The sequence below is a fragment of the Primulina eburnea genome, chromosome 10 (genome assembly GCF_022965805.1).
Source record: "Primulina eburnea isolate SZY01 chromosome 10, ASM2296580v1, whole genome shotgun sequence".
Lineage (NCBI taxonomy): Eukaryota > Viridiplantae > Streptophyta > Magnoliopsida > Lamiales > Gesneriaceae > Primulina > Primulina eburnea.
The window spans coordinates 36,023,025-36,167,203 of record NC_133110.1 but is presented as its reverse complement, the minus strand read 5'-3'; the positions used below and the strand labels follow the sequence as shown (position 1 = coordinate 36,167,203).

Sequence of the window (144,179 nt, the reverse complement as noted above, 5' to 3'; positions counted from 1 at the left end):
TTTTCGATTTAAAAGCTTACTGTGATGCCGACTTTGGAGGATATAAGGTGGATAGAAAGAGCACTAGTGGAACTTGTTTCTTTTTGGGAAATTGCTTGGTGTCATGGTTTTCTAAAAAGCAAAACTGTGTTGCACTTTCAACGACCGAGGCCGAGTATATGGCTGCCGGTAGTTGTTGTGCACAAATTCTTTGGATGAAGTATCAATTACTCGACTATGGTGTTACTTTTTCAAAAATTCCAATCTTTTGTGATAATACAAGCACCATATGTCTAACAAAGAATCCAGTTCAACATTCTCGTACAAAACATATTGACATTCGACATCATTTTATTCGTGATCACATTGAGCAAAATGATGTTGAACTTCACTATGTTGACACCAAGAATCAAATTGCTGATATTTTTACAAAACCACTAGATGAATCTACTTTTACTCGTTTGCGTGGTGAACTTGGCATGATTGAGTTGTAAACACTAGTCGAATACTCTCGTACATATTTGTTAAATTGAGGGGGAGTATTATTAATGTGAGCATTATAATGTCGGATAATACAAATTAATTGTATTTATCCATAATTATGGCTCAACATTCATTTATGTGCTAAATATTTTAAATTTTAGGTGTTCCTCATCTTGGCTACTTCGGAATCACCGCTCCTATTCGGATGCTCCGTTTCACCTCGGATCCACCGAACGTGTTCGGATCGTCCGAACCTGACCATAGGTTCCAGAACCTCCGATTCACTCTTCGGACCATCCGAACACACATCGGAGCGTCCGAACCTCCTTCCGATGTCATTAAATGTTCGCGCCTTCCCATGCCTGATTGTCAGACTTCGGACCCTCCGTTACGCTTCGTAGCCTCCGTTCTAGGATCGGATCGTCCGAGTATTAATCGGATCGTCCGAACCTCCTGCCAGCTAACCGTTCCGTTCACATTCCGGACCTTCCGAACGCATGTTCGGATCGTCCGAACATGGCCTATAAATAGGCGTTCGGATCCTCTGATTTATTTGCCAATTCACATCTTCTTTCTTTCCCCACACAAAACACTCACTACTCACTATGCCTCCGCGCCGTAACGTAGTTGGCCGAAATGTTCGCCCTCGTCACGGTGCCTTTCACCATGATCTTACCCAACCACCCAACCCTCGTCCTACCCCACCTGAATTCGAAACCCGTAACATTCTGCCTGGTCGTACCCTTCACACCGATTACCTTCGTGCAAATTTCTTTACGTTGATTACTCTTATTGAGTCTCAACGTTGGGGAAACTTTTTCCTACCTTCCGTACCCGATCTTATCTACCCTTCTCTCATGCATCAGTTCTATGCGAACTTTTCCCTAGTTCTTGGTGGTGATGACACTCGTGTTGTTACCATTGTTCAGGGTCGGTTCATTTCTTTTTCTACCGCCGACCTCTCCACTTGGTTCGATCTTCCTCGAGACGGACCGAGTGAGTTCTTTTCTCAGTCTTGGACTGAGAATGACCCTACTTTTGATCGAGTCACTGCCTTGACCACCATCTTCGGTCGTCCGCCTACTCCTGCCGATGACCGTCCTCATGCGAAGGACCTTTCTCCTCAGCTTCAGCTTGTTCTGAAGCTCATCACTTCTTCTATTGTTCCTCGCAGTGGAGACCTCTCCACTTGCAAATATCTCGATCTGTACATTCTCTATTATTTAGTCTCCCAGCGTCCTTTTAACCTTCCCCGTTTTCTTATGTATGCCATGGAGTACGCGGCTTCTTCTACTCGCGTCTCTTTTCCATTTGGCCGGTTCATTAACCGGATTCTAGCCCATCTGGGCATTGACTTTACAGATGAAGAATCCTTATCTATTTCTCCTCGCGAGACTATCGACCATGATACTGTTGTTAAGATGGGACTCTCTTGGAATCCCGTCTTATCCTCTTGGGTCATCGACAAGGATCGCATCTTTGCGTCCTATCGTCCGACCGAACACTTTCATGTTCCCTTCGGTCTCCTTCCTCCTCACGTTCAGACGAGAGGATTTCCCGCTGGTCCCCCTACTACGGGTACCACTCCTACCCCTTCGTTTGATATTCCCTCTACATCCCATCAGCGTGTTCCCGACCCTATTAGCACTCCTTTGATGACCATGGATGACCTTCCTCATGGCTTCACTCCGCCTGCTCCCTCTGGACCCTACGATCGGATTTTCGAGTATCTCGAGCGATTGGAGACTCGTTTTGACACTCGTTTTTCTCTTTTAGAGTCTACCTTAGAGCGCCATCATACCGAGACTTCTTCGCGTCTGGATTCCATCGAGGCTGAGATGAGGAGACATAGAGAGTCGCGGGATGCGGATTCTTAGCTTATGTTTTTGTTATTTTTTTATTTTATCTTTATGCATCATTGTATAAAAGGATTGCATTTATTAGTGGATATTTTACCTGTTTATTTGTCTCTCTTTATGCTTATGTCTTTTTGCTTATCACAAAAAGGGGGAGAATTTATTTGGTTAAAATTGCTGTTAATTGGTTATTAAATAAATTCGCCTTAATTCAACCTCTTAGACTTGTTATTTGATTAAGGGGGAGTTATTTAATAATAATTTAGATTATGTTGATTATTGTTATCTCAATTTTTAACCAAGTTTTGTGATCATCAAAAAGGGGGAGATTGTTACGCCTTAAACGCATACAAATCTCGAGGATGAGATTAATGTTTTTAATGCTGTAACATATCCCAAAGTTTTTGTTTTGATGATACCAAAACTTGGATTAAAAATGTACTAATGTTTTATATTGAGGCATGCAGGAAATTAAGAACAAAGTTAAGTTCGGAAGATCCGAAATGTGGTTCGGACGTTCCGAATTTGTGCAAATCAGAAGCAAAGTAGAAGCTGTTCGGAAGCTGCGAGGAGCCAGTTCGGACGTTCCGAAGACGTGATCGGACGTTCCGAACTCAAGCAATCAAATCACTTCAATGCGGAGACAAATTGATCTGACTGTTGATTGAGTTAGATTTCGGACGCTACGAAGTACATGATCGGACGCTACGAAGTGTTGAAGATTTCAAATCTCCGGAAACGCGGGAAAGTTCGGACGGTACGAACTTGAGTTCGGACCTTCCGAAGTTGTTCATCACTGTCTGAAAGAACTGTTCGGAAGCAACGAAGTATGATCGGTCCCTCCGAAGCATATGTTCGGACCCTACGAAGTCAAGAACGGACGATCCGAAGTCATCCCAAAATTACGCAAATTGATTTCAATCAGATCGGACGTTCCGAAGCATAAACAGAAGATCCGAACCTTGGCGTCCAAGTCTAGTATAAATAGGCCTTTGAGGATGCATTTTCAATCATTCGAATCCCACTCCACTCTCTTGTCTCTTACAAAGCTTTCTACTATCTCTTGTGTGCGTTGATTAAAAGAGTTGTAATATCAAAAGAGTTGTAGAAAAAGAGTGAAAGTAATACTCTCGAGTGGGTTGTAAAGTTCGTGGCTATCCTTGGAGCCCTCAAGGCCAAGTAGACGCATCGAGGCGTGGTTGTAAAAGCTAGCTTGGAGCTCCTAAAGCCAAGTCCATATAGTGATACCTCGATCCTCATCGAGAAGGGGAGACGTAGACGATTCTTCGTCGAACTTCCATAAACATCTCTATCCCTCTTTACTTTACGCATTTACTTTACTACGCATTTATTTTACGCACTTACTTTACGCATTCATTTTATTTGTGATTGTCCCTCAAGTCTTCCGCTTGCAATTTTTGCAAACTCGTTTTAAAAACGCTAAAGGGCCTAAAAGAACCTATTCACCCCCCCTTTAGGTTCTTCATTATGATATCCCACACTTTCTCTTAATGGTTCATGAGAAGATGACTAGTTTATTGAGGATGATTCACCCACAGTTGTTTTCATCTTCAGATACACGACTCTGAAATTTGCAAAAAAAATATGCAATATCTTGGAAAATCAAGGATATTTTCGATCTTAAATGGAAAGTAGAATTGAAGATTTTTTTCTCTAATTTACCCTATTTTTATTATATTAATTTTTTCATTAACTTTTCCTATACTTAATCAAGTTGACATTTACCTACTCTTTTGTATTATAATTTTTGCATTTGAAAATAAAAATAATTATCAAATGTAATAAATATTAGGGATATGAATGCGAAAATTCCTATTTTTTTTTTGAGTGGATGTGAAATAGAAACTATATATTTGATGTTCATGAATTTTTATTTCTTGCTTTTTTTTCTTTTGGAAAAAAGATGTTTTTGATTATATGATTGGATAAGACATAATTAACTTGTAAATTAAGACATAATTAACTTGTAAATATAGTTAATGTGTTGTTTACAACTAATTCCACGTCTGAGTTTATATTTTTCAAATCATATTATATAATAATAAATACCACTTTACAAATAGAATCCCCTATTCCCAGCCTGGATCTCTCTTTCTCTCACACACAGTACAGACGAATATATTCACACAGTATGGCAAATTCATTAATGGCGTTCATCCCTCCCAACTGAAACTCTCACTCACTTTCTCCTTACCCACATACTTCATAATGGAGCACCCAACCAATTGATTCGCCGCCCTTTTTTCCTCCTACCGGCAATAATTCTGTAGATTTCACCCAAGCACAATGCGTCTGCTGGGTTCACGGAACTTGCCCGGAATGTTGCTTCTCCTTTTCTTGTTCTTCTTCACTGTTTCCTCAGATTTGTCGGGCGATAGGGCGGCCCTCTTGGCCTTCCGCTCCGCCGTCGGGGGGCGAACACTGCTCTGGAACACCACCCTCACCACCCCATGCAGCTGGCCGGGAGTTCTGTGTGAGAACAACCGCGTCACGGCCCTGCGCCTCCCGGGCTCGTCTCTAGTTGGTGCTATTCCTGCAAATACTTTGTCCGGGTTAACGGGTCTTCGTACTCTCAGCCTTCGGCTCAACCATCTCTCCGGCCCACTTCCTTCTGACCTCTCCCAACTTTCTCAGCTTCGTAATCTTTATCTTCAGGGGAACCAGTTTTCCGGCCCTGTACCCGATTTTCTTTTTTCACTTCACGCCCTTGTGCGGTTGAATCTGGCTTCGAACAATTTTTCGGGTCAAATTCCATCTGGATTTAACAATTTGACTCGTCTGCGTACGCTTTACCTGGAGAATAACCAGTTTAGTGGCGTTTTACCCGACATTGATATTCCCGATCTTCCGCAGTTTAATGTTTCTTTTAACAATTTAAATGGGTCGGTGCCGAAAGGGCTTGAGGGGAAGCCCAAAGAGGCGTTTTTGGGAACTTTGCTTTGTGGGAAGCCTCTTGATAATGCATGTGCTGAAGTAGGTGGGGCACCTCCGGCTTCTGCTCCTGTAGAGAATGGAAATGGGATTCTAAACTCGGGAAAAGGTGGGAAAAAGAAGTTGCCTGGTGGTGCAATTGCTGGAATCGTGATAGGATCTGTTGTTGGCTTCATTTTGCTGCTATTTGTTGTTTTGTTTTTGTGTATGAAGAGGAGCGGAAAGAAGGCTAGGTCTGTAGATTTAGCGGCGATCAAGAGCCAAGAAAATGACTTGGGCAGAAAACCTGTGGAGTCTGAAAATGGCGGAATGGGCAATGGATTTCCAGTGGCCTCCGCAGCCGCTGCTGCAGTGAGTGCTAATGGGAATGTGAAGGCAGAAAATGGAGCTGAGATGGCAGTTGCCAAGAAGTTAGTATTCTTCGGTAACGGGTCGAGGGTGTTCGATTTGGAAGATTTGCTGAGGGCCTCGGCCGAGGTTTTGGGAAAGGGGACGTTCGGCACATCATACAAGGCAGTTTTGGAAGTGGGGACTGTGGTGGCTGTGAAGAGGTTGAAAGATGTTGCCATTTCGGAAAGAGAATTCAAGGAGAAAATGGAGGGGGTTGGAGCCATGGAGAATGAGAATTTGGTGCCTCTCAGGGCTTACTACTACAGTAGAGAGGAGAAGCTTCTTGTATATGACTACATGCAAATGGGAAGCCTTTCTGCACTTCTTCATGGTGAGTCAGATTTTTAGAGTTCTGTGTTTCAATTTTGTTTATGATATGTTTATGTTGATCTTGGCTCAAATCATACAACGGGAATTGTCAAGGCTACAAAATCTCATTAATTTTCGCTGGACATATCCATTGTGGCTTTTCTATTTGGTTGCAACTTACAAAGATAGAATCTTTTAGAGTGATACTATATAGGATATGGATTTTTGCTTGTAATAATCATACATAATACATAGATAGATCGACGATTCGGCTCTTTGGCATGTATATTGTTGGTAAGAATAAATTGTTTATAGATTGTCGGTGATGTGTAGTTGCGGTTAGGACTCCATCAATTATCTAAATCTGCTGCTATGAAATCAGGAGCTCATTTTGACCACTTTAGCTTAAGTTGGTGAGAATTTCATGTTGTTGTAAATATTATATTAAAGTTTTTATTTTAGACGGAGGCTATTTTACACTAAAAGAAATCATATCAAGTCATATTAAATGAGAGTTTTGGTAGAGATTAGGTATGAAACTATCGGTTTTACCATTCATACATGATACAACTTCATCCATGCTGGCTGAGTGTCATATGCAATGCTCTCTCATTTAAGTTGACTTTATTCGTTTTCTTGTTGCGTTTAATTAATTGTTTGTTCTCTTGAAGTCTAATCTTAGTTAAAGATGTTAACTTTCTTGTTGGATGTTAACTTTTTTCTTGGTTATATTGGTAAGAGTTGGCAGTTTGGTGTGTTCCACGTAAAAGCATAAGCTTTAACCTCTAATTTTCAAGTAATTGCTTTATTTGGTGATAATTTATCTGTGCTAATGGGCTTTCTTACCATTTTAACCTTTACCCTGCTCAGGAAATAAAGGGGCTGGTCGAACACCATTAAATTGGGAAACGAGATCAAGCATTGCCCTTGGAGCTGCTCGTGGAATCGAATACATTCATTTTCAAGGTCCCAATGTGGCCCATGGAAACATTAAATCATCAAATATACTTCTTACCAAGTCGTGTGAACCTAGAGTCTCTGATTATGGACTGAACCATCTAGTTGGTCCTTCATCCTCTCCAACCCGTGTCACCGGCTATCGTGCGCCCGAAGTGACCGATCCTCGCAAAGTCTCCCAAAAAGCTGATGTTTATGGATTTGGTGTGTTGCTTTTGGAGCTTCTTACTGGCAAAGCGCCAACACACGCCCTCTTAAACGACGAAGGAGTCGACCTGCCTAGATGGGTTCAGTCTGTAGTTCGAGAAGAGTGGACTTCCGAAGTTTTTGATCTCGAACTTCTCCGATACCAGAACGTAGAGGAAGAACTAGTGCAACTCTTGCAACTCGGTATCGACTGCACGGCTCAGCACCCGGATAACCGTCCCTCCATTTCTGAAGTTGCAAGACGGATCGAAGATCTACGACTATCAAGCTCACGAGACTCTCAAGGTCAGATCGATCATGTAACCGAAGCTGATTAAAAAGTTCTATCTAGACATTTCCAACCAAGAAATTAAATCCTTTTGAGCTTAGTTGTATTTGTTTGTTGATTTGGGCTTGGTTCTTAGTTGTCAAGAATTAACAGCTCATCTACTCCCCCCTCTCCCTACATTATCATGAGTTCCATTTGTTCTTGTTGGGTGGAATATGGTTGCTGTAATTATTACCTGTACCTTTACCCTTTTTCTTTTGCTTTTTGAACATTGTTATATCCTTTTGTGTTGTATTGATTGAGAGCCAACAGTTGCTTATTGTGACTCAATTTGCTGCATACAATTGAACTCAGCCATATCCAAAACTTGACTCAATCAAACCACTGGTCAATCGATTTCGACTCGAATCTGCGGATCAAATTATGTGAGGAGTTGGGAACAAATTCTCCTTAAATACCAATAAATTCAGTGTTTGAAAATTTCAACTTTAGTGAAGGTGACAAATACCTGCAATCCCTCACAGGTAAAGAGTGGTGGTGAGGGTCACAAAGTATGACATTATGTCATTAAAAGTACTGCATGCAAAAGCAAATTAATGGTCCTTCCACTATTGATGTTTTTGATGGTCCAACTTTAATACAGACCAAAACCTCTGTATTTTTTTTGTAAGTATCCATTCGAAATTTTGAGAAAGAAACAACATTTTAGCAATATGGGTGCTATTTTTTGTCCCTTTGTTTCCTAATCTTGAAAGCCATTTAATATCTGATACAGAGATTTTTTGAAGTGTATATTTGGTCATTTGAAGAAAGCCCACCAAAAATCTAGATTTAAGAATTTTAAGTATTTCATCTTGTTTTCTTTTTAAATTGAAGAGACTTAAGAGTATTTAAAACTCTTTTGAGTAGGTATTGTAGTGACCCGTTCCAGAATCACCTACTAATCAAGAACTAAGCATGCAACTAACTTAATAACAATAATCAGAGATAACAGCGGAAAAAGTCAACAAAATAATGGTTATACAACCCAATCGAAGCCTAGAATAACTCAAAATAGAATATCCAATACAACCATATCGAATCAAAACAATACCGATAAACTAAACCAACCAGCTACTCAACGTCCTCCTCCTGCTCCTCCTGAGCTGTCCAACCTGAGGCCTGCCCCGTGGGAATGGGGTGTCCAAGATAAACAAAACCGAGGACGTGAGCGATAAGAACGCCCAGTACAAAAGTATGAGTATACAGACCTATATGAAATGCACATGCTATGATCATGATACCGGGGTAGTCAAGAAACAGGAGTCACAAAAGGATCTCAACAATGCTCAGTCTAGAGGCGCCAAGTGGATAGTGCCGCGCGGTACACCTCTGGGTCACTGCATCCACTACAAGACAGACGTGGACCTAAAATGTCCCGGACCACCGAAGCCCTCCCGACCCGTCGGCCACTGTGTACTCTCGGTGTCCATGCGTCCACAAGACAGGGCTGAGCGGCCCCAAGATATAGCTTATCTCGAAAGAGATACAGCTCAACAGCAAAGGCTATCTCAAAGGAGAATACGGCTCAACGTGAAATGCAACGTGCAGTAATAAACGTGACATAATAGCATGCATCAAATGACATATATCAATGCACCACATAATCATGCAACACATATATGAATGTATACTCAACCAGGATATCTCGGATAGTACTTTCGTACCTCTATCACAGCAATCCTAAACCACTGGAACCACCAGACAACAGGTCTAATCCAAGCCTATTCATCAAGTGAAAACCATCACTAAACTTATCTACCAGACTTAACTAGATCATCCTGAGATAAATACTGATAAAATTCCAAACCTTCGTCCGTCGCTAGCCCGCTGATGCCGCTAGCTCCCAACTAGAGCACAGCTCTGCTACAAGACCAGCAGCTCCCCGCTAGTGCCCAAATCTCGGAACAAGACTAGAACCTGTCAGAAACGACTGAAATGCTATGGAACTCTCTGAATTGGCGAGTCAAAATGAGGAAATCCGACCACTATTTATAGGCCATGTTCGGATCCTCCGAACACCACTTCGGAACGTCCGAACGCTACGTGTCCATCGGCTCTTGACAGCTCATGATCGGATCCTCCGATCATACACTTCGGACCGTCCGAACTTGCACGTGTCCAGCTGCTCTTGACACCTCATGTTCGGATCCACCGAACCCACTTCGGACCTTCCGAACTCTTCGGTGCTTCCGAACCATCTTCGGTCCGTCCGATCATGACCACGGTCAAAATTACACATTAAACCTTCTTAATCACCATTAATCCGTTAATTACCCAATTTGGGATTCGGGCTACTACATTCTCCCCCCCTTAAAAAGATTTCGTCCTCGAAATCAGGCTTAGAGAATGAACAAAATGAAATAACAACATCATTGTAATACCCTGCAATTATTCTTCATTACAACTGTATAACAATTACATCCCAGGCTGATCTTGGTTCAGCGCAAAAACCTGACCTTGGGCACGAGGTCGAAGATTCGAACTACCCACTGCCTGACCTTGCCTCCTCTGCTGAACAGTCGTCTGGGATCCAGAACCAGATCCTGCTCCACCTCGCAACTGAGGACAATTCTTCTTGAGATGACCCATCTCTCCGCACTGAAAACAAGCTCCCGCTGCTAATCGGCATTGCTCCGATGGATGGTTCTTCCCACAATGCACACAAGCATCCTTCTTCTCACCAAAGCGAACAACACCGCTAGATCGAGATCCAGATCCAGAAGAAGAAGAACCGGACTTCTTGAAAGACTGAGGTCGAGGGCTCAAAGTATGCGAAGGTCTAGAAGAAAAAATAGCCCTACCACGCTGGAGACTGATCTCTGCCTGGCGACACCGGTTCACCAACCCATCGTACGAAGTAGGATTATCACAGACGGTGACTCGATCAAAGATCTCCTGGTTAAGGCCCTGAAGGAAATGATCGTACTTGGCTTCAGAACTGCCACTGATATGAGGCGCAAAGGGTAACAACTCGAAGAATTTCTGCTGATACTCATCAACAGACATACTACCCTGCTTAAGGTTCAGGAGCTCAATCGTCTTGGCCTGGCGAAGGGCTGGAGGAAAGTACAGCTGCATGAAAGCCGCACGGAAATCGGCCCAAGTCACCCTACCCTGGGACTGGACTATCGGCGCAGAAGTCGATCGCCACCACTTGCGAGCACGGCCCTCGAGAAGAAAACTAAGGGTCTCCACCTTCTGCTCATCGGTGCACTGGAATGCACGAAAACAACTCTCCATGCGCTCTATCCAATCCTCCGCATCATCGGGAGTCTCACCGCCAACTAAAGGCTTAGGCCCCATCTGCATGAAACGATGCATATCGAAACGCCTAGGACCATCCCGACGATGACGATGCTCACGATTACGATGACGCCTACTACCGTCCTGATCGCCCCAACGACCTACACTCCCCTGACTACTCTCGTCATCAAAATGGTCAGCCATCGCTACAAGATAGAATAGGGAAAAATAGTAAAATGGTCAACGGAAATCCCAAAACAGAATTCTATATCCCAAAATCGCATGCATGCTCTGATACCATAAATGTAGTGACCCGTTCCAGAATCACCTACTAATCAAGAACTAAGCATGCAACTAACTTAATAACAATAATCAGAGATAACAGCGGAAAAAGTCAACAAAATAATGGTTATACAACCCAATCGAAGCCTAGAATAACTCAAAATAGAATATCCAATACAACCATATCGAATCAAAACAATACCGATAAACTAAACCAACCAGCTACTCAACGTCCTCCTCCTGCTCCTCCTGAGCTGTCCAACCTGAGGCCTGCCCCGTGGGAATGGGGTGTCCAAGATAAACAAAACCGAGGACGTGAGCGATAAGAACGCCCAGTACAAAAGTATGAGTATACAGACCTATATGAAATGCACATGCTATGATCATGATACCGGGGTAGTCAAGAAACAGGAGTCACAAAAGGATCTCAACAATGCTCAGTCTAGAGGCGCCAAGTGGATAGTGCCGCGCGGTACACCTCTGGGTCACTGCATCCACTACAAGACAGACGTGGACCTAAAATGTCCCGGACCACCGAAGCCCTCCCGACCCGTCGGCCACTGTGTACTCTCGGTGTCCATGCGTCCACAAGACAGGGCTGAGCGGCCCCAAGATATAGCTTATCTCGAAAGAGATACAGCTCAACAGCAAAGGCTATCTCAAAGGAGAATACGGCTCAACGTGAAATGCAACGTGCAGTAATAAACGTGACATAATAGCATGCATCAAATGACATATATCAATGCACCACATAATCATGCAACACATATATGAATGTATACTCAACCAGGATATCTCGGATAGTACTTTCGTACCTCTATCACAGCAATCCTAAACCACTGGAACCACCAGACAACAGGTCTAATCCAAGCCTATTCATCAAGTGAAAACCATCACTAAACTTATCTACCAGACTTAACTAGATCATCCTGAGATAAATACTGATAAAATTCCAAACCTTCGTCCGTCGCTAGCCCGCTGATGCCGCTAGCTCCCAACTAGAGCACAGCTCTGCTACAAGACCAGCAGCTCCCCGCTAGTGCCCAAATCTCGGAACAAGACTAGAACCTGTCAGAAACGACTGAAATGCTATGGAACTCTCTGAATTGGCGAGTCAAAATGAGGAAATCCGACCACTATTTATAGGCCATGTTCGGATCCTCCGAACACCACTTCGGAACGTCCGAACGCTACGTGTCCATCGGCTCTTGACAGCTCATGATCGGATCCTCCGATCATACACTTCGGACCGTCCGAACTTGCACGTGTCCAGCTGCTCTTGACACCTCATGTTCGGATCCACCGAACCCACTTCGGACCTTCCGAACTCTTCGGTGCTTCCGAACCATCTTCGGTCCGTCCGATCATGACCACGGTCAAAATTACACATTAAACCTTCTTAATCACCATTAATCCGTTAATTACCCAATTTGGGATTCGGGCTACTACAGGTATCTTGTGAGACGGTCTCACGAATCTTTATCTGTGAGACGGGTCAACTCTACCGATATTCACAATAAAAAGTAATAGTCTTAACATAAAAAATAATAATTTTTCATAGATGACCCAAATAAGAGATCAATCTCACAAAATACGACACCTTCTAACACAAGTTTTTGCCAAGCTTTTTAGGTTGATGAATTTAATTAATTTGGAAAATGATTTGAGAAATGTTCGGTGTGTTTCAAAGAATTTAAAATCTGCCAATCTAAAGACAACCTAAATAGTAAATATATCTCAGAATTTAGAAACATAGGAAACTTTAGCATTGTATTCTATTTGGTGTGTTCAAAGGTTTTCATATGACAGCAAAATGGAAACTAATTTGTCATGGGGCCGATCCATCGTGTGCATGTGTTCCTTTTTCACGAAGGTAATTTAAAATTTACAAAATAATTACTTAAAAAATGGAAATCTCAGTGAAAAAAAAAATCTCAATAATTTTCATTCTTTTTTCGAAGTGCCATGAAGTTGATAATTAATGCTAATCTTGTAATAACATCCAACATACAGCAATACATTTGCCCACAGAACCAAGTCAAATGGAATAATTGTCAATAACTCAAGGGTTCAACCCCCACAGACCACCAATCGGCAGCTAAAGCCCGATGGACCTTCATATTATAAATACTATTGCTACCGACAATGGATATTGATAATCAAAGCATACTATTTGAAGGAAATTTTTTATCCGGGGTATGTGTATTTAGCCGTTTGTAATTTTATGTGTCATGATCTGACGTCGAATTGGTGTGACACTAACATGATGTTAGACTTGTCGTTTGTCCTTTTATCAAAAACCATAGCCAGTGATAACGATCCAACTCAAATCTTTTAAACTTTAATGCATTACAAGTGTTAAGATTGGAACTTGGACCTAACTCAACCCCAAAAGCTAGCTCTAGGGGGGAGGATTGTCCAAGCCAATATATACAACTCCCAAGTTATCTATCCAACCGATGTGGGACAATTAACAACAAGTATGTTGATGCAGCGTTGACATGATGTAGGACCGAGCGCTTGAAGATTTACCAAAAAGTTATAGCTGATAGTAACAGTACAACTCAAATCTATTAAATTGTAAAATAGCAAAAGCGCGCTGACATAGCTTTGATATGACGTAGGACTGAAAGTTTGACGCTTACAAAAAAATATAGCTGATGATAGTAGTATGACTCAAATATTTTAAACTATTTAGCAACGTAAGCACCGAGTTTCGATTTCTCTACTCAATAGAGGCATCTATTGCCCCCAAAAAATCTTCTTCTCAATAATTGCGCTAATTGAAATCAATAAGAATCGAACATGTAGTCTTGACTCCAATGCTAATTGTAAGACCTAACGATTGCCGCTTTACCAAAAAGGTACAACTTGTAGTAGCAGTACAACTTAAATATTTTAAATCATACAGCAACACAAATTCTATCAACAAGAACAATTATTGCACTCCAATACATGACGTCGACATGACATTAAAAAATACACGGTTCGCTTATGTCACACTCATGTGAAAAGAATTTAAATTGTCAAAAATAAAAAAACATACAAGATCAAAACTTAAATTAAACAGCCTAAACAAATCCATATATTGTTTCCTTTTCTAAGTTACAAGCGAAGGTGGTGATGGAGTTACAGCTTTGTTTTAAATCACACCAACTTGGCAGTCTCCCAACAGGCTTAACAAATATCTTTTGTAGTCAAATAAAAATTGGCATGTCCCTTTTCATTATTAATCATTTCTGTCAATTTTGACTGTTTTTGGAACGAATTATATTTGATTATTTTTTTCGTATTGGTCGAATAATCATTTTTTTAAATAGAGAAAATAACAAATATTAGAAAATGATTGAGTTTTTATTTTCAACTATTTGTGCTAATAAAAAAGATAATAAATGTACATGAGATCAACCTAATAACTTTTAAATCTTCAAGTAATTCTTGTTTTACCAAAAGTTATAGTTAGTAATAACATTACAATTCCAATATTTTTAAAATATATTGCAGCTAAAGCGTTGAGTATCGACCGCTCTATCTGCATGGAAAATTATCACGTCCCAACATACTCAGTATTCATTAAAACAAAATATACTACTGTGAAAAATGTCCGAAGATTTTTTCAGAAATAAAAATAATAATAAAATCAGTTCAATTTAGATGTCCTCGGAAAATAACTGACGTCATATCGATTAAGGATGATAATGAGGCGGGGTGGGGGCGGGTTTGCCATCATCATCCCCATCCCCGAATTCCATCCTCACCCTTATACCCGTCCCGATCTCCTATTTTTTCAACTTCTCATCCCATCCCCATCTCCATTTCAAAAATATTAATATGACAAGACGATGACGGATTCGGAGATTTTCTCAAACTATAACTTATTATTATCTATTATTATTAGTGATAATAACAATAATATTATTCATATTAAAAAATAATATTATTCTTATATTATTGATAATAATACTATTATTTTAGGCAAAAACTTTTGTGAGACGGTCTCACGGGTCGTATTTGTGAGACGGGTCTCTTATTTGGGTAATCCATGAAAAAGTATTACTTTTTATGCTAAGATTGTTACTTTTTATTGTGAATATCCATAGGGTTGACCCGTCTCACAAATTAAGATTCGTGAGACGGTCTCACATAAGACACACTCACTATTTTATTATTGATATTATTTTCTTGACGAGTTCGGGGACGTGGATAGTAATACATATCCGTCTCGAACTACATTGGAGATTTAAAAAATCCCCGAACTCAAACCCGAAAAAATCGGAAATCTCTATCTTCGTTTCGGTTTTTTTCTGTGGGACCCAAACACGTGGGAAAGTTTCCATCCCTAATATCGATGAACCTACATTATTGAAATTTTACAAATTAAAAAGATGAAATCTTGCTAACCAAATCGGATCCGGTCCAGCCCCGTTTTTAACCGGGCTAGTTTAATATTGATCTACCTATTCTACCCTCAGATAATAACAGTCTCAATTTGTAGAAGCCCGTTCTCTTTAGATGGGCTCTTTTGGGCCTTTAAAGTCTTGTTACCAAAATGGGCCTTAAATGTGGGCCATCATGTGTGTACCATATTAACCCTGACCCACGAATATGGTCCATCATGGATAATAAATGGGCTTCTAATTGTGTTTTAATTCAATTAGTTGGGCTCATGTTAAGAATTTTAAGTTAACTGGGTAAATTTTATAGGCCATGTACTTCACTTTTCAATTGAGTCGTCATGTTCGATTTTGGCTCGAATTCGAATATTTCGGCTTAAACTCAGATAAACAAATTAGTGTCAACCCATTTTCGAGAATTGTTGCCCTAAGATGGTACAAGTCGTTATCTAGTAGGAAATTCTTGCATTATACATTAGAAACAACCATATTTGGCTCATTAATTGCTTAGACTCATTACTCCAATGTATGTCTTAAAAGTTCAGTTTCAATTAAACCCACCATCCAAATAATCTGAATTCTATGCTCCACAAACAAATTCCATCAAGAAAATCATGAATATCTAATTTTTTTTTTTGATCGGAAAATAAACGGAGGCTCGAAGCATATACCGTCTCTGTTAGCGTCTTGGCGTGCTTGTTAATATCGCCATCGATTCAAGTTGACACATATTTGTAAAAAAATTATCCATGTTTCATGTTGTATATGTGTACCTAATTGATAGTGTAGTTTGCAAGTGTTAGTCCACTAAAATAAAAATAGAGGGCAACAAGAAGAGGTGCATGTAAAGCATTTGGGGCAAATTTCACGACTAACAATAGTGTGGTCTACGTTAAACTTTGTCATTTTTTCAATAAGAACCTTATTTATTTAATATTATTTTGAATATAATTTATGCGGGATTATCGATTATTATTTTCGCGATTTCTTGGTGTAACATCAAAACTTTTGATCCTTTTGTAAGTTATATAGATTAAACAATAGGGTTGAAACTTGAAAGTACATTTCACCCATGAAGAGATGGAGCATGGTTTGTTCCCCTTTTTATCTCTTTATTATTATTTTTTTGCCATCCCTTTTTCTCTTTTTCTTTTTTGGTTGCAAAGTGGTGAACTTTTTTGAGAATGAGACCTTTTTAGTCTCCATGTGCTCCCATCAACTTCATCTCCAATAGTGGGTTCATTTCATATGAAAGACAAAACACATTCATAAAAGAAAAAGATGAAAATTCCCACAAACAAAAGCAATCTCAAAGTTTCTTGGATTATTAATCTTCATAAATTGAATGGGGCAAAGATATAAATTGATATGGTGTATGTATCTCAATACATATATATATAGATATATGTATGTATTTATATGTGAGATGAATAACAAACAAAAAGTAAGAGAAGAAGGGGTGTTGGGAGTGGTAACATGTCACACAAACACACACTAGGAAAAAGGAATAAAGTTAGCAAAGGTCCTATTTACAACCAAAAAGCTTATTTGAAATGACATCTTCTTTGCTAGGAAGGATCTAAAGAGAAGAGGAGTCAGTCTTTTTTATCTTATACATATAACCTATAGATAGAGATGTAAATCATCACCCAACCAACACTAATCATCAATCTATGAACAACATGGGGTCCAATTTTATTATTATTCAAAAAAAAAAATGGAATCTTTTAATTTCATTGTTTAATTTTTACATAAAGATTTTCTAACTCAGAAATAAAATAATGTGTCGCGTTTTGCTAGTTTACCTGGGGAGTGAGTATGCTCGGAAGGAATTCGAGTTCATTAAGTTTTCAAAGTTTTCGGAGATATAGTTTTTGGGTATGATTGGCCTAATTTCTAGAGGGTGCCTTTTTGCCAGCTTAAATGATGTTACAGACAAATTGTTAAGGGTTAGGTAATCTTGCTATTACATGATGTTAGTTTCGATTTATTTTAGTAAAGATGAACGAACTGTCCTGTTGATTCCAAATGAAAAACAATTACTTTTTACAAAGCATATATGCTCCTCTTTTGTATACTACAAGCACTCAATGGTTAATCTAGCTTCACAAGCCCCATCTCACAATTTTAATGGAGATCAAATAGTCTCGTGATTCTTTACATTTCATTATCATAAGACACCGTAAACTTAGATACTGAAATTTAATAACATAGAATAACAAAATCGCTGGAGATGTTTTTTATTTGCATTCACGTCTTTTGAAAATAGCAGCTAAATCAAGTTCTAGTTTAGGTAAAAGAAGTATGACCGCCTTACCAATAGTTGAAACTCAATCATGGGATGTTTCAGCTTATATTCCTACAAACAGTAATTTCCATTACCGATGGGAAAATATTCTTATCCGGATATCTATTCAATAATTGACTAAGACCTGCTATTAATGTCAGTATCTCTACATTTCCAAGATAGAGTCTGCAGCTCAAATTAAAGCAACAAAAACAAATAGTTGGTAAATTAAAATTGGAACTCTACAAGTTGTACAACTAGAAATCTTTGCATGATTTGTTTCATAAGGAAGATGTTCATGGCCAAGAGGAAAGATGCATGAGGAACAAGACAAACATATAAAACTTAAAATGCAATTTTCTTGATAATTAATGTTTTCATGTTAGTGAAGTAGAGATTAGTGATGTGAAACAACAAAGTAAACCCAATATTTTAAATAATAATTGAGCTATCCAAGAATGATAGAATTGCATTAAGTACAAGAGAAAACAGAGCATGTGGGTGGGGTAGCCTCACACCTTTAAATCCAAAAAGAGAAGTTTCCCTGAGAGAGTCCAAAAGTCAAAGCATCAAATCTAAAAGATTAAAAAGCGCCTTTCCAAAAGAATCAAAGCGCACAATTATACGTTTTTAGGCTTCATTTTCCGTAGCAAATCAACTGTAGAGTACATACATATACATACATATATATATATATATATATATGTATGTATCTGTCTGTGTATATGTTGTTGTCATTATTACTTCTGGATCTCTACCTATAGCCCAGCAAATCTTTATAAATTTTTTATTATAAAAAATATTTATTTTATTTTATTTGTGAGCAGTAGAGAGAGTGTTAACTAATTAAAAAGGTGGCACAGCTGTGCAGTTTGTATTTAAACCAGAGGTATCTGGCAGACAGTGGGCAATTTATTTAACATACTAGAAATTTATATGATTACACCAACTTGATATTTATGTGATTAGACTTATTTATGAGATGATAATGATAATGACTCATTTTATTTCAGAATTGATACATATTCATTCTATGCTCCTTGTGATGTTAAAATTCTCAAAACATGTTCTTGCAAAAAATTTATTTCAAAAAAACAAGGAGAAGACTTGAGCGCTGAGGAGTCTTCTGGCCGCACTGAGTCGCATGCACTTCTAATTTTTAGGGGTTGAGGAACCTGGGGCTCAAATTTTTGGTTCTAATGCTCTTTCTCGATACTAAAATAAACGGTAAGGCGCCAAATTTCTCCCAACCGGATTATGAACCTGACAGCTCTGATGCCACTTAAATATTACGTTGTGAGACCGAGGCATATCGACACCGACGTTGTTTAACAATCACACAATCGACAATAAGCATCAGAAGTACAAAATTTTCAAATCAGTCTATTTATTTCATAAAACGAAATATTATCTTTAGAACTCCAAAATAACCTAATGTTCTATAGCAATGGAATGTAAAGCATAATCTAGCGAAAACGAAAATGAACAACTATAGCGGTCTTATTTTTCTTCACCGTTCACAATACTGGATTTGTTCTTCATCCCCAACCTTTCTTCATTTTTATCTGAGAGGGGTTTAGAGTGGGTGATTGAGTGAATGCTATGATCGCCACTTAATAAATAAGGACGAGAATCATCCCTGTTTTCATATATATATATATATATATATATATATATATATATATATATATATATATATATCAAGCAGAAAAATTTTCGGAATGTTGGAATATAATGAACTTGAAATGATAAACCACCTAGACAAATTTTGTATAAAAAGAGAAAATTTATAGAATTTTGGTGTGGATTTTGTCTAGTATCGAGTCACTATTTATAGGCTCTACGGATAGAAGTTGAATGACTGCCATTATGTCTCTCTTTTATGGCAATAATTCCAACTTAATGCCTGTTATAACTGCATGAAAATTTAGTATTTTTTAGACCCTTCATATTTTCGAATTTTTGGGGCATTTTGTGTTGAAAATAAGGACAATATATTAACGTTATGACTTCTTTTATTTCAGAATTGAATATATATATATATATATATATTCTTTGCTCCCTGTGCTATTAAAATTCCCAAAAAATGTTCCTACATAAATTTTCCTTCCACGCGTTGATGAAAATTTTCGGGTTTTCATATACATGCAACGATCACATATTCCTACTTCATAAAAAATTCTTTATTTAAATGAAAATATTTGAATATATTTATTCAAGAAATGTATTATTTCGAAATCGAATCTTTTTTTTTTCTATTTTATATTACATTTTCCGTTTTTACCGTTGGTATTATGTTGTGAAGGGATGTGACATTGTAAAATGAAACTTAGAGAAAAAATAGTATTTTCTAAGGTAATATAATTTATCAGCGACAATCTTCAACACTACAAAGGCTTTAAATGGCTTCTTCTTCTTATTTTATTTTCTTTGTAGGGATATAGTCTCATTTTGAGTTATGGTATTATGTATCATTTTTCCGGTTCGGAACATAGAAAGTTCAGAAATTTTCGAGCGAGATCATAAGTTCAAGTCTTATAAACGAATAATTAGGTGTGTTGTCTGAGCTTATATCTATAATTATAAATATTACAGAGAACGATACAGATAATATTGTAGAAACCTGACCAAATATTGCACAAAGGAACCATAACGTTGTTGCAATGGATTCAAAAGAGGGAGTGCTCCAATTTTTTTTTCCAACCACAAAGTGATGATTTCTTTGAAAAGTACGTACATGAGACATATAGTCAAACCATCATACAACATTTGTCCTTTTAAGTTAAAGGAAAAAATATATATACTGGAAAATATGTCATTATTACCGTGGAAGAAAGCATATATTTGTTGTAATAATAATAAAAAAATTTATACAGTTTTGATAATTAAGAATCTCGAAATATCAGTTTCAAACAACATATGAAAAATTAGTCACATTATTGTGGTAAATAAATATATAAAAAAAAACATACATTAAATATATACTGACTTTGAGAGGGACAGTAAGGCTTTGAGAGGGACAGTAAGGGATTCGTTCTTCCTTATAATCTAAATAATATAAAAAAAATTCAAAACTCAATAGCTAAAAAATTATATTTAAATTTTGTTTTGTTTTATGTTTCCAGACCAAACCAGTGTATTTTTCATTGCCAATTGTTTGTGAAAAATTAAACAAGTCGAATCTTTATAAGATAAAGTTAATGGCCAAGAAAACGAATTTTGATATTTTTAAAATAAATGTATAACAAATCCATGTAAAACATATAATATACATGACAAATCTGTATTGTGGGTTCTATTTGTTTGCGATTTTGATCATCTATAGTATCAAATTTCAGTTTTAACTATGCTAATTTTGTGTTTTTTTTCAAGACAATTTTAGTCATTTTTTCGACTTTGCACTGATGTGACATCAAAATTATGATAATGTACAGTAATACATCAACACTTCAAATAAAAAAATGATTAAAATTATCAAAAAATTAAATATACATGACCGAAATCGAAATTCGATAACAGTGATGATCAAATTGGTTAAAGACAAACAATCAAGACGCATAAGATTAAATATACATAACCGAAATCGAAATTCGATAACAGAGATGATCAAGACACATGAGTAACACGCTATTTACTAGCGTGTATGCATATATATATATATATATATATATATATATATATATATATATATATATATATATACATATGTTTGTACGTATGGGGGTATGGTGTCTGCTAAAATGGAAAGATGCCTGCGTGAATCGGCCACTGAAATTGATGGTATTAATTGAAATGAATGGGAGTTTGTAAGTGAAAGAGACGAGTCCATCCCAACTGTGGCACTGAAAAACATGTTTTCTTACATTAACATTTATATGCTCTCAGAACTCTTCCCCTAAAGGACTCTTACTACCTCACCCTTTTCTAAACATATTATATATATATACATAGATAATACATACAGCCCAACCACACACCCCCCCCCCCCCCCCCCCCCCCCAACACCCCACCACACCATGTATTGTCTGTATATATAATTCTCACTTGACAATGGCTGATGAATTTTGAATCATATGTACATTTTGGTTGTAAGAATCTGGCAGAAGGGGGTGTTATCAGAAAGATGAAATATTTAAGAAATAATTAATTTTGAGAAAAATTATAAAGAGTAGATCTTTGTGAGACGGTCTCACGAATATTTATCTGTAAGACGGGTCAATCCTACCGATTTTCACAATAAAAAGTAATAATCTTAGCATTAAAATAATACTTTTTCATGGATGAATCAAATAAGAGATCTTTATCACAAAATACAACTCGTGAGACCATCTCACATACATTTTTACGAATTATAAAATAACAATAATAATGAATTATAGATCATAATCATCAAATGCAACAACAGTTATGGGAATGCCTGGGTCGGGACAGGGGTTTGTCACCTTCACATTTTTCTGACCACCTCAGCCAACAAAGATCTTCTAATAGTCCAAATACAAAATCTATCACAACCAAAAAGTCCAGAGAGACCATATAATGTATTCAAACCTTATTCTCCATTATTACATATATTTCTATCTGACAAAATTTCATTTTTTTCCTATATTTTTTAAACTTTTTTTTTTAAAGTCAGAGTGTTGATATGATATTACATGCGTCAACACCATACGTCAGTACCGTGCTAGTGTTTCATAGAAGAAAAGATTAAACATCCAAAAAATAAAACTGAAATTTGATAAAACGAAAAACCAAAATCGCAAATACCAAAATTACAGATGTTCATAAATATATAATATTACTGATAAATAAATAGTAATGATCTTGTTTTGTAGTCTCCTTTTTAAAATATTGATCTTGATTTACTGTTTCTTGAAACCAAACAAGAACATGGAAAAACAGTTCCAATCCAAAAAGTAAATATTGTAGATTAAATAGCAATGAATGCGAATCTATGTGGACACATATACTGTGAGATTGGAAGCTTTTATCCTTATAAATTGACAACTAAGAGAAAAGGTAAGAGCCCCTTAATTCACATTATTGTTCCTGAAAAAAGCTTTCTCTGCAAAAAAATTAAAGCACACATTTTGGTAGATACACATCACTAGCATAATGCTAATGTAGGGCAAATTGAAACACTTTTTTTTTTTGTTTTGTGAGAAAAAATTGGAAGACAGTCTATGTAATGTATGAAAATAGATTAGGACTTGTACCTAAACTCCGGCAGACAGATAACATATAAAACAGTTTTTTTTTTTTTTTTCAATCCATGGGAATTTAAAGATGTTTATCATTTTAAGAGAACTTAAACCATGTGATTCCCATATAACCATATCATGGATAGATGATTCACTTAAGGGAAAATCGAAATTTTAGTTATGTAAGTTGATCTGTATAGGATTTTAGTTATATAATTGTCAAAGTTTGGTTTCATTCGGTAATTTTGGTTTTTTTTTTTTTGTTTTGATAATTTATTTGTGAAGCCTTTTGATCAACTGAAATAATAACTCAAGTCTCAACTCGCTGGATTTAGTGGTTTCGGATGGAAAAAAGATTAAAAAAAATCCAAGTTACCAATTTAAAATAAACTTTGACAAATTACAAGAATAAAATCCAAAATAAGTCAACTTACAAAATTAAAATTACAATTTACTCTCCGTCTAAAGTCTTTTTAGAGCAACTGCCAATATTAAGTTTAACACAAAAGCATGGTTTTTGCGACTTAACCACTGAAATTAGAGAGGAAAATAAGCACTTTAGTTTTTTATTTTATTAAAATTTATCTTTTCGTCCTCTAATTTGTCGAAATTGAGTCTTAGTCATGTAACTTATTTTTTTGTTAGTTTTAGTCAGACTTCACCGGGAGTTTTGAAGTAGGGTCAAACATATCAACAATTTCCCGTTACAACTTTAACATTTTTCAGTACAATGTTAGCATGTACTACGAATAAATATAACTAAAAATTAATTTTTAAAAAAAGGTAAGTAACCTTGGTGAAAATTAAAAAACATGACAGCTGACAAATTTGGCAAATTTTTCCCCGAAATTTGAGTGTGCCCTTGGGATGGCCCTAGAATCTCCAAATCATTAGACATTAAAAAGCTAACAAACCCTTCCAATGTTCAAATTCTAATATTTTAGCCTCTAAGAGGTCAAAAATAGATATTTATCCTATTATATATTGGTCACTTCATATCTAGAGTGAGTATTCGATTAATTCGGTAAAAAACCGAACGAATGGACCAAAATCGATTTAATCGCATTTTTTGGAGGTTAACTGAACCAATGCGATTTCTCACTAAAACCGAATAACCTGGCCAAATTAAAATCGGTTTTTTAAGTCAATAACGAAATTAACCGATTTTTAAAAAAAATTAAAATAACAAATTATATGTGTAATTCATAATTGAAATATGCTATTTTAATCATAATAAAACATATTATTAATAAAAAATTTAAAAATAATTATTTACAATATTAAATATAAAAACATTAAACGAATATAATAAATGATATATAAAGCTTAGTAAAAATTAAAAATTAATTATTTAATAATTCGGTTAACCAAATATTTTTTCATATAAATCGAAACCGAACCTATTTAATCGAATTAACTATATTTGAACAAAATTTGATTTGAATATCGAAACCGAACATATTTGATTTAACCATACCTCATAATTATTAACTAACTGATGATGCTGTGTAATTTGAAAAAGAAATATATTTGGTCGCGCTCGAATGAAAGAATTTGATTTGGATAGAATTTGAAGAATGTATTTGAAAAAGAGCAATTCTCTTATGAGACGGTCTCACAAATCTTTATATGTGAGATGGATCAACTCTACCGATATTCACAATAAAAAATAATGCTCTTAAAAGAGACCCAAATAAGATATATGTCTCACAGAATATGACCCGTGAGACCATCTAATACAAGTTTTTGCTTTTTAAAAAACACTAATTTTGATTGTATTTCAAATTCATCATAATTATCATTATATTTACGTAAAATAACAAATTAAAAGATTTGAAATCCAGGACATCAAATCCATAAATCCGAGCGCACTCGCGGTAACAACCTTATATTTTTAAGGCAAAAACTTGTGTGAGACAGTCTCACGGGTCATATTTGTGAGACGGATCTTTTATTTGGGTCATCCATGAAAAATTATTACTTTTTATGCTAAGAGTATTACTTTTTATTGTGAATATGGGTAGGGTTGACCCGTCTCACGGATTAAGATCCGTGAGACGGTCTCACATGAGACCTACTCTATTTTTAATGAGGAAAAAAAAATTAATGGATCACTCAATATCTTATTTTTTAAGGGGAAAAATACTTAAAAAGCACTAAAAACACATCTTTGACATCATCACAAAACTTCTATACTTAAATTTCTTCTGCTCACATGTCTACCGCAACGTGGAGAGAAGATACACAAAAGATTTACCGTAAAATTAACACTAAATAACACGAAACAGACAATGTTAATATATTTTGCATGATAATCCACAAAATTCATATCAATTTTGGTCGCTTTTGTTGATTTCCCACTCTCGAAGAGCAGCTGAAATGTAACTCAGCCCCAGCAAATTCTCTCGAGAAGAAGAAGCTTCTGCAAGCGGCAATGGCGTCGCCGAAGTACTTTGTTTGAATTTAAGCTTGCAAGAACTGCAAGTTATTTGCAGCACAATTGAGTTCATCTGCTTGATCGCGTGTTCCTTCAGCGCTTGCGCCTTTTCCAACTCCCCTAAGGCTTGTTGCCGGATCCTTCTCGCGTTGCCGAATTGCTGCTCCGCCACCTCAATCTGTCTCTTCGCCTGTCGCCTCGCCTCTTCTGCGTAAGCCTTCTCTGCCACGGCTACTCTGAGCTGCTCCTGCGCTAGGTCCTTCAGCCTCGCCGCTGAAGTGGGTTTTTCACTTGTACTGCTGCTCCCCCTCGGCGAGCATCGGTTGCTGGCGTTTCTACGGTCATCGGCCTCATTTTTTTCTATGTTCTCGGTCGACCCGATAGACAGCTGCAGCTGTGTAGAGTGATCCTCGTCGAGTTTCATCGAGTAATCGGGAATGCTGATTGCGGTACTTGTGTTGCGTTCAGTGAGGAGCTGGAGTTCAAGATTCGGTAATTGGCGAGTGCAATTATTAATGTTGGTGGCGCCGCCGTTGGACGGGCTGGGGCTCGACGCTGTTCGAGACAAGCAAACAGGCGGCGGGTGTAGAGAGTGGCAATCCGAGCGGAGCCGCCCCATGCTACAAGCATCCTGATGCTCGATGAAGCTCTCCACTCTACAAAAATCAAGTACCGACTATAATGAATACATACATACATTTATTTATTTATATAACATTTCAAAAGAAAAAAAATTCAAATGAAAAAATACAAATTCCGAGGATACGATTGATATTGAAGATCGATACTCACAGAAGAAAATATGTTAAAATTACTCACTAAAAGCCAATCTTCATTAATTATCGATTCTGTCTAAAAAATAATGAATTTAAAGGTAAACCAAACTCGTGTGGATGTAATAATTAATTAGCAGGTCCGGAAGAGGGGTTTGAATTTTTTTAGTATTTTGTCAGAGAGATGAAATCATACAAATTAAATTAAACAATTAATTAGAGGATCAAACATCATCTTACTAATCTCATCATCATTTCTATAAATCACACTTAATCTGCCTCGGATGCTCAAAGAATATTATAAAATCATGACATATTCCATGCAATTATACACACATAAATGTTTGTAAACTTGGCTTTAATCATCCATGTTCCAAAATAATATTAATTTGTTGATCGAGAAAATCTTCCAAGAACATGAATCACACACGCACGCATACACTTGAATGAATAAATAAGAGGCGTGAAATAAATTTAATTAAACTCTAAGGAATTGTACCAAAAACATTCTGCACTGAATACAAGGTAAAATCTTTTGAAAAGACACAGTACTCCGAGATTTCATTCTGCCACATAATCTTTACCAACAAGCAAAGATAGAGTAGTAATTATATATATATATATATATATATATATATATATATATATATATATATATATAGGTTCGAACCTGGAGAATACGCGACCACAGTCGCAAGAATGCCCCCGAGTCCCGCAGGTTTTGAGATGCGCCTTGTAATCGGACTGCACGGCGTAGCCTTTTGAGCATTTCTCGCAGACCCATTGCTTGTGATTGCTGTGTTTCCGCCGGAAGTGTTTCTTGATCCCCACAAGATCGCCGAGGGCGTGGCAGGGGTCGTGGTGCAGGCAGCTGGGCTCGGGGCAGACGAAGACACGCTTCCGAGCTATCGGGGTCTCGCGCTTCAGCAATTTCCACGGAACCTTGTGCCGCCTCCTGTGCATCTGCAGATTCTGGTCACGTTGGAAACCCTGGTTGCAGATCTCGCACACGTATCGATCGGATTCAAGAAGGGTTTTTGGAGATAGTGACACCACTTCTGCATCTGGATCTATTAAAATAATAGAAATTCGACACCAAGAAACTATTAATTAAATATTATAAAATAACGAAAACCCTCGATTTCTTGAACTCACACACACACACATAAATACATAGACACACACATAAATAGTATATATTAATTACCTGGTGTTCCTGCGGGTCTTCGTTTTCTTTTACTGATGCTTCCATCTTCTGGGGATGGGAACGGCTCAGAAGAAAGAGAAGGGTCATTAATGTCGCCTAACATTAATCAAACTCCGCGAAAATGATTTACAGTGCGGATTTCGAAGGGGATTATATGCCTAAAAATGCAACTAAAACGGGGATTTCTGTTTTCTTGATTAAAGAAATCAAAGATTGGATATATGAAGATGGGGCTACTGAATATACAACTACAACCATGGGAGAAAAGAAAAATAAAGAAAAGGCTCTTTCTTTCGGTAACATATCAGCTTTAAGCTTTCAACCCCAGCTTTTTATAATATGAATATGTATGTATGTATGTGTGTCTATATATATATATATATATAATATCCTACGCAATATTTAGATATAATATAGGTTAAGATTTTACTTTTATCTTTGGTTTTATCTCCCCTCTTTAGTTTTCAGCTTCTTCATCAGGTATAGTTGTGGAGTGAGAGTCACCCTTAATAAAAAGAAACAATGAGAGAGAGACAAGATCGAATGGGGGGGGGGGGGGGGGGGGTGGGGGGGGGTTTGGGGTTGTAGGGGAAGGAGTAGGAGGGACCCCCCCAATAAAAATATATGGTTCCAAAGTTGAAGAAGTGATTAGAGTGAAGAAAAAACATAATTCTCACAAAGGAACAAAAACACATTGATTATGCGTATGATTATGATTTTAGAACAGTGTAAAATTTCTGCATGCATATATCTATATGTGTGTATATGTTATGATATATAGTGGAAAGAGGTCAAATTTATATATATGTACAGGTTGGTGTGGGGGGGTGGGGAGGGGGCTAATTTTTGTCATTTTCAGAAATACTGCAGAGTCTTATATACAGTATCTGATGTACGTACACGCCTAGCCTCACGTGAGATGACGGATTTACCCCTATGGTCATATTAATGTTTCATCTCCAAAAAAATATTTTAATTCGAGACACTTTTAAGTAGTTATTATGAGTAACAGTTTCAAGGATTTATGTCTCCACACCATTTATATTTGAGTAGGTATTTTGTGAGATGGTTCCACGAGTCTTTATCTGTGAGACAAGTCAATCTTACCGATATTCACAATAAAAAGTAATACTCTTAGTATAAAGATTAATATTTTTTCATGGATGATCCAAATAAGAGATCTGTCTCACAAAATACGACTCGTGAAATCATCTCACACAATTTTTTGTCATTATATAAGTTTGGTAATAAATAAGTAATTTTTTATTTAAATTAACAATATATATACTTTTAACATAAAAATAACGATTTCATCTATATTAACATATATTACACCACATTTTTTCATAACATAATCAAAAAAATAATAATATTTAATATTTTAGACTTAAAAAGTATCGCTTTTCATGAATCGTGTCAGTCAGAGATCTGTCTCACAAAGTTGCGCAATGAAATAGTTTCATAATAGTTTTTGTACCACCCAAAAAAAATTCATAAAAATGCTTTAAGAATGAGGGGTAATAAAAATACCTTTTAAGCTAAATACTTTGGCATGTTTTTGCCTTTACAAGAATGATAAATGTGACTTAATAATGCTTTGCTTTTACTTTTTAAGGTTCACATGCCTACAAGAATTTTCCAAGTTTTAAAAAAACTGCAATATTTTGTCGCTATTCTTATTGAAAAAAGAGTTCAACATTATTAACATATTCCCTTTTAATAATATCAACAAGATACACAAAATATTTTGTATTAATTTGATTCTGCTTGAAAAGTACACTTTAACACAAAAAACAATATATTACAAATACCTTCGCGACCATCAGCTTATTTGAATTTTAATATCCATAAATATATCGTTTTGCTCGTGAGATTATATGCTAAAAGATGTATAATATAAAAACGATAAATTCATATATAAATATATTTTTGGCAAAAACTTGTGTGAGACGGTCTCACGGGTCGTATTTGTGAGACGAATCTTTTATTTGGGTCACCCCTACAAAAGTATTACTTTTTATGCTAAGAGTATTACTTGTTATTGTGAATATGGGTAAGGTTGACCCGTCTCACGGATTAAGATCCGTGAGACGGTCTCACATAAACACACTCTATATTTTTAATCATTTATAAAAATTGAATCAAACGTATGAACTATTTGAAAACAGTGAAATGAATTTTAGAAGAGTTATTTATATTAATTGAAAATGGACATATTGAAAACAATTTCAAACTCTGTAATTTTCACCAAAATTATTTTCATATTTGTAAAAGAATAGTCTAAAATCGAAACCAAGCATTATATTTGTCGCTATCGTGGCACAAACGTTGCGTGTGTAAGCTATTATATGTTGTGTATGTATTTCAAATAATGGTTTATTCATATATTTTATTTTATAATATGAATATTTTCACATATTTGATTTAGTTATAATTTTATACATTCATAACTACGGATAAATAAATAAAAAAGTATTATAACATAGCATAAAAGTATATAAAAAAATTCAAAATATTTTTTTATAACATAATAAAAATATTTGTGACGCATAGAATTTCGATAATTAAAAAAATAAGTGTGTGGATAAAATCGAATTAAAAAAATAATATTTGAATGTGGACAATTGCATCAATATAAGAGCAGGAAACAAAAGCATTATCTCATGCAAATGACCTGTGGTGATGGAGGGGTGGGGGTGGGGTGGGGTGGGTTTATGGGTGGGTCCCTGTTGCCAATTTCAATTTTATCCCACTATATGCATTATTATTAGGGCCAGTGGAATATTATATGTTTGTTTTTATATATATATTCATAAATATGACAAATATGAATTCAATAATTACACAGAATTCACAATTATTTTTTTCATTTTTTAAGAATATGTGGCATTTTTTTATTTTAAAAATTCGAAAATTTTGAACAGAGACATGGAACTTAATTTCTTGAATAAATGTAAATTAGAAATCGTACAAACAGCAATCATGATACGCGTCCAATGATGATATGTCGGATTTATTAGTTTTTTTTTAAAAAAATATAGAGCTTAATTCATTTTAAATTAATTAAAAATATGTAAAAAGGTATGTTTTATCAAATTATTTTAAATATTATCTGCATAATTAAATTATAATAAATATTGTTTACTCTATATTGATTATATATCATCGTGATTGATTAGAAGGAGGTTGAATAAACAATCATATAAATTTGTTCGAAAATCGGTTGGGTTAACAACTTTGAATTTTGTAATTCTCCCAAAATCAATATCAGTTGGCTAATTAGGTCAGTTGGTTAATTAGATAAGTTCCGCAGAAGAAACTAGAGTGACATATTGAACACTAAAAATGGTTAAGTAAGAAAAAATAGTTGGATTATTACTAATATGCTGACTGAAATGTAAATAACATAAATATTTTTTTGGATGTTCAGAGATCTGAATAACTCATAAGTCACACATTCTTCCTCGTAGGAAGGATGTTCACTGGAAGATTTTGTAAATTACAACTTTAATAAAAACTCGATTAAGTAAGGTTTTATCTCTGTCTAACTGAAACCACTAGTTTATCTTATTTATTTCGAAAACACTGAACAATACACTGACTATCAGTTTACAAATATTTTTCAATGAAAAATATTAATCACAAATTGATCATTAATTATCTGATATAATATTTCAGTTTTGTAAATATGAATAGTCCAACTGATTCTTTAGAAAATGTTTTTTTTTTCAATTTAGCTCAAATATCTTTTAGCTTAGTTGGTCGTATCAGTTCGATAGACTTAGATAACTTTTAAGTGTCAAACCAATATAAAGACAGTTAGGATAAAATCAATATAAATTTTAGACTATGTTACAGTCGCATCAAATTAAAAGTGAGGCAATATATATATAAAGCCAGTTAAGATAAAACCAATATAAAATTTAGAGTATGGTACAGTCGCATCAAATTAAAAGTGTGTGCCTCAAAGCTTCTCCTAATTAATATATTTAATTAGAGAACCCTTTCTTTTGGGATTGATATATTATTTTTTAGAGTCATGTAAGGAGCCCACCTCCTTGATAAAATAAAGATAATTGTTATACATATGTATTCACAATTTTAAAGTAATGACAAAAACTCGTGTGAGACGATCTCACGTGTCATATTTTGTGAGACATATCTATTATTTGGTTCATCAATGAAAAAATATTATTTATTATGTTAAGATTACTATTTTTTATTGTGAATATCGGTAGGATTGATTCGTCTCACAGATAAAGATTAATGAGACCGTCTCACAAGAAACCTACTCTAAAGTAATTGTATTACATAATAAATTTTCATTAATAAAATTAGTCGGCTGGTCTAATTTATTTATTTTTTTTAAATAAAATCAGATGAAATCAATTTTTAATAATTAGGTCATGTTGGGAGTAGGATCGACTAATTGAATACCCCAAACCATTTGTAGCAAATTATAAAGAATTAGGCAAATTGCTTTCTGCGTGCATGAACATTAACGTGCGACAACAATCATTGTACACGACATAAATAAAAAATTAAATTAATAAAATCCAGACTCATGTATCTTTCATGAAACCTATCTATTAATATATTTAGAGTATTCGACTTGGTATATTTAATTGATAATTCGAGTTTCGAAAAAAATTTATACAAAAACCTGATCTAATCAGGTCGTTTTACGCATAAATTTGATAATCCGATTATCTCACTTGACTCAAAAATATAGATTTAGCATAGATATATGTGTGTGTTATAATATATGACAAAAACTTGTGTGAGACGGTTTCGCGTGTCATATTTTGTGAGACATATCTCTTATTTAGATCATCCATTAAAAAAATATTACTTTTTAGCTAAAAGTTTTACTTTTTATTGTGAATATCGATAAGACTGACCCGTCTCATAGATAAAGATTCGTAAGACCATCTCACAATAAACTTACTCATAGTGTAAAAAAGTATAAAAGAAGAATCTAAAGAAAAGGATACTCAATTCCGACACCAAAAATGTGGCCTCCTGTTTGGTGGCTGCCGGAATATAAAAGGAGTGGACCCTTGAGTACAATTCCTACATCAATACCATCATATGACACATACCATTCCCAATTCTTATCCTTATTTAATTATTATTATTATTATCGCACACACATATTTTTGTTTTTTTTAAAGATACTTTTGGAATTTAATAAAATTTTGTAATTAGTTGGATTTATATTATAAATAAGATAATTTTATAATTATCAATATTTATAAAGGTAAATTTAGGAAAATAACAAAATGCACAAGGATAAATATGGTATCGAATATAAAGACGTATGATCACACCATTTTTCTTTTATCTCTATTATGCTCAAGATTAATTCAAAAAATTTATGGGAGATTGTCTCTAGGTCAAAATGGATATCTGAGATGACTTATTAGAAATATTATTTTTTTTATGTCAAAAATATTATTTTTCATTACAAGAATATAATTTTTGTTAGATATGTTATGAAGAAATATTATGTTATATATACTGATTTGAATAAAAGTATTACTTTTATATCATAAATAGGGAAAAATACATATTTTCACACAGAAATATTTTTTGCCCTTAACATTTCAACACAATAATTTTAGTTCTTAAACTTTTAAAAAAACGCAACACAATTGGTATTCACCATTAATTTTATGGTTAAATATAATTGTAGGGACTAATTTATGATTTTTTTAAATCCGAGAACAAAAGATGAATATAAAATTTAGCAACCTAAAATATTATGGAAGGATAATTTATTAAGATCTCCATATACTATTATAATATATAGATAAAAAAGTATTTTAATTTTATAAATACTTCTATATTTTAGGATTTTTGCATGGAAAATACTTGATATATTTTCAAGATCAAGATAATATAGAAAATTTTTAATATGAAAATTTCTTAACGAGTTATCTAATAATTTCTAAAAAAAATAAAAAAATAAACTATGTATTCGATATCTTTCATACTAACGGTCGAACAATCAATCTAAATATTTTATTTTGATTAAAAGTAATATATTAAATTTGATACAATTCTTTTTGTGTTAAATATCAGATACAAACATGTCATATATGTAATTATATGTGTAAATAAAAAATAGAGATAATAAAATTTAAAAAATAATGCCTATGGTAAAAATTTAATCCTAAAAATTTAAATTTTAATAAAAAAATCATAAAACATAAAAATTAAATAATAATTTAATTCAAAAATAAGCTTAACTACATGATTTAAAAACAATAATATTCTAACATTGATCATTTCTTAATTTTAATAAGTTTTGAAAATTTTAAAACTCTTATATTAATATTTAACAAAAATTAAATTAATATTTATGAAAAAAATATAAAATTTAGTATTTGCTAATAAAATTTATATTATGATTTTTTTTATAAAATATAATACATTATTTATAATTTCTATATTTCAAAATTATTAGGTATATATTAGGTATATAAATTTCTAACTACACATTTTAATCAATTTTGATCTTTTTATTTTATTTTTTAAATTATATATTTAAAAAATATTATAATTTTTTGCTTATATATAATAATATATATAAGTGATTGTTTGTGCTCTTTATCTCTAATCATAATTTAGTTTCTATTTTTTTTTTCATTTTTGTCCTTAAATTTTAATAAATATCAGTTATATTTAACCATAAAACTAATGGTGAGGACAACTGTAATATTTTTAAAAATTTGAAGACTGAAAGTGTTGAGTTGAAATGTTATGGACTAAGGCATAGTTTGGTACACATGATATGATAAACATGTGATATATAATATAAGGATAAGTTAAGGATAAATAACATGTAGGTATTATATTTAACGTTTGGTATGATTTTAATAAGAGTGATTAAATTTATATATTAGATTGTAATGACAAAATTAACCTTATCATAATAAATTTTATAATTTCAAAGTTGTTGCTTGAGTTCATATTTTTTATTTGTTCACGTGCCGATAGTACTTGCATGATTTATTTATTTTTACCTAATTTTATATATTATATAATATGATAATTGAGCTCTTGATTTTTTGATTCAAGTCAAATATCAATTTTTAAGGTTAATCGAGTGATACTAATAATTTTATTGAGATTTATAAAAATTATTTATATAATTATCTCGAATTCATTTATATAATTATCATATTATATAATATATAAAAATAAATAAAATATTTAGTTGATTTTAATTTCTACTTACTAGCATAAATTTATAAAAAAATCATTTATAAATTGAGGGTAATTAAGTCATTTGTAATGTATTTTATCATTAAATTAAAATTATCACACCTTCTATCACGGATATTTTATCCTTTTAAAAAATTATTTATCAAGGGCTCATGATATTATCATGAGCTTTTTAAAAAGATACCAAACATGAGATAAAGGAGGATTATTTATCAATCTCTCTTTATCCCATGTACCAAACTATGCCTAAAAGTATTTTAGTAAGAATGTATGAGGATTAAAACTGTGATTTTCCCGTCAGATGTATATTATATAATATATTCTGGTTTGAGTGAAAAATATTATTTTTATACCAAATGCACACGTCTGGTTGGTTCCATGCGCGACAATTTGAGATAATAAATATAAAAATAAATAATAATTTGGACACTGAGATTTATGTGGAAAACCCCTAAAAATTATCATGGTAAAAACAATGGTAAGATGAAAAGAATTTTCACTATATATTTTATGATATAAAACGACTCACTTATATTTCCAAAGAGAACACATACTCTCTTAATACAGGATAACAAAAGATCTCACAAATATTATAGAACTAAGCACTCAAATAAGAATGTATCGAGTTGAGATCTCACCAATTAACTGCTAACCCCCATCGATATCAATTAATTGTCCACATTTCTCCCACTTGGAGATTTGATTGAGAATCAAACATATCTCCACACATCCTTTCAACCTTTCCATTCTTTGTTGCTTACGTTTCCGCTAGATCACTTGAGGATCTATATGTGAGAACTTGAAATTTCAGCAGTAGCAGCAGCTGGCCAATTTCAGCAGAAGCTAACAATTCCAGCAGCAACTCATATTTCAGAAGATGGTATTTTCCAGCAGACAAAATCCAGCAGACCCGAATCCAGCAGCAGAAGAACGATATTCCAGCAGACAGTTACTGATTCAGCTTAGACTTGTAACTGAAGCATTTATCACGGAATAAAGGTTGTTAATGGCAGATTATGGCCATTAAATGAGAAGCTAACAGTAAGAATATTTGCCTATAAATAGCACCATCAACCTCTGAATTGGTGTTACACAAATCTTGAATTATCATTTGAAATATTTGAGATAAGAGAGTGCTTATTTTCGGGCAGTAGAAAGCAGTAGCGAGAGCAAGCCTATTTCCAGAATTCAACCGAAACTCTCCAGCAAATTACGGTAAGTGGGCTTATGTATAAATATCTTGAAACTCGTTTGATGATTTCTGATTTAAAGCAAAGTACTCTTGAGTTCTGATAGCTGATTTTGAAGCACTGAAACTTAGTGAACTAATGGTAGGAATATATACTCTGAACATTACTGATTACTGATTACTGGCCTCACCCCTTAGAGGAGAGAACATATAGGGGACTGATATCAGTTTAGCCATGAAATTCACGAATGTGCTCAGTGCTTATTTGATAAACTTCTGATTTCCGACTACTGAATACCGATTACTGATTTCTGAACACTGAACACTGATTTCTGTTATGAAAATAAGAATTTCCGTATATTTTTGTATTATTGTTCTGTATGAAAAAGATTTCGAAAACTGGGAGTTATTCCCGCCCCCGCTTACTGAGTGACAACCATATCACTCACCCACCAAAACATCTCAGATAAGAACGATGAAGAAAGGCTAGAAGAAGAGGAGCAGATCCAGTTCTGGGGCTGGTGAAGAAGATTGTTAATTCTCAGTTTTATTTATGTTGTTTTCCGCTGCGTCTGTAAGACATTGTGATGTCTGGTTTGTTTTACATTTCCGCTGTAAAACATTAATTATTCGAGTTTGTATCAGGCATTGAAATATTCAGTATTTATGAATAAAAGACCGGTTTCTGAATTTCGTACTTCCGAGGCTTGTTGTTTTCTAATGTAAGTTTGAGAGCAACGCCGGTGTCAACCAACCCCCGTCCCGGGGCGTGACACTACATCAATCAAATTTTTCAATGTTCACTGGCTTGGTCAAAAAATCAGCTATGTTATCTTTTGTATGGATCTTCTGCATGTCCACGCTTCTTTCTTTTACTATTTCTCGCACAAAGTGAAATTGGACTCCAATGTGTTTCATACTTGAACGAAAGGCTGGATTCTTTGCGATGTGCAAGGTACTTTGACTATCATAAAACAAAGAGACATTCCCTTGTTTTTGCCCAATCTCCTCCAATAATATTTTAATCCATATTATCTCCTTGCAAGATTGAGTAGCTGCCATGTATTCTACCTCTGTTGTAGATAATGCCACAACTGTTTGCAGTTTTGAAACCGGCTTACTGCTCCGTTACAAGTGTAAAAACATAACCAGTAGTAGATTTTCTCTTATCAGGATCACCTGCATAATCTGAATAACTATAGCCCCTGAGTGTAAAATTTGATCCTCCGTAACATAATGCAGCATTTGAGGTACCCTTAATGTATCTAAGGATCTTCTTAACAATATTCCAATGCTCTCGTCCAGGATTCGCCATATACCGACTAACTGCTCCCACTGCTTGAGCAATGTCCGGTCTTGTACAGATCATGGCGAATATCAAACTTCCCACTCCTGATGCATATGGTACTCGAGACATCTCCATCCTCTCTGCTTCACTGTAGGACACATCTCCGATGATAACTTGAAGTCAACAAGAAGAGAGGTAAAAATTGGCTTACTTACTGTCTTGCATGTTGAATGGTTGGAAGATTTTCTTCAAATTGTTTTCTGGGAAAGACAAATCTTTCTGTTACTTCTGTCTTGGTGCACTTGCATCCTTAGAATCTTGTTTGCTGGTCCCAAGTCATTCATATCAAATTCCCTAGCCAATTGTGACTTCAATCCTTGGACCTGATCTTTGTTGGGGCCTGTTACCAACATGTCGTCCACATATAACAGCAAAATGATATAATCATCACCAGACCTCTTGAAATACGTACAAAAGTCTGTATTCACTCTGTTGAAACCAAGACTCATGAAATAGGAATCAAATCTCTTGTACCAAAATTTCGGCACCTGTTTGATACCATACAGAGATTTGTTTAACCTACAAACCAAGTTCTCTTTGCCTTTTTTCGGAAAACCTTCTGGCTGAAGCATATAGATTTCTTCTTCAAGTTCTTCATGAAGAAACGCCGTTTTCACATCTAATTGTTCTAGATGTAGGTAAAACACCACACACAATGTCAACACTACTCTAACTGTTGTGAGCCGAATCACAGGAGAAATATCTCATTGAAGTTAATTAATGCCTTCTTTTTTAGCATACCCTTTTACCACAAATCTAGCATGATACCGCTCCACTTGGTTATTGTCATCATGCTTGATCTTATAGACCCATCTTTTTCCAATGGCTTTTTCCTCTTATGGTAGTGTAACAAGATCCCAAGTGTTATTCTTGTCTAATGCCTCCAACTCTTCTTATATTGCTATCATCCACAAAGATACATCCGAGCTTTGAGTAGCCTCGTGGAAACTCGATGGCTCACCATCCTCTGATAATAGACAATATGCAATATTGATTTCAGTGACATAACCTGAAAGCTAACCTGGTGGTCTTCTGTCTCTAGTTGACTGCCTCACATTGGAAACCTCAGGCTCAACATGTTTTTGTTCTTTGTATTCTGGTATTGCTTCATATTCGTCCGTCTTATTTTTCACATGAAACATAGTAGTTTCTGAATTCAGTGTGCTTTTGTCTCCCTTTACTTTTTCTTTCTCAAAGATAACATGTCTGCTGATGACAAGCTTGTGGACAGTAGGATCCTACAAACGAAACTCCTTTACTCCATCAGCATAACCCAAGAAGATACATTTTCTTGGGTTACAAAGCAATTCTTTTTTTAAAAAAAACTGCTTATATATTTATTTTCCACATCATAAAATTGTTTCAATTGAACTTTTTTATCTCGTACCTGCTTGTCATTATATCTACAACAATTTAGTAGTCTGAACATAATAATCATGTCTTAATAAAAATCTCAAAAAAAAATTTTCTAATGTGGAAGATCAGTCTAGGCTGCAACCACATAGTATACTCAGATTTTAAAGAAATTTAAATCAAGGCTCTGATACCACTTGTTGGTCCCATGCGTGACAATTTGAGATAATAAATATGAAAATAAAGAATAAATTGGACACCGAGATTTACGTAGAAAACTTTTAAAAAGTATTATGGTAAAAAATACGAGCAAGATGAAAATAATTTTCACTATAATATTTTATGGTGTTCAACTACTCACTATGTTTTCAAAGAGAACACACACTCTCTTAATACAAGAGAACAAAATACCTCACAAATATTATAGAACTAAGCACTCAAATAAAATTTTATTAAGTTGAGAGAAGAACTTGAAAATGTGATGATTGGAATGAGGGGGAGATAAGCTCTATGTATAGAGCTACCTCCCTACGTGTATTGCCAGCCACCAATCACCAATCAACTGCTAACCCCCATCAATATCAATTAATTATCGACATGTCTCACAAATATAAATGTGTGAGACCGTTACACAGAAGATCTAATCCATATCGTATAAGATATATATTTGTTTGTGCGGAAGGAGGTAGTGTTGCTTAGTTACCCTATTTAGTTATTAAATATGTAATATTTTCATATAAAACTTTGTATCATTAGAAAGATAATTAATTCAAAACGTCAACTCGCTATGGCCCTGATTTAATAATCATATATTCGATTTAGTGATGTATTATCTTTACAAGTGTATTTCAAGAACAATTTTGATTTACTAAAAAAAAACTAAGTTTATATTGTTTTTTTTTTCCAATAGATAAATATTTATTTAAGTAAATTGTAGAAATTTTATGGTCCAAGTAATAAAATAGACATGAAAGAATGAAGAATTGGGGAGGATGATTGCTAAAGACATTCCATTCTCATCAGCTAGTGCATGTGTGAGAGAATCCAACTCCCATCATGTCCCCATTCTTTCAACACAATGAACAAATATTTGGTTACCTTTTATTTTTGCCCCTTAAATTAATTTTATTTATTTGTCATTATTATAAATTATATATATAATGTATGTATATATTATTACATTATAAGACGAACATACACATACTTCCTCACACTTGCTGACACACAAACACACACATTCACAAGCATACACGCACAGGATGTTACACAATGCCTACCATTTTTCAATCATGTAACACAATAATAATAATATATATCGACATAAAATCGAAAAGTATAAGAATAAATTAAAGGTGGAAGTTTATCATCTTTGAGTTATTGGGACCCTTCTTAAGCCAAATCTTTTGTTTGCATCGTCTCGTCTAGAAATACGAGGAGCAGTCGATCTAAGTCGAACTTAAAAAATTAATAAATTTCTGATACCTCAGGGATGGGCCTAGCCCAGATGGAAGACATAGATGAGCTCACTACACTTGGCCCATCTCTAGCCCAAATGGAAGACAAGCCTATCAAGGGCACAAGTATCCTCCTATAAATATCATGTTTGAGTGTTCAGTTAATTCATTCACTATATTGTTTTCAGCAGCACCCTTAGCTGCTCCCCCATATATCCTCAGTCACTGACTTGAGCGTCGGAGGGGCTACGCCAAGACACCTTCCTGACCCCCTCTTAACGGTCTTTTTCGTGATTTCAGGCTCGGGACAATTTCAAAACCCGCGTCTGTACTAGTGACACTTGCTGGGAGCGGACCCTAAATTTCCCGTGAGTATCAATTTCGTTGAAATTTATTATTGAGTTTAACTATTCTTCCGAAAGTTGCTTTGTTCATTGAGCTGGGCTTCGGCCCAATTTCGAAACCTTCACGCCAGATGAATTGGGGAGATATATAAAAAATTTATAAATAAATGTTGGAATATATGTTATTTTTAATGTAAACTTCAGGACGGTTGAACCGGATCAATAAAATTAATATTTTATTTATTTTATATAATAAATAAAATAGTAAAATATTGATTATTTATGTTTTTATAGTTTTTACTTAATTTTTAAGATGAAAATTACAACAAATATCCAAATAAACATCACTTTTCAAATTCAAAAATCCAAATTACACCTAACATGTAACCAAATAGTGATTACCAAGTTTAAGTGCCCAAGAAAACATCAAGTTTAATTATACAAAAAAGTAGCAAACATCAAGACCGGCCGATTTCCGGTTCCTAAAGACCGGCCGGTTTCCGGTTTTTCCGGTTTAACCGGGTTTTAACAGGTTTTTTCCGGTTAAACCTGTTTTCCGGATTTTTACTTATCTCCGGACCGGTCTGGAGGCCGGTTCGCGGTTAAACCGGTCCGACCGGCCGGTCCGGTCCGGTTTGGAGAACATTGCTTCAAATAACTCGACCTTCCAATGAATTGGCATTTGTATTGAGGTATTTTGAAATATTAAAATTAAAATAGTATGTATTGGATTAAGCATGATATTATAATAGGATTTTAATTTTTAGGTGATGAATTAAAATTTGAATTCAAGGTATATACTAATTTGGGAAAATTGTATTTTCGATTGTATATGTTTGTCACATTACAATTTTGGTCATTTTTATTATTAAATTTCAATTTTAGTCATGTATTTTTTAATTTTTGATATTTTCAGTTATTTTTTTTTTTATCGAAAATGCTGATGTAAAACTACACAAAAATGTCGTATATAAAACAAAGAGTAAAATTGTAAAAAACAAAAACAAAAACAACAAACTAATACTGAAATTTGATGGCAAAAATTTGTGTGAGACGGTCTCACGGGTCGTATTTTGTGAGACAGATCTCTTATTTGGGTCATCCATGAAAAAAAATACTTTTATGCTAAGAGTATACTTTTTATTTTGAATATCGATAGTGTTGACCCGTCTCACAGATAAAGATTTGTGAGATCGTCTCACACAATCGATTTGGGACATGAAAAGTTACTAGAGATTTTTTCGATAGACAGATAAGAGTGACTAGAGAATTGTAAGGGAAAAAAATACATGAGGGAAAAAAAACAATTTACCAATTTAATTTTGTTGGGAAATGTGAAATTTTAGAGAACGAGAACAAAAACGAGATGAGAGAGAATTGATTTTATTTTAGGAATCGAGAGAACGATTTCGTTAATGAAATAAATAATTTCGATTTTTTATTTTAAACATTTCAGAAAATTCATATCAATTTATATAGCATAGGTGCCAAGAAATTGAAACTCAAAACCAATCCATCAATTTTCATCATTCTCGTGCAAAAACCAACACAAAAACAAAACTTAAAGAAACAAGAAAAATCATTCCAAGAACACATGATTCTTCAACCAGAATAAAAGCAAACGATCAGGTAATCTCAACTCGCCCACACACACCATTCCTGATCACACAAAAAAACCGAGACAAGAGCCGAAAAACCGGTGAACACATAGCTTGCAATGGGATCATAACACGGATCTGCAAACACGAGCAGAACTCCCCATAACTTGTTTTCAACCTCTCCCCGAGCGTCGAGACCCAGTCTTGATCCCTGTTAACGAGTATGGTGGCCGATTGAACGTAGGCAGAGGCCGCATGCTTCACAAGCTCGTTTCGAATAGAGATATTGGAGTAACTAAATGAGTGTCGTCCCCATTCATTACTACCCGTTGCATGCTGTGGAGATGTGCTCAAGATTATGTCTTTCAAGCTAGTGTATCTTGGAAGATCTTGTTCCGAATCGCTACGACTGATTGTCGAGTCAAATCTTCGTTTGAAAGAAGGAGAGATCTTTAGTTTCAAAAGCTCTTCCTCCATTAGGAGTGGTGGAGGTTTTGAATCATCGATATTTGGTTGCCATTTGAAAGGTTATTGGAGTTTGAATGTAGGTTAATTATATTCTTGAAATGCCCACAAATTTCGTGATGCTAAAATTGATGAAATTTGGTAAAACCTATTAAGTTCATGTTGAATAAGGGCCAAGTTTTTAGCAAAGTGTATGGGGATTTTTTTATTTATACATATATTATTGTGACAAGTGGCTTTTACAAATTCCAATGTGAAGCATAAGAAACGAACGAGGAATTATAAAAAGGACGTGACCCTTGGCTATCCAAAGATCTAGGATGTTGAACCGGACAATCTTCGAATTCTTAACATATTGTTTCTTCCTTATAGCAAATTAATCTTTACTTCGATACGTTATTGTGGAGATTATCTTGTTTGTTTATATCAAATAATGTACCCAAAAAAAATGAATTGGCACCTTTTTTAAAATTAGTGGAGATAGATTTGTTAGAACTGATTTTCAAACTTGAGATCTCGTCTCAGATTTAAAATCTTAGTGTTGGATAAGGTACAAATCATCGGCCACCAATTTTAAATAAGATTAGAACTTGACAATTTAAATTATTTGGATACTTTCAAAGAATAAAGTTCATGTCAAAAGCTCAAAGTAATGAGGTAGGAGTCAAAAATGAACTTGGCACAATAAGATGTAGCCCTCAAGTGTTCAAGAGATTGGAGATTTAGTTTCAAAAAAGTCAATGGAAGAACCTAACTAGACCTAGGATCGATGTTCTCATGGTCGGAAAATAGTTATATTAGGCGTTGATGCACACGCAACGCAGATGCATAGAACACTTGTTTTCTCTCTATATATATATGCCAAATATATTTCTTTTTCATTTTAATTTTTTTGATTAAATTCAGCTTCAAAAACTCAAAATAAGTCGCAACTTTGTTTTACTTATCGGAATGAAGATGAGATGAGATGAAAATAAACCAAGCTGCCCTTTTTAGCTGGCGACCAAATATGAATTCTACCCCGGTTTAATGTCAACAAGTAGACTTTGCACTTGTGCTTGTATGTATTCTATTATTGTCTACTAAAAGGAGACGGTAAATATGTGATGAACAACAAGGCTAGCCACACCTATAAATCTCAAAGATTCAAACTCTTACTCACGAAACTCAAAACCTCTTTCTTTATTATCATTCAACTTCAAAATTTTCTGTATTAAATTTCAAAAGCCTAAGTTTCGGCCTCATTTCAGAATCCTACATGCACCGCATGCGTGTGCAACAACTCATGGCGAACAATCATCAGAACGAACTGGTTTGATGGTATCGCATTTATGCACTAACTTTAGCTAACAACAAATGCAAAAAGAATATTCATAGAAACAAAGTACAAGGCATTTTTCAACTAAATGTATAACCACACGAATCCATTAGTGCAGCAGACACCCATAACTGAAAAAACTAAATGCCGGATGAAAAAACTAAATCCCGGATGAAGTTCATTTTCAACTCTCGTATATCCCAAACACCACCTACCAAAGACTAAATGCTTGCTCCTTTTTCCATACGGAGAAGAAGTCGTCTTTCCCGAAAGGAGAAAAGAAAGAAAATCACGATGTTATGTGATAGTTAGAAATTAGAATATCACAAATTTCACTCCAAGATCCATTCATCAGCCCCAATTCCATCTCAGCCCCTCTCCCTAATTTTCGGGCTTGCACAAAATTATATTTCCTCAATTAAATATCGAGCATCGCTTCAAACCCTTCTAAATGAAGACAACATTAGCCAAAACATTCCCCTCCTGAAGCCTAAAGGAACTCCATAACCTCTCTAACTATTTGGTTCCAGAATAGTAAACGAATATTTCCTGTAATTTAAAAGGCCAACAGCATTTAGAAATATTTAGATTCAATAGCCAATATATTGATATAACCATCATTAGTCATGTATTCATTAAATTCTGAATCTAGTACTGTGAATCTAGTAATTGACTCATGATCATTAAAAACTAATCATTATATTTCTATTGCAGGAAAGAAAATCAAGAATCGATGCATAAATATTATATTAAAATAAAAAGCAGCCAAACTGCATTAAAATAATTCTTAAGTAGCCATCCTCATCCCCATCTAAGACAAAGTTAATGTTCCTTGAACTACAAAATGTCAACAGCTAAAGAACAACTAGTTGAAGGTGCTCCAAAAGGCAAAATTTTTTTATGAAAAGGTAACTCACTTCTGGAAATTTATCAATTAGAAACTAGCTGAGGAGCCTCTGTTTTGGCCATGCCATCTGTTATCTACAATAGGAAAAGAGATTGTATTCATTTAGGAGCCCTCAGCCACTTCACTTCATCTACAAAAATTTATCGAATTGTGACGAACTTATTTGTACCATGCCTAGCCCAGTAATTCCTCAAATCAATTGGGTCCGAAAAATCATAACCTTCTAATGCAAGTTTCTCTAAAACCTTCTTAAAAGCTCCAATACTCATCTTCCGTCCTGCTATCCTGGCACCCCGTCTCTTTGTGCTCATAGGCAGAGGATACATTGACAAGGCTCATAGTACAACATGCGGATTGCCACCCGCCAGAACCCCACCTGTAACACTGCTGTGCGTTCCCGGTGCATGAGCAAATCGGTATAGGGATATCCGAGATATCCATGTTGATTCCATTGATCACAACCTCAGCACGTTTCTTGGGAGCCCTCACACGATGGACCACTGGGGCAGACTCATCTTTTGGGACCCTAGGAGCTCTGATCCTCGGTTTCTTTTCTTTTGGTGGAGATTTTGGGGATCTTTCACCTCCCCTTTTCTTAACAGTGTCAAACCCAATACCAACACCAATACCATTATCCATTTCCTCGCAAGCCTCTTCCATCCGAGGTATCACATTTTCATTTTTTGATATATGCATTTGCTGAGGCAGTTGAATAACATGAGTCATTGCCAAAGATGACTCAGGTGAAACCCCATAACTTGGTTGATAACAGCCATTGTGATGATTTCCTGGTAAAAGATTAAGATACTTGTCCCTATTTTGGTTCATCCAATAGTCCATCGGAATGTATGTCTCAGGAACCCCACCAACTCGATGGTGATGGAAAGGCCCACCATTGGTGGAAGGCATGACCGAAAATTGTAAGGGATTGTAGTGATTATCATGAACACCACCACCGTAAATGGGCTTTTCAACCACAGAAGACATTAGCTGAAGACCCAGATGGCTCTTAAGCGAATTAGCCTGCTGCTCGATAAACCCCCAATTCCTCAAATTTGTCTGTCCATTTCCATCCATCTAATGCCAAAAAAAAAAAAATTCCTAATTTCAGTACAACAACCGCATGTTCATCACAGCTGGCCATAATTTTATTACCATCTACAGCTCCGCAACTATTACATTGCATCATATAATTCTGTTCATAATTCAAGCTTTCCACATCCTATTAAAACCCCAACAACGAAACACGCACATAACCATAAAAACACCACAATGCATACAAAATGGAACCCGGAAAACCCATGTAAAAACACAAACAATAAAACCAGAACGATGGAAAAAAAACGCAAAGGGTTTCGCGATTCAATGTCAGATCTCTGTAAAGCGATGAATTAAATCATGAAAAACGAATTATTTTACTGCACATGCGCATCGAAGACTGTAAATAAGACAGTAGATTGAGCGAACTTACTGAGAAAATGAAGGGTCGGTCGTCTTGTTAGGGTTTATTCCAGATTGGAAGCCGTTTCCTTGAAACGTGAGGAAGAAACTGCGCACATAAATAGAACCAAATGTCATGCACGACAAGTACACATGCCGCTCTATTGCGAGAAGCCATGATCAAGGTTTGTACCTTGATGTACAAGGATTTGCATATGTGTATATATATTTTTTTGAACAAGATTTTCATATTTCTATTATAGAAAAAAGTATCACTTCAATAATATCAAACGTTTGTCATATTTTCTGCAAATGAGTTGGTTATATAACTTATTAAAATGGGGATGTAACGTGTTATTTTTGGACAATAACATTGATATCAAAGGTGTTAAAACTCGTTTGGTGTTAGTCGTACGTCAGATCGGTGTTTAGACTGTGCCTAACGCTTAAACCGCCTAGTCTAGACATCGTTACACAGATTCCACAGTACCAACTTAATACGATTAAATTTGGTGTGCTAGGATTAGTCAACAAATCATTTTTTTTATTGGACTTTGGTTAATGAGTTATAAAAAAATAATTTTTCGGGTGCTTAGTTCGTCTAGACTGACCGACTAGTACTTTTTCGATATGTTCGGCTGACACTTGGTGTTTAGGTGGCGTTTAGGTCGAATTTTAAAACACTAATTGGTATAAAAATAAATATTATTTGTAACAATAGATCATCTTTTCTTTCAATAGGAAATACTTAAACTAGGAGAATATGAACATATCTCCATTATACATGATACATAAATGGGATAAATGGATTAACCCGAATTTTCTTACTAAGTTAATTTAATTTGATGAAAAGGATGAATATTATCCGAAGGAACAACCTAGGCTTAATCAAGATTTTAAAATCCGAAAAAAAATAATTTCTTTTATGGGCTTAATACAGGAAAACATTATGTATTAAATTTATATCTTTTTTAAAACTCTCTCGGGCAAATGCCCATTTTAACAATTTTTTTCTTATTGTATAGATTTATTGATTTTAGTATAATATCATATCCAAACAGCACGAATGATTAAAAATTCCAATTTTCAAAGACTTCGGAAGCAAGGGGCCATGCAATCTCCTTTTCGCACCTCTGCCTCTCAAGTCTCACCTTTCCCCCTTCCCTTGTAAAAAGAACCCAAGAATAATTGAGAATGGAGTTAACGATTCTGTGACAGAAGAAGGTCATTTGTACTGAGAAAATGCAAGTTTTGGCTTTTCTTCAGACGCCCCAAGTGATAGTTTCTATTATGATTTGATTGGTTCACTGCCCTTCTCTGTTTTGGTGCCCACGAGGATCTTTACGCAATGTAAGTTCTTTAGTGCTTTACGATCTCGAGTGTTGAGAATTCAAGTTCTTTTTTTTTTTTTGGGTCAAATGGGAGTGGAATTATGATAAAAGATTGAAACTTTATGGCTCCCAGAGGTTTTTGCATTCTTGTGAATTTGTACTCGGGGTATCAATCTGCGTTCTAATAGCAACGATGTATCTGCTTCTGTGTGAGTTGTAAAGTGTACTTTGTATTTTGTATCATAGAGTTTAATCTGCAGCTGTTTTGTGTTTTTATGTTGTGGGTGGAGTTTTCTTGTCATTTAACTCTTTTCACATCCGAGAGTTGCTTAAAGAATCAAAATTGCCGTCCATGTGTTTGAATCATATGCTGGGATGGCTGCCAAATATGTCTCGGAACAAGTTAAATTCATTCTGTTCCGCATTGCAAATTTCACCCAATGAATACCTGTTTTTTCACCAAAATTGTTTTTATATTGTTGTTCATGCTTCTGTTATTAACTATGCTTTGAAGCAACGGTAATGACAACTTATGCAGTTCAATATCGGGAGGTTCTGGAGTCAGTTTACAAAGGCAGATCAATCAGAACACATTCATTAAACGTTGGAACGGGAACTGGTGGCTAGGAAGAGAGACATGAGAATGACAAACACAATCTCCCTGTTGACAGACAACATATTGGTTCTTCATCTAAATTGTATGTTCTCTTCAAAAATTTTTGTTTGAAAATATTTGCAGTCTTTATTTATAGTTTGAGCAAGCATTTAAAGATTGAATTGAGTGTACGACCATGAGAACATGACATGGAAGCCTTATAAACACTTGAACAAAGCATTTCATTTTCATGATCTCTTTAAAGAAGTATTCCACCCTTAGGCCACATTTTTCTCCAAAAAAGGTGTGCGCAGTCTAATTTTTGCTACCTTTCCAATCAATGAGTGTGCTAGTCCATTTTGTATCATTCTCATAACATCATCTAGCTTGTTAAATCTTGAGGCGCATTCACAATAAATAAATTGTTATGCTTGCTCCAATGACCAACAACAAACCAATGACCATACAAACCGCATTGAAAGCACAATGGCATTACTATTTGATCCTTTACCCTGAATCGAATATTATTTTTATGTAATGGTTTCAAAGAATAGAGTTCAATTTCCTAAAATGAAAATATTTTTCAAACACGTCCTTCAAGGTCATTCATGTGGCACACACTAACTTGCAACCATCAAGTACAAATATAGAGATATCCGAAAATCTATGTTTTCATCAAGTGCTTAAAACCCTATACAATTAAAAAATGACACTATCCAGATGGCATGATTTTAGCGCTTCATTGTTCAGGTTGATGGAGAAGTGGGAGTTATCTCAATGGAGTTAGAAACAGATACCCAGTTGTTCCGTTTCCCTCTGTTTCTTGTAATTTTTGTGTTCACACGTGTAGAATATAAACTCGTATTATCTTTTTTTAATGGTTTTTGAGTATAAAATTATGGAATCTACCACCTTCCACAAGTTTGAGCTTTTGGGACTACGGGTTCAGCATAGAGCAAACAGGTCATAGGTTCAAAAATCTTGTAGTGTAATGTTTGATTAAGTTGGTTTTGGGTGTGCTTGTTGCTTAATGACCGCCATTCGCACATGAATTCCTTTGATACTACATTCCGGGCACATATTTTCAATCTTCAACTTGTACATACGATGGCATGTTAGAGAATAAAATTGTTGAGTGTACAGCCTTCTACGAGCTTGAACTTTTGAGACAAACGGCGTCAACAACTAGGACCAATGAAAAAAGAGTACCAGGCATTGGCAAGAACCCAACATGAAAACGTTGAATCAAAGTCCTTCAGCTAGATTTATGAGAAACGTGGGAAATATAAAGTTTAATAGTGTTGATTTACATTTTCTTATATTAGTCATTATGTTCATGTACATCTTATTACTTGTAGATGTTGTGTTACTGACGGCGAACAGACCAATTAGATATTTTTTCTGTCCTGACCAGCATATATTTTTATGAATGACAGAGACACCTCACCATCAATTTCCTTTGCCATTGTCCATAGTGTTGGATCTTAGTTTTCTACACGCGCAAACGCAGCGGAAGTTTTAAAATTTTTATTTATTTTGACAATCAAAATATGTTTGGACGCTCGTCTGATTTTAATAAAACATTCATAGGGAGTTTAAAAGTTATACCTTTGGTGATTAAATCACTGGACACCAACTGATCCGGTATAACAGATCTAGCTCTTGATGAATCCCAACGAACTTTCTTCAATGAACTCCTTTCTTTCCTTCTAATTAGGTCCACGACTAGATCGTTTGTTCCTCTTCCATATTGCACTAGAAAATTTGGAAGAAGTTTCTACGTAGAGATGAAATGCGATGAAGAAATCGACTCAACATAATAAGTCGAATTTTCTTATTTTTGAGAAGAGAAATTTCGAGAGAGTTTTTCAAAATTGGGAGAGCCGAAAGCTTCTTGTTGTTTTTGTGTTCAGAAAATTTCGGATGCCCCTTACGAGAGATAAGGATCAAATCCTTATATTATTTTCTAATACTATATTAACTTAATTAATTACTTAATTAAGTTAATTAATGATTCAAAAATTGTATCCCAATCCTTGGAGAATCTGGATGCATATGTTATGGAGGCTAGGTTTTTAGGTCTCCCATTTTATAAAACATCTATGGCCTAATTACCATAATAAAATAATTGGACCTATTTAATTAACATTAATGGGTTTGGTTAATTTATTGGACTAGTCCAACTAGTTTAATTAATTAATCAAAGTCCATTAAACTTTAATTATTTAGTATGTTGGACTTGTACTCCTACAAACCCATTTGAACATACTTCCCACCAATTTTAATTTAATATTTAATAAACTCAACTTTTGAGTTTAATAAATTAAATTCATTATAAATTCAACATTTGAATTCATTATATAAATTGTAAATTCAACCCCTTGAATTTTATCACCTCCAAAATTTAATATTTAATAACTCAACTTTTGAATTTAATAAATTAAATCCTCAAATTTTAGAAATTCAACTCCTTGAATTTATTCTCTCCAAATTTCATAAATTCAACTTCTTGAATTTACTATCTCATAAATTCAACTCCTTGAATTTATTTTCTCAAAATTTAATTATCATAAATTCAACTCCTTGAATTTACTATATCATAATATAAATTCAACTCCTTGAATTTATTCTCTCAACGGGAACAAACAATCCAGTGCTTGTGTGACCCTCAATGGTTCAGGGATACAGCTAGCCGTGGGTTCACAACTCTTTGTGATTTAGGACATAATCCTTTATTCGGGCTTACCCTAGTTAGCCCCATTCTTTTCATCAACACCTTGATCAAGAATGTCAGAACTCATTTCTGATTGCACCCATCGGATCATGGTAAGAGCGTCTAGTAGCATCGCCCCATGATCCCCTAGGTATCACTGATAGTGCCTGCAAGAACCAGTCGATTATGATTAACGTACAGTACGGTCCCTTCATCTCATATATCCCGATCGAATCTGCAACCATTGGTTCATCGAGGGTTGCATATTAATTCGATAACTATGTGATAACTATAATAGTGGCATCGCGTGTACTATTTGGAGAACTCCTTCTCCAACGTACATCTCGTACTCTGGCCAGAGATTCCATGCACTATTATTTCATTAGATCACATAGGATATCCACACCCGTAGGTGAGCGGTGAATCCCCGACTACAATGCACTGGCTCCTATATGTGTCGCAACTGTGCCCAACCTCGCCACTTGATGACTCTCCTGGAGCCGGTAAACGAGTCAAAGCACAGCCCTAGCATATAGAGCCTCAGTGTTGTCCCGGGTCATAAGGACCAATGGTGTACAATCATAACCACAGACTTATCCTCTCGATGAATGATAACCACTTGGAATGTCCGAGGGAGGGTTGTTCGGTATAATCATCATATGACTACCCATATGCATGTTTGGACATCTCTATGCCCTTACCAAGAAACGCAGTTACACAACATCACAGATGCTAGTCTCGAGCTCAAGCGGCCTTTATCCCTGTTTAGGCGGCTGAATCGACTAGGAACGAATTTAGAATATGCAGTGTTTACAAATGAGTTTCAACATCGAATTACGATTCATTTGTATTAAAGCATAAACAAGGACTTTATCTATGCTGATTGCATGGGTATACAGATAAAGTATAACAAGACCATAAAAAGTTAAATTATATTAAAATAAAGATTGTTTATTTCACTTGAGTCAATAAATTCCCTAGCCAACCGTTGGCTTGCAGGGCATCTACTCTAACACATAGCTCTTGTTCTGTGTGCATGCGCTTTAGTATATTCACTGATTGCCTTTACAGAAGGACCTTCATCACTCTTAACGGCACTTGCAAAGTCAGGCTTCACCGCTGCATTCTATTTGATATTTGTTTCTGAGATTGCTGACAAGGTAATATATTGCAGAAAGATGAAATATGCATATGCACGTCGTCTTCCAGTTTTAAATACATTCATTTTCTGATAAGGCACTTTGCACCGTAGAGGGATGTAAAGTATAGTTCTCAAAGACTTTTATGTAGCCAAACCTTTTATATTTATATTTTTCACTGTAAATAGTTGTATGCCTTTCTAACTCTTTTAGATGGACTATGGTGTTTTGTTTCTGAATTAGGTAGTTGTTTCATTTGACATAGTTAAAGTCAAAGTTTAAGCTTAAGCTTTCTGTACATAGAAGTATTCTTGTAAAATACCCTTGATCCGTTGTCCCGTTATTAACTGCAATTCCTTTTTGATTACTTGTTCGAGATGGCCGATCTAGCACAATTTAGATTTGGCTTAAATTTATTTTAATGTAACAGACTTTCTTCATTGCTGCTTTGTTGGCCATGCAACATGAACAGATTATGGTATGATTCTCTCTCTCTCTCTCTCTCTCTCTCTCTCTCACTCTCACTCACTATCTCTCTCTCACTCAAAGCATGAACATGCTACGTACGAGAATTGCTTTTCAGGCATTTGAATGCTGGTGATTTTTAAATAAAATAACTTAATGCATTTAAATGAAATAAAATTTCAGGAAGTCGGCCAAAAATAGATAAATAAGATATCAAGAGTAATTTTTGTACGTATGATTAAAAAATTGAGAAAAGCTGTACCAAGAGACCAAAGTTTGACCTCTAAGCCCATCTTCCTTGGTATAATGTTTATCAAAATCTGTTTGCAAACTGTCTTTGCTTTGCATTTAATAAAGCTCGGCTTCACATCGTGCTGTTATGGCTATCAATCTTTTCTGGTAGAAGTAATTCAGAATTGACTTAAATATTGCATGGATGGATATAAAAGCTTTTCTTAACTTGACCAAAGTAATTTATTTTTGGTCAAGGGCAACAATCACCTCTATAGTTCTAGGTGGCTGCCTATATGACATATTAATCAAAATGAAGTGTTCAAGTTGATATATGATTAAAAGATTTGAATTGCACTGTTAGCATTAGTTATAGCTTTTGGATCGGTTGCATATGCTTGATCCTACACTCTTCCTGATTAATTTTTCAAAACCAGCCCCATTGCAACAGCCAATGGAGTTTGATTTAAGGTGGTAAATTCATTTTAGTAGGTTTTGTTTCACATTGGTTACCGGGGAATGTTTGGACCTTTATATGAGCAGTTGCGAACTTGTCAACCAATTTAAGTCATCCATTCCTCAAATCAATCAAGAATGGACCATTCTTGGAGTTGGTGATTGCTTATTAAATCACAACTTAAATTTTGTCAAAAATAGGTCTAAAACTAGAGCAACGGAAAGTATAATGTTGATTGAGGAAAAGTAAAGTCTCATAGTGGTTTTAACAACATACAGGTTTTTGGGATTAATGGGCGCACTGATCATTAAGACGACAGTGTCCATCGTGATCGGTCTGCTATTTCAGTCAGTTCCTGCTCAATTTCGAACAACCAGTAGAATTCATTTACTATAGGTCTTTGTGTCTTATGTTGAAATATGTTCTTGACAATTTTTTCCATCTAATTTCGTTATGTATTATTCTACAGCATTGCCAATCGGAGAGTATGCAGCAATAACTCTGTTGCTCTTCTTTTGTCTTCAATCAATTAGAGAGGCGTGGAAGCTTCCACCAACAGTGGCTAAAACTGATCATAGAGGCGTCCAGAAATCTAAAGAACCTGCTGAAGAGGTCGTATTTTTGTTGCAACTTGTCACAGATATGTAATTCTTTTGTTCTTGGAATCTTTATGGTTTCTTTATTTTAACTCTTCATTTCTCGTTCCTTCTGCAGATGTCGGTGAAGCTTTCTCCAATCGAAGTTTTGGGCGAGTCATTCAGTCTTGTATTTTTTGCTGTAAGCGTTTTCTGAAATTTTATGCATCTTTCATGCTCAATATAATGGATTATGTAACTTTCATGAATTTGACTCTCCATTAGCCATTTCAGCGCGAGGGGTGCAAATCAGTGCATCTCATTTAAAGAAGAACATTGTATTTTCGCTTTCTGTTATTGATTTTAGGAATGGGGAGACCGTTCAATGCTTGCCACAATGGCTCTTGGTGCAGCACCGGTAATATTTTCTCAAATATTTTTGTAGAAACGCCAGCGTTTTTTCAAAAACTTGAGCAACTAAATTTTTTTCTTGATTGGATCCATGCTAAAGTCTCCACTGGGAGTGGCAAGTGTAGCCATTTCAGGCCATCTGCTAGCAACATTTATCTCAGTACTAGGAGGGTCATTTCTCTCACGCTACATATCCGAAAAACTGGTAAAACGAATTGATTATGTCCTGTCCAAGAAGGTTTTATAGTTGATGTTTGTGTTTGTCTTATTTTTACTGCTGTTTTCAAATCAGTCTGGATACATTTGCGGAGCTTTGTTTTTGGTGTTCACTGTCCCCACGTTTTTCGGAGTATTTTAACCTGAGTGTTAGAAATATCCATCGGCACCAACCAAAGCCAAACCAGGAACTTACCCGAGCAAATATAGCACGAGTACTTCCAAATACTTTGTCACGGTCAAATCCTTCATTACTTGCATTAGATTTGGAGCTGTTTTTTTCGTCTTTGTACTGTGTAGCCGTCTTGATCACGGGTAGGGGTTCGAATATCGAAAGTCTTAGCGTGAGCAGGAACATGTGTTAAAACTCCACGTGTGAAAATGTAAAAACTATTTCATGTTCCTGAAGTTGCAAGTGTGTACAAGTGGTGGCATGCATGATCCAAGAATTGGTATTGAGGTGGTAATATTCGTATTTTACCCAATGTAAAAACTCTTCATGTTCGTGAAATTGTAAATGTTTCTATCTGGTGACATCTATGTTTTTCCATATTCGTGTAAGATCCGAGAATCGGTTATTGATATGATCATATTAGTATTTTTACACGTAAAATCGGAATGTAAAAACTATTTTATATTCGCGAAGTTGTAAATATGTCTAATTTATGGCAGACATGTTTTTTATATTCGTGTAAGATTCAGGACACGGATATTGAGATGGCGAATTTCGTATTTTTACGCAAAAAATCTTCAAAATTTTCACTCTTATAAAACATATTTTGTTGGATACAAAACCTTTCATTGTCTATAGGCCATAATAAGTGTCCAAGTTAATGATACCAATAATTGGTACAAAACAAACGTCAATTGCGGCTGAGGTATCTTGTCAAGTGGCCTCTAGCGTGGCAAGGAAGGTCATTTCACTTTAGAATATCATTTTTATTTATTTAGATATTTTATATCATTTTAATTTCACCAAATCATAATATTGATTTGTGGCATAAGACATCAAGAATTACTTCACACACACATACATTGATATGAATCTGGTTATGCATAACGTGTTAAATCTTGGGAGGAGATCCAGACAGCTGCGTTGTCAAGATCATATAAGCAAGATTCGAAATTTCAAAGAATTCAGCATGCATAGTAATGAAGTTGGAAGACATTTCTATGTTATTCAAGTGCTAAATTATGAAGATGATGTCAAATCAAAACACAAGAGCTCCACGCTTGCGCGTTACAACTTCGCGCTCGAGCGCGTGCTTGGTGCCCGAGTGGTAAAATGTTGTGCATGAGAGCCACAGTCACTGTCCAGACGGTGAATTCCAGAACACTCGGCACTCGGACGGTCCAGAACACTTCGCGCTCGAGCGGTAGCATCTCTCGCCCGAGCGCACGCACCTGCGGAAAAGTGTCTTATTTCCTAGTTTAAAGTCCTAGTTAATTAGGTAACTAGATATTTTATATCTTTTTGATTCGTAAAGTAATATTTACACGAAATTTGATGATTGTAAACAACTTTTAGAATGAACATTTAGTATTAATATAATTGATTGAGTTTTTCTCTCAATTTCAAAGCTTGACATTGTATACAATTTTGTTTGTTGCTCAAATCAAACTTATCAAAGTTTAATACTTTGTAGCATTTGTCGAATGTTCTTCACTCGAGTTATCAAAGATGAATTCTTTGAAGGTTCGTTTGAGATCGATTGTTATTTTCGTTTATATTTGTTGCTAAGTTCTTCGTAATTCGTAATTTAGAGGTGAATATCACAAAAATTACTTGTTTCAAAAAGATCGGTACAACACGACGTTCTTTGTTTCATCGAATCGAGAGCGTGGCTTCGTTTTCGAGTGCGTTTGCTTTTCGTAATTAAAGAATCACATCATATATACTCACATAAAAAAATTGAGGTACGAGCAATTGATTTATATCTAATAATATCGTGTGAAAATGATCAATCGACGTAAGATAATACTATTATATATTGTATCATAATATATATTTCATAGGATCAGACACACGATAGTGTGTTTTTTTTCGAGATCTATAATAGGCACTTGGTGGTATACATGAAAATACAACTCAAATGGTTTGCAACCATAGAACATCTAAAACGTCATGTTTTAATTGATCATCAAATAGGGATAATCATTGCTAAATAAAATGACGGAAATTAGTCTTTTGCTTTGATCCGCCCCGGCCTCTTGCATTGCCTTAATTGATCTCATTCTACAAAATTTGCAAGTTACAACTTTGGGGAAGACCCTACACACTAGATTCTACAAAACAAAGCCTTTCAATTGTATGTGGTCATTGAATTATAATGGCTACACAATAGGAGACAATGGAATACGCCCTTAACAATATAGAGACATCATGGCGTGACTTTGGCAAAAACTTGTGTGAGACGGTCTTACGGGTCGTATTTGTGAGACGGATCTCTTATTTGGGTCACCCATGAAAAAGTATTACTTTTTATGCTAAGAGTATTACTTTTTATTGTGAATATGGGTAGGGTTGACCCGTCTCACATATTATGATCCGTGAGACGGTCTCACATGAGACTCACTCCGTGACCTTTACTTTTTCCCTTTTATTTTTTCCTATCTTATTATCTTATCTTTATCATATTTACTTATTTATTTACGACAAAAACTTGTGTGAGACGATCTCACGGGTCGTATTTTGTGAGACGGATCTCTTATTTAAGTCATACATGAAAAAATATTATTTTTTATGCTAAATGATATCATTTTTTATTGTGAATAGCGATAGGATTGACCCGTCTCACAGATAAAGATTCATGAGACCGTCTCACAATAGACTTACTCTTTACTTATTAATTTATTTTTTATTTTAGTTATTAATTAATAAATATAGACACACTAAAATATTTTATCTATGCACCCAACGTGCATTACCATGGAATTCAAATCCACTTTCATATGATTCGATGAATTTTAAAAATGTTTGTAATAATATATATTCCATACCGAGACCACGAGCCAAACAAGCAAATACTTCGTCAAAATTATTTAATATAAATATTTTTTACATATATATATTTTTATAATTATGTTTTAAATATATTAATTCGTTCTTCATCTTTTAAAATTAAAATGTGAGTGGCTCTGGTTATGTGGATATGATATAACTAATATTTGATTAAAAATATGAGTTAATTATGTGGTTTACAATCAATATATGACAAAAATTTGTGTGAGACGGTCTCACAGATCGTATTTTGTGAGACAAATATCTTATTTTGGTCATCTATGAAAAAATATTACTTTTTATGCTAAGAATATTACTTTTTATTATGAATATTGATAGAATTAACCTGTCACACAAATAAAGATTCGTGAGACCGTCTCATAAAAACTTACTATTAATAACAATATATGAACGAGGACAAGCTGACTCTCTCCAATCTACTTGGTGCTTAGTCTTTTAATAATAATAAATAATGTTCGTGGAACCATTATGATCATAACTGTACTACTTGCTATAATTTATAAACTGACGTGAAGCTCAAATTTCAGATCAAAATATATAGTTTTTAATCTTTTATTTTAAAATGAAAAAAAAATGAAAATTTGGTCTTGCATATTTGTATCGTTATAATTTTAATCATTTTTCATCGAAAATTTTGATGTGATATTATATACGTCAGTTTAATATCAGCTTGATGTCGGAAAAAAACAAAATTTTTTTAAGAAAAAAATAACTGAATAAAACTAAAATTTAACAATATATAAGATCAAAATATAATTTTCTATTTTAAAATTAAATTTCCACTTAAAAAATGATATAAACTACATTGATTTAGGAGTATGTTTCTTGTGAGACGGTCTCACGATTTTTTATCTGTGAAACGGGTCAACTCTACCGATATTCACAATAAAAAGTAATACTTTTAGCATAAATACTTTTTCATGGATGCCTCAAATAAATCTGTCTCACAAAATACGACCGTAAGACCGATTCATACAAATTTTTATCTTGATACATTTTTTTTCCGACCAGTTAAATCCCAGATTTCCACCTTTTTGGTGTGTTTTTTTAAAGAATTTTACTTAGTTTTATGATTGCTTCCATTTTTGATTGTGGTGAAGTTGATAGATAAATATTAAGATATGATGGGATTGTGTCTAATATAATAATAATAATAATAATAATAATAATAATAATAATAATAATAATGACACTAGGGACATGTGTACGTGTCCATATAGATCCATAAAAGGAAAGGATAATATTAAATATTAATTAGTAGTAACTATTTTTAACATAATTTATATGTATTATTCTATATTATATCTTATTTTATTTTTTTATCGAATTTTTTTCCTCTCATATGATACGATCAAATTATAGTTCTCGGATCTTCAACATATTATGTAAATTTCCATTAAAATATGCAATTTGGCTCGTGAAATATGACAATGAAAAATGTGATGATTAATTGAAAGAGAAGGATATCATAACCATTTTTAAACTCCAATTATTATTGTAACACTTGAATAAAATGGAAAATTGTACTAAAAATTTGGATCTCATCGTTCACATCAAACAACTTTATATATTTTACCAATCGATTTTTAACATTCAAATTATAGCCCCTCAATGAAATCACCAAGTAAACAATACATTTATTTTATTTATATTTTAATTTCAATTTCTTTAGATAAATAAATAAATTATTCATGTAAGAAAATATGAAAAGATTTGGTGCAAAATTTTTAAACTTATCAAAAAAAAATTCTAAAAAAGAAAAGCAGTGGCTATAATAAAGCCACATAGACTATATACTCACAAATATAACATAATACATAAAATAAAATAAAAAAAAAAACACAATGGGATATTGATTGTGAAAAGTCGTGTTTCTTATAATTAGAAAATTACAAAATCTTGCTGTCCATTATCGATTTGTCGTCGCATACCACAATAAATCCATTTTTATTGAGATATATAAAAATAATAAATCCCACTCCTATATAATAAATAATTACTTTATTACCCAAAAAAAATCTCCAACTCCGACAAAACATCACAGAAAGAATTGAGTTGGAAACTAAGAAATATTTAAGCGACAGATCGACACATACATATATTTTTATTTTCACGGCTAAACCGTTTGGTTCGTGATATGATAAATTATATATATATATAAATATAAAATAATATATTAGAAAATTACTCTAATTTATGGTAAGTCTTGAATCAGATATCATATAAAAAAATCACGATGATCAACTAATATTTCATCGTTCGTTTCGAACATTAATCCCATGTCCAAACCTAGTATGTACTCTTTCAATTCCATACATAGAAGGCTATGTTTTGTTTCCACGAGTAACATGGTTTTTATGGTACAACCAGAATTTCCACAAAAAAAGATGCGAATAAAGGTAAAAAATGTAAAAAGAGTTAGGTCAACAGGAACAGTAGAATTCATTGCAACCACGTTTATCTTCAAATTATATACCCAACAAACACCATTGTTATATACACCATCTCCATCTCCATCTCAACTGTGAGACTAGAGAAAGAAAACACCGTTTCTCTTTCTTTGTGTGTGTGAGAGGAGAGGGATCAGGGATACATACATATATATATATATATATATATATATATATATATATATATATATATACATGGAGGGAGGAGACAACAGCAGTGGCAATGAAGTATACAGAGAATGCCAAAGAAACCATGCAGCCAGCCTGGGTAGCTACGCGACGGACGGATGCGGGGAGTTCACGCCGGACTACACCACCCCGGGAGGTCTACTCAGCTGCGCTGCATGCGGCTGCCACCGTAGCTTCCACCGAAAAGTCACCTACAGCACAACCCACCGCAGCCAGGTGGTGGGGGAGATCATAGACTACAGCGGCGGCGGGAGGTCGGACAGACAAATGGCGGCCGCCATCCCGTACTCCCCGGAGTCCTCGATCAACAAGAAGAGGTTCCGGACCAAGTTCTCGGAGGAGCAAAAGGAGAAAATGCTGGGCTTCGCGGAGAATCTGGGGTGGAAGCTGCAGAGGAAAGATCAAGAAGAGGATGAAATCGAGAGGTTCTGTAGAGGGATAGGGATCAGCAGGAAAGTGTTCAAGGTTTGGATGCACAATCACAAGAACTCGTCCTCTCATTCAGCTGGAAACTGCATCTTCTCTTACAGATGAACAATAGATTTTTAGAAAAGTGTTGGGATATAATTTTTTCTTTTATTTTCTTGCCATGTTTGTATATTAATTTTATATCATGATTCCTGACAATGTTAGTAATAATTAGGGGTGTTTAAATTTCGGATAAAATTGAAAAAATAGAAAATTCAAAACGAAAACCGGATGAATTATTTGAATAATATTTAGTTGATTGTTGTTTATGTAATTTATTTAGACTTTATACTTAAATATTTTACTAAGAAATCATGTAAAAAAATAACATATTAATTTTACAATATATTTATCTTATTAATTTAAATAATTGTATCAAAACCGAAATAACCGAACCATTTTTGTAAAATCGAAAACCGAAATAAAAAATCGAAAATCGAAACGAATCGACCGATGAACACCTCTAAGTAGTAATCAGTATGGGTTTTAATTAGGGAGTTATTATTGTGTGAATTTATTTATTAGAATGGACTCGGACATTTGATACGACGTTGGTTTTTATACTACTCATCCAAAATGTATTATTTTTGACAAGAAATTTGCGGTCGATGCACATTGAATAAATCTTTGAATTTAATTTATATAGTCAAATTCTGTGCAACGACCTCAACGAAAATGTTGCTATGATTACCCAGAATGCTATTTAGTTCTTTAATCATGCGTGTGATATTTTCACTCTAATGTATATTAGTCAAATTCTGTGCAACAACTTCGACGAAAATGTTGCTAAGAGTACCCAGAATACTATTTAGTTCTTCAATCAGGCGTGTGATATTTTTTTCAGAGTAAATCAATTTTAGTTATGCAATCATATATGTGATTATGTTTTATCGAATATTTTAATTAGAAATTTGATTCACTGCCAATTAACCTAAATTAGGATATAAAATAGTAGTATAGGATTTAACTTTAATGACTGCATACATAGACAACCATGCATGAACCCCATAATTTGGGGATTAAAATAACATTTTTCTCATTATTTATTTTAATATAATACTTGTGATAAGTTTAGCCATGTAGCCATGCTGGTAGATAACGAAGCTCGACGTGACTAAAAAAAGTAAGTTTGCAACAATAAAAAAACAACACGTCGTAAACAAGTGGGTAAGTTACAGTGTAAGGCTTAGTTTTATTAATTTTGTTTTTTGTATTTTTTTTTATGTAATCCTATGAACTCGACACGACGACGACCATCCGAATTGAAAATAAAATCAGCCCCTCACTTCAAAATTCAAAAAACAATACAGAGTGGTATTCATAGGCACTTAAAAGTAAACAGAAGAATGTTTTCAAAGGAACAGATATTGAGGTTGATATGTCCTTAACAATCTAGGCTAAATTCATAGCTCAAGTCCAGAAGAGCATAAACGATAATGCCGTATAAGACAGATAGTAGGCAGATAGATGGTAGTACCCAATTAACCAATGCTTTCAACTCCAGATTCCATATAATCTCGAAAAATCACTTGGCAAGCATCATTCTAACAAACTCCTCGTAATTTACTTGGCCATCACCATCCACGTCAGCTTCTCGCATCATCTCATCGACTTCCTCGTCTGTCAACTTCTCCCAAGGTTTGTCATAACATGACGAAGCTGCGAGATTGGTATGATACAGTAGGTGTATGTTGAAAGATAACGATAAAAGAATCAAGAGACAAAAGCTTTGTTTGATGGGTAAAGTTGAACACGAGCTGAAACTGAGAGGGTGGATTAAAGGATAGAAATACCTCAGCAGCAGAAATGAAGCCGTTTTGATCTTTATCAAATACCTTGAAAGCTTCTTTAAGTTCCTCCTCTGAGTCGGTATCCTTCACAAAAAAAGAAGATGTTTAGTTTCCTCAGGATGTTTATTTCGTACTTCATCACATTTTGAATCTGCTACCCAATCTCAATTATTTAGAATCATTGAGTTTCTCACTTCCCCAAAACCATATTCTATTACACCTTTTTATAGGAAGTGGACAACACAGAATTTATCAAAGGCACTAATGTATACATTTCTCTCCATGACGCTAATATCTCAAAGTAAACACTCGATGATGTGCATTCACCACTATCAAATATTCACCCCAGCTAACTACGAATTCAATGTTAGAGCGTCTTAAGTATGAAGTCACTTTATTCAGTAAATAAAATATATTTTACCGGCATGGCATGAGCACAAACATACAATCGATACAATATCCCATACGCAGCAATAAAATATCTAGAGTGGTCTTGGTGGTTAAATCCTAAAACTATTTGACTATCACTACGAGCACAGAAAGAAACATGAAAGTTTGGAGATGGAAAGAGCTATAACAATCATAAATGGCAGTAAAACCAGTAACTCCCCACATATAAATATGAAAGAACTTAAAATGTAACAGCTATCCAAATGAATGATAATCCATGTTAGATAATCATATACACTAGTGACTATGCACACGCATCGCACACGCGATGCGTGTGTATAATTTTTTTTATTATTATCAATGGACTAAAGTGTAATTTGATAATTTATGGGGTGACTAAATTGATATTTAAATTGTTGAAATAAAAAAAATAAATAAAACCGTGTGTTGAAATTTGAAAAAAAAAATAACAAAAAACAAAAGTGTAATATTAATATCATGTAAGGGTAAAATTGGAAAAAAACTTGGTGTCCTCCTAGGTAGTTACTATCATGTGCTCATCCTTAATATAATAGTATAGATAAACCTCATTTTTAATCAGCTTACAGCATATTAATATACCCGAACAAAATCAACCTCGATCAAAAGTAAGTTAAGCAGACAGGAAAGAAAAATCACCTTCATCTTTCGAGCCATCAAATTCAAGAATTCGGGGAAGTCAATGGTACCATTTTGATCAGCATCAACTTCATTGATCATATCTTGAAGTTCAGCCTCGGTGGGATTCTGTCCAAGTGACCTCATCACTGTTCCCAACTCCTTAGTCGTGATACAACCTTCAAAAAGATTTAAGTTTATATGAAACTACACGTTTTCAATAATAATAGAGTTGAAATGCATATAAGGTCCATAAAATACCATTTCCCAATCGAATATATAATACCAGAGATGGGTACGAGTACATAAGATCTTCAAAAAATTACAAACCAAGAACATTATGTGTCTTTTGCATTCATTATCACATGAATATATTAAATAACATGCAATTGAAACTACCAATTCTCTTGAGTCTTGAACGAAGAGAATGTATAGTTGCTAGCATCCACGACTAAATACAAGAATCAAGATCCAATTCCACCCAGACCAAACTAAGCAAATTCTAACGACAGTTAACAAAGATAAAACAATAATTCTGTGAATACTAACACTTCCTACATCATAAACCTGCCAACAGGATAAGAGACCAGACTAAGAACCGGACGAATAACAGAATGTAAATTCGAAAACCTTGATCCATCTATCAATCAACTCAATCGATGAATATAGTTAACCCATAAATCACTTGCCACAACTATTCAAACCTTGAAATCTTTCTGTTCCGGGGTTTTTTTCCAGCACCAAACATATGAACCAAAAGAAGCCTAAAGCTACAGTTACATCCATATTTCATAGCCTAACATGCGTAGGAAAAGTAGAAAAAACAGATAATAAACTCACATTTCTCATTCAATCTCTCAACTTTAAACACTCATTTCACCAATATAACGTATAAAATAACAGAAACGAAGCTGTAGAAGCATTCAACTCATGAATTCTCACTCACCGATCAGACGCAAAGATCTGAAAAACAAGAGAACCAATCTATAGCAAAAAATTAGCGAACAGAACTACAGAGAATAGATCGATCGAGAAGAAAAAAAATCAGTATACCATCGCCATCCTTATCGAAAAGGCTGAATGCTTCCTTGAACTCGGCGATCTGCTCCTCCGTCAACTGCTCGGCCATTCGCTCCCTTGCTAATTTTCTACTTCCCGAAACACAATTGGGGAGAAAATTACACTACCGAAGGTTTTCTGGAAATGGTTTTTACGTAGAGCAAAGTGCAAGTAGCGACTTTCGAGGTGAAATTCTCTTGACAATGCGATCTTAGTAAGATTTGCCTCTTTGAAAAGGAAATGAAATTTTAGGAAAGGCTATTGCTCTGGTGTAATATTGCGTGTTTTAATAGTATTTTATTTTCTAAATATATTTTATATTTCATCTATTTTTTAAAAATAGTTTGATTCATATTAATATAAAATAAGATCATAAATCATAATTATGAAAATGGATCAGAAATATGATTTAAAAAATTTTAAACACAAAAATTCTTATTTGACGAAAAGTCAATTTTATGAGATGAAACTCATATTCAATCCGATTCAAAAAAAATATTATTTTTATGTCAAAAATTATTACTTTTAACTTCAAATATAAATCAGGTCCACTAGTCTCACTGATATAAATTCATAAAATCGTCTCTAAAAATACTTATAACTTAGTGAAAGATAGAAGTTATGTGGGGTTATCATAATTCTTTTTATTTTTCTTTTATAGAGAGACATCTAATTCCGCGTTGTAAAAAATCAAGACTCGTTTTTGTTAGGTATGACAATAGATTGGGTTTGAGTGTGATTTCATATCTTCCATCTTCATCTTCATTTATTACATCTTCATCTTCATGGGTATTTAATTTCATCCACATCCTTATACCCATCAGATAATTGAATATTTATATACTACTCAAGTATCATATTACCACTTATAATTGTATTTCTGGTATTTGAATTATATCAAATAAGCTATGAATATTTGGTAGATAACAATAACGAATAAAAATTTAATATAAAAATTAACTAATTAAACATTATAAAAAAAATAACAAAATATTATAAATAATTTATCATAACATCGTTATTTTACATAATAGCATCAACCCTATATAACAATTTTTTCATATATTATTCAACAAAAACATATTAGAATTAACATCAAAACCGAAAAATCATATATATATATATATATATATTAGGGTCGGGTATAAGTAAGATTTTTTAAGTAATAGAAACAAAAATAGTTGTTATGACATCAAAAATTTTGAAGTCAAGAGTACATAGTGGATGGTATTACAATTTTTGTACGACGATAAATGATACTGCTATCTCGGCTTTATGCAGTAACAGCATAAGCGGAAAGCTCGTAGTTAGAACAAGCAAAAGTATGCTCATCACAATTTCCTCCTCGAGAACAAAAACGAGACGGAAGGACGTAACGCTGGAAACCTAAAAATTTGCACTCACGATGCATGGTACTTATCCTTGACAGCCAGGCTGCTGCTCGATACCAAGAAGCTGCAGCCATCGCCCCTGGATCGGGAACTGATGCAAGAATATCTGCCGAGACATATGATGAACGACCCACCTGAAACAAATCACAAGTTGATTACTACAACTTTCGTTAGAAAAAACATTTGTGCTTATTCTGATCCACCAATTCATGCCCGCGTTTTTTCAAAATGAAAGATGGTTGAAGATTGCTGTCTTCTTTTCCTATATTTAGCACCCAAGCTTTTTGTATCTAGTAAATGCTATGTTAATGGCGTTTGAAAATGAAAATATCTTCCACCAATATTTTTACTTTGAAGCCATCAAATATTGCGTCTAAAATGGTTTCTCCTTCAATGTCATCATGGCATCGAATGATATTAAAAGAACATGTGAAGAATCAAGAACGTCACCTGTGCTTGCATGCTTTTTGTTGACTCAGCACCTGCAACTGCTGCTTCAGCTGAGACAACAAAGGCATCGACGGGATCTTCCCCAGCAGTCAATTTCTGTTCATGAAGCTTACAGTATTAATTAAATATCAGTTTTAAAAAGGGCTCGCCTAAAATCTGTCGGCTCAAACCTCCTTAAGTACGGAGGATGCCGGAATAAGAGCATCCAATAGCGTGCGGTAGCCAGCACTGGCACCTCCATATTTACTGACAGCAGCAATAGCAGCTTCAAGAGCATTAACCCCTAAATCACGAGTTATGGTTAATGATAGAGCAAGATACACCAACTCACGAGTAAAAGCCTGACTAAATTCCAAATCATCTTACAATTTAGTGGTGTAATGACTGGATTACAATCCGCTTTCAACTGAGCATATGCCGCCTTAAAGAATATGTCATATCTGTTTTTGAGACAGAAGAATTGTTTTAACTTTTAACTAGAAGTTCTCAGCAAAAATCAATAAATAAGTTGCACAAAGAGCTTAGGTTAGAGAATGAGAGTGTTATACAGGATGCCACTAGTTCCTCCCATGACTTTTCTAATAGAAGATCCAGTTTCTTTGATTGTCTCTGCAGGATCGTTCAGTGGATAACTGGAACAGTTAAGTTACATAAGCAATGGAAGAACATGATTGGATTTAAGGGCAGCAAGATCATATTTAATAAATTAGCCACATTCTTCAACCAAATTTAGAAGTGTGCACTCTATGTTAATAAATAATAACTGAATAAAGGAAAAACATTTTGCTTCAAGTTACAGACCGCGCGCATAACCACCAAAGGTAATACAAGATATAAAGATTATCAATTATATAACAAAAACGCAATCAATGAATAGCATTATTCGACACCAATCGCATTTCAACATCTGCCACTAGAGGACCATTTGGAAGAAAAAGAATAAAGCGAAACAAAAACTAGAGAACATTTCGGAGGCAAAAACTACATATCAAATATGTCACTGAGGCACCATTCAAATGAAAGCCAAGTAGAAAACATTCAGGAGTGTCAAAAGTTCAAGAGGGTTAAGATACTTTCGCTTCTGGAATACAATTTCAAAGAACAATTTTGTAGACCAAAAACAAAGAGAGGTCATATTCTACAGTACCAATATGTTTTCACAGTTGCCGCCTATTACACTTTTTTTAAAAAAAAAAAACTTCCTATTATGCTTTCCTTTATCATTTTTTTACATGAAACAATTTTCCCCTTACATGTGATCCAACATTTCCCATCACATGTTATACCAATAACCAACTCTCTTTGATGTATAAGCATGTATTCCCAACAGGTCCATGCCATGATTTCTTTTATTTTTCCATATCCACACATGAGATGTGGTTTGTACCTTGATCATGTTATGAAAAGGCATCATAATAAAACTCCATATTCGTAATCATTAAACCTTATAAAGAAGAATCAATTATGAAAAAAATCCAATGGCCAAGAATACAATAGCAACAGAATGTTATGTTTATAATCACACTCACTGCTCGTATAAGCAAGAAAGGTAAATGATCGTATAAGCAAGAAAGGTAAATGAGCAAGTGGAAACTCACTATTTTTTCATGTCTTCAAGAATGGCTGATGCACCTCTAAACATCTAATACATCTCAAGAAATCAGACTAAAGTACAAACTAAAACCATGGTCTAAAAAAATATAAGGGAAATATTTTTCCTGCACTTACAGTTGATCCACAGTCACCATCACCAACTTTGCTGTCCCATTCATTTAAGCTGTCTCTGAGATTGATAACTGCGGTAGCTGCTGCTTCGATAACCATTTCAAGAATATAACCCTGAGGACTTAGCTGTTCGGGACGACTCGATGACTGAGAAAAAAGTGAAAGCAATGAGAATCAATGAAGATAATTCCCCAAAGACCATGTTGTTTTGCAAGACTGAACAGCACAAAATAAGACAATTTGGGGGGGGGGGGGGGGGGGGGGGGGGAGGGGGGGGAAAATAGACTTCAGGGACCACAAATAGCCCCAAAATGACTTAGATAAGACCAATATGGTCGATAAATCCAGGAAGGGATACTGCATTGGTTGCAGGCAATATCTCAAGAACAGTTCAATCATTCTCAACACTGTATTTATCGACAGACACAGCATTGTATTTATCAATAGAAGCACATTAGATTCACATACCTCATCATTCTTTGTTGAACGAGATTGAGGAAGAGGAACGGGAATTTTAACGGGTGGGCGGCCTACAAGAGAGATCGAACTACATAAGAAATATAGTAACTTTGCCAAAGAAGGGAAATGCAGACATATTGACAATCAACAATATTGTCCAGCAGCAGTAAAAATCTAGAACGGAAAATCCACAATGCAACAATATGGTACTAACCATCAGCACCAACAGGCCAATTTGGGGCCTTCGTTGGGGCATCCAATCGATTCAAAATCTTTTGGCCTGCTTTCATCACTGTGATTGAAAATCCTGCCAAAGAACAAAATAAGAAGTGAACTTTTTTCATAACAGTAAACTTTGGCGAGCACATACATACCTGCCATATCCAAAGAGGTCATAAAAGACCCAGTATAGACCCTATCAACTGCCAATCCATGTTCCAGCTGCAACACGGGAACAGCTTTTCCAGCTGCGATCATAAGTTCCATCAGAGGAGTGGCTCCTAACCTGCAATCCAGAGAAATGAAAAACGAAAAATCAAAAACATAAAAATGAAAGAAAACGGGCATTCATTGGAAGATGAATGCATGGAAAATTAAGCAGAGACCTTAACATAAGACACATATTTTCAGAATGAAAACAAAGATGCTCGTAAATCACATAGAGAAATAAGTCACATAGAAGTACAGACTTACCCATTAACCATGAGAACAACTCTACTGCCCCGTGTAATAGGAACATAGTTTGTTTCCTGTCAATATATCAAAATAATCACACCCAAAGTAAAACAAAGTTATTCATGAAATCAGTTAAAGTGCATAATGTGTGTGCGCGCGCGTGTAACAATCTTAATCCTAATCCCCACTCGATAAGAGGAAAAAGGAAAATTGTGACTTTGTTAAAGCCACCCAACTGAAATGTATATATTTTGTCTTCCATGAATTTCCATAAACTATGCGGCATGTGCATGTGATCGCTGATAATTAAAAAATTGTTTTCCATATTTACTCTACATGATAACCCCCTCATGTTGTCCAGCACTAAGTGCTCAATGTGGTAGATGGATACTAGTTGATTTGTCATATGAATTGATTTCAATGTTGTACAAAAAATAACAACATACGGTTGACAATATCTGCTTCAGGACATGAGAGACCATAATGTCTACAGGTTGGAGGTCAGCCACAGCAGCCCCTGGCTCCCCATGCTGAAAGAAATGTACAGAATAAGTAACATCAATTTCCAGTGATATGCAGCAATGCTTATTTGTAAGGAGTTTCTTTTAAGTAAAAATGTTCAATAGGTGTTCAATTTGACAAATAAAATAAACATATGTGGAGTCATACTAAGACGCACATGCTATACGATGCAGAAGCACATGTTATACGATGCATGACCTTTTAAATTCAAACACCAGCAATAAAAAAATTGCATAACAATTTTTAATAATTCAACAAACAACTTGGCATAATTGAATTATCGAATTGAATACACTGATAAGTTAAAAATAATAAAGGCTTTCCACCTCAAGTAACATACATTATTAGTCATAATCAAAGTAATCCCTTACAATTCCAAGACCAAGCTCCATTTTTCCAGGCCCTAAACGATCTGGTGTGACTTGACCTGGCAGCGTGCAAACCGACAATGCAACACCCATTGTGCCAACCATTTCTGATGCCTGTTTAGCTTCAGCAGCAACTTCGGTTAAAGAGAGACCAGCTGCTGCTGCTGCCCCAGCAACCTGTAATTTGCAATAAGATTTACAAACAATGGAGTTGCATGCAAAATAATAATTGGTTTCATTCGGTAAGAACAAACTCGGTCATCTTCAACAAGGTTGTGGTTGAAAAAAAATAGCGAAAAAAGTACTTTAAACATTTTCACGGAAATAACAACATAAGAACAAGAGATGGAATAGAGTTTCCCATATCAAATACTAGTATACTTGCAAAATGTTTTTATTCTCACATGTGTTGATTCAATTAAGAGATTCTAAAATTTATGTCCGATTTTCTCAAATACTGAATGATTTTCCATTTAATTAGCATCCACAAATTTAAATAATTCAAAGGACTTGTTCACTCTTGAACAGAAAAAGAAAAGAAAAAAATCTCTTAACTATTAGTACAGTAAATGGAAAATAGTGACTAAAGCAACATCGGAGGTAACATTCAATGAATTATTTTAACCTTTTCACCATTGCTAGATAGACAATTCATAAGTCGATACAATAAACTAAAGAAAAATTTATGTTTTAATATAGAGATAAGTACTCAGCAGTGATAGGAAAGAGAAAAAGGGCATTTTGTTCCAATAAAGGTCAACCTTATCTATGAAACTTGGAGAGATGTGGCTCATAATGACAGGAACAAAGATAGGGCATTTTTGTTTCATTAATGCCAACTTTATCTATGAAACTTGAGGAGGACGTGGCTCAAACACAATTAAGAGGAAAAAGAAGAAATTTGCAATCACCCGATATGCATGGCCAGTATACACGTGCTTGACGTCAATGGTAAGAACATTAGACGACGAAAAAGGGTGAAACAAAGAAAACGAATGAAGTGTTATACAGATAACACAACTGAATTTCACCCCCACATCAACAGTGGCAAAATAGACAAGAAATGTGGAGGTAAGCAAACGCTATTACACGTTAGGAAAGATAGCATAGGCAGGATAAAGGTAGGGGAGTGGATCAACCTTATGAACAAAAATAGTGCCGGCTAACCCTCTTCGCCCAGCTATGCCTCTTGGAGGTGGTAGAGCACAGTCATCACCAACAATAACCATCTGCGAACACAAATTTGAGCATGTTTCTTAATCAGATATATAAAATACTAAATCCCAATGTTTAGAATGAATGGTCATTAGGAGTAAGTTCACATAAACACATACCTCCACTGCATAACCTTCCGATTTAGCTTGCTCAGCGGCCAAACCAAAATTTAAACGGTCGCCCGTGTAATTCTGTAATGGGACAGTAAGTTATATGCACTCCTTAAAAAACTTAGTAAACAATGGGATACTGTGCAATAGATCATTTGTATTTCTTGAGGAAGTAAGCATACAAAAATCTTGGAGAAATTTCCATGTAAATGCAATTATATATTCATATGAAAAAATGGAAAGATATCAAAGTTGAGGCATCCAAATGGAACAGAGAAGTGTTTGGAGATGTGGGCGTCAGGCTTAAGGAGTTGACCAGTAAGATTAATCAGTTGGGAGAGATAGAGGCTGGTGGTGTTTGGTCGGAAACGCTAAACGAGGAAAGAAGGGAAGCAAGGTGCCAGTTGGAAAATGTGTCATTTAGAAGATTCTAAATAGAAAGTCAAAAAGCTAAAGTCAAATGGCTCAAGGAAGGGGACCATAACTCTAAATTCTTCCATTCGTTATTCAACAATAGAAGGAACATAGCATTGATAGAGAAAGTGGAGTGGGAAGATAGGTCTGTGATTACTGAGGAGAGACAGATTGAAGAAAAAATTAGTAACTTCTGCAGGAATTTGTATAGGAAATCGGACGCGGGGGGGGGGGGGGAGTTTTGATGGGGTAGGGGGGTCTTAATGTTTGGAATGGAGTCCTTCAGGGAGAATTAATGCGGAGGAGTTGGAGACACCATTCGTGGAGTAAGAGATTAAAAATGCGGTGTTTGATAGCGATGGTTCTAAAGCTCCAGGGCCTGACGATTTCACATTGGCTTTCTTTCAAAATAATTGGGATACAGTCAAAGCGGATTTAATGAAGGTGTTTGTTGAATTTTTTGAAGATGGTATATGTTAATGAAATAACAAACGAAACCTACATTTGCCTCATTCCAAAGAAAATGAAGCGAGTAAGATCAATGACTTCAGACCAATTAGTTTGATAACGAACTTGTACAAGATATTGACTAAGGTTTTGACAAGTAGATTGAAGAAAGTCATGAGTGACACAATTGCGGAGAACCATTGTGCTTTTATTAAAGGAAGACAGATTCTCGACTGTTGCCTTATCGCGAATGAGATTGTGGAAGAATATCGACGTAAGAAAAAGGAAGGCTGGGTGCTTAAAGTTGATTTAGAAAAAGCGTACGATAACGTCGATTGGAGATTTCTAGACTTTGTGTTACGAAAGAAAGGATTCGATGATAGATTGAGGTGGTGGATTAGAGGGTGAGTTTCTAATTTTTCTTTTTCAATCTTTATTAATGGAAGGATGTGTGGAAAATTCAGAGGGGAGAGAGGATTAAGACAAGGAGACCCATTATCCATGTTCCTTTTTAACCTCGTCGTCGATGGTTTGGGGCGGTGGATGGTAGACAAGGCCAGGGAAGTGAATGAAGTAAGAGGGCTCGAAGTAGGGAAAGAAAAAATTGAAATTTTGCATATTCGATTTGCGGATGATACCATGTTCTTCGCAAACTCACAGAGGCATGTGTTGGCAATAGTGGAAATACTCAAATTGTTCGGTACCAATTCGGGTTGAAAATTAATCTGGAAAAAAGTGTTGTGTTGAGATTGAATTTTTCGGAAGAGGTGGTCGATTATCTGGCAAAAAGAATTGGGTGCAAGAAAGAAAAGTGGCCGATTAAGTATCTTGGGGGTACCCTTGGGAGGTAATCCAACAAATTTGGACTTTTGGGAACCTGTGATATCTAAATGTCCAAAAAATTAGCGAGTTGAAAAAAGTCGTTCATCTCAATGAGGGGTCGACTCACGACTGACCTTGATAAAGGCCGTGTTAAGCGCGATGCCATCTTACTTCATGTCTCTCTTTAAAGTGCCAATTGGGTGGCAAAAAGAATGGAAATGTTGATGAAGAACTTTCTGTGGACGGAGCAGATGGGGAGAAACAGTGTCATGTTGTCGGGTGGGAGCAAGTGTGTAACCGAAGGACAGAGGAGGACTGGGATTGGGGAATATATGCTTGAGGAATAAGGCTCTTCTTGGAAAATGGTGGTGGAGATATTCAGTGGAAAAGGGGGCGTTGTGGAAAAAAGTAGTTAAGAGCATTTATGGTCTTCAAGACAATGGGTGGGACATGGGGTTGGCGGGGATTCGACATTCAGAAGCCCTTGGAAATTTATCTCTCGTTCTTACTTGGCTTTTCATCAATTGATTAGGACGGTGCTCAAACAAGGTAATATCATTCGTTTTTGAGAGGATGTTTGGGAGGGGGCGTCGTTAAAAGATCGATTTCCATCTTTGTTTCAGATATTCACTTTAACCAACAAACCTATCCGTAATTTCATAGATGTTGTCGATAACAGAGTCAATTCTTCAGTTTTATGGGATGTGAGGTTTAGAAAAGATTTTAATGAGGTTTAGGTAGGTGAGTTCACTACTCTTTGAGAGGTATTAGAGACAGTCAAGTTGGAGTTGGGTATCGAGGATTTTAGAGTTTGGTTGGGGGATCCCTCCGGGTTGTTTTCTGTTCGATCTTTTTTGCAATTTTTTTTCCCGATCTCAAATTTCCCTTTATTCTCCTATTTTCAAAATATTTGAAAAGTACCCGTCCCGCAAAAGGTTCAAGTTTTCTCGTGTATCGTGGCTATGGGGAAACTGCTCACATGTGACTCAGTGCAAAGAAGGTGGCCGGCCTGCGTTCTATGCCTGCAATGGCGTTGTTTATGCCGAAAGCAAGAGAAGAATCAGGATCATCTATTGGTGCACTGCTATTTCTCGAGTGGCATTTGGATGAAAGTCTTAAAACAGTTGGGTTTTCAATGGACATTCTCCAAGAAGGCACGAGACCTATTTATTATGGAGTCAGGGTGTCTCATAGCGAAAAGATTCTCGAGTTTTTGGTATATGATAACTCATTGCATATTTTGGTCGATATAGTTGGAAAGAAATAACAGAATATCCGAAGATGTGTCGGAGTCCGTGGACGAAGTTTGGGAGAAAATAAAATTCAGAGTCGTAATTGGACGACTAAGTTGCCAGAGTATAAACATTTATGTATCTTAGACATAGTTAAGGATTAGAAATTTGCATGGTCATGATGATAGTGTGATAGTGCCATAACAAGTTCTCTTGTAACGCTTCTTGCGAATTAGTCACCCGCGTCTATTGTAAAGCATTCTACTATTATAATAAAGTTTAGTTTTCTATCCCAAAAAAAAAAAAAAAACAAAGCTCGATCACGATAAAAAAAAATTGTACAAGTAGAAAAAAGATAGAGCAAAGTATCCAAAAGTTAACAAGTGAGATACCTTGACAATCAAAAGGCATCCCATAGAACCACTCACAGCTCGAATTCCCTGGCGTGAAAAATGTAGCGTGTTAATCTAAAAACTATCACAAAAAGAAAATAACTGAAATTTATAAAACTTCTTTTTCATTTTATAAATAATTAGAACTCTGTCATACTGCAAGAATGGAGTCAACAGGAGGAGACGCGAAAACATCCCCACAGATTGCTGCTGTCAGCATCCCTTCTCCAACAAATCCAGCATGAGCAGGCTCATGACCACTTCCACCTCCTGTGCCAAGAATTTAGTAATTTTCATCTGGTTCATACAACTAGAAAGATAATAATTCAAACCCATGCGTTAAGATGTTAGCAGACGTGTCAACGATAGAAAAACAAAACAATGTTCCAATGAAGCTGTAAAAATTTCCCAGCAGGGAAAAACCTTACCAGAAAATTTCCCCTACAGTGAAACACTTGTTATTATTTGGTAAAAGCGCCTGACAAAGCATAAACTCAAGTTTTGCATCCATACTATCCTTTTAAAAAACTAACCCAATTCAGGCGTGACAAGAGTTTAGAATGGACAATAACTCGTTTTCCTGATATCTTTATGGTGGCAGCACCAAATATAATAAAAACAAAATAGTTAATTAGATCTTACCTGATATGACGGCAACTTTGTCGTATGTAGCAGCAGAAATATCCGCACGTAAAACAACTTTTACCTATATTTGCCACGCACATGAGTCATGCTATTAGATAAAGCTGAAAGCATGTAAGACAACAATTCAAGCTGACTATTGCCAAAATAGAATAGAAATTACTTTAGGAAACCCGTCCAAATACTGTAACCTTGGATAAGTTTCCACCAGACCTTCAATGAACTCCGTCACCACATCTGCAAACCAAGGAACATGAATCACATTTCCAAATCCTATACTCATTCCTACATCCATTGACACGTTTCTAAAAGTGTAGTAGGACGTGCATTTTATTATTTCATCACCATCCATAGAGTAGGAAGGGATTAAAAGAGTACCACAAACTAAATACTAACAAACATGATAATCCATTACCGCCGTAATCATCTCATGCAAAAACACCGGACGGCTCTAAAAACAGCTGTTGTACCCCAAGTATCAGAAGTAGTACGCCCAGTGTTAAATACGAGATAAAACCAGCAGAACAAAATACCCACGAATCAAATGAAAAGTCACAGAGAACGAAAAACAAAATCGAGAGATCAACAAAACATAATCCACAAATTCTCGTCCCCGGCATAAACCAAAGTCAAAGTCAATAATCCTTCATTCGAACGTACACACGCTCAATCCGTCCACAGAGACGAATTCATCAAAGAAACAATAAACAAAAATCGAACGACGAATCAACAAAACGCAAATGCAGGAATACACAACGGAGGAAACGCAAACCGCGTGAAATTTTCGTTACCGTTCGGGTCATTGATGAGTTTTTTGCTCCGGAAATCCATTGCTGATCGCGAACGAAATCGAGACGATCAAAATCTCTCAATGCTTCATCAGAAAAAAAACCCCCCCTCGGAGGAGAGAATTGAGGGCTTGGAATTTTGGGAGAGTGGGCTCTAAAGAAAAGAAGTCACACGGGTGTTGAATAGCAGTTGATTTATTGAGTTTCCTTGTCCGAAAACAACAAAACGTTAGTTGAGTTTCAATTTTCCTTCTCGTGTTTCTCGCGTATGTCCGTTCATGGTCTTAATAAAAAAATATCGACCATATATTTAAGCAAAAATTTGTGTTAGACGGTCTCACGAGTCGTATTTGTGATACAGATTTTTTATTTGGGTTAATAATGAAAAAGTATAACTTTTTATGCTAAGAGTATTACTTTTTATTGTGAATATTGGTAGTATTGACCGTCTCACAGATTAAGATCTGTGAAACGATCTCACATGAAACCCACTCATATATTTATTTTTTCACAAATTTGGTGGCGATATTATAATTTTTGACAAGTTTACTCGTTTTTCGTCAAAATCATTAATATGAAATTGCACACATTGTCATGTCAGAGTCACATTAGTGTTGCACATATGTCACGTCAGTGTCTTATAAATAATGACTAAAATTGTAAAAAATACCAAAAATCGAAGACCAAAATTAAATTTATCCATATATGAAACCGAAATTGCCGAGTGAGGTGACTAATATTGCGATTTTTATTTCATATATATGTAATAACATCTTACGTTATTGTCAAAAAAACAAAATCCCTTCGATTTTCAACAATTAAACACATTTTGAAAACGATATTTCTCACAGTGTCGACATCCACACATCATATGTTGTAATTTGCGGTATAGTGGGAAATTGGGATTGTGCTTTAAGCCTAATGGTTGATTATTTATTACGCAATAAATTTTTACATAGACTTGTGTTGACATGAGTGTGATGTCATTAATTTAGTTAATTTAATATCCATAAATGTAATTCATTATTTGATATTGCAGAATTTCCAAATTTTACACTAACAAGTTCTGCTTAAACGTGCTTAAACTTAAAGCTTGACAAAAATGTCATACTTCGAAGAAAAGCGAAAAAAAAATAGTTAAACGGTAGTTTGAACGAATTAAGCGTAATTAAGACTTTTAATTAAGTGTGTTTAAACACAGTTAATCTCATCTATTTATTTTTAGTTTTTTTTTTTATTTTGAATGTATGTCTTTTTATTTTAAAATAATAAATTGAGTTTATAATTTAGATGTTTATTTTTAAATTTTAATTATAATTAAGTATATGATAATGATTTGACAAATATTTATCATTTTTTTAATGTGGTCTAGATGCAAAAACAAATAAAGATTGTAATTTTGAGAATTTTTATGCTTGTATAAATATGAGAATTAATGCATCAGACTTAAACTTATCATATTTATGTATCATTTTATATATTTATTGATTTGAGATAATTACAATTATATTACAGATAAAAAAAGGTTTTTTCACGCTTAAGTCTGTGCTAATCTCGTTTAAACTTGAAAAGCTTAAAACTCGACATCCGCGTTTCGGGGCACTTCAAGCTCTTTAGAACCTTGGATTTTACCGCGAATTGTGGTATTGTAAAAATAATAGTGGAAATTGGCTACTGAAAAGTTAATCATCATGTGTGGAGGTTTAAATTTTTTTTATAAGTTTTATTTTTATATTAAAGTTTTGGCGTGGGATAATAAACAAATAAATACTTTTTTACTTAAAAAAACTGAAGTTTAAATATGCGTATTAGATTGAAATAATTTGTAGATGATCGGAGAAAGAAGTGGATAATTATGCATGATTCGTGAGATAAATGGATAAATTTATTTAGAATGAGAGAAATTCCATGGAAGAAACTAGCATTGGGCAAAACGGACTAGTTAGGCGGATCGACTGCAACTTACCATTGTCCTCGTGAGTAGGGGCGGAGCTAGAATTTTGATTCAGTGTAGGCTATGATATGCTATAAGTAATAAAACAAAAAAAATCTTTTAATCATAAAACATCACAAATAACTACCTTACAATTGTTCTTTTCGAGTCTTCATATTTTGAAACCTTTGTACAATAGATTCATTATCAACGGTGAGAAATATATCTTTCTCTACATAGACAATGAGACTATCATCATCACTCATTCGATTGCGCAAACTGTCTTTCACAATTCTCATGGCAGAAAACACCCTCTCTACTGTCGCCGTTGCCACCGGTAGAATTAATGCCAATGTCAAAAGCTTATAAACCAATGGGTACACCATATTTTTCTTTGACATAACTAACTTCTCTGAAAGATCACCAAGTCCTTTCAATCCTTAAAATGCTTTGTTAGAACGCATATCACATATATAAGTTTCAAGTTGATCATCAAGTGTGAGGAGATCAAATCTTGAAAAATCTTGTGGCTAAAATTCAGCTAGTTGCATCAATTTTTTCTTGTTAAAAGCATAAAACAAGTTTTCTGGACACAAACAAGCTACACAAAGGAGTAACTTTGTACCTGCCTCTGAGAAACGATCATTTAACTCTTGAAGTTGCATGTCGATAACACCATAGAATAAATCCACACGATAATGATGCAAATTTGTCACTTCTGGTGGATTACGATGGGGACGACCACGTGGTGCCCAACGTGTGAACATATCATCCATTTTGAGAACATCAATGTAATGTTGCTCACAAAACCGGTGAACCTTTTCTAAAAATGAATCCCAACCATCATCTCTCATTTTTTGGAGTCGGTGTTTGCATATTTGTACCAAATCCATTGCATTCACAATATCCTGATCTTTTTTTTGCAATGCTGTCGACAATTCACTCGAAATTCCTAAGACATGTTTCATCAAGTGTAGATTGAATGCAAAATCAAATAAAAGTACTGACTCCAATAAATTATATGCTTCAGTTTTTTGATCAGGAGAACTGGAATCATCTTCTGAAATTATTTCAAGCACATCAACGACAGCAGAGAACATGGAAATCAAGCTTATCAAAGAATTGTAATGTGACCCCCAACGTGTATCCCCAGCACGTTGAAGGTAGTTTCTTGATTAAGTCCCCGGCCACTTGAAATCTCACCCCTCTCCAATGCCTCGACAATAAAATCTGAATGTTTCTCTCGAAGAAGATCAAAACGTTTGCAAGATGCTCCAACAACATTTAACACATCACCAACAACATGAAAGAAATTAGAAATCGGAAGATTTTTCTTGGCCACAGCTATAAGAGCTAGTTGAAGCTGATGGGAAAAACAATGTATGTAAAATGCACATGGGTTCTCCTTTAAAATGAGTGCTTTTAAACCATTAAATTTACCCTGCATATTACTTGCTCCATCAAAACCTTGTCCTCTCAACTTAGACATGCTCAAATTATATCTAGAAAACATCTTATCAATAGCAGCTTTAAGTGAGAGTGATGTAGTACTGGTAACATGTTCAATCCCGATAAAGCGTTCATTTACATGTCCACTACTATCCACATAACGGATAACAACTGACATTTGCTCTTTTGTTGAAACATCACGAGATTCAGCAACTAAAATAGAGAACAATGAATCACCAACATCTCTGATAATAACATTAATCGTTTCAGTGGCACAAGCACTCACTATGTCCTTCTGAATATCAGGTGATGTCAACTTGCAATTTTTAGGAGCATTTTTCAATATCACATCATTAATCTCTTTATTATGAGCACCTAAAAATTCTAATTGGATAAGAAAGTTACCTGGATTAAGAGAACTTTCAGTTTCATCGTGACCTCGAAATGAATGTCCTTGTCGCAAATACAATCAATTGAAGCATTGAGACGGATACGATAATCATTCCGCATTTGCTTTGACTGTTTGTGCAAAACTGATTGAATGTGCTCATCTTGATTCATCAAAGTTTCACAATTCATTCGAGCTTTATAATGTTCGCTGTCATGCTGGCCAACATGAATATTTAACCTAACTTTACACTTCCAATTTGTGAATCCTTCATTAACAAAAGCCTCCCCTCCCGCTTGTTTTCCCTTAGCTCGGCATCTTTTTCTACACTATACTCCAACCAATCACCAAATTCATTAAACCATGAAGGATTGAACCGTCTACATTGGCTTACTCCAAATTTTCTTTTTGGAAATTCATAGCCTGAAGGTTGACATGGACCTTTTTGCAAATATGCCCTTCGAACTTGATCTCTAATATTAACATTATATTCACAAATTGGAGTCCTAAGTCCGGGATCTGCCGGTAGTTGTGAGAAATCAAATTCTTCAACCCTAACATCTCCAATGCTTTGTACTTCTGGTTCTGGATCTTTTCTTTTAAAAAATCTATGCATTGTAAATATTGATTTCCTGATAAAATAAAAAAAATGTTTACACAGCTTTATATATTTACACAGCTTTTCCACAGAATAAATGTTTACACAGCTTTTCCACATAATAAAATTTGTGCATTAGTTTTGTTATTTGGAAATTGTCAAATTGGGTTGGACTTTGCCTTCAACTATAAAAAAGGCCAACACTAGATTCTCCCAAAATTAAATGTATATGTGAAATCCTAATTTATATCACCACAAAACAATAATCATGTAAGAAAATCAATCTGTCGATAAACAAACAATGATATTCTAAAAAAACACTTACCGAAACTCACAGATCTGCGTCGATTAGAACGTTACTCGGAAATTTAAAATCGGGTCTAGTAAAATCACACGACAAATGCAAAAACAGAGATGGGGTTTGCCGTTTGTTGTTTGCCACTTTGGAGATGGGAGAACCAAGAATGAGAGCCTGGCCACATTTGATTCAATAATCGTGATAATTGATGGGTAACGAGCCTGGCCACATTTGATTCAGCAAGTTCTTTTTAGAGGGCTTTTAAAAAAATGGCCCACTTATATTTATAAATACTATTAATTTTTTGGCCCACATTATAAATACTAGTAAATTTTTTTGGCACAGTGTGGGCAGCAGCCCACACTGGGCCTTAATAAGCTTCGCCCCTGCTCGTGAGGATATCATGTGTGCTTGAACGAAACAGTGCTTTATGTTGGTCTAAAGGTATCATTCCAGATTTTTTTCATTTCGATAGTGTCATATGCTCCACAAAATAAACGAGCATAAATATTTGGAAACACAGTCGAGTAGGTTAATCTATGTTACACCGAGAGTTGAAGATAGGGCATTTCTTCACAGTCAAACAACCAATCCGAAAAAGAAGCAGCTCCTCTCGCAAAATTTGTCACTAACCTACAAAGGTTTGTCACAGCCCATCGTTCCTTTGCATATGTGCAATCAATAAACACATGCCAGCTGTTTTCAAAACTTGACTCACTGATAACACAACAAAAAGGTACTCGTCATGTCTGTATTGAAGTTTTAATCGATAAGGTAGGAAGTCACGCACCGGTCGCCGCAAAAATGATCGAATATTCGGAGGCGCTGAGATTTTCCATAGACTTGACCACTCTTCTTCTTTGGATATTTTTGTATGAGTGGGTCTCATGTGAGACCGTCTCACGGATCATAATCTGTGAGACGGGTAAATCCTACACATATTCACAATAAAAAATAATACTCTTAGCATAAAATGTAATACTTTTTCATGGATGACCCAAATAATATATCCGTCTCACAAATACGACCCGTGAGACCGTCTCACACAAGTTTTTGCCTTTTTGTATATGTGTGATTTTAGAGTAGGTGACCATCGAATCAACTTGTGATCTGGCTTTGTTGACTTTTACTTAAAAACAATCTATATTTTAATAATATTTTATTGTTTTATCAAATTGTGACATTTAATTTATCTATATATTCCTGCAAACTATATAGATAAAGTCTTTGAATATATAATAGAGACCATGAGGTCTGCCTCCTTGTAAAATAAGATCATGAAACTCAATAGAAAGTGTATCGTTTGCAGTCGAACCAACCACCTAAAATAAAGATAAAAGGTCGCTTGAGCTTGAAACTATCAATTGTGATGTAAACGATATGTTTAATTGGCATTAACATGAAGATGTCCATTTGTACAGATAGATGATCATTTGATGATGCGTTGCATAACCCGCTCTCGGACTGTCCAAGTGATTATCACTTATCGAGTGGAATAGTCCACACTTATGGTGGTACAACATTAGTTATTTGACTCAGGACAACGTAGAGGCTCTACAGACTAGCATGTACTTTGATATGTTTACCTACTCCATTGAGGGGGTCATCAGGTGATGAGGTTGGATGTAGTTTCAAAATACGTAGGATCCAATGAATTGTAGTTGGGGATTTGGCGTTTGCCTACGGGTGAATATATCTTATATAATTTGATGAGTTAATAGTGTAAGGAATATCTGGCCAGAGTAAAAATGTACATTTTGGAAAAGTGTTTCCTCAGTTGCACATATCAGATCACTGTTATTACTCAAATATATATCTTATCGTTATCGAATTAATTTATAACTCTCGATATATCAATTGTTACAGATTCGATCGGGATATATGAGTAGAAGAAACCATATTGTACGCTAATCGTAACTTAAAGTTCTTGCAGAAACTATCAGTAATACTTAGAAGATCATGAAGCGATGCTACTAGACTCTCTTAATATGATTCGATGGGTGCAATCAGACTTGAGTTCTGACATTCTTCATCAATGAGTTGATAAAAAGAATGTGATTATTTAGGGTAAGCCCGAATAAGAATAAATGTTATTCTGAATTACATAAAATCGTGAACCCGTGGATAGCTATATCCATAAACTATTGAGGGTCACACAAGTATCAGATTATGTTTCCGTTGAGATAGTCAAGTTCAAGGAGTTGAATTGATGATTGTAGTTCGATAGATATCAAACATATTGCTTATACAGAAGTTTATAAGTTAATATCATATGATGGAAGATGTAGAAGTTAGCTTAACAACTAATTAAGTAAGGAGAGTGGATCTGTCTATTTTAGTGAAGGAGTTCACAAAATCTATGCCTCCACGCGAAATGCTTGGTTGACAGCGGATATATAATTTGAGGCTTCAACAGATAAAGTTGCCCATCGAATATCAAGGTTGAGGGCTTTCACAAATTTCTCTGTCTTTCTTACCTCATCTCCTAGGTAATGAGGAGCATAATGAAGCAAACAGTGGAATTTCGCTTCGTATTGTCCCACGGTTAAAGAACCTTAAACTTGTTCCATGAATTTGCATTCTCGCATGTTAAGTATTAATTGGGTGACGTATTTGGCCTCAAAATCCCGCAAAAAAATTGTGGCACCCCAAACTTCGCCACGTAATCATGCAACATGTGACGTCATATCCATAAAATTTTTCTTTTCGACGACGTAATAATATAATGCATATACGACAAAATAGTGCAATCACCACACTATCTACGTCAGTGTAACAGAAACAGTATAATAAATGCACACATACAACTCAAATAAGACAATAAGCTATACTGTCTCTATCTACTATCAACTACAGGACTGTTTGACTAGACACACCTAGTCCTTCACCACTATCCTGTCTCACGCATAGTCATGTAACCTGCCCAACAGAAACAGCCCTCAAAGGTGAGCATATACAACAATCATCGTCGTAATACATAACAGTTATATTACAACATAAAATATAACTGAAATCATAATAGAAATACCCCCTTTGCCGTTTCTGGACAATCAGCCAACAACAATCTCAACATCACAATGCAACAACATCGACGATACGTCGCACCCCAACACCGGCGACAGCAATATCGTCGAACGAACAACAACATCGACGATACGTCGCACCCCAACACCGGCGACAGCAATATCGTCGAACGAATAACATCAACGATACGTCGCACCCCAACTCCGGCAACAACAATATCGTTGAACGAACAACATCAACGTGACAACATCAACGAGACGTCTCCCAACAACGATAGTCAACAATATCAACAATAATAAACAACAACAAATATAATATCAAATCACCCAATTCCGGTGATTCATCATCGTTCAACGCAATAGTATTCATCAATACTAAACAATAACAACATATGCTCGTACGTCAACACGTACCTGATAATCAAGTATATATAAAATCTGGCTATTTTTTTGATTCCGAGGCTTGTGATGTATCTAAATAATTCCACGAAAATATCAGATCATTGTCACCGTATCAACACAATAATAACAGCCTCAACATATAATATCAAATAGCCCAACAACAATTAATTCAACAAAATATAAAACTCGATTATAAATTCGTATTGTTCAACAATTTAATATTCTGGTGTATTTGATTCACAATACTACCATCAAATACACCCTAATTAATTAACTTCAAATAATAGGCTATTTTACAACATCCGTCAAATTACGAAAATTTTATATCAACGTGTAGCCTATACTTCGTAGACTCCGAATATATAATCAGAATTAATAACAACTGACAAACAACTCTCCAATGTCAACTCAACGATTAAAATCCCTAATTATAATAAATTAGGAATAATTCAAAACAATAACACAATAATCTTCTCTACTTCGTCAAAATCATACACTACTCAACAATCTTCAATTTCAGTATGATTTAACAATTTATCAGATTTAATCCAGAAATCGACGAATTTCAAACATCACCAAAACTATAAAATTTATACCTCAAATCGAAGACCTCGTGTCAACGATTCCAAAACTGAAGTCGGTTCGTCGATTGGATAAACCGAAAATCAAAATGATATTTTCTCTCTTAAATCCCAATCCCTCTATTACAATGTTATGCCGAAAATGAAGGAAACTCACGTGAAGAGTTTCAAATTTATCGTCTTAATTAATTAATTTTTTTATTACTTTTTTTTAAATATTATATTATATTATATTAATAAAATAATAAAATAAAATATAATAAATAATATTTAACATTTTAACACTGGTATATCTCTTTGGACCAGTCAAATGACCAAATTTCCCAAAACTCAAAACATGAAACTTCTATATCTTTGAGTTTTCTACGTTATATCCAAATTTCAAATCATTTGGACTTCATAGGACCAAGATATGTCATATTTCATTCTTTAAAATCATTAATTATTTAGTAATCTCACATTACTAAATCAACAACTTGTGATATTTACTTCAGGCATTACAAAAATAGTCTGTATTTTGGGAGTGTTGATTTTCTTCCACCGATGATCCACGACTTTCCACCAATGATATGTTGCTATCTCGAACTAATACACTACAAAGTTCACTTTATGTTCCTTAGAATAGTTAAGAACTGAAAAAATCCTTTCAATTTTGATTAGCTATTCTTCAGCTTGTTGTGCATAAGGGGTGTCGTATAACTTGGGTGGGTTGAAAATAAATAATTTTCAAGAACTCGATCATATGTTTCTTAAAATCTCTGAAACCTTCGATTATTTCATCAAAGTTTCTTGCTAGTGATTGTCGACAGAGTTGCATGAACTACCGAAATATGTCAAACATACTTCTTGGATTTTGCTCTTATCGTGAAATACAATGTTCCTTTCTTTGGTTTCCGATTGCTTGGGAGCGACGATATTCATCATGTTGACAGGGTTAGCTCATCTTGCAGTTGAGGATAATTCATCTTGATTCCTAGCTCCTGAACTATTTCTCGACGATGTCATCTTAGAAAATGGAAATTCAAGTCATTTTTCTTTTAAAACAAAATTTTCTAAGAGATATAAATCAATATCAATTTAGAAGGAATTTTGTAGAATACTATCAAAACTCGTTAATCATGTTGTCCTCAGTTTTTGGGTCAAACTAAGGATAACATTTTATCTTACTTTTTACTCATTATACGGAAAGTTTGATATAACAATATACACTAAAGACTTTTACTATAAGTCATTGTCATAAAAATCTCAAAATAAAAAATCTTATGGATTTGATTATATTACTCACGTGGGCCTACGAATTATAACATTATCATAATCTTATATTTATAGTAGCGGAAGCGTGTACAATCCTTTAATTTACTAACATAGCAAATTACAAATTCAAAAGAATATTCACGGTCTTGCTAAGCAAAAAATTACATTCTCAATTTCAATCTGATTGGAGTCCTGTATCTGGAATTTACAATAAATAGAAAGAATAGAGAGATTATATCTTTGAGGTCTTAACGAGAGAAGAAATTTGGGTTTATATATTTATACAAAGTCAAACGAAATTTATTAATGCAATAATTCAATAGATATGACATTTATCAGTAGCAACATATCATTATGAAAATATCTTATCAAGTGAAATGCAGTGACTCTCCAAGAATCTGAACTGAATAGCGTTAGCTAAAGATGCGGCTTCCACCAAAATTCGATGTGCCACTTTTCTCCAAATACTCAAGTAGAATTAGTATAATCGATCATTTATGAGCCAAGTTGAACTCACGTTTTCGGACCGAAGTCGCGTTGCTTAGATGAACAATCTACCCTATTTTAAATTGTTTTTCATTGGACTCATATTTCCATGACGAAACCATTTTGCCCAATGGACTAAAAATTTGGTATTTAGACCATTGTACATGCTTAATTCATTCAGTCATTCAATCATTGATAGCTGATCGTTAACAGGTCAAGAACCAATAAATCCATATATTCAAATATGTAGTACAATATGACCAATAATTTGAGACATGCACAATATGATGCAATATGTAAATAAATAAGTATTTTATGAACTTTACTGTAAATTCCAGGCCAAATGCCAAACTCTTTTATTGAAGAAATCGGTAGGAAAAACTTAGCTCGATAACTTACTATTTCGCGTGGTTGATGAGCTTAAGCCATGGTAATTTATTATAAATATTACCCAAGTAACTTTAGATTGGATGTGATAATGAGTAGATGCTGGAATATTTGAAATGCATTCTTGTACAAACTTGTATTTGTTAGTTTTGGTTAAATTCATTAATTAATATTAAAATAAAGAAATGTTTTACAATTACGAAACCTCACCAGATGACCAAAATTATGTCAGAAATGGATCGGAAAATTTAAAATTTGGCATCTGGCTGACGCTTGTACTTCATGTGTCGATGTGGCGACGCCCGTGGTTGCTCCGTCGATCACATGTGACTAAATTTTTACGGTCTGATATAATTTTGGACGATTTACAACTTTTATGCTTTACACTTTGTCAAATTTGAAACATATCAAAACATATTTGGAAAAAAAATATAATAGTTGATATGCTTGTTTCGGACTATAAAAAACAATACCTTCTTTGAATGTCGGAATGATCAACTGACACATTTGTGAACTAAGAAATATTTTGAACAACTTTTATTTTAAAACCGAAGGAAAATTCGTTAAAAAGGAGTAAATCGATCTTGAAGTGGTTACCCGAGACTAAATTTTTTGGAAAATTTCCAAAAATATTCTTCACGAATTCGAAATTTCTAGAATGATTGTAATCATGATCATGTTACGCCTCTAGGACACAATGATTTTTGGCTAAAAAAAGGGTGTTTGTGTTAATATTTGGGGATTTTTGGACAATATTTGATATTTTTTTTTGAATTTTCTTCTATTTTTACTATTTTTTACTACATATTTTTTTTTTCAAAATTACCTCTGAAGTTACGAATTTCAGAGGATTTTTTTTATAAAATGCAAGAGGTTTTTTATAGAGCTTTTTAAATAAATATTACAAATTTTAAAATTTTTTTAAAAAATATTACATATTTAAAAATTTTGTAAAAATGTAATAAAGTGGGGTTCCCACTTTATGAATGAATCATAACTTCTTTTTGCATTCTCGAGGAGGTGGGCTTTGAAACCCCAACCCTTTCTTATTTTTCTTTGTTTATCTTTTTTTTATTACTGTCGTCAGGGCCGTGCTTCTTCAGAGTCATGAGAGTCGGATGACTCAGGCCCAATTTGTTTTGGGGCCCAAAAATTTTAAAAAAAAATTATTATATATACTGTTTTTTTTTTAATTTATAAATATTAAAATATAAAGAATAATAAAATATCAAATAAAATATTGTAAAATTGCTTATCCCCAAACTCGGCGAGAAAGACAAGAAACAACGGCCAAAGTGATATCTATCCTTCGTCTTCTCCATCTTCGACTCCAGCATCAGTTGCTCACCCTTGTAAGTGTATTAATGTTATGTACAGTAATAATTTGTATTATAATGCTTTTTCCCCCTATTCTTACTACTTGAATAATTTGATTTCTATTGATATATTTGATTTAGTCTTGTTGTTTTATGATGTAAATGAAATTTCTTTACAAGTTGAGTTTTCTTTCGAATGATTTTTGGGTTTTGTTTGACGCGTGTAGACGATAGCCTTGCATCCAAAATTTACCATGATTTCTTGAGGTAAAAAGCCAATCTTAATTTGTGTCTTAAAGGAGGGGCGAGAATGGGAGCGAAGAAATTCAGAAATGTAGAAAACTACACAAGTTCTCTGACTAAAATAACGAGAATATCGTGCACTCTAAATTTCAATAAATAAGTATTTACTGCATTCTTGACTTGAAAGAATTTATTGTGGTGTTGTGGGAGTTTTAATGGTTTCCCCCTTCAAAAGTTGGGAAATTTGTCATATAACAATTTTTTATATATATAATGTCTCATAGAGTAGAGTGATTTGGAAAGCTTTTTTTAACTTTTCTACGTGAACTTAGATTTTTATAAATCATAACAAATCAAATTTTAGAAATGCCCTTTCACTTGAAATCTCTCTAATAATTAGTTATACTTCATAAATACACTCTTTACTTTATGATAACACCTTTTACTATTTTTATGGAAGAAATTTAATATCTTATAAACTGTTACATTTTCAACTCTTCAGATTGAAACATCATATTTTGTTTGGACGATGCTAACCTGCAGGCCAATCACCAAAGAACTTTGCTAATCTAGTTTGTAGGTGATTGTGCTGGATACATGTGTAAAAACATTGTTAGGATTCAGATGTCTCTTTTTAAAAGTTAGACTCAGGCCCAAATATTGTTAGGATCGGCCTTGACTGTCGTGTACTTCTTCAATCAATAATAGAACACAATTAATAATAGAACACGATATGCATTGTTTTGCCATTCCTTCTTCTTCATTTTTAGGTAACCATTTTTTTTCTGTATTTCTTTGCTTCATTCTCTGCTTCCTTCTCTTTTTTTTTTTCTTCTTTCAAGATATTGTTTTCTTTATCAAAATTAATTTGTTGTCTCATATATGACATTATATTTATGATGATCTAACACGAAGTTTGATTTTTATTTAAATTTTTTTATTTTGCAGGTATTGAAAAATCAGTAGCTTGGAGTTCTTCATCTATCATAAAGTCAGTGATTTTTACTAAATTACAATTTTCAATATTATTAATTAAATTTACAACTGTTATATTTTGTGTTATATATTTCATTCATATTTTTTACTTCATATAATTTAAGATGATAATGTTTTTAAAGAAGTGACAAATTTTAATGTTAAAACGGATACGGATGGCTTTATATTCTTATCGTGAAGAGTTATATCAGTCGTAATTTTAATATAATTATTAAGAGGAAAAATGAGTGTTTTGAAAAAATAAATAATTTCTATTGTTTTATCAAATCAAAAGTTAATTGTTGAGTATTATGTAATTTAGAGAAATTAGGACATTAAATATAATTTAGATACAATCCGAGAATTTTTAAAAACTTTTTAAAACCTCCACTTTTAAATAGAATGAAAATTTTGATCAAATGAAAAATAATTTTGTGATGTTAATTAAATTTTAGGGATAAAAAAATGTTAAAAAATATTATAAACTAAAAAATGTTGTAGCAAGTTTGAACTGATATGAGATTATAATATAAATTTGTTTCTTTTCTTATTTTTTTATCAGTATATAATTATTCTACTTATTTTTAAAATAAAACAAAACAAATTTTTATTAGTTTTCTGGACTCAAAAAAATATTGTAATTTTAAAAATGTAATTTTGATTTTGTATTTTTATTTCTAATTAATAACAAATTATTTTTGTTTTGTCTTACAAGATGGGGGCATATATCAAACCGATCGACCCTAGTGTCCTTCATTTGCAGGAGACTCATATCTCAAGAACAATATCAAAGGATAATATCGATACCAATTTAGAAGTCAGACGATCGGATAACCGAATTTCGAAATTTTATAGTTTTGGATTAATTCATAATCGTGTTTTGACCTTTTTGAATGAGATGGGATTATATGGTATTCTCCGATGTGGTTTTCGACCTATTGACAATCATCTTATTACAGCTTTAGTCGAGAGGTGGAGACGTGAGACTCATACATTCCACTTGCGTGTTGGTGAGGCCACTGTCACACTCCAAGATGTTGAAATAATATGGGGTTTGAATATTAAGGGTCAACCTGTAACGAGAACCGACATGAGTCGCACAGCTGAAGAATGGCAACAAAAATGTGTCGAGTTATAAGGTTTCGCATCCACTGCATCTTTAGTGAGTGGAGGACGCTTGTCGATGGCTGTTCTAGACGCACATTGTAGAGAAAACCATATCGACAACGACAGTTCAGACTTGGAGGTGGTGCAATACACTCGATATATAGCCTTGATGGTAATTGAAGGATGAATGTTTCCTTACTCCCGTAGTGGTGGTGTGAGTCTTATGTATTTACAGCTACTTCAAAATATTCCTCGGGTGAGTAGGTATAGTTGGGGAAGCGCTGTATTATCTTTCCTTTATCGAGTGTTATGCAAATCATCAATTATAGGGAGGAAAATAATATGCGGGCCTTTGTTGATATTACATGTAGCTTTATTATTTTGTCTACAATAATGTACAATTTTTTTTAACTAAAAATATAATTTTGTTAATGATGATATTTTGTATAATGCAGGTTTGGGCTTGGAGCAGGATGACATCTCTTAGTCCTGATGTACATGGTTATTTTCATATTGTTCCTGCGCCCCCTGATGTAAATGATAACAATTACGATACAATTCTTCCAATCGCTCCTTATGGCGCAAGGTAAACTTTTACAAATCAATTTAACATTTGAGTTATGAAAATATTTAAAATTAATTGTATTTGTTTATTTAGGTGGGCTCGTCATTTCAGTCATACTCATACATCTACCCACTCAGTACGGATTAAACGCGAGATACTTGATCTTATAGAGGATGGTCAGGTGTCTGAAAATCAATATTCATCCATATTATTACTGACAAAAATATAACACTCATATTGATTTTTTTATTTTTCTTTATTAATTTCAGTTTAATTGGACTGTTGATGATTTCGAAGCACTTGATGTGCAAGCATTCATTAAAGGACATCAAGGGGAAATATGGCGATGTGTATGTCCTCTCATTTGTTTTGATATTGTAGAAATGTATCGTCCAAATCGGGTGTTGCGTCAATTTGGAATGCGACAACGAGTTCCCGAACCTGCAACTGATGGGGATGATCTACACAATCTATCCCGAACAGGACACCGTAATTTTGATTGGAAAGAATTTCATAAATTGAGATTTGGAAAAATAAGGAAAAACATATCGCAGAGGATATGCTCGTCTCTGGACATATGATGGTGGACTATCAATATAAGAAATGGTACAACAACATCACTATACGGTTCATTTCTCCGAACAGCGAAAGAGTTGGTTACTCCGGTGGACAAGCATGTTTCAGAGCCATTGTGGTTAGTGTTGATGAAAATTTAGCCATGTAAACTAATTTTCTTTATTTGCTAGCGTTTTCTAAATTGATTTGATTTGTGTTACACAGGACGTCCTGCAACCACACTCATAAATCGATTTGGAGAGCTTAACGTGCATGAACAATCAAGGGAGGCACTTGAAGAAGCCATTCAAGATGATTGGAGAATTGGACGACATCTTCGTGATGCACTGAATAGGGTATCTAATGAAGAAGAAGTGCAACATGATATACCACGTAGAAACTCGCAAGGAATGTAGCCGTCGAGGACGACGTGAATCGGGTTCTAGTAGCTCATCTGATTCACATCAACATCGTACACCACATGGATTTGACATCCCTGGCACATCACATGGTCACTACATGCATGGGCCGTCACGTGTTCATGAAATGTCTGGACCGTTACATCAACCATCAGCAGTGTATAATGTTGACTATCGACCATTGATGCAATATGGTTTTCACACTCCAGATGTTGCTAGTAGTGTATCTCTCACTGAGCTTCTAAATTCTGACCATCGACAGTTTGATAATGAAGTACGTTCATTTTATCACGAAATGCGTCCGAACTATTTGAGTTCACCGATTCCTTTCCATGGATTTTCCACCACTTCATCTGGTTTTGCTCCAGACAATTTAAACAGAGATCGTAATACAGAGACAGATCGTAATACAGAGATGGAAACAGAACATTTTAACTTGCGAAGAAGTGTACGAGTGCGTATACCACGCGGTTGCGGCACTGGCCATTTCTATTACTACTAGTATTAATATATCATCTATGCATGTTGATTTCATATTCTCGTCAATTGTAGTTTGTTATTTTGTTTTCGCACCTTTATTTTGGATTGTTATAATATTTGTGTTTGAAGGATTTTTTAAGCAACTATTTCTATTTTTTATTGTTTTGCAATGTATTATTATTTTAAATGTATTATTGAACATGGAAACAAACTTCTATGTTTGAAAATAATATGATATATAATGGCATTTGTGTAATATATATTATACAATTACAATTCATATATTTGAAAATATTGTTAAAAAACACTATAAAAAAATTTATTTACAAAATGTTGATTTATATGTAATTAACCAAGTTGAAAATTTAATGTATTTTCTAATACAGATTTAATTTTACATAAATCATATAACGCGGTATAAATTTATTGACAAAATAAATAACAAAGACCAAAGCAAATAATCAAATATCAATTACAACCAAGACAACAACTACAATTATTTAAAGACTGTCGATATTACACACTTAATACACAATCACACTTAACTTGCAACACAGCTCTTAATATTATTATGATAAATCACACATGAAACTCCATGATTATGACGTGCCACCACATGCATAGGTTTTGTCTCTCTCTTGTTGTTGGTCGATCCATCTCATTATGCAACCTTGATGTTCTATGTCTACTAGCTCTTCGTTTTTCACGTCGACCTTGATTATGGTTTAATTCAAATTCTACGTCATCCCAATATGCTTCATCTGGTATTGGGATAAATCTTCCTTCATATGTTTTAACATATTGGTGCATATTAAACCACGGCTGCATTAATTCCATCGGGTCCAATCCGTACCATTTTGCTGTACATACGGCATGAGAGCAAGGTATTCCAAAAATTGTCCATTTCCCGCACGAGCAATCACGATTACTCAAGTTCACAACTTGTACATGTCCATTGTGTCAGTGTTACTACGGATGCAGATTTGTCACTGATTTCGTATTTGCTAACACTGTGATTGCTTGATTTGATTGACCATTGCTCGTATTTGTGGAATGCAAAATCAGGCCACGGTTGGTTGTTTGCCACCATACATGCAATTCTTTCTTTACGGTCAAAGAAATATTTTACACAACGTCCAATTGTTAACTGCACAATTGCTGAAATAGGAAGACGTCTTGCACCCTTCAACACACCATTCAAACCCTCGACATATTTGTCGTCATCACACCACAACGCCACCCACCATCATGGGTCATCGTCCACTTCTCACGTGAAATCCCAGACAAGTATTGATAAGCATCTGGGTTATGGTTTTTAATTGCATCCATTGTGGCATCAAACTTACGTATCTGATGTTGAGTTCCCGCTCGCCAACACAAATCTTTCAAATGAACATTCTTAAACTGATTGTTGAAATTTGAGCACACATGTCTCAAACAAAAATGGTGTACACCACGAGGCGGTTTGAAAGCTGGTATATCATCCACAGCGCTTACGATATCCCAATGCCTATCAGAAATAACACATATACCTCTAGCCCCACGAATGACATGTTTGCTTACATTATCAAGGAACCATTTCCATGAGTCGTATGTCTCTTCATCAACAATCGCAAAAGCCAATGGCAACACCTGATTGTTTGCATCCAATCCAACTGCTATCAACATTTTGTGCTTGTACTTGGTATATAAATGGGTTCCATTGATGCTAATAACCCTACGACAATGTTCAAACCCATCTATGCACTGTCGGAATGCCCAAAACACATAGTTCAAAATCTTCATTGTTGGGTTATATGTATCAATATGGTTCCACTCAACAATAGAGCCTGGATTGTGCTTCGCGAGGGCGCCCATATTTCTCGGTAGTCGTCGAACAGAAGTTTCCCATGTTCCATAAACATTCTCAACAGCTCGCCTCAAGCTATGCCATGTCTTGTGATACGAAATATTGTATCCAAATTTGTCCTTAATTAGTTGCATTACATATTAGATTTCTTATGAGGGGTCACAACGAACGATACCCACAAGAGTATTTGCCACCATGTTCATGTCCATATTATGATGGTCAATGCCAACATGACTAGAGATACATGTGTGTGACCCACCATACTTAGTGATTTTCCAATAGCCCGATTTCACCTTGAGTGATGCTCGAAGACCCCATTGACATTGCATAGTTGAAGACTTATTTTTGCAGCAAACTTTCCAAAACGTTGGCGAGCTTTGGACAACACGGTACTCTCGTCTTGCAACCCTAACAGAGTAGTCTTTAACACTTGCAATATGTTCTTTTTTGTCCTTAAATACCATGTTAATGCACAACTCGCCTCTTTCAGGGTTGTAATAGGTGGTGCGACTTGCATATGGGAGATCTGGAGAATCTGGAATTTATTCATCATACACTTGGCTGAAAATTGGTGGATCTTCATAGGTTATCGGCCTATCCGTGTGAATATTGGCAAGCACCGTACCTTGCCTCCATGCTTGAGATGATGTACCCTCATTTGGAACTCGTTGGTTATTGACATCATGTTCACATGTATTATTGTCATCATATTCATCACCATTACCATCTTCAGAATCGTTGGAAGGTGAATCTTCATCACTATCCTCATCATGGTAACTATCCATAAAGAAATCACACCTCGTTTGTTCGTCATATGGTGTATATGCACTAGACTCCCATCTATGCCCATCATCTGGCCATGGAATGGTTGGTTCAACTACATGACTATTCACATATCGATCCCAATTATTTGGTTGTTCATCTTCACCCCTAACAACATTTGAAGTTCCTCCTCCATCATCAAAACACATTGTACTCAATCCTTGCGTAATACATGGGATTTAGTCTTCTAGATTATTGGAACAAACATTATTTGGTATTGGCTCAGACTCAATATACAAATGTAAACACTGTAGATCAATCTGAGATGTCATAAAATGTAAATTATCGTCATCTTCAAGACAAAGTTGAAACTGTATTCTTTGCGTCATCTCCATTAGATATATTTAGTAGAAACCTTCAGCTTGAATTCTTTGCTATTAATATTTACAATCTCCTCATCAATCAGAATAAGTTATGGAACGTGGTACCGTCATCATCTTAACAGCAGGCTTGCTGTATTCCACAGTTCCTTGTTGTACAACTACGTAACCATTGACATACAATGCCACTGATATAGTGTCCATTTTCACATTCTCTGTGTTACGAGAATATAATTAATCACAACACAACATTATGTCATAATTACCAAACAAAATAACTCAAATTACAGTTTAAATTCGAATTCAAATTGATCTTTTTTGTTTTTGATAAATAAAATTATTTTTTGTATTATTGAATCAATTTACAACTAATTGTTATAATTATTAAAATGAAAAATATATTATAATATAATACATGTTTGGTTAAAGTATAATATAATTTTAAGGTTTATATAAAAATAATTAATTTAGAAATCATATTTTTATACGATAATTATTTTAAGATTACAACAGCTACAATTCTTCACGATATGAATATAAAGGCATATGTATCCGTTTTAACATTAAAATTTGTCACCTCTTCAAAAACATTATCATCTTAAATTGTATGAAATACAAAATATGAATGATATAACACGAAACATAACAATGGTAAATTTAATTAATAATATTGAAAGTTGTAATTTAATAAAAATCATTTACTTTAAGATAGATGAGTAACTCCAAATTATTGATTTTTCAATATCTGCAAAAAAAAAAAATTTGAAATAAAAATCAAAACTTCTTGTTAGATCATCATAAATATAATATCACATACGACACAACAAATTAGTTTTGAGAAGGAAAACAATAGCTTGAAAGAAGAAGAAAAAAAGAGAAGGAAGCAAAGAAATGCAGAATAAAAAATTGTTGCCTGAAAATGGAGGAGAAATGGTGAAACAATGCAGTGTTTCTTAGATAATATTGCAACAACTGATTCACACATGTTCTACTATTGATTTCATGGAATAATTCCACGACAATAGTCAAAAAATATACAGTGTAGCAGACAAAAAAAATAAAAAAGAAAGTGGGGTTTCAAAACCCACCTCCTCGAGAAAAAAGAAATCAGAATTTCTGCAGAAAGTGGGGTTTGAAACCACACTTTATTATATTTTTGCAAAATTTTTAAATATGTTATATTTGTTTAAAAAAATTTAAAATTTGTAATATTTATTTAAAAAGTCAGTTTTTTATGGGTAAACTTTCAATAACTCTCCACATCTCTTCTCAACTTTATCTTTACTCCATATCCCTTCAATTCTTTGTTTTAACTCCTCAATATTTTAAAATTTCCAATCATGCCCTTATCTTTTTATTTTAGTAATTGATTTTTCTTTTTAAATGAATGCCCATCATGCTTCCGTAAAATAAATTAAATCTTATACCTTTTTGACCGGAGTGTCACCGGGTTTTATCCACCGTATTTTAAGAACTGATCCTCACAGTCCAATCACACGATCGCAACTGATGGTTACCGACGCAGATTCCTTCAGCAGCACTTGGCACAACTCTAATTCGTTTCCTACCTTAGAGTGTACAGTAAAAGATAAAATTTTGAAAATAATACATGAGAGGGGCTAAGAGCAAAGATCTCTTTATTCAGACACAAAACATTTATTAATACATAGTAACCTCCTGTAGAGGAGGAGAAACTTGTTTAGCTACTAATAGTAGCTGAACTCACTACACACATATACTTGAAAGAAAATTATTACAAATGTTTTGAAGAAAAATGAAGAGGTTGATCGATGTCCTTCATCTTTCTTCTGCTTCCTTATTTATAGAAGGCTTCTTCGGATTTGAAACTCGGACATCAAATCTTGATAAGCCTTTACAGCTTGCCTATGGACCATGTAGTAGTTGAGTGGTCCTTTCATGCACTATCTTTTACTAGATTATTAATCTAGACATCAACTTTTCCCATTTTTTTATTTCACCGCACTGCCAGTAGGAATGCGTTTGAAATAGATCAGCTGTAATTTCGTCACCTTTTTCTTGGAACGTTTGAGCTATTGATCCGAGGGTTTCTAGCTCCTTCCTTTCATACTTGAGTTTTCTTTTTATAACTTTCAGATATGTAAAATACATTTTCTTTAGGTTTCTTGGTGTGTTTCACTGGTTCCAATCTGTCCTTATTTATTGATGAAAATTTCGGGACCAGTTGTCTTGCTTTTACTCATTTGATTCCTTTTTTAAATTAGGTTTTCAATGGTTCTTGTCATTTTCCACAGATTATTGGAGGTCCTGTCTTTCCACTCACATGGTGGATTTTTTTTTGTTAGTGGACTTGTCACATGTCCACCATCAATTTTGTCGAGGAATCTTTGGCTTTCGGTATCCTCGAGAAAAACGTGAATGTAGTCCATCCCCACTTGTGCTTGTGTCGGTAAAGTGTTTCCGATCAAATCTCGGTTTGAATCCTTTACCGAATTCAGGTTTCTTCTGGTTTTGGCATTCAAGGCAAATGTTTTTTGACCATCTTCCTTTATGTGCCATGTTACAGAATTTTCGGCGAGTCTCTTTACTAGCCGGCAGCTTGCTGTTCCACAAAAGATTTCTCTTTTTCTCGAATAAATCTTCTGCAAAACTTGTGGTTTTTCCTGTCATGGTGTTTAACAGGAATGATCCGTTCACTGAATGATTATAAAATTTGAACGGGAACTTGACTTTGTCCATCTTAGTGAGACAGACCCATAAATCCCATGCTCTACGTGTAGATATATCATCTTCAGAAATTGAAGCAACCAGGGGTGTTTCTTATGTTGGAGGGTCCTTGATAAATTTTTGGACATTTGTATCCGGCCTCCTTAGCTTGATGAAATGAAAGGCTTCATGAGAACCTTTCCCTGCTGGTTCTGATGCTGCACTGAAAAAGTATAGCTCCAAAACATCTCCTCTGGACAATAATCATTATTCGCCCAAGTTTCATGAACAGCTTCCTGGATCAATTTTGGTAGTCCTGAAATTTCCGGAAAGCTTGGTGATGTAGTATAAACTGAGGTAAGAGCCCCAAATTCATACCATGCCTTGACCTCATTTGGATATGAATTTGGTTTCATCCATAACCTGGGATATTTTCCTGAAACATCAACCCTGTTAGTAGCTGGGTTAATTCCAATTCTTGTTTTCGATTTCTCCCAATTCTGCTAATAAACCTGAAATGGAGAAATTGTTGCTTCGTTAGTACCAACCTTAGATTTGTCTTTGTCAAGACGAGACCTAAGGTTGATCTCTCCCTCTTCAATCCCCGAGGTGAAGGGTTGACTTGAAGACTCAAGATAAGTATCAGGAGTCTCAATTTTTGTTTCAGCCGACTCATCTGGTGATGATCCCGACTTAACACTTGTACAAGTGGTATTTGAATCCCCCGCTACAGGTATAGAGTCCTGTACTCGAAAACTCTCCATTTGGGAAACCAATGGCTTCTCAATGCCTTGGAGGATAGACATTTGCAGTACAGACCATAACTGAGTATATGCCTCTAAACAACCTGTAATTCGATCAGAGACAATTCTCCTATCAGCTTGTTGTAGCCTTCCCGCAACTTCTGTGTTAACGGCCAACTTGTTAAACTCGTTTGAAGTATTTCAAGGTGTTCCCTCAAATGCCTCTGCATCTTGATAATAGCATCAATGTTAATGATGTCCATCTCTTGTTAAAAAATCTGCAAGAATATTTTCATGAGATTTTATTATCACAATATAAAAAATATAATTCTGACATAGTGCATGTCATCTTAATAATCTAGCTTTCTCATGTTTGATTCAATTCTATTCCTCAAGAAAGCTTTCACTTGTGTATTATAAACTTTCAAAGTGAATTTCTTTGCAAGTAAGAATAATGACCATTTTTCAAAAGCCCTTTTTACTGCATAAAATTCTTTCTCGTTGATATGTCATCTGATGGCTTCTGCATCTGAGAATAACTCACTTCAATATCTACATGGTCGTTATCCATATGGTGTGAGCTTAGTAAGAACTGATGCCCACCAATGATCACTGGCATCGGTATACAGTACCAGATCATCTTTGTCTTGAGGAATAGCCATTTTTGGAAGATTTTTACAAACCTTATTTAAATGGATAAGTCCTTCTGTGTGTTCTTTTGTCCATATAAATCTTGCATCTTTTTTCAATAATGGACTAAACACCTTCTTGTGTTTTGCTAGGTTTTTTATAAACATCCCAGCAAAATTAACAACTCCTAGAAAAATTTGAAGTTGTTTCTTGTCTTTAAGATTTTCTGGAAAACTCTGCACCTTTTCGACTATTTCTTGCAAAATTATTCCTGACTCATCGATTTCAACTCCGAGTAATTCATTCTTTCTTGTTGCAATGACTGATTTCTTTTCAGATAAAACCAGTCCCTTTTCTTTACAAACCTTAGAGAAAATCTCCAAGTGTTTAACATGTTCATCCATATTTTTAGATGCTATTAAAACATCGTCAATATAAACAAACATAAATTTAAAATAATCCTTAAAAAGATTATCCATTTTTCTTTGAAATATCTGGGGTGAATTAGCCAATTCCATTGGTAATACTTCCCAAATATAATGTCCCCGAGGTGTAGAGAAAGCTGTGAATTTCTTGCTTCCTTCCTCCATCCGAATCTGGTAAAATCCAGACTTACAATCAAATTTAGAGAATATCTTTGCATTGCGTATGCAGCTAATAAGATGTTCTTTGCTTGGTATAAAATACCCATCAAACTCCAGAATTTTATTAATTTCTTGATAATTAATAACTAATCTGGGTTTTCCTCGTTTTATCTCACCATGATTTCTTACCAGGAAACCTGGACTGCTATATGGTGACATACCTGCTTTGATCAAACCAAGGTCTAGATGTTCCTTGATTATAATCTGCATATCCCTTTGATCAATGATATTCATTGGGATAGGCTTGCAACGGACAAATTCATAATCTTTGTGTTCCTTAATTTTAAGGCAAGCTTTGAGTTGATTTCTGTCCCACCATGCTAAGGGATCTTCATTATAATTTTCTTTGATCCTCTTGTTGACATCTTCTAGTGATACCTTAGATTCAAACTCTACTTCATTCGTCTGTAGAGTTATCTTAAGGAATTCTATATCTTCTGGTTGGAGTTCCTTATCTGCTCTTACCTGGAGCATTGTTTCTCCAAACCGTCTAGAATCCTTCATTTTTGGGTTCAGAAGTTTTCCTGAATCACCACGCTTGGTGCGAAACTGGATTGGCAATTTTCTGTAGAATGCCTCTCTAAGTCTCTGGACTATGATTTTGTGATCACATGGTGTTGTGAACACTAATCGTCTGGTCTCATTTTCTTGTGTATAGGACTTGAACATTTGCAGGAATTATTTCCTAACAATATATCAGTTCATGTATTATGAAAATAAATTTGTGGTGTCTTCACCTTGTACCAAGGTGTTGGCCTGGCACCGCCAATCATGATTTCAGTCATCTTAATCCCTTTACTTAGAATTAAGATTCTTCTGTAAAAATCTCTTTCAGCAATCTTGGGTAGTTCTTCTTCCAAATTGTTTGAAAAACTCCTCGTTTTGCTGTACAGATTCCAGCTCCTGAATCAATATAAGCAGCAAAGTATTCTGCCTTATATTGTTCATACAACATTCCTACTGGAATGTATATGGAGAATGGACTTGTGGTCATTGGATTTTCCACATCTTATCCTCTGACATAAACTCCATTCCATACTCTAAACGTTTCCAAGGTTTATGTTTCTCTAGAAACTCTAGTCCAAGTATCAGTCGATCTGATTCTTTCCCTGGAATTCCTTGAATATGAACTTCCAATTCTCCGATATTAATCAGTCCTTGGTAAGTTCCTATCATAGGTTGTTCCAAATAGTATATTGAATTACAAGGAAATTGATTCATTTGCTTAGTAATATCAAATACTATTTCGACTTTCTTCCACCCTTCTGGGCACCGAAGTTTTCCTATCGTAGAAAAACTTTTTAGCTCCTGTTGGGTTTCTATGACAGACGTTTTTCCCCATCTGTAACTCGTAATTCTATCTTCCTGAAAAGATAGTATTCTTGATTCTAATCTAAGACTTTGATTCCCTTGTAGAATCGGTTTGTCTTGTATTTGGATATCTGTTTCCTGTATTAAAGGAAACTCAACTCTTTCTGGATAAATTGCTTGAGCAACTTTTCCGAATATCTCGGGTATTTCAATGAACTCGTATCTAATAAACAACTCAGAATGATGTGTATTAGATAGAGTATATGAAATCTGATAAGTAATAGAGTATGGTCTATTATCTTCTTTCATCAGCCTCTTTTCCTTGAAATTCTGATGTAATGTCAAGGCTCGACTGAAATCTCGATCTGCCAAGTTATAGGCTATCCTTGTATAGATTACTCCTACAATTTTTCCTGCACAGAGAATTCCTGAGATTGTTCCCAATACTGAATCTTGTAGATTCTCCATTCTTTTAACGCATATAGCAATATCGATAGGCGAATCTATTCCTTCTTTGAAAGTAGCCTTTATCATAATCTGAATTGCTCCAATATGAATCCAGGACATAGTATTTGCTACTTCTATCTTGAGTTTTTGTAATTCCTCCTTAATTTCTTCGGAAGGAATTAACTGCATCTCCATTCTATTTCCTGTAAGTTCCATCGGGATTGCCATTTCCCTTCTAGAAACTTTATAGATTAGATGATGCTTTCTGTTTCTTAGGCCAAGACTTCCTAACAATTTTTCTACATGTCCTGCAGAGAAACCTTGATATTTCTGTAGACTAGGATTTTCTCTCATGATCCTTTGGACCATATTGTGAGATATTGTTGTCTGGCTAAAAAATCCAGACAGATCTTCATGTGTTTCTTGTCGAAACACTTCGTCCTCAGTCAGATTCCGATTCAGTTCCATCGGATTCTTCTTGACTTAGAACTTCTTCTTCTTCATATATACTCTCATCTGAGGCAATGTCCTTAAATCGGTATACTTGAATAAGAACTTTGTAATAAACTGCTTCTTCAATATCCGGGGTAGGATCGAAGCATTTAATACCTCTTTTTTCATTTTCTGGATAGTTGGTCGAGATATGACCTCTTGCTCCACATGTCCAGCAATTACAATTTTTGAAACTTTCATTAGCTCGAGTATGAGTTCTTCTAAAAATTTTCTTCGTAGGTGTTCTTCCTGTGCTTCGATATGAACTCGATGCTTGGGATGATATCCTACTTCTTGATGGTCCACTTCTTTGTCTAGATTTATAAGATCTGCCTTTTTGTCTAGACCAAACAGTTCTTGGTTTCCAAGAACTTCTTCCACTTCGAGCATAAGAATGAGTCCTAAAACTTTTTTTCTTATGCTTCTGTGGTTTACTTCCAATAATTGTTGGAAGATCATTCTCTTTACAACACAAAGGAGTTCTTTTGTTGATACCCCTTAATCGTTTGTAATTCTTTTGTAATGCTGCCATGTGACACCATTCTGCCAACTTTCCTTTGAGGAAAGAGGCTCTTCTTGCCAACGCATCTAGGTTGCCAGGTACGTTTTTCCCTTATGAGCATTCTCTCCAGGGACTTGGCATTTTTGCGAAGAAAAGCTGCATAGCTATATCTTCTTTGACTTTTGAATTCCATCTATATTTAGTGAATAACATAATGTACTCATCCACCAAACATATATCATGGAGTTCTAGACTGTACAGAGCTTGAGTATATTTCTTCTTCTTCTCTGTATCTTGACTGTTGAAATAGCCCACCTCTATTAAGTGTGCTTTAAATAGGGTAGCCATTTTTCCAGCGATCTCATTAAGAGATTCACCAGCTAGGACTCACTCCTTCATGTCTAATGAAGTCATGTCCCAAGCAATTTTCACTGATCCCATAAGACTCATTTCCAAAAGTTTAATGAATCCTTCTTTGTTGAGATCGAGTGATCTTGCTGCAATTCTCATAGCAGATGTCCAGTCATCTATGAGATCTTCTCTGTTTTTGAAGTCTAATACATCAAGGTTAATCATAACCCCGTAAGGATGTATCGTATCTAAAACAGTCTTCCCATAGGGTGTTTGGTGCAAGAGAATTTGATTTCTCCTTGTCCTCGTTCCCGCTGGGTGTGATCCTCCACCCGTATGGAAATTAGTTTGAGATTCTCTCATATTTATATTATGAGATCTCATACTTTCCCTTGGTGGTTCCTGAGAAGATGACCAAGTTATAGCAGGTGGTGTTTCACCAACTGCTGTGTTCATCTTTAGATCTACTGCTTTGAGATTTGCGAAAAATTCCGCAAGCTCTTGTAGATCCTCTAAACCAATCCTTTCTAAAGTTGTCATCAGATCAATTTCTTTTCTGAGGCAGACTTGATTAGATTGATCATCTTTTCTTCTTCAGTCAAAAGTTTTGACACCACTCTGGCCTTCCCTTGTTGATGTAACAAATGTTCAGTACCAAAGGATGGTGTTAACCAACCTCCTGAAGTTCGTCTACTAGAACTGGGTTGTTGTTCCAGTCTCTGAATTCTTGTTTGAATATCCTTTTAACATTCCAAGAATTTCTTCCTGGGTTTCAAGAATTTTCTCAATTCGTTGTGGTACAAAATATTACATATTGCCATAATTTTGTACTGTCCTCTGAATTTCTCTAAGATCTAAAGAGAGCTTAGAGGAATCTGGAACTATCTCCAGAAACTTATTTTTTTGAATCATAAGTTTACCTGAGATTTTACATGAGGGTGCAGTAGCTTCCCTTTTTGTTTCTGATATCTAACCATAGTTAGATGCACTTGTTTATATTCCAAAATATTGGAATATTCCTTGTAAATTATTTTTCTCGAACCTAAGTTCGGATTCATAATTTTTTCAAAATTCTCCTTCTCATACAATTAGTTACTAGTAATAATAAAATTTGTATTTGAAATAAATCAACTTAACGCTCTGATACCATTTTCGAAAGCGCGATGATCAATTAAACTTAAAATAGGAATAAAAGTATTTTGGTCCATTTTAAAGTATTAGGAGTTTAAAGAAATGTTTTGAGGTGTAGGGAGTTTAAGTAAAGTTGAGTTTGGGTTTGAGGATTTAAGAGCAATTTACCCGTTTTTTATAGGCAAAGTAAGGTGGGATGAATCACTATCCGCCAAGTGTTGACATATTTTGATGACACGTTTGTGCTATTAAATTTAATTAGTAATAAATATTTTGTTATTAATTAACGTAATATTTGACATTCCCATGAATTTTACATTTGTTTGTTTTTATTTATTAATTTAGTATATATTTTTATGTATTTAATTTATGATAATTTTATTAACATAATTGTTCTTATATTATATACTTTAACGCATATTTTTTTAAAAAAAGTAATTTTACTTTATTTATTTTGATTTTATTATTATTATTAATTTAATAATTTAGTTTTATATTTTTATTGAAATTCTCTTTATTTCATTTAATTTTTCTTAAATTCTCTTGTTATTCACTTTATATTGTTTTTAAATAATTTATATTATTTAAGAAGCTTATTTTATGTATTTTTAGTATTCACCATAAGTTTATTTAGATTTTTATGTTGAAGATAATAAATTTCATTTCATTTAGTTAATGTATTATTAATATTATTTTTATTCAAATCCTAATTTAATTTTTTATGCTGAGGATAATAAATTTCATTTCATTTAGTTAATGTATTATTATTATTCAAACCTTTTAATTAAATTTTGACCAAACAACTCAAAATTTTAGGATGTTACAGGGGAAGTGAGCAGTACCTCATCCATGAATGCTCAAAAAGAAGCCAAAAGGCATCATCACAAAAAAAAAAAAAAAAAAAAACAAAAACAAAAACAAAAAACAAAAATTCCAGCAAGAGCTTGTGCGTTACTAGGAAATTGGGAAACCGATCCGACCACTGTGGTGCAATGTTCAACCACTTTACTCCTGAAATTTAGGAAAGTTCTGTTTGGCTGTGGGGCAAATCATTATTTTGTTTCTCATGTTTTTATCTATGATTTATCTATACCATCTTAACAATTATCAGTGTTCTAAAAAGTCCGCTTTATGCTCCGTTTAAGCGTGTTTAAGTTTGAAACTCGAAAAAAACGCCTCGTTTCAGAGGCAAACAGGAAAATACGGTCAAATTATATTTTGACCGAGTTAAGTATAATTAAGGCATTTAATTAAGCGTGCTTAAACGTAAGTAATCATATATGTTTGTTTTTTATTCTGAAGATATGTTTTTATTTTAAAATAATAAATTATATTTATAATTTAGATGTTTATTTTTAAATTTTAATTATGATTATGCGTGTCTGATAATGATTTGACAAATATTTAGTATTTTTTAATGTGTTTTAGTTGTAAAAACAAATAAAGATCGTAATTTTGAGATTTTTATGATTTTATAAATATGAGAATTAATGCATCAGACTTAAATGTATCATATTTATGTATTATTTTATCTATTTATTGATTTGAGATAATTATAATTATAATAAAGATAAAAAAATATTTTTTCACGCTTAAGTCCGTGCTAATCTCACTTAAGCTTGAAAAGCTTGGAGCTCGACATCCGCGCTTCTGGACTCTTAACGCTTTTTAGAACCTTGAAGATTATCATATCACCTATAGATCAGTTTTAAGGTAACAACATACATTGTTCACAAAAATTGTCCACTGAATTTTCTCGAACAATAATTTCTAGCTAACTTAGTCAAGCTGCATAAACAAATAAAAAATTATGTTAGACATGTATTAGTTGTTTAGACTGTCGGTAGAGACATGCAATAAATGCTAGGTACATTATTGACTAAATAATCAAAGAACAATTTGAATACGTTTGTTAGGCAGCTGATTTTCAGACGAAGGATTCACATTGTAATGGTGCATCTATAAATAGATGCATCATTCTGCATTTCATTGCATCCCATTCTCAATCCCTTCTTCGAGTTTTCTCTCATCTTATAAGCATTTGCGTGCTTAGTTCTATAATATTTGTGAGGTGTTTGTTCTCCTGTATTGAGAGAGTGTGTGTTCTCTTTGGAAACACAGTGAGTGAGTTGTACACCACAAAATATTATAGTGGAAATTCTTTTCATCTTGCCCGTGGTTTTTACCCTAATAATTTTTAGGGGTTTTCCACGTAAATCTCGGTGTCCAGTTTATTCTTTATATTTGGCTTTTATTATCTCAAATTCCGCACGTGGGACCAACAAGTGGTATCAGAGCCTTGGTTTAAAATTTCTTAAAATTCTGAGTATGCTCTGTGGTTGCAGCCTAGACTGATCTTCCACATCAGAAAAGATTTTTTGAGATTTTTTAAGGCGGGATTATTTTGTCCGGTCTACTAAAATTGTCGTAGACATAATGGCGGGAAGGTACGAGATAGCAAAGTTCAATGGAAGCAATTTTATGCTGTGGAAAATAAAGATACAAGCAGTTTTAAGAAAGGAGAATTGTTTGGCGGCTATTGGAGATAGACCGGTGGAGATTACAGACGATGGAAAGTGGAACGAGATGAATGATAATGCTGTTGCCAATTTACACTTGGCTATAGCTGACGAAGTTTTGTCAAGTATCTCTGAGATAAAAACAGCCAAAGTTATCTGGGATACTCTGACAAAGATGTACGAGGTCAAGTCCCTACACAATATGATTTTCCTAAAGAGAAGGCTTTATACTCTTCGGATGGCGGAATCTTCATCGATGACCGACCATATCAATACACTAAATACTCTATTTGCCCAACTCACTTCCATGGGGCATAAAATAGGGAAAAATGAACGTGCGGAGCTTCTACTTCAAAGTCTACCAGATTCATACGATCAACTTATCATCAACATTACCAACAATATTCTTATGGGCTTTCTAAGATTCGACGATGTCTTAACTGCGGTTCTCGGAGAAGAAAGCCGGCGCAAGAATAAGGAAGACAGGTTGGTAAATTCGAAGCAGCCAGAGGCTTTGCCGATGCTAAGAGGAAGATTCATGGACCGTGACTCCAGTGGGAGCCAAAGACGAGGTAGATCAAAGTCGAGAAGTAAGAAGAAAAATATTTACTGCTTTAAATGTGGCGGTAAAGGGCACTTCAAGAAAGAGTGTACGAGTATCGAGAAGAGTTCTCAAGGAAATGTGGCCAGTACTTCAGGCGGTGGTGAAATATTATTCAGCGAAGCGGCAACTGTTGCAGAAAGCAGACACAAATTTTGTGACACATGGATTATGGATTCAGGAGCTACGTGGCACATGACGTCTCGGAGAGAATGGTTTGATAATTATGAACCAATCTCAGGAGGATCTGTATTCATGAGAAATGATCATGCCTTGGAAATCGCTGGGATCGGTACTATCAAAATTAAAATGTTTGATGACACCATTCGCACCATACAGGAGGTACGACATGTGAAAGGACTGACGAAAAATCTTTTGTCCTTGGGGCAATTGGATGACATCGGGTGCAAAACTCGGATCGAGAACGGGATCATGAAAATTGTGAAAGGCGCGCTTGTGGTTAAGAAGACGGAAAAAGTTGCTGCAAATCTGTATGTACTTTTGGGAGAAACACACAAAGAGGCAGAACTAGCTGTTGCATCAATTGGTTCAGAAGAAGAATTAACAGTGTTATGGCATAGAAAGCTCGGGCATATGTCAGAACGGGGGTTGAAAATTCTCTCAGAACGGAAGCTGCTGCCGGGACTTACAAAAGTGTCACTACCCTTTTGTGAGCATTGTGTTACCAGTAAACAACACAGATTAAAGTTTGGCACTTCTACTGCCAGGAGCAAAAGCATATTAGAGCTGATTCATTCGGATGTTTGGCAAGCACCGGTTGTATCCCTAGGAGGAGCGAGATACTTTGTCTCGTTCATTGATGATTTCTCTAGGAGATGTTGGGTGTATCCAATCAAGAAGAAATCAGATGTTTTCCAAGTCTTCAAAGATTTCAAAGCGCGGGTTGAACTTGATTCAGAAAAGAAAATCAAGTGTTTGAGGACTGACAATGGAGGAGAATATACCAGTGACGAGTTTGATGCATATTGTCAACATGAGGGCATCAAGAGACAGTTCACAGCGGCTTACACACCTCAACAGAATGGAGTGGCGGAGCGGATGAACAGAACCTTGTTGGACAGAACAAGAGCTATGTTGAGGACTGCAGGTCTAGAAAAATCATTTTGGGCGGAAGCAGTCAAAACCGCTTGTTATATTATCAATCGTTCTCCTTCAGTGGCGATTGATCTGAAGACTCCGATGGAGATGTGGACCGGGAAGCCGACAGATTATTCTCATTTGCATACATTTGGAAGTCCGGTGTACGTTCTGTACAATGAGCAAGAAAGATCAAAGTTGGATTCAAAATCCAGAAAATGTATCTTCTTGGGTTATGCTGATGGAGTAAAGGGGTTTCGCTTGTGGGATCCTACTGTTCACAAGCTTGTCATCAGCAGGGATGTTATCTTCGAGGAAGATAAAGTAAAGGGAGACAAAGGCACACCGAATTCAGAAACTACTATATTTCAGGTGGAGAATAAGACAGACGAAGGTCAAGTTTCTTGTGAAGCAGTACCAGAGCACGAAGAACAAGAACATATTGAGTCTGAGGTTTCCAATGTGAGGCAGTCAACTCGAGACAGAAGACCACCAGGTTGGCTTTCAGATTATGTCACTGAAAGCAACATTGCATATTGTCTATTATCAGAAGATGGTGAGCCATCGAGTTTCCACGAGGCTACTCAGAGCTCGGATGTATCTTTTTGGATGATAGCAATGCAAGAAGAGTTGGAGGCATTAGACAAGAATAAAACTTGGGATCTTGTTACATTACCACGAGGGAGGAAAGCCATTGGAAACAGATGGGTCTATAAGATCAAGCGTGATGGCAATAACCATGTAGTAGCCCGAATTCCAAATTGGGTAATTAACGGATTAATGGTGATTAAGAAGGTTTAATGTGTAATTTTGACCGTGGTCATAATCGGACGGACCGAAGATGGTTCGGTAGCACCGACACGTTCGGACGATCCGAAGTGAGTTCGGTGGATCCGATCATTAGGTGTCAAGAGTTGATCGACACGTGGGAGTTCGGACGTTCCGAAGTGTAGTTCGTTGAATCCGATCATGAGGTGTCAAGAGCAGCTGGACACGTGCATGTTCGGACGGTCCGAAGTGTATGATCGGAGGATCCGATCATGAGCTGTCAAGAGCCATTGGACACGTAGCGTTCGGACGTTCCGAAGTGTTATTCGGAGGATCCGAACATGGCCTATAAATAGTGCTCGGATTTCTCATTTTTGACTTGCCAATTTCTTGAGTTTTCTCTCATTTTGGAGAGTTTGGAAGGTTTCTAGGGTTAGTTGTTGGTCGAGCGATAGCCAAGAGCTGCCAGGAGTAGTAGCGTAGCGGCGCCTGAGTTTCAAGGCAATCGACATCAAAGGGCTGTCGACGGACGAAGGTAAACCCTAAACCTTTGGTAGTACTAGGGAGTACTGGTTTTGCTAGTCGAGCATGGTAGTATTGATTGAGTATGCTTTTGATGCGTAGGCTTGTTCTAGACCTGATTAGCGGTGTTGCGTAAGGCTAGGCTTGCTGTGATAGAGGTACGAAAGTACTATCCGAGATATCCTGGTTGAGTATACATTCTTATATGTGTTGCATGATTATGTGGTGCATTGATATATGTCATATGATGCATGCTATTATGTCACGTTTATTACTGCACGTTGCATTTCATGTTGAGCCGTACCTCCTTCGAGATAGCCTTTACTGTTGAGCTGTATCTCTTTCGAGATAAGCTATATCTTGGGGCCGCTCAGCCCTGTCTTGTGGACGCATGGACACCGAGAGTACACAGTGGCCGACGGGTCGGGAGGGCTTCGGTGGTCCGGGACATTTTAGGTCCACGTCTGTCTTGTAGTGGATGCAGTGACCCAGAGGTGTACCGCGCGGCACTATCCACTTGGCGCCTCTAGACTGAGCATTGTTGAGATCCTTTTGTGACTCCTGTTTCTTGACTACCCCGGTATCATGATCATAGCATGTGCATTTCATATAGGTCTGTATACTCATATTTTTGTACTGGGCGTTCTTATCGCTCACGTCCTCGGTTTTGTTTATTCTTGGACACCCCATTTTCCCACGGGGCAGGCCTCAGGTTGGACAGCTCAGGAGGAGCAGGAGGAGGACGTGAGTATCTGGTTGGTTTAGTTTATCGGTATTGTTTTGATTCGATATGGTTGTATTGGGTATTTTTATTTTTGAGTTATTCTAGACTTCGATTGGGTTGTATAATCGGTATTGTTGTTGACTTTTCCGCTGTTATCTCTGATTATTGTTAATTAAGTTAGTTGCATGCTTAGTTCTTGCCTAGTAGGTGATTCTGGAACGGGTCACTACATTTATGGTATCAGAGCATGCGTACGATTTTGGGATATAGATTCTGTTTTGGGATTTTTCGTGGACCATTTTACTAGTTTCCCCATTCTATGTTGTAGCAATGGCTGACCACTTTGGTGATGAGAGTAGTCAGGGGAGTGTAGGTCGTTGGGGTGACCAGGACGATCGTAGACGTCATTCTTTCTGTTTCTACTCCGATGGGTCATTCGGTGTTAGCGAAGCGTCTAGTGATGGGTTGTCCTTTAGATTTTGAGGGTAACGATGTTGTTATTTCGTTTTGTTCATTCTCTAAGCTTGATTTCGAGGACGAAATCGTTTTAAGGGGGGGAGAATGTAGTAGCCCGAATTCCAAATTGGGTAATTAACGGATTAATGGTGATTAAGAAGGTTTAATGTGTAATTTTGACCGTGGTCATAATCGGACGGACCGAAGATGGTTCGGTAGCACCGACACGTTCGGACGATCCGAAGTGAGTTCGGTGGATCCGATCATTAGGTGTCAAGAGTTGATCGACACGTGGGAGTTCGGACGTTCCGAAGTGTAGTTCGTTGAATCCGATCATGAGGTGTCAAGAGCAGCTGGACACGTGCATGTTCGGACGGTCCGAAGTGTATGATCGGAGGATCCGATCATGAGCTGTCAAGAGCCATTGGACACGTAGCGTTCGGACGTTCCGAAGTGTTGTTCGGAGGATCCGAACATGGCCTATAAATAGTGCTCGGATTTCTCATTTTTGACTTGCCAATTTCTTGAGTTTTCTCTCATTTTGGAGAGTTTGGAAGGTTTCTAGGGTTAGTTGTTGGTCGAGCGATAGCCAAGAGCTGCCAGGAGTAGTAGCGTAGCGGCGCCTGAGTTTCAAGGCAATCGACATCAAAGGGCTGTCGACGGACGAAGGTAAACCATAAACCTTTGGTAGTACTAGGGAGTACTGGTTTTGCTAGTCGAGCATGGTTGTATTGATTGAGTATGCTTTTGATGCGTAGGCTTGTTCTAGACCTGATTAGCGGTGTTGCGTAAGGCTAGGCTTGCTGTGATAGAGGTACGAAAGTACTATCCGAGATATCCTGGTTGAGTATACATTCTTATATGTGTTGCATGATTATGTGGTGCATTGATATATGTCATATGATGCATGCTATTATGTCACGTTTATTACTGCACGTTGCATTTCATGTTGAGCCGTACCTCCTTCGAGATAGCCTTTACTGTTGAGCTGTATCTCTTTCGAGATAAGCTATATCTTGGGGCCGCTCAGCCCTGTCTTGTGGACGCATGGACACCGAGAGTACACAGTGGCCGACGGGTCGGGAGGGCTTCGGTGGTCCGGGACATTTTAGGTCCACGTCTGTCTTGTAGTGGATGCAGTGACCCAGAGGTGTACCGCGCGGCACTATCCACTTGGCGCCTCTAGACTGAGCATTGTTGAGATCCTTTTGTGACTCCTGTTTCTTGACTACCCCGGTATCATGATCATAGCATGTGCATTTCATATAGGTCTGTATACTCATATTTTTGTACTGGGCGTTCTTATCGCTCACGTCCTCGGTTTTGTTTATTCTTGGACACCCCATTTTCCCACGGGGCAGGCCTCAGGTTGGACAGCTCAGGAGGAGCAGGAGGAGGACGTGAGTATCTGGTTGGTTTAGTTTATCGGTATTGTTTTGATTCGATATGGTTGTATTGGGTATTTTTATTTTTGAGTTATTCTAGACTTCGATTGGGTTGTATAATCGGTATTGTTGTTGACTTTTCCGCTGTTATCTCTGATTATTGTTAATTAAGTTAGTTGCATGCTTAGTTCTCAACTAGTAGGTGATTCTGGAACGGGTCACTACAAACCAAGTGGAGCGATATCGTGCTAGATTGGTGGTAAAAGGGTATGCTCAGAAAGAAGGCATTGACTTCAATGAGATATTTTCACCTGTGGTTCGGCTTACAACAGTCAGAGTGGTGTTGGCATTGTGTGTGGTGTTTGACCTACATCTAGAACAGCTAGATGTGAAAACAGCATTTTTTCATGGAAATCTTGAAGAAGAAATTTATATGCTCCAGCCAGAAGGTTTTGCAGAAAAAGGCAAAGAGAACTTGGTTTGCAGGTTAAAGAAATCTCTGTACGGTCTCAAACAGGCGCCGAGGTGTTGGTACAAGAGATTTGATTCCTATATCATGAGCCTTGGATACAACAGATTGAGTGCAGACCCTTGTACGTATTTCAAGAGGTTTGGTGATGATTATATTATTTTGCTGTTGTATGTGGACGATATGTTGGTAGCAGGCCCCAACAAAGATCATGTCCAAGGATTGAAGGCACAGTTGGCTAGGGAATTTGATATGAAGGACTTGGGACCAGCAAACAAGATTCTAGGGATGCAAGTTCACCGAGACAGAAGTAACAGAAAGATTTGGCTTTCCCAGAAAAATTATTTGAAGAAAGTCTTGCAACGCTTCAACATGCAAGATAGTAAGCCAATATTGACCCCTCTTCCTGTTAACTTGAAGTTATCCTCTGAGATGTGTCCTAGCAGTGAAGCAGAGAGGATGGAGATGTCTCGAGTACCATATGCATCAGCAGTGGGAAGTTTGATGTTCGCCATGATATGTACAAGACCGGACATTGCTCAAGCAGTGGGAACAGTTAGTCGGTATATGGCGAATCCTGGAAGAGAGCATTGGAGCACTGTTAAGAGGATCCTTCGATATATTAAGGGTACCTCGAATGCTGCATTATGTTATGGAGGATTGGATTTTACACTCAGGGGCTTTGTCGATTCAGATTATGCAGGTGATCCTGATAAGATGAAATCTACTAATGGTTATGTGTTTACGCTTGCAGGAGGAGCAGTAAGCTGGGTTTCAAAATTGCAGACAGTTGTGGCGTTATCTACAACAGAGGCGGAATATATGGCAGCTACTCAAGCTTGCAAGGAGGCAATATGGACTAAAAGGTTATTGGAGGAGATCGGACACAAACAAGAGAATGTTCCTTTGTTTTGTGACAGTCAGAGTGCCTTGCACATCGCAAGGAATCCAGCTTTTCATTTCAGGACGAAACACATTGGAGTACAATTTCACTTTGTACGAGAAGTAGTAGAAGAAGGAAGCGTGGATATGCAGAAGATCCATACGAAGGAAAACATAGCTGATTTTCTGACCAAGCCAGTAAACACTGATAAGTTTGAGTGGTGTAGATTCTCAAGTGGCCTAGCAGAAACGTAAGCAGCAGGGGATGGCAAGATTGAAAGGATGTGTGGAGATATGTTTGATTCTCAATCAAATCTCCAAGTGGGAGAAATGTCGGTAGAGACATGCAATAAATGCTAGGTACATTATTGACTAAATAATCAAAGAACAATTTGAATACGTTTGTTAGGCAGCTGATTTTCAGACGAAGGATTCACATTGTAATGGTGCATCTATAAATAGATGCATCATTCTGCATTTCATTGCATCCCATTCTCAATCCCTTCTTCGAGTTTTCTCTCATCTTATAAGCATTTGCGTGCTTAGTTCTATAATATTTGTGAGGTGTTTGTTCTCCTGTATTGAGAGAGTGTGTGTTCTCTTTGGAAACACAGTGAGTGAGTTGTACACCACAAAATATTATAGTGGAAATTCTTTTCATCTTGTCCGTGGTTTTTACCCTAATAATTTTTAGGGGTTTTCCACGTAAATCTCGGTGTCCAGTTTATTCTTTATTTTCGGCTTTTATTATCTCAAATTCCGCACGTGGGACCAACATAGACATCAAGAACAAATGAACTGTCAAACCAAATAAATTACTCTTTTAAGTGATCCCGCTGCAACTAGCTCTCGGGCTATCACTTCTATGGGAACAATAAAAGTGATTTCTACATCCGAAATTGGACAATTATCAAAACAGAATGACAATTTTTTTTGGCACATCTCATAAACAAACCAAAAGCAAGATCGTAAGTTATCAAAGTGATATTAACTATCGATTTCTTGAATAATAATATTTGACAGGGATGTCAATGAATCTGGGTTTTACTCAGACCCGCAATAGACCCCTCTCATCTGGACATGTTTGGACATACTAAATGGGTCATGGGGTGGCTCTCGGGTCCAGTTTTTCAGACACATATGGGTATGGGACGGGTCATGGGTCCTATAATACCCGTATCATACCCGCCCCATATACGTGGATATAAATATTCTAAGATTTAGTTTTATTAATTTTTATTTTTTTAGTATCTCACCTCAAGGTCAACCATAGACATGTCTGATTCTGTTTTGGATTGGGCTTTAGTTTATTATCCAAATAAGTAGACCAATTATAAATAAAGTCATAATGTCCCTGCACCACCATAACTATACGCTAATGCTAGTAGTTCAAGCCTCAAGGTGTCTCTCAAAGAAGATTAATGTTTTCATTTGAAAAAATTCGGGTCTCACGGATCTCATGGGTCTAACCCGCCCCGTTTCGTATTCGAGGTGAGACGGGTCCAAAGAATATTTAACCGAGGTGGATGGGGTTGGTAATGGGTCGAAATTTTCTTCATGGGACGGGTCTTGGGTTTAGCCATACCCGTCCCATACCCACTCCATTGACATCCCTAATTTGACTTGCAGTTTACAATAATTTTCATCTACTATTACTTTTATATTACATCACATTGTATATTTTGAAATTTAATTGGTCATATTATCCTAAATATTTGATTGTTCGATGTGTTTGGTTCTCGATTATTTATCAATCAGCTACTAGCTACTGTAAGTGAATGAATGATTGGAACATGGACAACAGACAATGTACTAGATTTTTAGTCAACTAGACAACAAGACTTTGGTCTGAAAAATGAGTTCAATGAACAACGAATTATCAACTCGGGCATATGGTTCATCTGAATAACGTGAATTTTGGTCCGAAAATGTGAGTCCATAATAACTCATGAATGATCAATTTTACAGATGTTACAGATCCTACTTGAGTATGTGGGAAAAAATGTTACACTAAATGTTGGTGAGAGCCATTTATTTAGCCCAAATTATTAATATTAGAATCCAGAACAGTCATTTCATTGTATTGAACATTATTTTATTGCCACGATTTCATTACCACAAATCATAGCATATTGAATTTGTGCCGATATATTGTTGCTTGACTTTATGTATGATTAGGTAACTCATGTTATTATCCTCACTAAGTCTAAAAGGCTTGACCTCTAATTTTTTTCTGTTTATTGTAAATCTTATATACTGGATAAATGAAGCCACTTCCAGATGAAAGTTAAAAAGGGGACAATATATTGGGTAAATCGTGTTACGCTATAATGTATTTTGTTTTATATATCATATGTCGAATCATCGTTTTGGTCTAAACTGTTTGAAACAACGTGTTCTAATTAATCAAATAAATTTTGTGTAAACTTCCAATATTAAGAGAATGTACTAATTCATGAATATTGGGAACTGCATGAGTATGATCCAATCCTCGGCAGCTCCAACTCAAGACAATCATGTTTGTCGGAGGCTTGACAACCAGGACCTGCCAACAAATAAGAATCAGATTGGTTTTCTGCCAACACAAGACAATCATGGTTGAATTTTCACGCAGCCATTTAGAAGTTTTCGATGTTGATGATCCCCATAAATATTCTTGTCTTTTGACGAAACCATGATCTCGAAAAATCCCAGTGTGTGTCCAAGGCAGCCACACACAAAACAGGACGATCCAAGCTTTTCACATTTAAATTGTACTGTGAACCAATTTCTATCTGGTTTTCGGATTTTCTTGCAGCTGTTTCTGTACATCAACATCTATCCCTTGTACACATATTATTCTAGCTAACTATCGTATGCATGGTTCGCTATCGCGGTCGCGAAGATCGGAACAGATGCTACCGTTCCAGTTACAATGAAATTTCGCGAAACGGCCGCGAAACTGGTATTTTAAAAAAAATATTATAAATATATAAATTTTTAGAAAATATTTAGAAATATGAAAATTAAAATAAATATTATTTAAATAGATTATTTGATGTAAATAAGAAATTAAAATATTTTTAAAATTTTATTAACAATTTATTGAACACAATTTATATCGTCATTATATTTAAAATATTTCCAACCATATCAAAAATTAAATATACTATTTTTGTTCATGTTGCAGCTGTACAAATCTTTTTCCGTTCCGTTCCGGCGTTAAATTCCCGTTTTTGATATATGAAACGTCGATACAAGCCATCAACCTACACACCCCAGAACCTCGTCAAGGTTTCCGTTCCCGTTTCGTCCAACCATGACTTCAATCATCTTCTTCTTCATCAACAAAAACAAAATTCATGTCCATGTGAAAGTTGAAAATTCGGATTTCACGTTGCGCAAGGCCGTTCCGTTCCGCATCGTCGTTAAATCGCCGCTAAAAAGCCGAAGAACGGCGCTAAAAACACTCACCGATTTGCCCTGAAATTTTGGAACGGCAGTCGCCGTTCCAGTTCCGGAACGATCGTTCCAGCCGCGTCGCGGCCGTTCCGGCGAACCATGATTATTCGTATGTTAGGAATCAACCAAAGAAGTCTCCCAACTCTTTACCCCAACAGACTGGTAATTCATAAATCTGAACCCAAAAAGGAAATAGTATATAAAGTGATAGATCTTTCCATGGTGATTCTGAAAGGTTAAAATTTGAAAAAAGAAAATAAGGATGAGAAAAGTTTATGCATCAACTTTTGGAAGCTTTGTCTGTAGGTGTGAGGGTACTCTGTTGCTTCCTTTTTAGCGGGTTGAAGTTTATCCCATCTCGTTTCCCAACTTCATTTTTTAAAATATATATTATTTAATTACATGCAAATAAAAACTTATATTTTTTTAATGGTCTAAATCAAACAATAGTTTCAGTTAACTCTGATTGGTTTTTGATAAACAATTTTGTAGGTTTTTTTTTTTTAAACAAATAAAAACATTATACTAAAATGTAAAAGTATTGAATTTTATTTTGAAACTAGTTTGTTACTGATATTTTTATAAAAAAATCTTAAATGAAACAGGATAAGCTGATTAAATGATTTTCAAAAAAAAAAAAAAATTGAATTATTGAAAACAATTTCCGAATTAAATTGATTATGCCTGTCATTTCGATTAATTTGGTTTATACTAAATTTCAGTAACATTATTATTTACTGGGCAAAAATTTGTGTGAGATGGTCTTACGGATCATATTTTGTGAAGCGTATCTTTATTTGGGTAATCTATGAAAAAGTATTGCTTTTTATGCTAAGAGTATTACTTTTTATGGTGAATATGGGTAGGGTTGACCCGTCTCACAGATTGAGATCCGTGAGACGGTCTCATATGAGACCTACTCTATTTACTATTGATGTTGTTAACTTTATTCGATTTCTAATTTTAAAAATGTTAGCATCATTATTTTTATCATTTGTATCTTGTGAGACGACACCACAAATCTTTATTTGTGAGACGGGTCAACCCTACCGATATCACAATAAAAAGTAATATATTTAAAATAAAAAATAATATATTTTCATGAATGGCCCAAATAAGAGATCCGTCTCACAAAATACTACCTGTGAGACCGTCTCACACAAGTTTTTTTTACCGTATTAGTTTTATTATCAATATTATTTGATATTTCTTTAGTAATATAAAAACAATTATATTATATTTACAAAAACAAAAACTAAAATTTTACAAAAAAAAAAAATAAAAGGCTGCGAGAGGTTGGGAGGTGGCATCAAGAACTTGCCCGCGAGATTGGCGATGGTGGCAAAATCAACTGATTATGGCTGCGGAAGAAAGGTTAAAAGAAGAGAGGTACACGCCAATATTACCCAGTTCTTTCTTTTCTTTTTTTTTTTTTAAATTGTGATTTATTTTCATGTTATTGATTTTCAAGATATGTTTCCGGCAGGTGCTGGAGAGAAAGAAATCAATCGAAGGAATAATTGGAGCTGCTTCTTCCTTGAAAGACCATCTTTCTTGCTTCCCACAGTTCCGCCACTACCATAAAAATGGTTCGTTAAATAGTTTATGTATCAATGGTTTTTTTTTTCCCCATTTATTTTTGTGTGTTGAATTTTCAATTAGCAGCTCCAAGAAAAAAAAAAATCTTTGCAAAAGTTTCTTGGGTCCTTGTGATCTTTGATGGCACATTGAGTATAGAAACTTTCAATGGCCCAGTTGATATTCTAATAATTGAGCATTTTTCGTGGAGCGACCAAGAGGTAGGAGATGTGCTATTTCTTGGGAAGAGAATAAAGATGAGGGTGTCATGTCTTGTTTCGTTCTTGGAAGAGGAAAAGAGGGCTAGAAAATGAAGCCAAATATTTATTGTGGCGTTCGGTATATGTATGGAAATGGTTTGTAAATGGAAGGATTTTACTGGTGACCAGAAGTTCAAGAAACGTTAGCTGGATTTGGCCTTTTAAAAGTTAGCTGGATTTGGCCATTTACCGGTTCGAATAGTATCCTGTTCTTTAAGTGTGGTACCAATGTGAGCATTCGCCGATCTTGTGAATGATATCTTCTCTTGTTTTCCTCCACTCCTTGTCATTTATGGTAGACTTCTTTATATTCTTATACCTACATTGCTTTATTAAATTTTAATATTATTATTTCTAGGCTTGTATATACATTTGGAGTCTGTCCGTGGGAATAAGCTCTCACTTTATGCAAAACGATATGTGCAAGAGCTTCTTAAGGTGGCATGGTTGACATATATAACGCATCTTTTTTTCTATTTTTTCAAACATAACGAACATGATGCCGTGTTTATCTCTTTGAGTTTTAATGAGTATTTGTTTATTTTTTTCATCTTAAAGTTAAATATGGAGGCACCCTATGGACCTGAATGGCCAGCAGAAGAAAAGATTAAGCGGAGGGAAATGATTTCAGAGGAAGCTCGATATATTTTTGTGCATGAGATCTCGAATAAAGATTCTGTCAAAGTGTCTGACTTAATTGGCAAGAGGAGGACATGTAATTGCAGTGGCCCAATCATTGGTTTTGTGCATTACCGATTCATTATGGCGGAAGAAGTGCCTGTTGTCTATGTTTATGAATTACAGCTCGAGCCCCGTGTTCAAGGAAAGGGAATAGGGAAAATCTTAATGCAATTGGTAGAGCTTATTGCTTGTGAGGTGTGGTTAAGTTTTCAAATTCCCATTTCGCCAAATTCTGTTAATGTTATGTTGAGAATAAGGAAAACGAGGTTTACATGTAAAAAGATGTGTTAGCATAGTAATTGATGAATACCAAAAACAATGTCTGTAAAATTCCACACATTTTGGTGCTCTAGGCATGTGTCCGTCTTCACCTTGATTTTACCACTTAATTGATTCCACTCATTAATTGATTCAATCCTTTTTGTAGAATAAAATGGGAGCTGTGGTGCTAACTGTTCAAAGAACCAATTCGCCAGCAATGGACTTCTACATCGGTAAACTTAGGTAGGGTATTTTGTAATCTTTTGAACTGTCCACGACCTTTATTTTTACATTGTTATACTTATCAAACTTGATGAGTTTTGAAATTTGAGTGCCTCGAATGGAGATTAGAATCTTGTTTCACCAGTGTTATAGCTCAACGTTGTGATTATGAATCATAATTCATTGTAGGTGGCTTTGTTTTGCTACATCAACTAGTTCCAGACACAGTTATTCACATCTGTATCCCTATGTGCTGTGCTTCACCCGGTCCCTTGCACCCGAATGACTTTTTGAAGCCAATATTTATTTGTTACTCGTGTATTTGCCCCCTAAGCAAAAAACTTGCAGCAGCCGAAGCTGAAACTCCTGTTATTGAAAATTCACCATATTTATTTCCAACGAATAGTTTTGAGGAATGGTTCATTGAGATTTTATCTCACGAAAGTCAGCCTATTAATTTTTTGTGAGGCTGAGTTTGTCTATTTCTATCTTTATGTGATTTTGTGAAATGCATGTTGCTATAGTTGATGTTTCTATAAGTTCTCAACCAATTCGAAAACTTCTCCACTGCAGATACTCTATCTCTGCAATTTCACCCTCAAGGGTTGATCCATTGGTCAGCACTCTCTTGACTCCGATACTTTTCATCCATTTGAGACTATCATAGAATATTTACCTGATTATTAAAATTACCTTCTGCAGGGAGTACAAAAAAGCTATGAGATTCTTTGTAAAACATTTGACCATGAAGCTCGAGTAATATTGGAGGTACACGAAGCACGATTATGATACTCATCATATCATTATAATCTTAAATTCACCTGGCTTACCATGTAACCATACGATCTGATAATAAAGCTGATATGCATTAAAACTAGTTGGTGTGTCAACCCTCAAATTATGTGATGCTTATTACATTATTATTTTCCAGGCAGCGCAAGATACCGCAGTTGACGCATGAGACTCTTGGATGACTGATACGACCTAGTTACTTCTCCTCACCCATTCGGCCGCTATGCATATTCATACCATTTGTTTGCTCATTATGCATTCAAATTATGGAGCTTGAGCTTATGGAACCGAATGCCTTTAGAGGGTAGTTTCTTCCGGTCTCTCTCCATTGTCTTCCTGTTGTAATATTCATTATGCCACCATTATTTGTTTGAGAACTGCTATCTATATGGAACTAGGACTTAATTATTTATATATTTTATTTATTAAATCTGAAGTTTCTTGTCATATCCATTATCAACCGGGTCTCTTCCTTCATATATACCGGTGGACTCGAGATGGACATGAAAAATCAACCTCAATCTTTATTTTGGTGAAGATTTGCTAAAACCTGGGCACTAATATGCAAAATAACAGGTTTCTACTTTTTTGTTTTCTAAAAAATTTGATGGGTACCATGATGTTATATTAGGGGTGTAAACGAACCGAATCGAGCATTTCAAGGCTCAAATTCGACTCAAGTTAGTTATATTCGAGTTCAGCTCGATTCAAAGTTCGAAATTTTTAAAATTTTTTGATCGAGTTCGACTTGAAGGATCTAAACATGTTTCTGAACTATTCGAACAATAGCACGAAAATAATACCCGAAAGAGTCAAAATTTATTTATTTATTATAAATGGTTATATTATATTAATAAAATCTCAAGACTCGCGAGTGGTTCGCGAACTATCAAATAAAATAATTTGAGTTCGAGTTCGGCTCGAATTTGATAAGCTCGAATGCAAATCAAATATTTTTTGAGCTGGCTCGCGAACCGGTTCGGTTCGTAAACACCCCTACATTGGATAAATCATTATGTAATCATGTGTGTTTTTCTTGTCATAATAAAAAACTGAAGGGTTTGAAAACATTAATGACAACATTCTCTGTTGAACGGATCCACGAATTTTGTTGAAAAGGCTATTATTATCAAAAAATGTATCATGCCTCGGATACAATGTGCAAAGTTTTATTACATCAAGACAAGCATTTCGCTGCCATCGAGGGACGCGTGGCTGAGTGGTTGAATAGCAAGTGAATCGTAACTAATTCCTCTATCCACTCTGTTGCTACATCAACCTCACAATCTAATATTCAACCATGCAACTATGTCGTCCATGATTTCTTCTTTTTCGGGCTCAAAAAGTAAATCATGCAAGAACCCTTCGTAGAGTTTGATCGTTTTGTCAGTTGATGCAGCCTCGTCATATAGCTTCTGAGAGGCTGTGGGATCTGTCACTGAATCTGCTGTTCCATGAAGGACCAGAAACGGCACTGTTAATCGGCTCAAGTTCTGTTGCAAGTAGGTAGTTATGCACAGAATTTCATAGCCGGTTCTTACTCTGATGGAACCAGTAAACACCAGTGGATCGGAATACTTGGCCACCAGTGCATCTGGATCCCTGGACACTGCGATACCCCTCTTGTTTGCTGCACTCAATTGATATCTTGGTAACAAGAATGAAAAAACAGGAGCCAGAACCTAAAATGGAGGAAATTAAGGTCAAGGATTCCGTATTTTCAATTTTAACAATTTGAAAGAGAAAAGAGAGATTGGTACCGAAAATATAGGATGGGATGGCTGAACACCTACAGCAGGTGAAGTCAATACTACACCAGATACACGTTCTCTCACCTTTGGGTCAAGTACTGCCTATTTAACATACGAAAAAACGTTGAGAAATGGGATTTAAGGTCGTGATAATGTGAATGATAAATCTTATTTGATATTACCTTCAAGATTATGGCTCCACCGGTTGAGTGACCAAAGCAGAAGCAAGGAAGTGCTGGATTTTCAGTTAAAACCTTGCTGAGGAACATTTTCTACACAGAATGTAGGAGAGGTGCTTTAAATATTTTGTGCTATCCAGTCATTCTAAAAAAGTACGTGTTCTGTATCATGTACACCAATATGGGAGGACACTCACCATATCGTTTACAGCATAATCAAGAGAATGCACGTATGCATGCAGTCCATCACTCCCACCATGTCCTGCAATAAGGCAAAAGATCAATGAGGAAACGATCTTTTGTGAAGTAAACATATCATAGAAAGCAGAACCGTGACAGGCAAAGGTTTCAATACGATGTTTGGCCATCAGAAAATCCCTCAAATAGCAACTGTGTTTAACTTAAATAAATGCCAAAGAACATTAGTATGTTGTCATAATAATTAGATTTAGACAGAACACCGGAATCTGCTCCCACGTCATAAAAAGAGGTCCTTTTTGCTGAAAAATTCACGTTTATATAACCAATGCCTAATGGACATCAATACAAGAACTTGACAAAAATCTCAGGACAAGGAATAAAGCTCCTCTTTCCAAGCGCCTAGTTTTTGAGGATGCTCGAAAGATTATATACATTTTGTTCAGAGATATGGTATCTGCTTCCTTTTATGATTAACTGGTTCTTTTACACAATCAGATTTTCGGAAGCATGCCTCCTCCTCGACCATACATTACATGCAAGGTACACATAATCATGTAATGACATGAATGATGAGCTTACTTATAAAGGAGGGCTTCATATTACTTTTATGCACCAATGGCATCCAGATTGATTTTTATTAATGCCCTGCAACATCCAAATATACATGCGTAGTTGAAGATTGAATATCTACATTCTAGACTGCAGAATAGCATTCAGAACTGGTTGTCTTCTGATGATCATCAGATAGAGGAACAAAGCAGAAAGTTTTGCTCTTTTACATGCCATAGAGAGTGTCTGCTGGTGAATACTGCTCTTTTCTCCGAAATTTTGATCTCTCTTTATCTTTTCCAAGAGGGAAAAATCATCACTCATGTTTTGGATTACTTAAACCAGTAAACATGCTTACTTGTGCGACTCAGAGCACTAGCATGGAACTTTTCTCAGAAAGAAAATAACTGTCATATGTTCTAGGGACATTACTTGTAAGTGATATTCTCAGAATATGTCCAGATAAATACTGTCATAAATTACAGCAAAAATTTTGGACAAATTCGGCAAATTAAAAGTAAAAGCTGTCATTATCATTTTTCCTTCTTTAATATGCATGAAACACCAAAATATATGATTATGCAAGAACACATCATCACTTGAATGACCAAGGTTCACTACTTATAGTTTCATATTGCATACTGTAACAACTGTTTCTCAAAATGAAACATCCGAAAATTAGAGTGGTTTGTCACTCACCAATCCAATCCATTCCATAAACCTTGAAGCCATTTGCATTCAGTTTCTTTGCAAAATCACTATATCTGCCACTGTCAGACAAACACACTAGATAAAAGAGCTTTCGAAGACGAAGAAAATGAAACAAATAGCATCCGACACAGAAAATGTACAATGCATATACAGTAGCATACCTGTGTTCGTTCAAGCCATGCAAAAGGACAACCAATCCCCTATGCACCAGAAACAAATAATTAGCTTTTGAAAGCAGTCATGCTTCAGAAAAATGATGTCAAACTAAATCAGGTAACTAAAAAATCGAGCATAACATGAATTGATATCCTTGTTTCAGCTTCGATGATGTAAAAACCCCTCAGTAGGAGGGCCAGTCAAAGTACTTTGGCTTAGTTTCCAGAATTAATAGCAAGATTTGTCTCATCATGAAGACCAGAAAGGCATCTCACATGTCTTTTCTTTTGCTTCATTTATGGTCTAGTCTCAACAAATAGAGCATGATCTAAATTCTCCATAAAAAAAAATTCATTTTGAATTTCAGTCAAAATATTGAATATCCTGCTGACGGCAGTAGAAAAGACTATCTATGCACAATCCAAATCAAAATAATCGTGCTATAGCCTTCAATTCTCATTGTGATTCTTGTAATTTGGTGATTGATCTATAACTGAACTACGAAAACAATGATGTAACCAAGAAATTATACGGCGGAGATATACGATTTTACAATCACTTTTGTTTGGATCAGTTCTTTAGTTTTGACAAGTTGGATTAGAAGAAAAATAATCAAGTTCCTTTCTTGTCTAAATTTTTATCTGCTAGCTTGATATATTTATCCAGACTACGGGACCACATCTCACGAAGATTTTGAAATTTAACGCTGTAAAACACATCAAGTTGATAGAAACTATCACAAGATGATGAGATAGCAGGTTTGGCCAAACCTAAGACTAGTTATTAATCAATTAAATATAACATAACTTCTTAAGGTAGCAAAGATTACATCAAGAAGATGTTGGACCAAAATATAGCATATATTTATATTTATTACGAAAGTTACACACACTATTCATTAACTCTAGCTCTTAATTCATTTCTCTACATGCACTCATTGTGACTCAAATGCCTTAAACCAGCGACACCAATCCCATGCCTGACGGATTTTACCATGCTGCACGGGTGCAGCCATAATCATAACTGTAATGACTATGGGACGTAACCTCAACTTATAGTCATGCACCACACTACTGGTAATACCTATGGTCTAGCATGAACGCTTATGTTGGATCAGCCTACGATCCATGGTCGTTACAATATCCCTAGCATAAGATAAGATCGGCCTTCCTCCAAAATACGAGTGTGACACCCATTTTCTGCGGACTTCAAGAGCTACGGCCCATGTGGGTGATTTAGTCGCGGTGGAGCATCTCTCTCCCATCCCTCACTACGGCAACAGTAGCTTTCCCGAAAATCTAAAATAATGGTACTAATTTCCTATCTTCCTACCCACCTACCCTACCACAGAACCCAAGAAGAAAGAGTTACCATCACGAGAAGCCACTTGGGTTTTTGAAACTCTTGGAAAGCGGTCCAATCATGAAGTATATTTATTCTTATCCCTATTTATACTGGAATATTCCTGTCCTATTTTGATGCCCAGGTTTTGTATATCTAGATATGTTCGAATGGAGCTAATTACCAGTAACATCAACTTTATGCATGTGGACAGAGCATATATGCTCCAGTGTAGGAATTGTCCATGTCACATTCAAAATCCTGCCTTTTACAGCCGATGAAAACAAGAGGAACAGCAGAAGCGTATCAGCAGTAAAACTTCATTGGATTAAAATTAACAGTCTTCTGTGATTTCTGCTTCTTGATTTCTTATTTTCCAAAAAACATCAATTTCATCAAAACTTAATGAAGAAAAAAACCCAAAAATGTCAATCATTTGAAGAAGAAAACTACATGTGAGACAATCCATCCATCATTCATCATTTACAAAGCACCAAAATTAATTATGTTGTCAATTGCTTGTAGCCTAAGCCAAGTTTGGGACGAGTATCGGTTCGATTTATGCGTAATTTCGACGAGTTTATGAACCAAAATACAATATTAGCCGAGAAAATATTATGAAAACTATGAATCTTATATACCTGACTTCAACGTTAGCAGGTGTCCACGATTGTGTGAAAATGGTGTCACCTCTGGATGAAACCAACAGAGAAAAATCCCTCACACTGTCCTTAACATCCCCATCACCATTATCCTCCACCACCCTCTTAATGGCCAAAGCCCGCCGTGCCGCCACCTCCTTGTCAACCGCCGCGGGGGCGCTCTTCCTTGGCACCATCGCCGCGGGCACCCTCACCACCTTCCCCTGAGGCTTCTCCTCCTTCCCTCCGCCGCCGCTGCCACCTTTCTCCGCCGACCTCCTCCCCCGAAATGGCAGCAGAAAAATCAGAAGAAAAGCGTTGATCAGAAGCCACAGGCTTTTCAACAAGCGCAAGGACAACAAAGCATTTAGCCTTCCGCTCGCCCCCGACGTCAGCATGACGGTGCTCGCCGTATCGCTTGCGTTCTCTACCATTGCTGACGACTTGAACGCCAATGAAAGATTCAACCTTGTCGAAATCTGATATAGATACACCTCTAAAGGCCAGTTTTTGTACAATTTCGATCTGGGTTTTGAGGTTGTATTAATTCTTGCAGGCAAATGAAGTCGATTTACGCAAAAAATATTTGGTCCCGGAAATGCTAAGCAAATCATGAACAAGAAATGGGAAAAATTAACAGGCTGAAACTGATAAAGATTTCTCTCTCTTTTTTTTCCAGTCTTCAGACTAAAAATCGTGAAAAATCAAGCAACGTGCAAATCAGGAGAAGTCAGCATCGAAATCCGCCATTTCTGGAGTACCAATAGATAACACGATTTTACTGATTTAGGCAACTGAAATTAGTCAAATAAGTAAAAAAGCATTCCCGAGAATTCTCTCCACCCAATGTATAAAATTAGAAAATTTTGAATTTTTCCTTCTTTTTTTTTCTCCTTTATAAGAGGAAAATTTGAACTGAAATTGAGTTCCAATCTCTAAAAAGAGAGAGCTTCGGAGGAGTATAAATAGAGGCGCACGGCTGACGGTCGATGGACTGCCACGTGTCGTTTGCAGTTCGATTTCTGATTTGCGGCGGTTCGGATACTATATTTTATATTACAATGTTTTTTATAATTATTTTATTTTGTTTGGTTCAATGATTGGACACGTGGGCATTGGTGACTGAGGTTTCGATTTGTGACGTGTTTGGAAGTTGCTGGATAATTGGATATACACAAAAACTGCCCTTTGGGTTTGATATTCACTAAATTAGTACGTTGGAAACAATTGATTCCAAATTATATTAAAAATATTTTATTAGTAACTTAAAAAAAAATTAAGCTGTTGAATTTGATTTATATATATTTTTTTGAAATTTTTTGAGTTAATTTCGAATATGTTGGAATATACTCGATCTTAAATCAATCTAGTTATAGTTTGCCAAATATAATATTTTTAAAATACAAATAATTTGATATATCTTTTATTGATACAAATTTTTAATTGGACGGTGACTTTTTTACAATTGGTTTTCGAATTCGAAATCACATTTTAAATTCGAGACATTGATATCAACGAGTTACACCGATCAATAATACTGATGCGAGCATAAGTATGCTAATATAATACATATGGTCATGTTGAACTAATAATTAGAAATAGGTAAAAACTTGTGTGAGACGGTCTTACGGATCGAATTTGTGAGACGGATATCTTATTTGGGTCATCTATGAAAAAGTACTATTTTTTATGCTAAGAGTATTATTTTTTATTGTAAATATAAGTATGCCGTTGACCCGTCTCACAGATTAATATCCGTGAGACGGTCTCACATGAGACCCACTCTTAGAAATATATAGTTATTTACATTATCAAAAGTATTATTGGTTTTTGAGAGAAGTGACATCTTGTGTCCCAAAAATGGGACAGATCTCGAGTTCAAGGACGGATAAAATCCGAACTCAATAATATATATTATTGACAAAAACTTATGTAAGACGGTCTCACGAATCGTATTTTGTGAGACAGATTTCTTATTTGAGTCATTCGTGAAAAAATATTACTTTTTATGCTAAGGGTATGTTTGGTATATGTGATAAGCAAATGATAGATTGTTAAACTCATGTTTGTCTCATTTTTTATGGGTCCATTTAATCAATAAGCACATGATAAAAAAAACTTATTTGGGTGAAAAGACATCACATTGTTTTGGGATGATTGAGAATCCAATTCCTAAAATATAACATAAATTACCATTTTACCCACATGATTTTGAAAACATTGCTACAAATATCATTTTATATACCAAATTATCATCAATGTTAATTTAGGGTATTTTTGTCTCAACAACAAAAAATGTAAAATTTATCATTCTCACTAAAATCTTACAAAACAAAACATTCTTCATCATTACACATTATATATCCTTACCTTAAGTTTTGTCATCAATCCAATTAGTTATCATATCCTACACACTAAACATAGCCTAAGAATATTACTTTTTATTGTGAATATCGATAAAGTTGACCTGTTTCATACAAAGATTCGTGAGAGTACCGTCTCACAAGTTACCTACTCTATATTATCTATTGTTATTAACATCTTATTTATTTAACTAGTTGACAACAGTCTCCTTCTATTTGGGACCTGTTTGGAATTTGCTAGACAATTGGATAAGAATAAAACTGCCGTTTGGATTTGATATTTACTAAATTAGCACGATGAAAACAATTGATTTTAAATTGTAAATAAATTATTTTAGTATTAACTCATTAAAAATTAAATTATTGATTTTGAGTTGATTTCGGATAATTCGAATATTCTATCTTAAAGTGATCTATTAATAGTTATTGTTTTCCAAATATAAAATATTTAAAAAGAAATTAATTTTATATGTATTGAATAATATGATCGACCTTACATTGATGCATGACGTAAAATAATGTAGTAAATACGACCATGTTGCACTATAATAATAATAATAATAATAATAATAATAATAATAATAATTAAAAATATTTAATTATTTGACACCACTCAACTTTATAATATATTTTTTTTTTTGTAAAAAGATGAAGAATGCTTTAGTATACGAGTTCACAAGTAAAAAAGTTTACCGAAATAGAACTTTGTAATATTCAACAATTAGATTTTGATCTTTTTAATATAATGTTCTATTTATTTCAAAAAAAATATATAATGTTCTATTTGATTTTTTAAAAAAATTAAATTATTACATTAAAAAAAATATTCAAATAAGGTAAAAGAAAATTAATTGAACAAGAATTATATACTTATTAGTTATTACTACTACTACTTAATGATTGGAATTCAGGGATTCCAAGTTGGTTTGAAGATGAATTTCTAGTTGAAAGATAATCCATGTGATGTTCAAGCTTCGATAACAAGATTCTTGCTTTTATTTTAAATTAACTTGGTTTTCTTGGTTTTCGTTACTTGTTTAATTCATGCTTTTTGATGCCTTCTCGAGTATCGTTTCACGCTTCACCAAACCCAACATTTTTCCTATAAATAGCTATACATTTGCATTTATTCAATCTAAAACAAGCAATAAAGAAGCAATTGAGTGTTGCATAGTCTAATTATTTAGATAAATTTTATTTTGCGTTGTGGTTATTTTTTTTTATCCGAAATTATAGTTGAAGAGAAAAGAATCAACGTTTTCTTCGCACGAAAAAATTATTTAATTTTACTATTTTTCCCGACAAAAACTTGTGTAAGAAGATTTTTACCTCCCAATCATTACTTACGGCAAGTTAACCATCAAAGTTATTGATTCTGTAAAAGTGTCAATTCATTCGTGGATATAATATGTATATATATATATATGCATGCATGTCTGAAAATTCAAGTTGTTTGATTCATTGCATAAAATGGGCACGATTAATTATAGTTAAAATGGGTTCCATGTAGTTTCAAATCATACTATTACACGATTTTACTTAATTGGCACGTGGTATATGATGAACATACACTTGAATATAACAGGTGAAATACAAGTTTAATAACATGTATACTTATGAAAAAGTGTTAGGAAACCACGACTATCTGCGGAATATAAGGGAAGCTTTGGAAATTCGACAGAAGATGGAATTGCTAGAGAAACTTCGTTGTAGAAGCAGGGATGGTGGACATGTTTTTCGTCGATACAGCTCACTGCATGCAATTGTTTACAAGTGGAGGCGGTTCAAAGGCTTGGAAAAGCGACATTCGTCATGGAATCCATGACAACATCACACACTTCTATTATGATGGGAAAAAGGCGTCATGTCTGTGAAGATTACATATGAAAAGGTAAAAGTTTTATTTTACGATCCGGGAATCCTATGTATCTAACCTAAACCTCAGCCCTCAGGCCACAACCAAAAACAAACCACAGCAAACACACAGAGATATGAAACTATTTACCTATTATGTAAGCAATATATTACTTGGTATATGTTGTGGTTTAGTTGCTATTATGTGTACATAATCGATATGTTGCATTTGCTTTTCTATTGTAAACAAAATTCAAAACCTCTGCTTTCTGACAGTATAAAATGTTAGATTATTTTGTGTAGATAGACCGCTAATTACTATGTTAAATTTCTAACATAAAACACATGAAAATGGATGATGTGATGAACCATGTTATCTTGAACTGTAAACATTGAAAAAAGGAAAGTGGAATTGAATGTCTTTTTCTTTTATTTTGAAAGAGAATTGAATGTATTTGTCAAGAAACAGGAAAGAAGGGTGTTGGCATTACATGTATTCGACTCTTTTCCACGAGCATTTATTGCAAAATACCAATAAAAATACAATAATCAAGAATGATTTCCCCTCTATATATTTCACATGAAAACAAGCAAACAGTAGGATTTCTCAGCATCCAAGCAAATCCAATGTCAAACCTCTAAATATTATAGCACATTAATGATGAAAGCACACAGATATTGTAATTCTGTGCTGCCATTCTTGATTGTCTGTCTTCGTATAAGCAAAGGCAATGAGGTGGCACTTCAACAAATTCAACACCCTATCAAAGGTAACAGACCCATAAAGTTTTTGGTGGTGGGGGACTCGGGAAGAAAAGGAGCTTTTAATCAATCTGAAATTGCAAGTAGGTAAGAATTATATCAATATTACATTTTTTGTCATATATATATACCTGACAGCGATGTGACGTTGATGTGATTCTGATATAGCGCTGACATGTGCACTGTCATATCAGTATTCCTAATAAAAAATGACTAAAATAGTCAAGAATGAAAGATACATGAACAACACAAAAGACCAAAATTGCACGTGGGAAAATCGCTTAACTTCGAGAATTAATATACATGTAGCTGACCCTGCAACTAGAGTGGGAATGTGCTATGATGACGATGAAATGACCAAAATCACAAATAGGTAAATATATAATAAAAATATAGTTTTCCTCTTTATAAAATAAACTTTATAATCGATCGATAATATATTTGAATGAGTGATTGAATCCTGAACATTCACCTCCTGAATCAACCATTATTGAAAGTTCAAGGAAGTCAATGAAAACAAACTTCTACTAATTTTCAAGCATAGAAATGCTAACTTGGAATGCCCAAAAACACCAAGATCACTTTCTGCGTTTGTATATGACAGATGGGAAGTACTGGAGCCAAGCTAGGGATAGATTTTTACAAGGATGAACTAACAGGACTTTATGATCCTGCTTTCAAGCAATCATTTACCGCCATCTACACCGCAAGAAGCCTTCAAAAACCTTGGTATGCAGGTAAGTCATGAGATTTATGACCACCCTTTTCCAGGGCATGTGTAAAATTTTATAATCTTGATCTTAATTATATTTTCTCTTATCTTACTGGGTGATTTAGTACTAGGCAACCATGATTATCATGGAAATGTTCAGGCACAACTAATCCGTTGCTTAGAAAACGCGACTGGAGATGGCACTGCCACAGGTCTTTCAATGTTCAAGCAGGTAGTGTTAGGTGAAACTTCTCAACTGAATGGAAGTTCTTATTTGCTTGAACTTGAAATTATGTCTGAGATTAATGTGATTAGTATTCATCGTTCAGGATTTCTGCATATTTTCTTTGTTGACACAACTCCTTTTGTCAACAACTACTTTGTGAACCGCCCAGACAAAAAGTTCAATAGGAAAGGCATACTGCCAAGGGACAAATACATTTCTAACCTTTTAAAGGCCAGTTATTTTTAAAAAACATTTAATAAAAAACAAGTGAAATGTTTACAGAAAGCTGAATTCCCAACATCAACATTTTGTATTCTTACACCATAGGATCTAAACACAGCCATGAAGACATCAAAGGCTCGGTGGAAAATTGTGGTTGGACACCACCCCATGAGAAACATCGGCCATCGAGGCGACACGGAAGAGCTTCTGCACCAACTGTTGCCTATTCTACAGGTTGAACCAAACAGGCAACTGATTCTATTTTGGTCATGAACCCACCTTGGATTTTTCCCACTGCGATTTTTTAGATCAGGTGTCTTTTTTATTTTTCAGGAAAACGAGATTCCTATGTATATAAATGGGCATGATCACTGTCTAGAGCACATAAACAACACTGGAATGTATGCATTGATCCAACAAAAGCAATAATTTCAGTCTCTCCACAAATTCATTATGTATTAAGAAATATTTCTGATTATACAGCCTGATTGAGTTCCTGACAAGTGGAGGGGATTCGAGGGCATGGAAAAATGACGCTCATTATGAAAGACGGCACAAGAAAAACTTGAAGTTTACGATGGACAAGGCGTCATGTCAGTTCAACTTACAATACACAAAGCTTATGTGGCATTTTATGACATTTTCGAGCAAACCAAGCATAGTTTCCGCATATATACAAGCATCAAATGAGCTCAATGACAAATGTCTCTAAACCCATGTAAATTCCTCATCTAAGTTGAAAGTGGATGTATTATTGGGTGAGCACACTGTTTGGATCAAACTGTCAAGAAGTGTTTCAATGAATATGAATCCCATATTAAATACTTTGTAAAAGTTGAACGCAAAAAAAATATTCCACTGAATTTAACAGACATGCCAGTGATGACAAGTGCATTCCAACACAACTATACTACAACCATTGCATAATCATTACGTACAGGTATATCAGAGGAAGGAATATTAGGGTAATACATAGTCATTCAAAGACAAACATTTTTATAAAGTTTACATATTACAGTTTTCCCTGCCCAGGAAAACAGGAGAACACTGCTTAATTTGCAACAAAATGATACATGCTATCGATATGGCTTTAAATATCCCAAAGAAAGGAACCAAAAGTCACAGCCTCCAGGACAAGTCTTCTCAGGCCACCAAAACTAATCTTGATCGGTTCATCTTCGGAAGAATCAATGGTTCCTTGTGCAGATACGACTATCTCAGGCCTACCAAATAAAGCTTGTGTTTGTCTCTCTGTGATACTAATAGCTTCTTTAGATCTGATGGTTGCATACCCCTGAAGTGCCTCACCATAATATGAAATGACATAAGTTCGAAATCTTGATGGCTTCATCCCGCCGAAGCCTCTAGCACTAGCACCACTCTCCCATGATGACACTTCTGGACCATTTCCAAAAGACTCATCTCTGCTTGTGCCACCAGGTTTCATCTCCTCTGTCATAACTTGTTGCCTCAATGCTCTGTGCGAGGATTCTCATTTTCTTTTCCAACTGAAACCTCTGATCTACTTGACTAGTATGGTTAGGTGACAATTGGGTAATTGTGGATATCAAAGGCACATTAGCATTCATGAATTTCTGTACCACCAGTGCCTACAATGTCTCTTCCACACCCTTTTTTCCTTTCATTGGATTTCACCTCTGCAATTCTGCTAAACACATTAAAAGAATCACATCAAACAATTAATACGAACTCATTGAAATATGTTGGGTTCAATAATTATCCCTGCTTAGAAGAGCGATCGAACTGTGATGCTTGAGCTACTGTGCGGTTTAAAAGATTTGAGATGCACCATTATCACTAGCTATTGTTTTTGGTAAAATGGTACAAAATACATTTTCCAATTACACAAAAAAGCAAGTTAAACCTTTATTCAACGCTCTTTTGGAAGGTCAGAAATCCAGAAGTCTCCAACTCTAAATGATTGGTTAATTCACGTTATTGTTTAATTTAATGTTTGACTGAAATTCTAGATTAATTATGTTGTCTGTCTATCTATCTTTCTATCTATCTATATACACATATATATTGATTTATCATAAATTTTGGTTCGATTTCGTATTAGTTTAATTGAGTTATTGGAAAATAAATTTAATTTGGTTAATTTTTTTTGAATTAATTTGGTTATTAATAGTTCATATTTGTTTGATCGGGTTGATATAACAATTTAAAATCCATACATACATGAGTTATTAATAATTCATATTTGTTTAATTGATTTATTTAATTTTGTTGTTCGCTTTTATCGCAAATTTGATCATTTTATAGATTATTTACAAATTTGAAAAAAATTAATTTAGATGAGTTGAAGAGATTATTTAAAAATATGTACAATTAATTATAAAACTAAATATTTTTTATTAAATTATAAAACTAATATTTTTTTTAAAGAAATAATATAAATAAAGACGGATTATCTCAAACAAGTTTTTGACAAAACCATAGCGACGGATTATCTGTTCAAAGTTTTGAAAAATTGTCGCAATAAGAAGGCGAAGATGATATTTCGGACGGTTTAAAGGATCATAGTTAATACCAATTTTTTTTTTTTTTTGGTAGTGGTTCAGAACCGTCGTTAGAAGATTTGAGAAGCCCCGACCCTTAACTGTAACCTTAATTGACGGTTACTCTTACAGTTCATGAACAACAATTTACGGTTATGGTTTACAGCTTTATTTTTATTTTTTAAAAAAATTATAATTTATACGTTTTTAAAAATAATTAAAAAAATAACTCAATCGAAAAACACACACAGTTACAATAAATAAAATAAAATACTTAAAATTTTAAAAATTCAAAATTTATTCAAAAAATTGCATAAAAACTTTAATATTTAATGCAAGCAGAATATGTGTAGGAGGATTCCTAAAATCTATATTATATTAGAGTAAAAATTAATTTGGTATATGAACTATAAATCAAATGTCAAATTGGTACACCAACTTTTGCTAATAGTTAAATTGGTACATGATCATCGGAAATCTAGTCAATTTATGATGACTAAAAAGGTGTAGTAGTCTTTTGATAGATAAAGATTAATTAAGCTAATAAATTTTATCCCATTTTATTCTTATTTCTAAACCCTTTCTTCCACTGTATTTTTTCACCATAAAAAAGTCTTACTGCTTCCACGATACGCATTTCATTTTCCCCTCAATATGTTGAAAATCGATTGTCTCCACACAGGTAGTCTCTCTCCTTCTTATGTTTTTGTCATTCCTTCTCATTGTAGTGTTTTTTTTTGTAATGATATGCTTTGCTTGAAAGATGTTCGATAGAAAGTTTAAACTAGTTTGGGTTATTAAAAACGCTTAATAGAAATTGTATTTGACTGGTTTGTGTTTTATTCTAATGTATATTTATATGTTTCTTTTAAATAAACAGCTCATGATGAAGATGATTTTGCACCCACAAATTGCTTTAAAGGATGTGCCAAGCCTTCAAAATTATGATTTGTCAATGTTGGTACGTGATTCTATAATAGCAATATTTGGTGCAGATATAGGTCAAATTGGTGATTTGACTGGATTAATTGGATTGCATTGCACCACGTTCTAAAGAAAGCTTTCATTTGAACTGTGATAAAGATTTTAAAAATCTTTTTATGGCATATGAAGTATTTGGTGATGCGTCATTACATCTACGAGTGCGCTTATTGCACAATACTTTTGAAGACCATGATCAACCAAACTATGTTGAAGTTTGTGTGCAACAAGAACTCATGAATGCTGATTTTAAAAATGATGAACTCACAGTTGATGTTGTAGAAATGAGGAAGAGTTATGTTGTTGGAGTGACAATAGTGTTAGTAATGAAACAAATGAGAAAAGATTAATTGATACAGAGAACAAATTTCAAAGTGAAGGTGATGAAGATGATTCAGATTACAATTCTGATTGTGACCAATTTTTGAGTAGTGATGATGAAGTTGAAACCTTGATGGCAAAACTAAGTGATAAAATGCATGAAGATGTCTTTGAAACTGAGAAAAATGGAATTATAGAATTTGAGGTTGGTCAGATTTTTAAGGATGTGGAACATTTTAAGAGTGTTTTAGAGGATTACAAAGTCCAGGAGGGTTTTAGAATGAAGAGGATTCATAATACAAGAAATATGCAAACAGCAAAGTGCAAAACCGATGGTTGCCCTTGGAGGATCCATGCATCAAAGTGGATTGATGGAGTAACTTTTAAAATTAAAACTTATGGTGGCCCACACACTTGTGTTATGCAATGCAGAGATAAAAGTGCAACATCCAAGTGAATAGCTAAAAAATATGAGAAACAACTGAAATCTGCTCAAGGAATGACAGTTGGGGATTTGGGATCTGCTCTTATTGATGATTATGGTGTTCATGTTGATGTCTGTAAACTTCATAGAGCGCGAAAAAAGGTGACCAAAAAGTATATGGGTGATCATGAGGTTAGTTATAACAAACTTCCCAAATATGCTAAATTTTTGAGAAAATATAATTCGGGCGTAACCTGTAAAATATTGTGTGAAGGATTAGATTTGTGCAATCCAAATTGTAATCCCATATTCAAGAGATTTTTTGTTAGTTTTGTTGCTCAAAGAGAGGGGTTTGTGAATGGATGTAGGCCCTTCATTGGGGTAGACGGTTGTTTCTTAAAAAATCCTTTTGGAGGACAACTTTTGTGTGCAGTAACACTTGATGCAAATTCTAGTATTTTTCCAATTGCAGTGATGATTTCTGAGGGAGAAAATCATGATAGTTGGGAATACTTTCTTGACTGCTTACATTGGCATTTAAGAGATGAGAGATACTTAACCTTCATGAGTGATAGACAAAAAGGTCTCATAAATGCCATTAAGAAAATTTATCCTAATGCTAAGCATAGAAATTGTGCTTGGCATAGGTATAATAATTTCAAAAGCTTATTTCCTGGACCAAAGTTTAGGAATAAATTTTGGATAGCATTGAAGGCTACTAATGTGTTTGACTTCAAGGATATTATGGTTGAGATAAAGCAAGAAAATACAGCAGCGTGGAATTGGTTGATGCAAGAACAACCTTTTCATTGGTCAAGACATGCTTTTGACATACATGTTAAGAATGACCATGTGACAAATAATATGTCTGAGTCATTTAACAGTGAGTTAAGGGTGATGAGACAAAAACCGGTCCTTACATTATTGAAGCATATAAGAAGAAAACTAATGAAAAGATTTTGTGAAAGACAACAAAATGCTATGGCTTGGAACTCAATTGTGCCCCCAAAAGTTGAAAGCAAATTAAGCAGAAACTTTCGAGAAAGTAGACAATTGCATGGATTTGAATCATCTGAGCGCTTATTTGAAATTAGTGATGGCAAATGGTTTGTTGTGAATTTAAATTCAAAGACTTGTGAATGTGGAGAGTGGCAGATTAGTGGAGTTCCATGCAAGCATGCAATTTTTTGTATCAATCATATAAGAGATGATCCTATGAAATATGTTGATAATTTTTTAACAAAAGCTGCCTATTTGAGGACATATGAGAGCAATATCAATGCTATTTCTGATGAATCTATGTGGGAGGATGAGAATTATCCTAAGATGATCGTGAGAAAGAAAGAAAGCAAACGTGGTAGGCCAAAGTTAAAAAGAATAAAAGGAGCAGATGAATCACTTACTGGGAAAAAAAATCAGAGATCTGTTCATTCGAGTTGTAGCATATGCAAAGAACTTGGATGTGACACCCTGACCCGATACAATTAAAATACAGCGGAATTTAAAATTTTCTTTCAAACATGGAAGGAGTTTCAAAATACATTTTATAAAAGTGTTTACAAAATAACAACATGATCATTCCAATGACATAACAAAATACAAAATATCATTAGTGTGATCATGTTACAAAATGGTACAAAATAATCATCCTTCCAATCTTCGTATGCATATGACCCCCATCCACAGTCAACGTCCCGGTCCGTCGCTCTTATCTGCATCACATGAAAATAACTGAAATGAGAATAAATCTCAGCAAGTGGAACTCTTACATAGCAATGATACATAGTATACTCTGTAAAACATGGCTTTTAAATCAAAAATACCATCGACTCTGAAACATGATTAACGTAGCAATAACTGTAGCAATAGCAATGGCAATAGATAGCAATACGATGGTATTCTCTTTTCTCTGGTTGGATTGATATCAATAGTATCTGTGACTGTGGTTGCCAATATCCCATCGATATAAATCGATAACTGTGAGGGGATAAAAGCCTATGGTCGATGATCATCTAATTGCATGCAATGCTATGGCTATGATTAATCAATCCAATAAAACATTTGAATTCTCAATAGCATTTAAGGCCGTCGTTTCGCAATCTCATAATATCTCTTGTATTCCCTTTTTAACAATAGTGGGACATCAATGCCTCCAATAGATAATCAATGAAATCAATACATAACAATGGATCAATGGAAGGGAATAACACTTTGAAACCTTTAAAACACAATACATATAATATCATGTGAGCACAAAGGATGAAATTCCACTTACAAACCAATAGAACACCTCCAACTAAACTCTTGGTACACCACCTACAACAATAATCTATAAATAACACCAATATCAAGACTAAATCCAAGAGTCCATGCTAAATAATCCATAGAACCATCAAAACATCAAATCCAAAATAACCCTTAACTCGAAACCTCATTAGAATCGCACCAAAAACTTACCTAAGCTTCCTTATACCACGGAGAACGATGATCTCAAGTCGGAAATCGAAACAAAGCCAAGAATCAAAGGTAGGAAGCTAAAGAAATGGATGAAAACCCTTGCCAAAAGAGAGAAAATCTCGAAAAGAAGATAAGATAAGGTATGGAATGAAGTCAACTCAATCAAAAAGGTACTAAATATCTCGCCCATACTTACACCGCGGGTGCGGTCACACAAGCACCGCGGGTGCGCTAAGCTCACGGCAACCAAAATAAATCCCATGCACGAACACCGCGGGTGCGGTGCTACAATTACCGCGGGTGCGGTCTCACCGCGGGTGCGGTCCTTGCACTGCCGCGGGTGCGGTGATGCCACGGCCCTCCAAAACCAAAATCATGAATAGTACACCGCGGGGGCACTCATCTAAGAGCGCGGGTGCACTCTACTCACGGCAATGAACATTAACAAAACAACTAAAAATCGATTCGAAACGCTGAAACGAACAATCAACACCAACTAACACCTCAAATAAATAATAACCAATAATACTATAGCCCAAATCACAACTAAAATCATCTAATCACATAACCCAATTAACACAATAAAGCTTAAACCGTACCGTACACCGGGCTCGGCTATTACAATCTCCCCTCCTTAGAGGAATTTCGTCCTCGAAATTGACGTCACGGCACGAACAACTCAGGATACCTCTCTCTCATCTCAGTCTCTGGTTCCCACGTAGCCTCCTCAATCAAATGGTTCCTCCAAAGGACTTTAACGATGCCGATCTCTTTGTTCCTCAGAACTCTAACTGTGCGATCCAGAATCTGAATCGGAATCTCATGGTAAGTCAGACTCGGCGTCAAGTCCAATGGCTCATGGCGAAGAACATGGGAAGGATCTGCAACATACTTCCTGAGCATCGATACGTGAAACACATTATGGACTCTGTCAAGATCGGGCGGTAGGGCTAATCTGTAGGCTCGGTCACCCACTCTGTCCAATATCTCGAATGGACCAATGAATCTAGGGCTCAACTTGCCCTTCTTGCCAAATCGCATCACACCCTTGAGAGGTGCTATCTTCAGAAAAACATGATCGCCAACCTCGAACTGCAAAGGTCTACGATGAACGTCTGCATAGCTCTTCTGTCTGGACTGAGCAGTCTTCATCCTCTCTCTGATAACTGCAACAACATCGGCAGTCTGTTGGACCAACTCGGGACCCAACATCTTCCTCTCTCCAACCTCATCCCAAAACAAAGGGGATCTGCACTTCCTGCCATAAAGTGCCTCATACGGTGCCATGCCAATCGTCGCCTGGTAGCTATTGTTGTACGTGAATTCCACAAGAGGCAACTTGGAATCCCAGCTACCAGAATAGTCAATAGTACAAGCTCTGAGCATATCCTCCAGAATCTGAATGACTCTCTCTGACTGACCGTCGCTCTGAGGATGATAAGCTGTACTGAAAGCTAATCGAGAACCCATAGCTCTGTGCAAACTCTTCCAGAACTCTGAGGTAAATCTGGGGTCACGATCAGACACAATCGACACGGGCACATCATGAAGTCTAACAATCTCTGCAATGTAATCCTCGGCATACTGAGACATCGAATACGTCGTCTTGACTGGGAGAAAGTGCGCTGACTTGGTCAATCTATCAACAATAACCCAAATGGAATTGAAACCCTTCTGCGTCCTGGGTAAACCAGTCACGAAATCCATAGTGATATGCTCCCACTTCCACTGAGGAATCGGCAAAGAAAGCAATGTCCCAGCAGGTCTCTGGTGCTCAATCTTTACCTGCTGACAAGTAAGGCACTGAGAAATGAACAAAGCAATATCTCTCTTCATATCTGGCCACCAGTAGAGTCGTCGAAGATCCTGATACATCTTCGTACTGCCTGGATGAATCGAATAAGGTGCGGTATGAGCCTCTGTCAAGACATCTCTACGAATATCGTCGCCAGAAGGAACACAAATGCGGCCTCTGAAAGTTACCAAATCATCACCATTCAGACTAAACTCTGAATTCCCTTTAGCCTCGGCTCTAGCTCTCAACTCTGCCAACTGAACATCAGTCGACTGCTCTCTACGGATCCTGTCCGTCAATGTAGATCGAATGACCAACGCTGAAAAGCGAGCAATGGTCCCTGGAATCACCAGATCAATCTCCTCTCTCTGCAAATCCATCAACAATGGTCTCTGAATCAAAGAACTCAATGAAGCACTCGACTTGCGGCTCAAAGCATCAGCCACAACATTCGCCTTCCCTGGGTGATAACTGATCGTCACATCGTAATCCTTGACAAGCTCTAACCACCTCCTCTGTCGCATATTGAGCTCTTTCTGCGAGAACAGATACTTCAAACTCTTGTGGTCTGTGAAGATCTCACACTTTTCGCCATACAGATAATGTCTCCAAATCTTAAGGGCGAAAACCACAGCTGCAAGCTCCAAATCGTGCGTCGGATAATTCTTCTCATAATCCTTCAACTGGCGAGACGCATAGGCAATGACCTTACCTCGCTGCATCAACACTGCACCAAGGCCTCTCTTCGACGCATCGGTATAGACCACAAAATCCTCTGAACCACTGGGCAAAGAAAGAACAGGAGCTGTCGTCAATCTGTCCTTCAACTCCTGAAATGCACTCTGGCAATCGATAGACCACTCGAACTTCACAGTCTTCCTCGTCAGATTGGACAATGGCAGGGCAATCTTGGAGAAACCTGAAATGAAACGACGATAGTAACCCGCCAAACCGAGGAAACTGCGTACCTCAGAAACAGTGGTAGGAATAGGCCAACTCCGAATCGCCTCTATCTTCAACGGATCAACAGCAATGCCATCTCTCGAAACCACATGGCCTAGAAAAGAAATCTGATCCAGCCAAAACTCACACTTCTTCAACTTGGCAAACAACCTCTTCTCTCGCAACAACTGAAGCACCACTCTGAGATGCTCTGCATGAAGCTCTCTGGATTTGGAATAGATCAGGATATCGTCGATGAAAACAATAACGAAGCTATCCAGATAAGGCTTGAACACACGGTTCATCAGATCCATGAAGACTGAAGGGGCATTGGTCAACCCAAAAGACATGACAAGAAACTCATAGTGACCGTACCTGGTCCGGAAAGCTGTCTTAGGGATATCAGACTCCCTAACCTTCAACTGATAGTAGCCAGACCGAAGATCAATCTTCGAGAACACAGTAGCACCATGGAGCTGATCAAACAAATCATCTATCCGAGGCAACGGATACTTGTTCTTGACAGTTACTTTGTTAAGCTCCCTATAGTCGATACACAGTCGCAAAGAACCATCCTTCTTCTTGACAAATAGAACCGGAGCTCCCCAAGGCGAAGAACTCGGACGAATAAAGCCCTTGTCTAAAAGATCCTGCAACTGAGTCTTCAATTCCTTCATCTCGGTAGGGGCCATCCGGTACGGAGCCTTAGAAATAGGAACCGTACCTGGAGCTAAATCAATCACAAACTCAACATCTCTATCCGGCGGCAAACCCGGAACATCATCCTCAAACACATCAGCAAACTCCCTCACCACATCAATATCATCTACATTCAACTTAATCAATCTATCAACATCCACAATAGAAGCAAGAAACCCATCGCAACCTCTACACAACAATCTCTCAGCCTCAAAGCAAGAAATAAAAGGAAGGACCAGCGAAGTACCTGTGCTGGCGAGCGCTCCTCCCTGGCCATCATCTGCAAAAGTCACCTTCTTAGCAACACAATCGATAACTGCACGGTAAGTCGAAAGCCAATCCATGCCAAGAATAACATCGAAGGCAACCATAGGGATAACAATCAAATCAGCGAATACAACTCGCTCCTCAATACGAACAGGGCACGCAAAGACAATTGATGTCGGGCACAAGACATCCCCCGAAGGTAAAACAACATTAAGCTGGAGGGGAAGAACAGAAGGAACTATACCCAAAGATCTCAAAAATAATTCAGACATAAAAGAATGAGTAGCACCAGTATCAATCAAAGTAGTAGCTACTCTGCCTGAAATCAAAATAGTACTAGAGATCAATGAAGAATCACGATTAATACCTTCCTTGGTCATCGCAAAGATACGACCCTGCACCTTCCCTTGGCTATCTCCCCTCGGGCAATTCCTAGCAACGTGGCCCGCCGCGCCACAACGAAAACAAGTATGAGTGCCCAATCTGCACTCTCCTCGATGATGCTTACCACACTTTGGACACAGTGGCTTCTCGGGATCAAATGGAACTGGCGGTGGTCTAGAACTCGGCTCCATCTTGCCCTTGCCCTTGAAACGATCCCTGCCCCTCTGATTCGAACCCTGGCCTCTCTGAGCAATGGCCTGGTGTCTCTCCTGCCTCTCCCTGGCGATGTCCTTCTCGTCTTGCTCGGCCAACAATGCTTTGGACACAATCTCCTTGAAAGTAACAGCTTTAGACATGTTGATATCACGACGAATCTCCGCTCTAAGGCCTCGAATGAAATGAGCGCCCTTGTCCTTGTCGTTCGAAGCAATATACGGAGCAAATAGGCAACCCTCCTCAAACTTCAGGATATACTGGCCAACATCCAAACTCCCCTGTCTAAGTTCCAAGAACTCCGTAACCTTCCTCGCTCGAAGTGCGTCGGGGAAATACTTGTCGTAGAACAAGTCAGTGAACTCTGACCACTTCAGTGTCGCAACATCAACTCCAACTTTCGTAGCATTCCACCAAATGCGGGCAGCCTTAACCAACATGAACACTGCACAGCTAATCCTGTCTTTGTCCTCATACTGGAGATGATCGAAGATAGCTTCAAGCGCCTTGACCCACTCGACAGCAACTAGAGGATCGGTGCTACCTGCGAATTCCGGTGGATCCATTCTCTTAAAAGAAGAAAAGACGGCATCAGTGCCAACAGCCTGAGCAACTTGACCTCTCACTTGGCCTCGACCCTGTCCTGCTCCTTGCAATCGGAGTAACTGTTGAATCTGATCGCTATGCACCTTAGCCTGCTCCTTAAGCAACTTGCCGAACTCGTCGACAACTCTCGAGGAA

General features: G+C 35.4%; 9 protein-coding genes and 5 pseudogenes across 13 annotated transcripts; 6 read left to right on the top strand and 8 right to left on the bottom strand.

The window, feature by feature from the left end:
- Positions 1-4,408: 4,408 nt before the first annotated feature.
- Positions 4,409-7,745, top strand: LOC140803399 (probable inactive receptor kinase At1g48480). Its single transcript, XM_073159266.1, has 2 exons — positions 4,409-5,991; positions 6,840-7,745. Exons 1-2 carry the CDS (start codon positions 4,626-4,628, stop codon positions 7,448-7,450), a joined length of 1,977 nt encoding a protein of 658 aa, XP_073015367.1. The 5' UTR covers positions 4,409-4,625; the 3' UTR covers positions 7,451-7,745.
- Positions 7,746-24,945: 17,200 nt separating this feature from the next.
- LOC140803398 (protein indeterminate-domain 14-like) lies at positions 24,946-27,617 on the bottom strand. The gene is made up of 3 exons (XM_073159265.1): positions 27,265-27,617; positions 26,728-27,127; positions 24,946-25,940 (listed from the first exon to the last, which is right to left on the bottom strand). The coding sequence occupies exons 1-3, from the start codon at positions 27,365-27,367 to the stop codon at positions 25,178-25,180; spliced, it is 1,266 nt and encodes a 421-aa protein (XP_073015366.1). The 5' UTR covers positions 27,368-27,617; the 3' UTR covers positions 24,946-25,177.
- Positions 27,618-44,285: 16,668 nt separating this feature from the next.
- LOC140803934 (protein BASIC PENTACYSTEINE2-like) lies at positions 44,286-46,111 on the bottom strand (annotated as a pseudogene).
- A 2,612-nt stretch (positions 46,112-48,723) lies between these two features.
- Positions 48,724-55,036, top strand: LOC140803397 (protein PAM71-homolog, chloroplastic-like). The gene is made up of 10 exons (XM_073159264.1): positions 48,724-48,799; positions 49,273-49,311; positions 51,570-51,654; positions 52,119-52,166; positions 53,120-53,217; positions 53,311-53,453; positions 53,556-53,618; positions 53,784-53,834; positions 53,928-54,032; positions 54,120-55,036. The coding sequence occupies exons 4-10, from the start codon at positions 52,153-52,155 to the stop codon at positions 54,183-54,185; spliced, it is 540 nt and encodes a 179-aa protein (XP_073015365.1). The 5' UTR covers positions 48,724-48,799; positions 49,273-49,311; positions 51,570-51,654; positions 52,119-52,152; the 3' UTR covers positions 54,186-55,036.
- A 4,578-nt stretch (positions 55,037-59,614) lies between these two features.
- LOC140803933 (zinc-finger homeodomain protein 11-like) lies at positions 59,615-60,353 on the top strand. The gene has a single exon (XM_073159779.1). The coding sequence runs from the start codon at positions 59,711-59,713 to the stop codon at positions 60,236-60,238; it is 528 nt and encodes a 175-aa protein (XP_073015880.1). The 5' UTR covers positions 59,615-59,710; the 3' UTR covers positions 60,239-60,353.
- A 1,112-nt stretch (positions 60,354-61,465) lies between these two features.
- Positions 61,466-64,299, bottom strand: LOC140803395 (calmodulin-like; annotated as a pseudogene).
- A 922-nt stretch (positions 64,300-65,221) lies between these two features.
- LOC140803396 (putative 3,4-dihydroxy-2-butanone kinase) lies at positions 65,222-75,990 on the bottom strand. The gene is made up of 20 exons (XM_073159263.1): positions 75,724-75,990; positions 75,096-75,169; positions 74,933-74,996; positions 74,448-74,560; positions 74,291-74,338; positions 70,993-71,064; positions 70,798-70,887; positions 69,662-69,835; positions 69,215-69,298; positions 68,787-68,842; positions 68,468-68,598; positions 68,308-68,400; positions 68,103-68,164; positions 67,638-67,781; positions 67,508-67,551; positions 66,458-66,541; positions 66,276-66,349; positions 66,080-66,192; positions 65,910-66,005; positions 65,222-65,593 (listed from the first exon to the last, which is right to left on the bottom strand). Exons 1-20 carry the CDS (start codon positions 75,761-75,763, stop codon positions 65,342-65,344), a joined length of 1,908 nt encoding a protein of 635 aa, XP_073015364.1. The 5' UTR covers positions 75,764-75,990; the 3' UTR covers positions 65,222-65,341.
- A 1,812-nt stretch (positions 75,991-77,802) lies between these two features.
- LOC140802895 (uncharacterized) lies at positions 77,803-80,133 on the bottom strand (annotated as a pseudogene).
- Positions 80,134-88,769: 8,636 nt separating this feature from the next.
- Positions 88,770-91,414, top strand: LOC140803932 (serine/threonine-protein phosphatase 7 long form homolog). Of its 4 annotated transcripts, none has more exons than XM_073159777.1 (6): positions 88,789-88,848; positions 89,027-89,069; positions 90,013-90,332; positions 90,616-90,746; positions 90,819-90,906; positions 90,995-91,414. In XM_073159777.1, exons 3-6 carry the CDS (start codon positions 90,237-90,239, stop codon positions 91,304-91,306), a joined length of 627 nt encoding a protein of 208 aa, XP_073015878.1. In that variant the 5' UTR covers positions 88,789-88,848; positions 89,027-89,069; positions 90,013-90,236; the 3' UTR covers positions 91,307-91,414. The 4 variants fall into 4 exon arrangements, with proteins under 4 accessions (XP_073015879.1, XP_073015876.1, XP_073015878.1 ...); XM_073159776.1 differs by having other exon boundaries at positions 88,794-88,848; positions 89,769-90,332; XM_073159778.1 differs by lacking the exon at positions 89,027-89,069 and having other exon boundaries at positions 88,770-88,848; positions 89,769-90,299.
- Positions 91,415-93,376: 1,962 nt separating this feature from the next.
- Positions 93,377-94,162, bottom strand: LOC140802894 (uncharacterized). The gene has a single exon (XM_073158514.1). The coding sequence runs from the start codon at positions 94,160-94,162 to the stop codon at positions 93,377-93,379; it is 786 nt and encodes a 261-aa protein (XP_073014615.1).
- Positions 94,163-118,237: 24,075 nt separating this feature from the next.
- Positions 118,238-121,201, top strand: LOC140803931 (uncharacterized). 2 transcript variants are annotated; one of them, XM_073159773.1, is made up of 9 exons: positions 118,238-118,360; positions 118,458-118,560; positions 119,168-119,247; positions 119,368-119,685; positions 119,918-119,994; positions 120,163-120,240; positions 120,547-120,589; positions 120,676-120,741; positions 120,905-121,201. In XM_073159773.1, exons 1-9 carry the CDS (start codon positions 118,307-118,309, stop codon positions 120,932-120,934), a joined length of 849 nt encoding a protein of 282 aa, XP_073015874.1. In that variant the 5' UTR covers positions 118,238-118,306; the 3' UTR covers positions 120,935-121,201. The 2 variants fall into 2 exon arrangements, with proteins under 2 accessions (XP_073015874.1, XP_073015875.1); XM_073159774.1 differs by lacking the exon at positions 120,163-120,240.
- An 843-nt stretch (positions 121,202-122,044) lies between these two features.
- Positions 122,045-127,214, bottom strand: LOC140803394 (uncharacterized). The gene is made up of 7 exons (XM_073159262.1): positions 126,295-127,214; positions 124,318-124,356; positions 124,145-124,215; positions 122,893-122,957; positions 122,699-122,788; positions 122,526-122,618; positions 122,045-122,447 (listed from the first exon to the last, which is right to left on the bottom strand). Exons 1-7 carry the CDS (start codon positions 126,906-126,908, stop codon positions 122,046-122,048), a joined length of 1,374 nt encoding a protein of 457 aa, XP_073015363.1. The 5' UTR covers positions 126,909-127,214; the 3' UTR covers position 122,045.
- A 3,958-nt stretch (positions 127,215-131,172) lies between these two features.
- LOC140802893 (purple acid phosphatase 3-like) lies at positions 131,173-133,123 on the top strand (annotated as a pseudogene).
- Positions 133,124-133,448: 325 nt separating this feature from the next.
- Positions 133,449-135,678, bottom strand: LOC140802892 (UV-B-induced protein At3g17800, chloroplastic-like; annotated as a pseudogene).
- Between the last annotated feature and the right edge of the window lie 8,501 nt (positions 135,679-144,179).

Excerpts from the sequence above, each read along its gene's own strand:
- LOC140803399 (XM_073159266.1), top strand. The coding sequence starts at position 4,626 with ATGCGTCTGCTGGGTTCACGGAACTTGCCCGGAATGTTGCTTCTCCTT. Across the intron at positions 5,992-6,839 it reads CCTTTCTGCACTTCTTCATG|GAAATAAAGGGGCTGGTCGA; the intron begins GTGAGTCAGATT and ends TACCCTGCTCAG.
- LOC140803398 (XM_073159265.1), bottom strand. The coding sequence starts at position 27,367 with ATGTTAGGCGACATTAATGACCCTTCTCTTTCTTCTGAGCCGTTCCCA. Across the intron at positions 27,128-27,264 it reads AAGACCCGCAGGAACACCAG|ATCCAGATGCAGAAGTGGTG; the intron begins GTAATTAATATA and ends TTATTTTAATAG. Across the intron at positions 25,941-26,727 it reads TGTGGTCGCGTATTCTCCAG|AGTGGAGAGCTTCATCGAGC; the intron begins GTTCGAACCTAT and ends TGATTTTTGTAG.
- LOC140803397 (XM_073159264.1), top strand. Across the intron at positions 53,218-53,310 it reads TGCTCAATTTCGAACAACCA|CATTGCCAATCGGAGAGTAT; the intron begins GTAGAATTCATT and ends ATTATTCTACAG. Across the intron at positions 53,454-53,555 it reads CTAAAGAACCTGCTGAAGAG|ATGTCGGTGAAGCTTTCTCC; the intron begins GTCGTATTTTTG and ends TTCCTTCTGCAG.
- LOC140803933 (XM_073159779.1), top strand. The coding sequence starts at position 59,711 with ATGGAGGGAGGAGACAACAGCAGTGGCAATGAAGTATACAGAGAATGC.
- LOC140803396 (XM_073159263.1), bottom strand. The coding sequence starts at position 75,763 with ATGGATTTCCGGAGCAAAAAACTCATCAATGACCCGAACG. Across the intron at positions 74,561-74,932 it reads CAAAGTTGCCGTCATATCAG|GAGGTGGAAGTGGTCATGAG; the intron begins GTAAGATCTAAT and ends TTCTTGGCACAG. Across the intron at positions 68,843-69,214 it reads TGAAGCAGATATTGTCAACC|GAAACAAACTATGTTCCTAT; the intron begins GTATGTTGTTAT and ends ATATATTGACAG.
- LOC140803932 (XM_073159775.1), top strand. The coding sequence starts at position 90,237 with ATGGCTGTTCTAGACGCACATTGTAGAGAAAACCATATCGACAACGAC. Across the intron at positions 90,747-90,818 it reads ATCGCTCCTTATGGCGCAAG|GTGGGCTCGTCATTTCAGTC; the intron begins GTAAACTTTTAC and ends TTGTTTATTTAG. Across the intron at positions 90,907-90,994 it reads ATCTTATAGAGGATGGTCAG|TTTAATTGGACTGTTGATGA; the intron begins GTGTCTGAAAAT and ends TATTAATTTCAG.
- LOC140802894 (XM_073158514.1), bottom strand. The coding sequence starts at position 94,162 with ATGCAACTAATTAAGGACAAATTTGGATACAATATTTCGTATCACAAG.
- LOC140803931 (XM_073159773.1), top strand. The coding sequence starts at position 118,307 with ATGGTGGCAAAATCAACTGATTATGGCTGCGGAAGAAAGGTTAAAAGA. Across the intron at positions 120,241-120,546 it reads TATGTGCTGTGCTTCACCCG|ATACTCTATCTCTGCAATTT; the intron begins GTCCCTTGCACC and ends TCTCCACTGCAG. Across the intron at positions 120,590-120,675 it reads CCTCAAGGGTTGATCCATTG|GGAGTACAAAAAAGCTATGA; the intron begins GTCAGCACTCTC and ends TACCTTCTGCAG.
- LOC140803394 (XM_073159262.1), bottom strand. The coding sequence starts at position 126,908 with ATGATTTGCTTAGCATTTCCGGGACCAAATATTTTTTGCGTAAATCGA. Across the intron at positions 124,216-124,317 it reads CATGGCTTGAACGAACACAG|TGGCAGATATAGTGATTTTG; the intron begins GTATGCTACTGT and ends TTTGTCTGACAG. Across the intron at positions 122,448-122,525 it reads CATCCCATCCTATATTTTCG|GTTCTGGCTCCTGTTTTTTC; the intron begins GTACCAATCTCT and ends CCTCCATTTTAG.